Source organism: Aedes albopictus, chromosome 3, assembly GCF_035046485.1.
Source record: "Aedes albopictus strain Foshan chromosome 3, AalbF5, whole genome shotgun sequence".
NCBI lineage: Eukaryota > Metazoa > Arthropoda > Insecta > Diptera > Culicidae > Aedes > Aedes albopictus.
Genome location: NC_085138.1, coordinates 359,789,495 through 359,931,822, shown reverse-complemented (window position 1 = coordinate 359,931,822; position 142,328 = coordinate 359,789,495). Strand labels below are relative to the sequence as shown.

At 40.7% G+C, this 142,328-nt stretch overlaps 3 protein-coding genes across 5 annotated transcripts; 1 reads left to right on the top strand and 2 right to left on the bottom strand.

The window, feature by feature from the left end:
• Nucleotides 1-14,897: 14,897 nt before the first annotated feature.
• LOC109428993 (leucine-rich repeat-containing protein 40) lies at nt 14,898-16,072 on the top strand. The gene is made up of 2 exons (XM_019704836.3): nt 14,898-15,052; nt 15,118-16,072. The coding sequence occupies exons 1-2, from the start codon at nt 15,036-15,038 to the stop codon at nt 15,872-15,874; spliced, it is 774 nt and encodes a 257-aa protein (XP_019560381.3). The 5' UTR covers nt 14,898-15,035; the 3' UTR covers nt 15,875-16,072.
• A 1,787-nt stretch (nt 16,073-17,859) lies between these two features.
• Nucleotides 17,860-20,358, bottom strand: LOC134290912 (uncharacterized). Its single transcript, XM_062858140.1, has one exon. It carries the CDS (start codon nt 20,356-20,358, stop codon nt 17,860-17,862), a length of 2,499 nt encoding a protein of 832 aa, XP_062714124.1.
• Nucleotides 20,359-42,075: 21,717 nt separating this feature from the next.
• LOC109428905 (transmembrane protein 164) lies at nt 42,076-133,225 on the bottom strand. Of its 3 annotated transcripts, none has more exons than XM_029874979.2 (5): nt 133,094-133,225; nt 49,637-50,320; nt 49,379-49,577; nt 49,218-49,318; nt 42,076-43,059 (listed from the first exon to the last, which is right to left on the bottom strand). In XM_029874979.2, the coding sequence occupies exons 2-5, from the start codon at nt 50,219-50,221 to the stop codon at nt 42,667-42,669; spliced, it is 1,278 nt and encodes a 425-aa protein (XP_029730839.2). In that variant the 5' UTR covers nt 50,222-50,320; nt 133,094-133,225; the 3' UTR covers nt 42,076-42,666. The 3 variants fall into 3 exon arrangements, with proteins under 3 accessions (XP_029730839.2, XP_062711360.1, XP_019560290.2); XM_062855376.1 differs by lacking the exon at nt 133,094-133,225 and adding an exon at nt 114,439-114,743; XM_019704745.3 differs by lacking the exon at nt 133,094-133,225 and adding an exon at nt 62,570-62,682.
• Nucleotides 133,226-142,328: the final 9,103 nt, after the last annotated feature.

Below are 142,328 nucleotides of genomic sequence, written 5' to 3'. Positions count from 1 at the left end.
TCCATATTATGATTGAATGATATGACAATTTCCCTTCAATTTCACCAATACAACATTGTATTGGTAAAATTGAAGGGAAATTGTCATATCATTCAATCATAATATGGAAATAATGAAAAAATATTCGAAGGCACACGGTGAATGGAGCCCCCACGGTGAATGGCGCCTTGACGGTAATCATTATTTTCATATTTTTCCCAATTTACTTTGTTATTTATTATTAATTTATTTTAAGGGCTCTTTAATTGAATGAAAGTCATTCAGGTCCGAATGAGCATTGTACAATGTGTGATGACTATCAGTAAGAACATATTATAGATATTTATATCGACTTGATATATTATTTGCCACACGTTATACTACACTACCTCTTGTCAATTTTTCTTTAATGGACCAGTCAACCAGTGATCGCATAAGATGTTAAAATGAAGGCGATATACGTACATTTTACATGCGCCTAAATGAAGGCATGCACGCACATGGCCTCCATTTTATCATCTTATGCAACATCTTATACGATTACTTCTTGTCTTGACCTTAGACTTCGGTCAGAGATCTACTCTCCCTCCAGTCTCCACCCAACACGTCTACGTAGCTCGAAAACGCCCCCATTAGAAATTAACGCTACTTCATTTGATGTTTTTCAGTCAAATTTTGCGTCGTTTATCGGAGGATCGTAGTGTGCTGCGTCCGAGATAGGACGTCAAAAATCTTCGCTCCCGTGTTTTCTCGCGTTATCCGTAAATTTCGTATCGATTTTCTGGTGAAAATTTATTTAAGTAAAATTTAGTTGTGCCGTACGTTTTGGAGCTTTGATTTCCGGTAAAGTACTAGACCAATACCAATGGGATAGTCTCACTTAAATTTTTTCCTCGATAACGGAATCCGCCGAAAGTGTATCGTGTCACCGCGCGTCCGAGAGTCAGAAAAGTGTCTCGCAGTGATTCAACCGTCTTGTGAGAAGTTCCGCGACAAAAGGAAGAATGCGGTTGATTCTGAACTCCTGCTGCCTGTTTTCCTATGGTCTTGACGGAAAAGTACTGTTCTCCACATCCTCCCGAATGAGAGAAACGAGGCACATACGAAGAGTGCGCAAGTTTCGCCCAGTTCTGATTCCGGAACCTGATATTTTGGAAGACTCGTTTATTTTCAAGTTGTCATTCAAATGGATTCTCTAATCAACGTCAGGATCTTGGACGTCCAAAGAATCTCTTCTCAAGCAGATCTATTGATGGAATATTCAAATTCGGTGAGAACGTTTCATGCTTCTTGTTTTACTCTTATGTGTATTCTCGCAACAGTATTATTACTTTTCTTTGATTTTGGGTTTTTTTAATCAAGTTGAGTATAATTGTAATTGATTGTTATCAATAGTTCTGCTATTGAAGCAAGTAGTGAGCATTAAAGTTTGCCAAATTAGTTAACATTCATGTTTTAAAACTATGGTATCATGTTCATCTAATTTGGGTTTTTTCGAGTTCGAAGAAACTCAATGATGCTTAGATCAAAAATAAAAAGTAGGGGTTTGAAGGGCATTTTATCACAAATGAACATTTACGTTATAAAAAGGGCATTATTAATTTAAGTTTTGAAAAAATATTCCTGATACTTTCTGTTTTCAGCTATAAAAAGGTAACTTATTTTATTGACGTATTAAAAACTTTGTTTTTCTCCCATTACATCTCATCCAAATGCCAGCATAACTTAATCATACTAAATTCCAGACCATTCCAGTCCCAAAATCCTATTCGTTTCTATTTACGAGAGCGTCGGTGAGTCGCTGGCATCTCGATAAATAGATATCATCCCTTCCCTATTATCCCTTCCCATACACATAACGTGTTTCTTATCGTTTCAGAGAGCGATCAATGGCGCTTAAGCCTAGGCTTGTTAGCCAGTACACATGGTCCAAATGCCTGTGCCCCATCCCGGAAGCAAAAAGGCCCATGGAGTGACAAAATTTCTTAGCTATGTCACTCCCAACGTTGGTGTTAAAAAATCACTTACACTCACATCAACACATCTACATGATTAACTCAAATACACTAACACAATATGAATCTTGCCGCATCACTCGCTTATAGTGAATCCCCAATCAACCCGTTCCCAATATCCAACTCCTTGACACGTATGGGGGTGTCGGTGAGTCGCTGACCTCTTGTAAAGTAGGTGTCATATCATCACATCCTTTCCTATTCTCGTAACGGAGAAGATGGGCGTGGCCGGCAATGGAAGTTCTCATGTCTTTATTACTTCAACCTCTGATTGGATAGCTGTTCCTTCCCAAATAGCATTCCATGAGCAATTAGAATAGAAGTATTGAAGTTTTAACATGACAACTTTCAGTATGCAATCTACGAATTACTCCGTTACAACGCAACGCAACGCAACGCAACGCAACGCAAATTTTGCGTCGTTTATCGGAATCCTTTTGTAATACATATTAATGTGTAAATATGAACGAAGATGCAGGAAATGCAAGGAAACAAATAGTTATTTGTGAAGAAAGAGCTCCCTCAAGGAACAGTGGAAGAGTGAACCAAAGAAAAATGCTTATGATTTTGAAACGAAGTACAGCACTAATGTGATATTGATGCTAGTGAATTCAAAATTGATCCTGATGAAAGGATTGGGAGCTGTATGGGGAAGTTGTTCGATGTTTGAGACTGCGATTGAGGTATCTAATTATTCGGTAATATCTGTAGCCTGGAGACTAAATTTCCATGCAGTGCAGTGGATGATTTCAGTGTTGTTTTTTTTTTTCAATTCATAATTAAAGTTTTTGAGCTCAGCGAAGGATTTGGTCCATTCTTGGAATGTCCATACTTGTGAATGGATTCTATCAATTAACAATTTCATTAAGAATGATGAAGATAGTCTTGGCTTTTTGGCTGCGACGAAGACCAGCTCGTCCACAATCTTGTCGACGATGCGCGGCCATCTCCCTGTTGCAGTTTGCTCGAATGCCATTTGACTGAATGGATCGTTCACCCGAAAGATGATCAAAAGAATTCAATGTTGCGGATAAACTCTGAAACTGAACAGTGCGCTTAAAATGGTTATACCTTAACTATTTTTTTGGCGTTGAAATTACCAGTGCTTTTCTCAGAGTTTTCCTTCTTTGAATCATAGACTGGACTGTTGTTTCGAGGTTTACAGATGTGGAGATCACTGACATGCTCAGAAAAGTTCAAAATTCCTTTTTTCTCCCAAACAGCATAAGACTATCCTCGTATCAAAATCGCCACTCAGAATGTTAAGACTACCAAGACTGTATACACGAAAATTAAAGATCCAATTGAATCTATGCTGCAACAAAATGTTATCTATATCAGTATCAGGTATCAGTAGGTCGGCTCCAGAGGCACGTTCTCCGCCATTTGGGAAATTTGTGCCATCGCCATGAACACGAGCCTATTCATCATTTACCTGAGGGAAAAGGGAATGAAAAAAAGATGGGACAGGGGAAACGACAGGTAAGGGAATAGGATCGTCATACACATATGTATAAGCGTACCACAATGGGTTCACATAGCGTCCTGAAAAGGACACTGTAATAACGCATAAGCGTACCACAATGAGTTTAAACAGCGCTTTGAATAGAGCACTGTGATAACGCATAAAGCCTAAAGAGAGCCTATAGCTCTTTACTACAGCGGGTCAAGAACAACAGAACGTCCTGAAGATTTAGGTTTCTGAAGTCAGTTTCACTTAATAAGTGTTTACCGAGTACTCCGAAACACAGTTGCGCAAAAACTGGATGGTTACATATCAAATGATACGAAGTTCCATAATCGGATTCACAGCTATCACATGCATGTCGGCAGTGACAAGTCAATGCTTTGACCAGAATGCTGCAATTCTGCTTTGACAGATTTGTTAGATACTTTGCCACCCCTAGAGATGGCTCAGTACAATACAATTTTGTATGACGACACGACTCCAAACTATTCCAGTATTGTTTGTGCTGAGTGGCAGCCCAAGTGTCAACCTGAAGCTTTACCCAACACTTGGATACCGGAATAGCTTGCTCATGGCCAATGAAGTCATGTGATGCTTCAGTGCGAGCTAAGTCATCAGTCAATTCATTTCCAGCGGTGGAAGAATGACAAGGTATCGTGATTTCGGGTGAAATTGATCAGTGGGGTAAAATTGATTGACGAGAGGTCCATTTTTATTTGTTAAAAATAACGCTTTAAACTTAAAACAGTTTGTAAAAAATGTTCATCATCTGGCTCAAGACTAATTGAATGATGAGTTTACATGTTTTACAGCCAATTAGTCACATATTTTTGTATAAAATTCAACATTTTCCGAAACTGCCTGTCAGGCGAACTTCAAAGACACTTTCAAAATTTTGTTTCCGTAGCTGTATCGCAAATGTAATGAATATTCGAATAAATGTTTCTAACTGCCAAGTATTTGCTAAACCCGATTTCGTCATCCAAAGTTCTATAAATATTGAAGTTTATGCATAAAATTGAACTTTTCCGGAAGTTATAACATATTTGGTATGGAAATTGCATACTTTCAGGCGTTTTCTTAAGATTTTTTAAACTTCAAACTTAAATAAGTAAAAATTCTGTAAACTTGTAAAAGCTTTTCGCATAGCTTGTGCATAGCTTTTTGCATTCTGGGGTGGTTATTTCAGGAGGAAAAAATATTTTCAGCACTTACAAAAACATTTCACTGACTGATCAATTTCACCCCGAAATTTAATTTTTTGATTTTTTATTTCAAATGATATTTTTTGTAATAAAAAGATTTGCGGTAGAATTTTTAACCTCGTTTACTGATGAAAACCATGGTCGTACTTGTTTTAAAGTATTAAATTTAACCATATCAATAAGTATTCAAACATTATCCGCCAAAAACTACAAAAAGTGATCAATTTCAATCGAAATCACGGTACCCATACAAGGTGAACAGCGTTTGCTGAATTCAACTCCTCGATTTGAGTTCGACAAGCGATAACTATCTTCGACCTGGAGTTGGCCGAAGCAAGTGCTGTAATAGCAGCCTGGCTATCTGTATTGAAGTACATTGCTCTGCATTACAAATTACAAGCAATTGTAAGATTTTTTGGAGCAAGGACAACTTTGTCCCAATTCACCAAAAGTGGAAACAACGAGGTGTGTGTTGAACTGCGGTTCACAGAAGCTTCCTCTAGTAAACCGAGTACCGAGTAAAGTGCTTCTTGTTTGAGTTGAATGTGTAGTGGGGAAACGTCAAAGAGAACTTCGAGCGCTGCCGTGGGAGTGAGTTGAAGAGAACGCTCCAGACATCGCCATTAAGCACATCCTTTGGAGATGGCCTAATTTTGATTGGACCGTTCTCACTTCGCCCTTTTGCCACCACACAAGACATCCATAGGCCAATATTGGGCGAGCAACAGTTGTGTAAATCCATTTGATATACTTGGGTTTCAGACCCCAAGTTGTACAAAAGGTTCGCCGGAATTGCCCGAAGGCCATACAAGCTTTCATGATTCTGAACTCAATGTGAGGTGTCCAGAAAAGCTTGGAATCAAGAATGACTCTAACGTACTTTACCTGTTCGGTCACATCGATTTCACAATCAAAGAGACGCAAAGGTCGAACACCATTACGGTTTTGCTTTTCTGGAAAAGAACAATATATGTTTTACTCGGATTTACCGAAAGGCCATATTGGCGACACCAACCCTCAACTACCTGAAGAGCGTTTTGCATCAGGTCGGAAGGGGTGCTGATGCACATACCGACTAACAATGTTAGGTAGTCGTCGGAAAACCATAAACCGGCTCAATAGCGTATCTGCTACGAGATTCCACAAAAGTGGCGATAAGACTCCCGCTTGGGAGCATCCACAAACACTCAATTTCCTAATCGCCGCTTGACGCAATGTCGAGAAGAGATGTCGGTTTTGAGCATTAGGTGAATCCAATTGGAAATCATTGGAGATTTACCATGACCCCGTGCGGCTTCCAATATGGCATCAAAAGGCACGTTATCAAAAGCACCCTCGATATCTAAGAAAACACCCAAGCAGGGTTGCTTTTGAGCGAATGACTTCTTGATATCGTAAACAGCTTTGTGTAAAAGAGTCGCAGTGGACTTTCCAGATTGGTAAGCATGTTGGTTCACATGAAGAGGCACATTGGCCAGATGAACATCACGTTATGATCGACAATGCGTTCTAAGCATTTTAGAAGACAAGAGGTCAAACTGATAGGTCTGAAACTCTTTGCTTCTTCATACGACGCACGACCCACTTTCGGAATAAACTTCACAGTATATCCCGCCAGGATTTGGGAATACAGGTATTCTTCGTAATAACGTACCCTCGATATAGCGTACCCTCGATATAGCGAATTCCATATAACGTACATTTTGCTTCGATATAACGTACAACATTGAAAAATCTTATTTTTCCCACGAATAACCCTTAGATAAACTACGAAATCACTCAAATCAATGTTTTGTTGCAGCATTAGCCTTGTTACCCAGATTTAGCGCAATTTGGGGAAAAATTTAGTGTACGTTATATCGAAGCAAAATGTACGTTATATCGAAACACAAAAAACGAAATGACTTTTTCGTCAAAACTCAAGTTTTTAATTAATGGTTTTGTGAATTTCACCGAAATTATTATTTGGGATTAATTTCACGTCGAATACAACAATACTAGCATAAAAAATATTAAATTTTTCTCTGCTTCGATATAACGTACACTTCGATATGACGTACAAAGAGAAAACTTTTTTGTACGTTATATCGAAGAGTACCTGTATACCCTGTAGCAAAACTGCAAACAAGTAGTTGTTTCAAAACATGTTTGATATGATCAACTCCCTTCTGAAGCAAAATAGGATAAATCCCATCTGCCCCAGGAGATTTGAAAGCAGCAAAGCTATTAAGTGTCCATTCAATCGATTCTATAGTTATGATACTCCGAGCCGAAGCTAAAGAATCATAACTACTAGAAAAGACATCAGGTTCATCCGAAGATGTAATATCCACACATCCGGGGAAGTGTGTACTGAAAAAATATTACAAAACTTCCTCATCAGAGGAAGTGAAATCACCATTTGGCAAACGAAGTTCGTTCACTTGAAAATCCTTAGATTTTGCAAGGATTTTGTTCAATCGACTGGCTTCACTCAGACTGGAAACATTTGTACAAAGGTTTTTCCAGCCGGATCGTTCAGCAGACCGAAGAGCTTTTTGGTAGGCCTTGCGAGCCGACCTGAATGCCTCCGATCCAGCCGAACGTCGTCAGTTCCAACTCTTTCTACATTGTTTCCTGAGTTTCGTCAGATCAGAGTTCCAACAAGGGGTTTCTCTTATGATCTTCACAGACCGTTGAGGGCATGCTTCTTCAAAAGCTTCCATGATGAGGGCCGTTGTAGTATCAACGGCATCATCTAAATCACTTGGAGTGTCAATAGATGGTGAGTATCCAAGAAATTTGGCCGCAACCAAATCAGTAAAGAGATCCCAGTTGGTGGACCGAGGATTCCTGAAACGCAAAGTTTGCGAAGTAACATTTAAATGTTCAAAAAGATGTAGCGATGATCAGATAAAGATTCTTCATCTGACACATGCCAATTGGTCAGCTCGTGACTAATTCTACTAGAGCAAAGCGTTATGTCTAACACTTCCTCTCTAGCAGATACCGTGAAGGTTGGGCGGTTGCCTATGTTAAGTAATGCAAGATCTGTACTACTTAAGTACTCCATCAAACTGGAGCCTCTCAAGTTAATGTCTGAGCTGCCCCAGATGATATGGTGAGCATTTGCATCACTACCAATAATTAGCGAAAGGCTTTTTGAAGTGCAGTGTGCGATGACTTGTTTGAAAGCATCCATAGGGGATGGTTCATCGTGCAGTAAATAAACCGAAAAATAGACGTTTTTCCTGTTCAGCTTTCAAACAGATACATCAATTGAAATAGCACATACATCTCTGGTGGTTAGTTCAGATATGAGTGTTGCAACTATTGCGTTGTTGACAAGCACACAGGCTCGAGGCATGACACGCAAGTTTGCCATTTCATGTTTACTGGAAGTAGCAAACATCGGGTTCACAAGGTTTCCTAGACCAAGGCCACTTGGGCTGTACCATTTTGCATAAGTCTGCAAATATTGATCGTTGCTGTTCTTTTATGCTGAAGATTGATCTGAGCTATCCTAATCGTAGCTACTACCCAAACTAGGTAAGATTAAACTCTTTGCAATAACAGCACAACAAAGAACAACAGCAATAAAACCAGATCGGTATCGATTGGAAAACGCCAAAGGCGAGGATATACAAAATGCACAGTGTAAATTGCATAATGCGAAACCATATAGGTGAAAATTTAAACTAATCAACAACATCTTCATAATCCCGCCCTTGTTTAGCCTCAAGTGAGACTAAAGAAGTGCATCTGATTGTCTCAGAGAAACACAAGGTCCACTGCACAATTGCTCCGGTTAGCGCAGTAATGGTAACATACTGTGGAGGGCGCCCTAGTACTCCACAGGCTCCGTTAGCGGTTAGGTTTCTATAAGACCCCCCTAGCCATTCATTCCTAGACACGGTAAGCATAAAGGCGCATCACACCATGAATTAGGGGTCACCTGTTGGTGGATTCTTAGTGTTCGTAGTGTTATTCTTAGCCAATTGAGATAATCGTTACCGATACTACACAGCTATCTAGGCTGATTGAGAAAAGAAGTTAATATTGATGATCAACTTTATACGGGCTCGAACAGCCAGAAAACTATGTTTTCACAAAAAAAAAACTAGGGGTGGGTAATGTCTGAGACATAACCGCAAAGTTGACGTAGGACAAAGGCTGGAATGAAGTTCTGACTTTTATATATTAAAATGGGCCCTTTCATTTGAAGTCTTACATCAGCTGATTTTTCGGGTCATTGTTGTCCGACCTTCGTAAATAAATGCCTAACGGATTTATCACATAAAAGGCCTATACAATGTATACTAACAAAATTAAAATCGGCGGTGTGATGTGTTGATTAAAGTTGTTATATGATTCATTTCACTGAGCGCATTCATAAGATGTTAATTAGTTAAACCTTCCGTAACTCGCGTGGTTGGCCATCACTTGGGGGTTGAGCATTATTTCATTTTGAAGATAAATGTTCAACCGTTGTTTGAAAGAATTTTCGTCGAAAAGATAAAATGATTATAATATTTAAAGGCGTTAAGCCATAGCTTCCCAAACATCATATTGCGATCGTGGATTAGAATAATGACCAGTTTCACTATTGCTGGCAACGATGCTCTGTCTTTTGCTTTTTGGTTGCACTACATCTCGATCGATGTTGGAAATTATCTAATTAACTCTTGAGGATTCATTTTCGATGGTCCTGAAAAGAACCGGTTTGAATAATGGACGATTATGATGCATTCACCATGCCACGCAATGCGTGTTGGTTTTCTCTGCGGAGAATGCTGGACACCGTCGAAAATTGGCCCACCGCTCCGCTGCCATGGATACGATTTCTGGTGCTATCATTAGCACGATAGCCGAGAGTAGTCGCTGAGTTGGTGTGCTGCTGCCTTGCTGCAGGTGACATTCACCTCCAACCTTCTTGACTGAACCAACGAAAATGACGAAAGAAAACAGAGAACACTGCTTTTATATCCCTAGATTAGCAGATGAAGCTCCTACCATTTGGCTGGCTTTGCAGTTTATTCCGTTTGCATGACCCGTCCCGCATGCTCCAGACGCTTCAAACGATTAATCAACCATGAAATGAGAAAATTTTCATTGAACGGCTGAAGTAACCAAAATATTGGATGGTTGCACCACACTTTTCTCGATCGATGGAATGAAATTATCTAATTCACAACTCTTGAGGAATAATTTTTGGTGGTCCTGTAAAGGACCGTTTGATTGATTGACGATTTTAGGAAGGAAGTGGCATGAATTCACCATGCCACGCAAGGCATGTTGGTTTTCTCAGTGCTGAATAATGGACGCAATTCGAAACTGCCCCGCCGCTTGCTGCCGTGGATGAGATTAATGACCGTCTTCACTCTTGCTGGCAACGAAGTACACCTTTCTCGATCAAGGGTGGAAATTTCTCCAAGTAACTCTTGAGGAATCACTTTCGATGGTCCTGAAAAGGACCGTTTGAATAATGGACGAATTTGATGAATTCATCATGCCACGCAATGCGTGTTGGATTCCTCCGCGCTCAATACTAGGCGTCGTCGAAAACTGGCCCGCCGCTTGCTGCCGTGGATGAGATTCCTGGTGCTATCAGCCGAGAGTCATCGCAGTCGATATGCGGCTGCTTGCTGGAGATGACATTCTACCTTCTTGGCCGATCCAACGAAAATGAAGACAGAAAACAGAGGGCACAGCTTTTATACCCCTAGATTAGCATATGAAGCTCCTCCCATTCGGCTGGTTTTTCAGTTAATTTCGTTTGCATGACCCGCCCCTCATGCTCCAGACGCATCAAACGATTAATCAACCGAGAAATGAGAAAATTTCCATTGAACGGATAATGTCGTCGGTTTCCTGCAATAGGGGCACAACTCAAAAAATGTGAATTTTCAGAATGAGCGTTTTAAAATTATCAGTGTTGAAGCACCTTCTGCATGTTCACTTATTTCTCTCATTATTTGGCAGAAGTAAACGAATTTTGATTATTGTATCATGGAAAGGGACTGACGGACTATCTGTTTCATGAATTTTCGATTACTATTTTTCAACTACTATTGAAAAAGTTGACTGATTTTGAGTTGTGCCTTTAATGCGGAAAATTTGTGAAAATGAGAAAAACTCGCGTTTCTCAACGAATTTTAGAACGGGTCTTTGTGAGATGAAAGTTTACATAGTTTTTCATCATTTGCCTTAAAAATCTCAAAAATGACAAATTTTGAGTTGTGCCCCTATTGCAGGAAACCGACAATGTAACCAAAATATTAGATTATTTAGATCATTTTAATTTGAAAAATGTTAGAATTGAAAAACTTTTCACGCAAAATGGTCCGGATATGATAATGCGTTGCCAAAGTCCACTGGCGGTCAAACTCATAACTCTTTTGGAAAGATTTCATTTGGTCCTGAAAAGGACCGTTTATATTATGGACGATTTTGATGAATTCACCACGCCACGCAATGCGTGTTGGTTTTCTCCATGCTGAATGCTGGAAGCCGTCGTAAACTGACCCGTCGCTTGCTGCCTTGGATGAGATTTCCAGCCGAGCCGAGCCGTCGCTGGGTTGGTGTGTGCTGCTGTCGTACTGGAGGTGCCACCAACCTCCTTGACTGATCCAACGAAAATGACGAAAGAAAACCGAGGACAAAGCTATTATACCCCTAGATTATCAGATGAAGCTCCTCCCATTTGGCTGCCTTTCCAGTTTATTTTGTTTGCATGCCCCGCCCGCTTGCAGCCAGACGCTTCAAACAATTAACCATCCCAGAAATGAGCCAATTTTCATTGAAAAATAAGAATGGAAAATGCGTTGTGGAATTACAGGTGGAATCATTAGTGGCCGGCTTTATCATTGTTGCTGAGCCATCAATCATTCAATATGTCACTTTTTTGTTGCACCACGCTTTTCCCGATCGATGGTATTAAGCCTGGAATCTGGAGAAAATTACATGAATTCACCATTCCACGCAATGCGTGTTGGGTTTCTGCGCGGTGAATGCTGGATACCATCGACAATTGCCCGACTTCACTGTTGCTGAGCAACGAGTATACACGCTTTTACTATTTGGTTCCACACCACTTTTCTCGATTTATGGATGAAAATAATCCGATTTATAACTTCTGAGGCATCATTTTCGGTGGCCCTGATAAGGACCGTTTGTTCATGAATTCACCATGTCACGCGATGCGTGTTGGTTTTCTCCGCGCTAAATGCTGGGCCACCGAAAACTGACCCACTGTTTGCTGCTATGGATAAAATTAATGGTCGGCTTCACTTTTGCTGAGAAGCGGAGCTGTCTTTCACTTTTCATAACTCTGTAGGAAAGATTTTCTGTGGTCCTGAAAAGGACCGTTTGTATTATGGACGATTTTGATGTGGTCCTGCCAGGTTGGTTTACGCCGCGTTGAATTCTGAATGCCTTCGAACACTAACCGGCAGCTTGCTGCCGTGGATGAAATTCCTGGCCGAGCAGAGTCGTCGCTGTGTTCGTGTGTGTTGCTGCCGGGCTGGAGGTGACACCAACCACCTTGACTGATCCAACGAAAATGACGAAAGAAAACAGAGAGTACAGCTTTTATACCCCTAGATTAGCAGATGAAGCTCCTCCCATTTGTCTGGCTTCCAGTTTATTTCGTTTGCATGCCCCGCCCCACATGCACCAGACGCTTGTTTATCAACCGAGAAATGAGAAAAGTTTCATGTAACGAATAAAGTATCCAAAATATTGGAAGATTCACATCATTTTAACTCGAAAATGCTATAATTTAACAATGTTCCACTAAAAATGGTCCGGATAGGATAAAGCGTTGCTAAATTCCGGATGGAACCATTGGTGGCCGGCATCATCATTGTTGCGGGGCCATCAAGCATTCAATCGTTCACTATTCGGTCACACCACACTTTTCCTGTTCGATGGAATGAAATAATTATCTGATTCACAACTCTTGAGGAATAATTTTCGATGGTCCTGAAAAGAACCGTTTAAATATTGAACGATTTTGAACAGAAAATGACATGAATTCATCATGCCACGCAATGCGTGTTGGTTTATTCCTTGTTGAATGCTGAACGCCGTCGAAAATTGGCCCGCCGCTTGCTGCCGTGGATGCGAATCCTGATGCTATCAGCAATGCGCCGCTGTCACTCAATCCAAATCGAGGCCCCGAGGAAAGAAAAGCGACGCAACTCGCAAATTCGTCCGTCATGGCGGGTCTTTCTGTGGATTTTGCTGCTGCCTCTGCCACCACCGTCGATCAATCCAATTTTCGAAACACTTCCTTGGTCTGCCGCGTTAGACGGTTAGAAGGTGAATGTGCAACACACCCTTGCCGACAACCACCGATACAGAGCCGACACGGCCGCCAAAGAAGAATAAGCGAAAACGAAGAAAGTGGGCAGCTCTCGTTCGATGCGTTCACCTCGAGACGACAAAGGCAAATGAGGGAAGATGCGAAGAAGCAGTAGCTTTTATATTCGACGGGAGCATCCAAAATGTGCTCGATCGTGATTGGCTGGAATAAACATGGGTTAACTTTTCCCAATTTTTCAATAGTTTGTTATTGAAAAACAGCAAATATTATTATTGGACATAATTGGTGTAAAGATTTGCAATCGATTGGTGCCAAAATTTTGAAAATTCAACAAGAAATGGCTGAGTTATTAACGCTCAAAATCTCCACTTTAAACGTAACGCGGCCGATTTCTGAAAATTTAGAATGACACCCGGTATAGAAAAGAGAGACGTAGTCCTACGTCAAAACATTGTGTCTACGATGCTTCGTTCTTGAGTTATGATTTTTACACAAACGGCTCATATAGCACTCTGGACAATTTCCACAAAATTGGTCATAACTCAGGAATGGAGAAAAACCACATCGTTAAAATTTTACAGATTATAGCTTATAAAATTTCCTTTCAAAAATATTTTTTTTTGTGATTTTTTCCGGACTTCAAAAATAGTTTTTCCGACTTTTTCAACCGATTTTCCTCAATTGTGGATAATTTTGTGGAAAACAATTTTCATTTTATATTTTTTTTTAATTGCTGAGAAAATTTGCTTAAAATTTCACAAACAAATGTGTCTACGATGCTTTGTTCTTGAGTTATGATTTTTCAAAGTAGGTGGTGTCAGTGGAAAATGTTTGTTTTCCACTAGAGTTTTCCGAAAAATTAGGCGACCTTGATTTTTTTCAATTTAGTTTTTTTTTGAAGAAGACTTCATTCAATTCTGAGAACCTTTGTACCAATTTTTACCAGTGGTGTAACCTGTACTATCGTTGGCTATATTATCCTCCACGTGTGTCTGGGCATTTGAAGAGGGTACGAAGAATAATGCATTATACACACCAGAACATGGAATTACAACGATACTCAAAACAAGTAGTACAGTTCACAATGAAGTGATTACTTTTACCTACCGATAAATTTATTCTACATTGATACATTTTCATATTGGTTTGGTGGATTATCTGTGGCATTTATGAGACATTGCAAGCTTTTACGAGTATTTCGTGTTAAAATTTCAGTTCATCATACACTATATTATCATCCACTGGACGTGCATTCTACATTATATCACCATGATTTAATAAGATGTTGCCAGGCAATGCACCCATTAATTACTAATGAGACAATGTGGCGCACATTTGCACCTAACATCTGTTATATGCCATTCTCGAAACAGCAGATCTTGATGAAGCGATCAGGTGAGAATGTGTAGCAAATTCAATCACCTTTGAGTTGATCACCTCTCCGGCGCTCCGGAACCTCCGGCAGTTCATTCCACGTCTTATTAGTGCAGTGCCATGTTCCGCATTTTTATCATTCTCACTCCACTACTGCCGTCAAGTTCATTCCCGCATAAGTTTAGTGCGGTTGACTGCGTGTGGCCTGCGTCGATCGCATCACCCTGTGTTTGATGAGATCAGATCTCTATCAACGTGGTGTTCCTAGGTTTGTCATTTACATTCCCAGCTGTAAATGATTCGACTATTGGTACGTTAAGTCGGCTTAAGTGAGCACTAATGGGGATGTTATGCACAATTGTGCGCAATTTTGTGGCATCGCTAATTACGGCAACGAGGGGTCTATCCACGAGCGGGCCAGGCCCTGTCTTGGAATGCGCACCCCGTCAACGAACCCCCATTTGAAATCTATATCGTATCGTTCAGTTTATTTCCACTCAGCCGGACAGATCATAATTGATCACAGATGATCTGGGAGTATCGCTAGTTGCGTGCCTGGAATAGTTTACATAACAAAATATTTCGAATTATGACGAATCGGTTCAGGGAGTGCAGTCACTCGATCGGCTGTGCATTCGCCGGAGACGACGTGGGACTCCCGACCGGTCTAGACGTGCCTAGCTGGAACGATGGTGGTGATCAAATAGTAAGTTGTGAGCTTTTAAATAGGACTTCTTCCTTATTGAAATTTAATCTTGTGAACTTTGGCAGCTCAACGCTAGTCCTGCTGATTTTGGGCTTGGCCCTGGCCAGTGCTCGGTATCAGCGTTACATCTGTCAAGTGATCGAGGATGACTGGTGTACGCTGCAGAAAATCTATATCACATCTCGTACGGATGTCCGAGGACTTCGATTTCCAGATGACCAATTTGATAAGATCAGGATAGGACAGCACTACGACTTTGCCGATACCGATAGTGTGGTGAGCATTTTCTCAGCGGGTCTGTTCCGAAGAATGAGCCGCGCTCGATATCTGCAGATGAATGCCGTACGAATGCAGGGGCTTGATATGCCGGATACTGTTCTGGATCTGGACGTATCCAACAATTGGATTTCTCGTATCTACATTGATCCGGACAAAAGCTACAGTCTTCGAAAGTTAAAGATGAAGAACAATCTAGTGACAAGTGTGGCCAGTTTCAAATATCTCAACCAATTAGAAGAACTAGACATGAGTGAAAACCTAGTGCACTTGGTGAATTTTGAGCTTTTCGCATTCATGCCGTATATAAGAATCATCGATTTTGCTCACAACCGATTGTTGGAAGTGCGACCGGGTGACATAGACTTGGTTTTGTACTACCTGGAACGTTTGGACCTGGCAGATAATCAACTAATTGGAATCGGACTGAAGAAATGGACGTTCCCGTCGCTCAGAATGCTGAACGTCACGGGCAATCCGATTCAACGGTTAGACTACTTTGAGCTGCAACGTGCTTTTCCACGTTTGCGAAGAGTGACCTATTGAGAGGATCAGTGCAGGGCATCAATAGTGTGCGCAGCCGCATAGCATGTGAAATCGATTAACTCGTATTCTGGGAAATTTCCAATCTGAACAATAATTATACAAATAAGATGTCGTGTTGAAGAGGCGTGAATCAGGCCTTGAGATTAATTATAACCTGATATTAATAAAGTGACATTCACAGAATTAAGATGAAAGTGACTTAGCAGCAGTTTGATTTGGTATGAAGAATAGAGAAAACATAGAAACTTCAAATATTTGGACGAATCGCTTTAGAATATTTTCAGCGCAGTTTTGGGCTTTTGAATCCTTGTAGACAATAAAATATGGGATGATGAATTACTTTAGAAAACTGTTTATTTTCAAACTTTAACATGCAATGTCACACCCAATACACAGTTCGTTTTGTACTCAATGTTCTGGGATTCGATGTAGTTATACTATCAAAAAGTGGTCGTTTTCTGTTTCGAACAAGTAACGCAACGAATGCCTTGGGAACCGGAGTACAGTGCATATCGATGAATACATCAGTACGGAAAAACAACCAACTGTAGGTGGCATACAGTTCAAGTTGGACAAAGCTGGTCCCGATGGCTCCGTCAGTGAGCTCCGCCCGGAATCTGGCCCATTTGTTCTGAGTGGATTGAAGCCTGATATAGTTGATTGAGGCTCCAACTGGCTGAAATATGAAATTAAGGATTAATTAATTAGGTGTTGATTATTGTGTGAGAAACAAAAGGCTAATTACATGTCGAAAGTGTATTATATGCGGTGAGTGTGTGCCGTCCAGTATTTTCCTGTGGAAACAAATCTCATCGCTGGGATTGTACTGTCCAAATTCCACGACTGGAGGATACTGAGGAGTGAACCATCCTGCTGCATTGGCCAGTTGGCTTGACGACCACCACGCCAGGAGTGAGACAATTACACCAGTGAAGCACAGAGTGGCTGTGGATTGCATCGTGCCTAAAAAGTACGATGCGTGTGGACTGAAGATGCACTGAGAGCAGCGAGGACTCTTATAGGTTCACCGGTGACCTCATTTTTTGTGCATATTTTCGGGATTCCAACGTGGTACGATGTTGAGTGAATAATGTTTCTCTTGTACTGTTTTAAGCTGAGTTTTGTTTTACATGCCATGGCCATGGTGGCATGGAAGTCTGCACATTTTGTTGTTGCGCTTCTTCTTTTATCTTCTTGGTTGTATTGCTACCCAACTATATGACGGAGCCTGTTTGTCATTAATGTGTTCTATTGACTACAACAATCAGCCATTTTTTAAACGTTCGTATCAGTTGGCAAATGAAAATCCAAAAGCTTTCCATGACCATGGATATTGAGCATAGAAGCCATTACAATTAATTGTTGATTGGCCATAACGGTTCAAATTGCGCTTTATTTTCCTTCTGCAGCGAGTTTTTCGGGAGTGGAATGCGATCCCAGGTCCTCGTTATAGGCACGAACTCTAACCACCTTACCAGGTCCGCTCTAATTCCGTCGGAAGATTTCTTCAAGGAATCGTTTTGAAACTCTGTTCGGGTTCGGTTCAGGGTTGGTGGACTGTATGTCGATCGTCGAAATTACAAGCGGCGGATTCAACGTGAGGGAATATCCTTCAGTGGCGGTAGAGTGGCTAGGCCAGAGAAAACACTCGGATCACATTAACTACAAAACTTTATTCCTAGAACTTTCTTCGTAACGTGTTGGTCGTACCACTGGTTAAAAAATACTGATCGTGCTACTTCTGCGTATTGCGTGTCGAATCCTGTCTCCCAAGTCGGTCTCCACGCTTCTCGGTGCAGGTAGACTTCTGCGCTAGGTTCGGGGTAGATTTTTCTTCTCTTTCATGCTACATTTGGCGCGTAAGACGATGTGTGGAGAGGCGGATGAGCGAAGTAAAGATTGGGTGGGTCACGCGGGCTACGCACAGTGGGCAAAGCGTGAATATCTTGCGTACGCAACATACACCCCCCCGGTGGACCTTCGGTTCAAAACTGGAAAGAGGCTGGCAGTGAAACTGCCGGAGTACCGGCTGACGTCAGGCTTGGCTTTGTCACCGGGCGAGTTCTAGCGAAGTTCAAGAACGGCCTGTTCATTGGACGGCGTCCAGCGGGCGTCGGAGATTGTTGGCTACTGGACACTGGGGCTGGTGAAGCGTGGGTCTTACCTCTGGATTGGTACCAGCGCCAGCGGACATCAGGGGTTGATTGGACACCAGACGGGTACCGGTGGGTATATGGTTGGATTTGATCACTGGACTGGCATCGGTTGACATCAAGGTCGGCCTGGTCGCCGAGCACGAGCCGGCGGACGTCGGGTCGGAATTGAGCTGTAATTCGTTGAAACTGCTTTGGAGATCTGCCTTGGGATTCGTGATAGCACGTCGAAACAAAATGTTCATCGTACTGCTGTTCGTTGGATGACATTGATGTAGTCTCCGATTCTTCCTCAACCGAAAACTTGTAAGTTGAATCAGCGACATCTTCAATCGATGCCAATTGGGAGTATTGAATGTTGTCTGATGATGGAACGGACTGAATGACACCTGCCACGAGCCAGCCAAAGTGAGACTCTCGGAGCTCTGGCAAGCGTTCGTCGATGATGATGTGTCCGGGCTTCAGTAGTTTGTAAAATAGCTCTGCTCCGATCAGCATATCGATGCTATCGGCCCGGAAGAATGCCGGATCGGCCATTTGGATGTCCGCAGGGATGTTCCAATTTGCGGTGTCGAATGATTTGGACGGGATGGTGCCAGTCACCTGCGGAATTACCAGGCATTCCAACCTGGTACGGAAATCGCTGCAACGAGATTTAATGCTTACCTCGATCTTGTCACGAGCAGTCGTTCGGATGTTGTTTATGCCGGTTATCGATACATCGGCTGGTCGCCTTCGGATGCCAAGTGAGTTGACCATCTTCTCGCTGATGAAGTTCACCTGGGAACCGCTGTCCAGAAGAACGCGGCACTTCTGTTGTTGACCCGTCTCATCGCTTACCAATATAACCGCAGTGAGCAACAAAACGGTTTTCGTTGACTGGGTGTTTTGGCACGAGCAACTGGTGGGCAAAGGTTGCTCGCTCGTCGGGATTGGGTTCGATGTAGATGCAACAGACTCACGGGCCTGCTCCAGGTTGTCATCAGGGATGGTTGAAGCTGCAGTAGACTTGAATGACGATGTCACATTTGCATCATCGTCATGCAATTGAGTATGGTGCCGACACTGACACTTTCGGCAGGATTTCGGTGACGGACAATTCTTCACCTGGTGCCCCCTTCGCAGGCAATTGAAGCAAATGCCCGCTGCCTTCACTTTCTCCATTCGGTCGTTGGCCGACAGTGCGTTTAACTTGTTGCATTGGTAGTTCAAGTGCAATCCGCGACAAAAGTCGCACTTGTCCTTCGGTTCCTGGCTCTCTGTTGTAGTTGCGAGCACTTGCTGGCTAGGAAGATTTGATTCTGTCGATGATTGTTTCGGTTCAAAGTTCGTCTCAATTGTCGTCGTTGAACGGGCGGCTTCCCATCTTTCCAGTACCTTGCACTGGGATTTCAGGAAATTGACCGTTTCATTGTATTCCGGAAGATCGGTGCTCGATGCCAGAGATTGCTCCCATTGCAACCTCGTCGAATCGTCTAGGGCGGATGTGAGTAGGTACACCACCACCAGCTCGGACACTCCCGAGAGTGGCTGGTTTTGATATTCCAAGCTCTCGACATGCTTAGTACAGTCGTCGACCAAGCGTTGAAGCTCCTTGCTGGATTGGGACGTCATCTTCTTCAGGGATAAGAGACCACGGATGTGTGTCTCGACTATCATTCGTTGGTTCTCGTACCTGTCAGATAGAATACGCCAAGCTTGTTCATAATTACCTTCGTTCAGCGTCTTCGTGTCGAGTACTCCTGCAGCTGCTCCCACCAACGCCTTATCGAGGTGGTACAGCTTAACCGCATCGGAATCACGTGAAAGCGCAATGACGTCTTGAAACACGGCCTTGAATTTTGGCCAGTGCGCGTAGTCGCCGTCGAACGTTGGAATGGGTGCTTTCAATGGCTGCTGATGGATGACCACTTGTGGAGCTGGTTGGACATGTTGATCCATGATGCGTTTCTTCACTCCAGCGAAGGTGAAATTGTACAGGGCTTCGAATCGTACGTAAGTTTCTTCCTCTTGTTCCATCGCTTCGTCCGGGATGACGGCAACAATCTGGCTGTGGAAACCAGCAAACTCCGCGTATGCCGATTGCAAATTGCACAGCAACACTTCGAGGTCCGACAATCCGAGTTGGCGATCCAATGAATCCTTGATGCGGAACACTTTGTTCAGCACGTGATGTCGTTGGCGTGACAACGACTTGATGGTTGTCATCGTCGCGGTATCGGCGGCAATTTCCATTTGATGCTCGTTGGAAGCGTTTTGCTGTAGTCGGAAATTCACCACGTCGTTGGCGGGGTCGTTCGTGGTTTTTTTCGGTGAATGCTCCAGCGGCATTGTCGGTTTGGCTCTGGATCCGGTTCGTTAGGACCAATGTTCGGGTTCGGATCAGGGTTGGTGGACTGTATGTCGATCGTCGAAATTACAAGCGGCGGATTCAACGTGAGGGAATATCCTTCAGTGGCGGTAGAGTGGCTAGGCCAGAGAAAACACTCGGATCACATTAACTACAAAACTTTATTCCTAGAACTTTCTTCGTAACGTGTTGGTCGTACCACTGGTTAAAAAATACTGATCGTGCTACTTCTGCGTATTGCGTGTCGAATCCTGTCTCCCAAGTCGGTCTCCACGCTTCTCGGTGCAGGTAGACTTCTGCGCTAGGTTCGGGGTAGATTTTTCTTCTCTTTCATGCTACATTTGGCGCGTAAGACGATGTGTGGAGAGGCGGATGAGCGAAGTAAAGATTGGGTGGGTCACGCGGGCTACGCACAGTGGGCAAAGCGTGAATATCTTGCGTACGCAACAAACTCCTTTAGAATTCATACAGAAGTTCAGTCACGAATTTCTCCGAGAATTTCTTCTGGGGAGATTTCTTCAAAAAATTCTGAAGCATGCCCAGATGAAGCTCAAGCAGCGTTCCCAGAAAGAACTTCTGCAGGATTCCTAGAAAAACGCCCGACAGATTCGCATAACGAACTTTAGGAAAAATTCCAGAAAGAACCTCTTGAAAGACTTCCACAAGAAACTCCTGTTCGAGTAACACACATGTACATAGGTTTCACTCATTTTAATTAGAAACTTTAAAAAGTTCTGTATGGTTGAGTCAATGTACATGAAACAAAGAGGGGGAATCGCCAATTGTTGTACACTTCGCAAATGTTGATCAGTTTCTGAAAATTTTATTATGCATCGAATTTAAGTAATTTTTTGCCGTTTACTGATGTAAGATGCACACATATTAGAGTGGATCAACGCATCAACCCGGAACAAAGCTTTTTCGGTCCATATTGACGTCCAAAATAACTGGAAGCGAATAGTTGTGTTTCCGTATTCCGCATTGCGATTGAAATTTGTATGAGATTTAATTTGAAGTTAAGATATAGCCGTATAGCTGAGCAACTTTGTTGAAGACCGCAAAGTGATCCAAGTTGTAACATACAGATTGTCCGATGGTCCCTAACATTTAACATGTAAAGGAACAACATTAATAATGAAATCTCAAGTTTTGGCCTACATTGTGAAGCATATAACTTTTTTCACAAGCCTCGTATGAATTTGCGGTCTTCTTACTTTTACGTCATAATGTTTTTTTTAATTTGCAGTTTTTTGGACGCTAAAAGCAATCGAAAAAGCTTTGTTCCAAAAAATGAACCTTGTTGATGCAGTATTCAGATTGAGAATATTTTTTACAAACCTTTGTGTTTTGCACGAGAAGACTGCTATCGAATTTTCAATGATGACGATAATGTCAATGACGAATTATTTAACCTTAAACACTGGCGTACCCTTATCTGTTCACATGACCGCCACTTCTTTTTTTCTTGAGGTAAGTTGATTTCTATGGGCGTTCCAAGGTTGTTCCAGGGGATCTTGAGAAAATTCTCGGGATGATTCAGGGATTTCAACTGTTTTTCGGGAGTTCTTATGGTGTTTATGGGGCGTTCCGGGGGGTCTCAGAGAGTGTCAGGGACGTTTCAGGGCGTCTAGAGTTTCATAGGGTTTCCGGAGCGTTGCAGGGGGCTTTAGGAGTATAGCGAGGTTAATAAGAAAACGTCTTCATCTTTCAACAGTTTATTACAGAATGAACATCCCCAACTGTCAATATTGTCTTCTTTCCTAGACGGAAATAAATTCTGAATACTACACTTGACTTGAATTCGAACGTTTAAATTTCAATAGCAAGCTCCATACTGCAATGAACCTGTAATTTTACAATCCGATGGAGAATTGAGTTGAAAGCGATGGAGGTTGTTTTATTACAGCGAACTCGATGTAACAATTTTGAACTGTGTAAGCCTGCCTATTATGATTTACTACAAGGATGCTTCATGGACAATGAGCCTTCCAGGGGTTTACCAGAGCTTTTTTTCTTTATTAACCTTCCAGCGTGCGCGCCATCAAACAACCGAAACTGCACCGCGCTCGCGCTGTATACGAAAAGCGAGGTTTTTTGGTGGTGTTGTACTTTTTACAACAGCGCGCGTGCTCAAGGGTTAAGGAGATTTTCAGCCCAGGGCTGGTTCATCTCCGGTTATTAAGATACAAATATTCCAGTATGGTACATAATAAATATTGCATAATCACTTTTTCGACTTTGATTAGGAAGAACTACTTCTAGCTGTACGAATGAGTGTTGCTGCTATCGCGCACGATTTCCTCGGCATGTTTCGATCCTACGGGAACTCGCTTCTTCTTTGGTTCGTTTGTTTTGGTCCTTGACAATCGCCGTTTGTTCGTCTCCGTTTTCACCGTCAGGGTCATCGGTGCCGTCATTGTTGTCGTCGTTCGTGCTCTCCACATCCTCTGTATGTTCCTGAGTGACAACAACAACTGCTTCTATTGTTCCGGTTTGTAGTGGGACTGCTGCTTGTGTAGAGTACCGTTTGTACTGCTGATTTTGCTACACTGGTAGATGATGGTGTCGGCCCAGTAAGAGCAGGAAAGCCATTCATATTGAACAACGTTGATTGCGGTTCTGATGCTTTTTGTTGTAATTTGTCGGGGCACCTTTGCTGCGGATGCGCCTTTCCTTGACAGAAGCGGAAACTTTTCTCTTGGTTTGGGTAGGTGATTGAAGTGAATTGTCCTTCGATTTCTATGAATGACGAAATTGGTTTAGTGAGGTTCATCCTCAACACACGCATTCCATTTGGGATCCCAGGAAAATATTTTTTCCAACGCTCCCTGCTGAAAGACAGCACCACGCCGTAACGTTCCTCCATATGCTTCTTTACCGCGGTATGTGGAATGTCAGCGGATAGGTCATGAGCCCGAACATACACCGGGATTTTGATATTTCTGCCTTCATATGAGATAACGTATTGGCAGTTGTGTGCGTTCTGGTATTGTCTGACCAAACTAGCGCTAGCCATTTCGATCAATACACAGTTTCATATGTGTTACAACTGAATGGTTGTAACATCTTTTAGTTGCAGTTTCATGTCCTCGCATAAAAACTTTTCAACTTTGGCTATCTCCGGACGCATAGGGAGGATACTAAAACCCACGACTAAAATGTTTTACGAGTCGCCACTATTGTGATGAGCAGTTCGAAATCGCAAGAGATGAATTACACACGTCTGTTGTCTACAGCTGCTGACTGTCAACTGATATATACCAGAGCTTTTCAGGGAAAAACAATATGTTCCCAGGCGTTCCAGGAGTATTTTAGGAAGTTTCAAGGGTTTCCATAGGGTTTCATGGGTGTTCCAAGGGAGTTGTATAGGAGTTCCAGTTAGTTTCATGAGGCTTCCGGGCCATGTCAGGAAAGGTGTTTCAGGGGGCTTAGGGACAAAATATCGATGGTGTTTTGTCCCTAAATCCTTTCAAGCCCTAAGAACCTCTTAAAAACCCCCAGATACATCCCTGGAACATCTTTCCGGGAACGCCCAGAAACGCCCTGAAACCCCCTGGAATGCTCTTTGAATCCTCTGAAACCTCCTGAATCGCTCTTGGAGAAACTGCTGAAGATCCCTACACACAGTTCAAAATTGTTACATCGAGTTCGCAGAATCAAAATGACCTCCATCATTTTTATCACAGTTCTCCATCAGATTGTAAATACAGGTTGTCTGCAGTATGGAGCTTGCTTAACAATTTTGTGTGCAAGCAATTCTTTTATGTAAAATCGGATGAAATGAAATGGAAATTTAAACAATCTAATATTTAGTTCAGGTGTAATTTTCAATTTCTTTCTGTGTAGAATACCCCAGGAAAGCCCCGTTCCAGCGAGTTTCAAGGAGTTTAAGGGGAGTTCCAGAAAGTTTCAGGACAGTTCTAGGGAAGTTCCAGCGGTTTCAAGGTATTTTTGGGGTGTTTCGGGAAGTTTCCGGGAGTTTCACTGGAGCTCTGTGAATCGCTCTGAAATGCTCCAAAAACCCTCGAAATTCTTCTGACATGGCTTTAAACCCCCTAAAACAAATCTAAAACCACCTAAAGGTTGCTGGAACTGACTTGAAACTGCTTTCTTCAAAGCACTGATTTTATGTCCTGTTTAAATTTCTTCAATTAATGTGCCTCCAGTTCATGACATAAAAGTGTATTACAAATATTGTTGAAAATCATATATGTAGGCTCCAATTGTCCCCTGAAACACTTTGAAATCCTTCTGAAACTCACTCTTGAAATTTACCTGTAATCCATTGAAACCCCAGGAACCTATCCGAAACCCCCTGAACACCTCAAAACCCCTTTGGAATCCCCTCTGAATTCCCTTGCAAATCCTCTTAAACATCTTGAAACGCCTTGGTGCGCCTTGAAACCCCGCTAAAACACCCCTGGAACAGTGTGTCTACTACCTGGAATCCTCAGAGAGTGTTATTTGACAGGGAAAACCTGGAATTCTCAGGGAATATCTTGAATGCTCAGAAAAGTTTTACACCTATAAAAAAAAAAACATTGGGTCGTATTAGATCCATTTTCAAAACTATGTAAAAATCTGATGGTAATTATGGTCTGTGGAGTTATTATTGGACTCCTGAATGTTTTCTCCTGATTTCTTAGAGTGTTACCTTACCGGTCAGACTAAGGCCTAAGTGTCCTCTGCTGTCCGTAGGAATCGTCTCTACTTGACTCGGTCCATGGCTGTGCGTCTCCGGTCACGTACTCTGCGAAAATTCCGCATCTTCATCGTCCTCCACTTGATCGATCCATCTCGCGCACTAGTCGTCTTTTACCGGTCGGATAGCCCTCGAGAATCATTTTTTCCGGTTTGTTATCAGACATCCTGGTGACGAGTCGCGCCCGTAGCCTCCCGATTTTCGCGGTGTGTATGATGGTTGGTTCTCTTAACAGATTATGCAGCTCGTGATTCATTCGCCTTCTTAGAGTGTTGTGAATGTCATTCCCTTTCAAAAGAAATTTTCGGTGGAAATGTTAAAGCAATTTACTGCCACAGACAAACAGACGTAACATCTTGAACGATATGTCATATCGTCAACAGAAGGCGCTAGTGTGAAACGTAAAACGCATAGAAAAACGATGCGCGCCTCTCTGGTTGTGAAAGCCACAACTATGAAAATTTAAAATGATCGTTAAAAGCGTGGTCGATGGAAATTTCGCATGTATTACGTCTGTTTGTCTGTGTTACTGCTATTGAGCCAAAAGAACTCCGAGAAAAATCTTGAAATATTGCTCGACCGATTTTTGTTTTAATTTCGAACAAGTTTTGCAAAACAAGTTCTTGGAAGAATTGCATACTTGGATAAGAAAAATTTCGCATTATCTTGTAAAAATTTCTCTAAATTTTTGAGGATGATATCGTGTCATTTTTGAAGAGTATATATATTTTGAATTATGAACTTTTAAAATTTGGATCTGTAAAGCTCAGGGAATTTTATTTCGTCTTATGACTAGTAACCCCGTGGATTCACCTTGAAAGCTCCCTGGTAGCTTCGGAAACCAGTTACAAACCCACTAAAACCTCCCTGATACCCCAGAAACCATATATAACTCTCTTGAAAGGATTCTGAAACATATGTACATATAACCTCCATAAAAGCTTCCTCAAACACCCGGAATGCACTTTTAAACGTCCTGTAACTCCATGACATCATCCGAAACCGCTGCAACGCCTTGAAACTCCGCTGGAAACCCCCTGAAACGTCCTAGAAAGCCCACCCCCTGAAGCTCCCGGAAACCCTTCTCCTGGAAGCGCTCCTGAAACGCCATGAAATTCCTCTGGAACATTTCTGGAACTCCCTTGGATGTCCTCCGGAGCCCCTCCGGAATTCTTCAGGAATTCTCATGAGATGGCCGGAATTTGGTCTACATGAAGCTTTGATGATTATTTTTGGGATATCCACTGATTTCTCTGAAACAGTCTTGGAGAATTTGCTGAAGGTGCTTATTGAGGAATCCCAAAAATGCTTTTGGGGGAATTCCTAGAGATAACTTAGAAAAATCCCATGAGATTACATAATGGAATCCTAAAAGAAACTCCTTGAGGACACCTCTCGAATACTACTGAACGTTGATGATTAACCTGGGCTTGTTAGGGGATATCTGTAAATAAGTCGAGTCAAGTACAAGACAATGAAGACGACCTTACAGTTGAGGTCGAAATACGTATCTGTCAAAGGATGCAAATTCTTAGTGGAATTCAAAGGAACAGTACTTAACTCGATTTTCTTTTTATTTACTACTGAACGTATTTTAAGATTTAACTAAGCAGAATCCTACGAAACTTAATTCCAGGAGAGCTTGTGGAAGAATCTCTTCGGATTACTGTGGGGTGTGAACAAAAATTAGTGACATCCCCTTTGGGTGTCCTTCCCCTAGCAAGCGTCGATGACAGCAAGCATCATGACGTGAGTATAAATTACTTACTTGATACTTGATGGGCTACAACTCGTAGCGGTGAGTCTACGCCGAATGAAGTATCCGCCTCCACTGCCCTCGGTCCTGGGCCAATTGCTTCCAGTCGCCCTGAACGTTTAGAGTCCTTAGGTCCTCCTCAACTGCAAAAAGCCAACGTGTGCGTGGCCTTCCACGAAGCCGACGACCCCTTCCTGGTTCTCTGCTGAATATAATTTTGGCTTGTCGTTCCTCCGGCATACGAGCTACATGTCCAGCCCACCGCAGCCTGCCGTGTTGTATTCGCTTCACTATATCCATCTCTTTATATACCTGGTACAATTCGTAGTTCATGCGACGCCGCCAGATGCCGGCCTCTACTTTACCGCCGAGGCTCTTCGATCAACTTCTTTCAACGTCCACGTTTCATGGCCGTATAAAGCGACCGGGAGAATCAGAGACTTGTACAACGCGAGTTTTGTCTTCGTTTGAAGCCTGTGGGACCTCAGCTGGTTTCGCAGACCGAAAAAGGCCCGATTTGCAGCCGCAAAACGTCTTTTCACCTCGCGGGTAACATTATTAGCGCACGTCACCAGAGTACCAAGATAAACAAATTCATCCACATCTTCAAACTTTTCCCCACCTAGCACCGCTTCGTCACCACTACCACGGCCGGACCGACGTTGAACACCAGCAATCATGTAATGGGTCTGCAAGTTGTACTCTCGAAATTTATCGAGAATCTGCCGCAGGGTGAACAACTGGTCCGTCGTTGATCGGCCCTCACGAAATCCTGCCTGATATTCGCCGACGAAGGACTCCTCAATCGGCCTCAGCCTGTGGAACAGAACTCCGGACAAAATTTTGTACGCTGAATTAAGGAGTGTTATTCCTCTGTAATTCGCGTACTCTAGTCGATGCCCTTTCTTGAAAAGAGGGTAAATGAGACCATCCAACCAACTAGCAAGCAGTTCTTCCTCCTCCCATATCTTCAATATAATACGGTGTAAGATACAGCTGCTCACTACCGTGCTTGAGAAGCTCGGCCGGGAGTTCGTCCTTCCCAGCAGTCTTGTTGTTCTTCAGTCCACTAATGGCTGTCTTGACCTCGTCTAGCGTTGGAGGTTCGATAGCTTGTCCGTCGTCGTCGATTCGAATTCTGTCCGTCGCTCTTCCACTCCCACCGTTCAACAATACCTCGAAGTGCTCTCTCCACCTGGCAGCCACCATTGTCTTGTCTGTCAGCAAGTTTCCATTACGGTCGTTGCACATGACGAGAAGGCGCTGTTTTTCTCCGCACACCATAGACAGTTTCGTAAAATCTCCGTATATCATTCTGTTCCATACTCTCTGGCGCCTGAGCAATCACATTTTCCTCGTGCTCTTTTTTATTTTTTCGGTGGATTCGTTTTTCGGCTACTCTTGCTTCCCTATATCGTTCCCTGCTCTGCTGGGTCCCCGACACCAACATCCGGCTTCTGGCAACATTCTTCTCGTCCGTTACCCTCTGGCACTCCTCGTCGAACCACCCGTTTCTAGGTCGTCTTTGAGCAGTACCTGAGTGTTGAGTTGTAAATGCTCTAAGGGGCGATTTCTTCATCAGGTTTAACTATATGGGTAAGCCTGGCTTACCGGTTAAGCCGAGGTGAAGAAATCGACCCCAAAGGAACATTCGATCCGTCATAGATAGTACTAGGCTCAGCGGCCCCGAATTGGAGGAACAACTAGCCCAACGGCTGAGAAGCAGGCTTTGTTCCAGTTGTGACGTTATGCCAAGAAGACACAGAAGAAGAAAAACAGTTGTAATGATATCGTTGACATCCTGGAGCACGTTAGTTGGTGTGAGTCCTAAATACAGTCAGTTTTTTTTACGCGGAGGAATCATGAATCATGCAAAAATGAGTCGATGAAATTTTGTTTGTATGGAGTTTTCATTTACGCGGCTGCGTAAATCAAAACCGCGTAAAAAATACTTGACTGTAGTTCTAAATAGCAATTCAATGAAAACGATTGAAGAGCTCCGAGTTGAGAAACCACCAATAACGGCACCGGCCACGTCCTTACTATCGTTAGTTAGTGCTCAACTTCCGAGCCGAACAGACGCGTTCGTGTATCGTCTACGGAAGTCAAACGCCGGCTAGTTGATATTTTTTCTATCGAATTACCGCTGTGTCCGTGAGTGAGATACTGCGTGAATTTCGTGCCGCGTTTCGCCGCAATCGCGTGCAAATGTCCGCGATAAAACGCCGCGAAAACACATTTCGCATCGAGTATGCAAATGTGCCTAAGAAACCGTCCTCCGAGGAGGTACACCAGTTTGTCGGTGTTACACTGGGTCTGAGACGGGAGGATGTTACGCGAATACAATACAGTCGCAACCTCGGTACCGCATTCGTTAAAACGACTTCTCTCGATGTGGCGCAAAAAACTGTCGAAGAGAATGATAACAAGCACGAACTGATTGTCGATGGGAAACCGTACAAACTTCGTCTGCTGATGGAGGATGGAGCGGTTGAGGTGAAGCTATTCAATCTCTCCGAAGATGTCACGAATGATAAAATCATCAAATTCCTCAGCGCATATGGTGAGCTTCACTCCATTCGTGAAGAACTGTGGGACGATAGCCACCTTTTCTCCGGCCTCCCAACCGGTGTGCGAATCGTGCGAATGACTGTGAAAAAGAACATTGCTTCGTATGTCACGATCGACGGGGAAAGAACAAACCTGTCATATTTTGGACAACAGCATACATGCAAGTACTGCAGCGAGTTCGTGCATAACGGCGTCTCCTGCGTCCAAAATAAAAAACTGCTGGTTCAAAAACTGGCAGCAAACAGCACGTCGTACGCCGATGTGATGAAAGCCCCGAATCTCCCCCGTCCGAAACCCCCTCCCGCGAAACCGTCGGCACCGAAGCCTGTCCAACAGCATGCACAAAAAGCGTCATCTACTGAAAATCCCATCTTGGTAGGCCCGTCCACGAGCGGAAGAATGCCCCCGCCCGCGATTGAGGCAACGGGAACCGAATCCAGCAACAACTCGACGAAAGCAGACGTACAAGGGGAGAGCGAGTTGGACCCGTGGGTCAGAGTAACCCGACGATCAGCGAAAAAAACCGACGGCAACGAAACAGACTCCTCAACCTCCAGCAAGGCATCGTTCAAACGCCCAGCAGGTAAAAAAATGCGCTGCGATGGGACCGACGACTCAACCAACAAAGACCCGAGCCACTAAATAGCCTCTTCACTAGCTACAACATTGCAACAATAAACGTGAATACCATCACGAATAACACCAAGCTAAATGCGCTACGAACATTCATTCGAACCCTCGACGTCGATATCTTGTTTCTCCAAGAGGTAGAGAACGAGCAACTCTCCCTACCAGGATTCAACGTTATCGCAAACGTGGATCATGCGAGAAGAGGTACTGCCATCGCCTTGAAAGACCACATTCAATTCTCAAATGTGGAGAAAAGTCTGGACGGCCGTCTGGTTGCTCTCCGGGTTCACGGCACCACACTCTGCTGCGTCTATGCACCATCGGGCACTGCACTGCGAGCACAACGAGAGCGCTTCTTCAACAACACGTTGGCCTTCTATCTTCGTCACCAATCTGACCATATCATCCTCGCCGGCGACTTCAACTATGTGCTGCGGCAATGCGACGCAACAGGGTATAATGTCAGTCCAGCCTTGCAAACATCTGTGCAACAGCTCAATCTTCACGATGTGTGGGTTAAACTGCGTCCGAGGGATCCTGGTCACACCTACATAACAGCAAATTCTACATCTCGTTTAGACCGCATATACGTAAGTGGTGGTCTACGAGAACAGCTGAGGAACATCCACACACATGCGTGCTCGTTTTCCGATCATATGGCGGTGACTTCTCGGATATGCCTACCACATCTTGGCCGCCCGCAAGGCCGTGGTTTCTGGTCTCTTCGCCCGCATCTCCTCACCAACGAGAATATGGCAGAGTTTCAGCTGAGATGGCAATTCTGGACCCGTCAGAAACGTAATTATCGCAGTTGGATGGACTGGTGGCTTGAACACGGGAAACCGAAAATCGCTAGCTTTTTTCGCTGGAAATCAAAGGAAGCCTACGACGAATTTCATCGTGGGCATCAAATTCTCCACGATCGACTTCGCCGGGCGTACGATGAATACTACCGAAACCCGGTAATGCTGGCAACTATAAACCGTCTCAAAGGAGAAATGCTCACTCTGCAGCGTCGGTTTACTCAAGCCTTCGTACGAATCAACGAAACCATCGTAGCTGGGGAACCCCTCTCAGTGTTTCAACTTGGAGAGCGAAGGAGAAAACGAACAACGATATCCCAAATTGAAGCCGAAGAAGGGGGTATCATTGATGATTCGCAAGTCATTCAAGACCGTGTGTTACAGTACTTCTCCCAGATGTATTCGGAATAGAGATAGGAAAGCTGATCCAATTTTGAGAGCGAATCACTCCCGATTCACTCTCAAAAAAGAGTCGACTCTTTTTAGCGATTCAGTAACTCACTTTCAAAATTTGATGAAAAATTTCGCTTTTTCGAGGCGAATTTTTTTCTTAAGTGCCTAGTTTTCAAGAAAATCCACTCCCTTGGTACGGAATTCGACGTCGACTCAACAGTTTTAGAATGATGAAATAAAATGCAAGATACACACATTTTCATTCCTTCCAATAAAGAATCGAGTCAGTGGGGCGAGCCAACCACATAAAAAACTAACGAAAAAATGATCCATTGGCAATGTGCGCAGTCAAACCAACTCTTTTCGGCAACTTGTTGGACTTGTAATGAATCAGTGAATCCCAACTCTCTTGAAAAGAATCATGGTTCACTCACTCGGTTTCGCCAATCGATTCTTTGAGCCGATTCGCGAGTGAGTTACCCATGTCTAATTCGGAATCAGCGGCGGCGACACACCAGTCGGAAGATTTTCAGTGCAACCAGATTGTTCCTGATAACGATGCGACTAACGATGCGTGCATGGAGGCTATAACGACGGCGGATATATGGGCCGCAATAAAATCAAGTGCATCCAAAAAGTCACCTGGACCAGATGGGATACCGAAGGAATTTTATCTACGTGTATTCGACGTTATTCACCGTGAGCTCAATCTGCTTCTCAACGAAGCTCTGTCATCGAATTTTCCGTCCAAATTCGTCGATGGAGTTATTGTACTTGTAAAGAAAAAAGGACCTGGGAACACGGTTGGAGCGTACAGACCAATTTCGCTACTCAACTTTGATTACAAGCTTCTCTCCCGTATATTGAAGGCACGGCTGGACAACGTGATGAGAGCACACCACATCCTCAGTGCCTCTCAGAAATGCTCAAATGGAGATAAAAACATTTTCCAAGCTACATTGGCACTGAAAGATCGAATAGCTCATCTCACGGCGCGGAAGCAGGTAGCGAAACTAGTCGGTTTCGATTTCGACCACGCGTTTGACCGAGTCAGACACTCATTCCTTTTTGGTAACATGCAGCGTCTCGGCATTAACATCCAACTCGTTGATTTGCTGAGAACGATCTCGGCTCGCTCCAATTCTCGACTGCTAATAAACGGTCATATGACGGCACCGTTCCCAATACAGCGATCGGTGCGACAAGGGGACCCACTGGCAATGCATTTGTTTGTTTTATATCTACACCCGTTGCTGGTTTCTCTCGAACGTGTTTGCGGAGCAAACGATTTGGTTGTAGCATATGCTGACGACATCACCGTCATTGTATCGTCGGCTCAAACAGCTCAAGCAATGCATGACTTACTCCTGCGATTTGGGCGAGTGTCAGGTGCAGTACTTAACTTGCGCAAGACGACGTCTTTAGACGTCGGATTCGTCAATGGAAACCCAATACAGGTGGATTGGCTGAGAACAGAGGAGGAAATCAAAATTCTAGGTGTGATTTTTACCAATTCGATACGGCGAATGATCACGCTAAACTGGGACACACTGGTCGGCAAAATCAGGCAGCAGATTTGGCTTCACTCAATGCGTACACTTACCCTCCATCAGAAGGTAACCCTCCTCAACACCTTCATCACAGCGAAAGTGTGGTATTTGTCGTCACTTCTGCCACCGTCCCGATCAGAAAGGCATAACAAAATTATAATCGATTGAGTTATTTATTTCAAAAAATTTTCATAACAGAATGAGTTATAAAATTCGCCGGTTAGGTGTTAAAATAACAAAAATTATAACAAAAATTGCTCTAGCCATAACATAATTATAACAGGTCTTGATACAATTTTAACAAATTTATAACAACGTGAGATATAATAAATCTTGGAATGATCGAAAAATTATAACACATGTTGTTATAAATTAGATATAAATATATTGGGTAAAAATTGAGTTGGGTAAATTTTAACTCATTTTTTGGTTAATTTTTATTAAGAGTGTTATTTATTTTTAGCGAAAAGTTTTTTGTATAAAAAACTTGCCCCACTTAGTATGTAAAAAACCCACACCCAGACGGGAATCGAACCAAGGACGCCAGCCTTCAACTACAATCCGGCGCCTTTACCCATGAGGCCATTGCAGCACTTGAAGTGAGGGGAGGTTTAAGATCAAGTGGTTCTTCGTTTTGGTGGCTGGTCTATAAATAGACTCGTTTGTCCAACGCACAGGCGAGGGAAACTATGACGTCACATAAAAGTATTCTTGATACAATTGATTGCAATTACGTCATCTTAGGATATAATAACAAAAGTGGATATAATTTAGTTACAATTGTAACTCAAGAAAGTGCTCTGCATTTCAGCATGTTTTGTCTCGTGATTCAGACCAGAAATAAATGTCGTATCTTCTTTAAAGTGGTAAAGATAGTCAATGGCTCTCAGACATTGAAAAGAGTGGTACAGTAATGTTCCGATTTTATCACCCCCTTTTCATAAATGTTTTCAAACACTGTAAAAATCTATATGCGTTTTCAATATTTTGAACGTTGGAAAGCACGCATACAAACTTCATCCTGAAGAAGAGGGAGGAGATTTTCCCTAAAATGTAACAGGGCATTAATAAAAAATGAAGGTCTGACGCGTGGAGGGGGTGATAAAGTCGGAACATAACTGTATACAATTTCACCTTTTCTTGGCGCTAGCGAGATAATTATCTAATGTTTCTCACCATAAAGGAAGTACCTGCCTAGCAAAGTTATGCAGTAGTCTTGTGATTGGAAATTACATCACTTCGTGGCGTTAGTATGCATTCCTGGAGATTGTCAGATTTAGGTGGCTTGTGAAATAAAAAAATAAGTGTTTAAAGCCCAATTTAAACATTATATGGTACAAGAATTGACATACTAAAGCAACTTTGTGAGTTTTGCTTTGCCTCGTGATCTCATATAATGTTTTTATTTTCAGCAAAAATACTCACAACAAGCAATTTCCTCAAGTATTCCAAGCTACTAGGTACTTCACTAAATACTAAGTATTCCAACTTCGAACTTCGGTATTTGCCTTGGCATTTGCTCAATATGCATGACGATGTCCATCAACATATCGATAATATTCTGCTATTGATTGGTTATTCAAAAGCTTTTAACAGGGTTTCTCAATTTGAACTGCTGCAGAGATTATCACATCTATTTGATTTCCGTTGAGATTCTGTGTCACTGAGTAAATCCTATTTGAATAACCGCTTTCAAATAGAGGAAGTTAAAGCAAATCATTCTAGCCCGATCGGTATTCCATCGGGAGTGCTACAAGGATCGGTTTCAGAACCATTGCTGTTAGCCTTATGTGCCAACGGCCTTCCATCATCTTTGAAAGTATGTAATATCTATATTAGCTCAAAAAATCGAGCTCGAAGCTCTACACCGCTTACTGGGGGAACAGGGTCGTTGAAATATGATGAAATTGGAGTCACGTAAAAATCACCGGTTGCGACGCCCTGATTGAACTATTTGATGGGCATCACTGCAATTAGCAGTGAAACATAGTAGCCATGATTTCTGTGTTCTATCTTTGGACCCATATACAGCAGCAATGTTGCCTGCTGGGAAGCTGGAGGATCACTGTTAAAGTTTCTCCAGTTCGATGAAAATCGATAACTAATTAATTAGCCGTCTGATTTCAAAGCGGTCTTCGGCAAAGTTGTAGCTAATAAAGTTGCCTATGAGTATCAGGGTTCAATTAATCATCTTAGACAGTTGGGAAAATGTTACGGTCGATTGAATGAAAAACGTCGTTTTCCCGTAGTAATTCCCATATAAACTTTGAAGGGCTTGTGCAGTCTCAATTTTCAACCAAATTAGCTCAAATTTTGGGAGGAGACATAGATTCTGGTTACAAATCGAATAAGCGGTGTGGAGCAAAAACGATTTTTTGAACCACGCTAATCTACATGTTTGCAGATGATCAGCAGCTGTATTTCTACTGAAATATTATGAACGTTAATTGTATGGCATATATTTAAGTCATGTTATTTTACAACGAACATTCACGATAAAATAATAGCATGAAACCAGCTCACCCATTTATGCGAATATGGCTTTGCTGCTGCCGAACCACCGCACACTACTCTATCAAAGTTTCTAATGGTAAACGATTGCAAAAATTATTACATCAGTTTGATTTCAGTAGAGATTTTGTATCATTGCTTTAATCCTATTTGAATACCGCTCTCAAATTGTAAGTGAATGTTAAACGAAATCATTCAAACATGATCAGTGGAGGATTGTGACACTTAAAACTTATTACAGGAATGTTGACAGTTTCGATGAAAATCATCCTTTTCAAATCCCGTTTGATGCCTCACTTATCATATAGATTAGAATTAATATTAAACGCTTCTGTAGCTGCATATAATTGTTTGAGATGTGTCTAGATACTCTAGTACTACTAGTAGCACTCGTGTCCTGAATAAAGGTAGCCAATATCAGTGGAGCACGCTTAATTTTTTTAGCACTAATATATGTGTAACCCTAATAGACCAAATCCGTGGCGCTCAACGAGTGACTAAGACTTACATAGATCGAAAATCAGCTCGTGCGACCACTTACGCGAATATTTTGCAATAATTTCGGCATGGGAACCACGTTTGGTTTACAAATCACCTTGGAATACCAAAACATGTTGGTATTTGACAAAAATTGACGACAAACATGCCTAAAGGTCCAATCTGCAAAAGAGAGGCTCTCCTTTGTTCTGATTCTCATTAAATTATCACGATGTCACATTTTTACAATTTGTTATGTGTAGATCAAAAAAGGGTTGCTTTATCTACCTTCTGACATGAGAAAAATCCAAATTCATAAATACAAGTACGTTGTAATCAAAATAGAGGAGACTTAAAGAGAGTCTCTCATCTGCAGATAACCCCTATAGGCATGTTTGTCGTCAAATGGGAGCGTACGAGTAATTTTGAAATTTGTGTAAATGTTAATCGTTCAATGAATGCCATGCAAAAGTGTAAACATTGGTTCTCCGTGAGGAGTACTGGCTGGCCCATATAGCCACAGCTGTAAGGGCGTGGGTAGGGTATCCAGCAAGACCACGCTGGGTGTGAAGAGTTCGATTTCCGGTGGGTCCAGGAACTTTGCATAAAGGAAATTTTCTTGCCTTCCTTGGGCATAGAGTATCTTCGTGCCTGCTGCACGATGCACACATGCAAAATGGTCATTGGCAGCGGCAGCTCTCAGTTAATAACTTAAGCTGAGAAGCTGGATTTGACCCAGTGGGGACGTTACGTCAAGACGAAGAATTAGTATGGGAGTGAAGAGTATGGCTGTACACCACAGAGCGGCGAAATTGCGCACCAAACACCACCTGTAACATATTCATTTGACATACACTTCATTTTCAAAACTATAACTGAGTTTGTTATAATGTTGATATAAAGATGATCAACATGAATTTATTTTGATTATAACTGATCTTGTTATAATTCTGATATAATTATATCAGGTTTTCAGATCAATTCTGTCAAATATATCTAAATATAACAAACGTTGATATATATATCAACCGTTGATATAATTTTGTTACATTTTTGTTATGCCTTTCTGATCGGGGTACTGCATACACGCGACAAAAATAACCAGCACCATGGGGACGTTTCTCTGGAGGAGACAACCGGCGCGTGTTCCGATACAGCAACTTCCTAGACCACGGGATCAAGGCGGATAGAAGCTGCAGCTAGTAGCCTTCAAATCAAAAGGACTACTGCTGAACCGTCATTTACAAGAGATCGGCTCCATCCCTTTCTATTCTTCCTTTATATCTCAAGCAAATCCCAATGACTCCCCATCTGACCTTCCTTGCCTTAGATTCATCCTGCAAGCATACCCACGTTTGCCTCCCCAGATCCTACAGAACCCCACCTCCGATCAATTTCACCGATTTTACCTGGATCAAACTGATCGCCCAAGAGTGGAGACACGACACCCTACCATCAACTGGAAGCAGGTGTGGCGGAACATTGGTAACAGAAGGCTGACATCTGACCAACGCAGCAACTGGTACATGTTGGTGAATGAAAAAACGGAGCATAGGCGCTTATGGCATACTATTCAAAGGACGGACAGCGAACGCTGCCTACACTGTAATGCGGCATCGGAAAGTCTGAAACACAAATTCAGTGAATGTCAACGCGTAGCAGCCGCGTGGGACCATTTGCAGGAAATTATGGCGACATTCCTTAATGGACGACGGAGGCTTACGTTTGATGATCTAGTTAGGCCAGTTTTGACGAATACTAATCGTAGGCAGAAAATTTTAGTTCTCAAGGTTTTCATTAACTATATCACCTTTGTCATTAATTGTGATAACGCAGTAGATGTAGATGAATTAAATTTTTTTCTCCAAGCTGAAATGTAAATAATTAATGTGTAACTAATTTTTATACAATCTCAACAAAATAAACAAGTTTTTAATAAGTAAAAAAAAAAAAATCGTTGAGATAGGTAAGGAATATGGTTTTGATAGTCCCTTATGGTTTGTGATGGAAACCATGAAAATGAGTTACGTCAATTGTCGTCCAAACACGATTACCTACGCCACAAAGTTTTTTTTTTTTCAAAACTCGGGGCGTCAAAAGGCTTCTCTTTTCGGAAAACCTTTGGACCGTACAGAAAATGCACTTCAGTTTAGAGCTATTTGGTTGCTACTCGTTACTTACCTGAGATATAATCTTCTATCAGGGAGGTCATCGAGAAAAAATCAGCCCATCGTTTTCTTCAGTAACGTTTTATTATCACTAGTTCAATGATTTGCTGCTATTGAACCTCTTTGCCGCGCGCCGTCATCTTCCTATAACCGCGAAAGAGTTCAACTCCACAACTTACTACTTTTGATGTTTTTTTTTAGTTTCTCATAACTTGTTTATTGTGTCTTTTTGGAAAATTTAAGTAATTAATTGGAATAGGAGAGGAAATGGTGTCGTGTTGATGCTTTTTTTACTATCTGCCTGTACACATACTTACAATTCACGCATTCGTACTGGTAGATCTCTTCCCGCACCAAACTAGTACAATTTCATAAAAGTTTTTGTTTTGTTTGCATTATAATTTTGTTATTCTTCACAGGCTAATACTTCTTGACTCATTGCGAGGCAAGGTCTAATCATAAGTTTGTCGTTATTTTTTTTTTGGTTGCATCATTTTTATGCTGCTTTGCATTCCTAATAGGCGATAAATTATTGCATATTGACTTAGTTTCAGTTACGTGACGGTTTAACCGTTAGTGTTTGAGTTTTCCAATTCATATAAAACGGGGACACGATAATGAGGCAAATGAAAACTAACGGATGCAACAGAGAGGGAACACATCCAAAGAAGGCTTCGTGATTGGATCTGAATATTATTTTAGCATTTTGGTAGATTGCAAAATGTTCTAATACTCACTCGAAGGCACACTGAATTGATCGTTATTTCCACAGTTCGCATTCTCTTGATTGGTTTCAATTTAGTGTGTAGTACTCTTGTTTCATATATAGAGCTGATAATCGTTGTTCGCATTTAGAATGGATGAATGCCGAAAGAAATAAAAAATCAATGAATGTTTTTTAAAGCATGCTCGATTTTCATAGAATCTACTGATGCAATTTCAAATCGCAACTGTCTTCGCGTTGTTTAAAACGTGAACTAATCTAACTTATATTGGAGTGGGATTAACCCAACCATCTGAACAAGGGAGATAAAACATTCAAACCACACTACCTGATATAGGGGGACGTGACGTGCTAATTTTACGATAATAGGTTACGTCGCTTTGTTCTCTAAATAAATGTATGTTTTTTTTTTCTACTCTCACTCTTGGTACAAAATGGTTTATCGTGTACATATCGTTTGAAAAGTTTGCTGTTCTTGGGGCCTAATGCTTGATACAATCCACTACGGTTTACAATTCTACTTAGTCCTTCAGTAACGCTGCAAAATAACACGAGAAGTGACGGATTGTAAAGGTATTGTCCTTTATGTCTTCAGAAGTAGATTTTGCTTTATTAGAGTGTTGCAAACTGTTTATACGTGTATGTAGAAGAAGTAGGTAGCTTAGAAATGATTGAATATTTTCTCTGATTAAAATCAGTGGTAACGATTTGTTTAATACGTTTGATTTACACTTTGAGTGCTTTGGTAAATTTAAATGACTTTTTGTTTTCAGTTTACAAACTATCGAAAAGGTAATTCTTCAGAATCTTTCTTCTTAACTAATGTGAACGATCGGGACTACTAAACGTTTTGAATATTACCCTTAAAGCTATCACAAATGCTACGCAATATATTCAGTGTGTCACCAAACGAAAATCTTGCCGTGAATTATTATGTTTATTAAGAATATAAATCCATGCAAAATTTTCAGCACTAAAAGGTAATGATTGATATCACAAAAGACAGTTTTTGTTTATTGCACATACCAGTTCAGCCCAATTTTTCATCTTTGTGTTGTTTTAAGACTAGTATCATTCGTCCACCGATTTCAGATTCATCCACTATTCCACCGGAAATTGTCACGATGGGAACTCTTTTACCAAACCTTCCGGGCCGATGAGGCTCATCTAGTACTTTACTATGCAAAGATTGCATACGTGAGTAAGAAGAAGATGAAAGCTGACAATCTGTTCACCGAATTGGATGGAGCATCAACTTTGAAGGAAGATTCTCACAATCACGAGCCAAACATCCCATTTTTTTTGCAGCTCCTGTTAAAATAAAGGACAGGAACGAAGAAGTGCTCGAAGAACACTAAGTTGATGTGAGGCAGGCCAAGTTCAATTGGGAACGTAGAGCGAAAAGAAGAAGAAGAAGAAAAGGGCATAACCGAAAGTATAGAACAAGAACAAGAAAGAGGTGATAGGTAAAGAGTTGGCTGGTGATGCAGTTCGTAGTAAACTCCTAGCCTCTTGTTCAATTAGAGCAGTAGAACAACCAGGCCATGAACTAGCAGTTTTACTTGCTCTGTTATAAAGTCATTCTAGTTAACTGACTAATAAATTCAGTAGCGTTCGCTGATAATAGCTGTGATATAGAAGATTTACGAAGTATTTGGACTGCTGGACCTAGTTTTGACAGTTGTCTCTCCAACGCATAATCAGTAGAACCGTGACCGCGCATAGAAGACGATTACTGGTAGTGGCGGACAAGTACATCAAACCTGCATAGTACATACCGTATCAGTGATCTTCTGACGACTGGCGTTAAAATAAGATCTACTAGACGTCGTGAAAGGTAGGCAAATTGAAGTTATTCGATATGGTGGCTCCAGAGAGGATGATGGCTCCAGCCTTCATATATGTTCACTGCAGTGAAATTGAAATCGTTTAACATGGTGGCTCCAGAGAGGAGTGTGACTTCAGTCATTAGCTAGAATCTCTCGGTGAGAATCCTTCAATTCATCAAGACTTTGAGCCGATAAGCTAGTATTATCCGTCCACGGGCTTAAGATTCAACCACTATTCCACCGGAAACCGATGGGAACAATCCACCAAACCTTCCGGGCCGATTTACCACACCCAGTGCTTCATTTGTAGGAACATTGATAAAACCGTCATGGATCGACGGTTCGTATGCAAAGATTCGTGAATAGGAAGCAGATGAAAGCTGACAATCTGTCCCCCAAATAGGATTGATCATCAGTTTTATGGGAAGGTTTCCATAGTCTCAGCGAGCCAAACGTCTAATATACGAGCAACTCTCGTTGATGCTCAAACAAACGTCATCAAGGATGAGAAGATATTGAAGAGTAGGGGCATAACCGAAAGTAGAGAACAAGTGTTCAAACTTGTAAAGAAATGGCATCAGATCGAGAGCAAATAATATTTAATGAATGAAGGAAGAAGACTCCGCCTGTAATTGAAAAACGGGCGTTGTTGGTAAAACAGAAAATTTTTTGAATGGTTTCAATGAAGTGGCAGAAATGCGATTTCAGGTTCATGAGAGAAGATGAAGAGTTGGCTGGAGTAGCAGTTCGAAGGGAACTTTTAGCCTCTTACTCATAAATTCAGTAGCATTTGCCGATATTACACCTATTAGAAGACTTTCGAAGAATTTGGACCAATCACCGCTGGACCTTGTTTTGACAGTTGGAGAGGCGACGTGTAATCAGTAGAGCCATGGACGATTACTGGCAGTGCCGGGCAAATACATCAAGCCTTAGTACATACCAAATCTGGCGAGTTGCGACTGAACTAGATTTACTAGACGTCGTGAAGAGTAGAGAAATTGAAGTTATTTGATATGGTGGCTCCAGAGAGGATGGTGATCTTGCCTTCATCTATGTTCACAGCAGCGAAATTGATTTTTTTGAAGATGGTGACTCCAAAGAGGAGATAATACCATTATCATTCATTCAGTTTGATAATTAGCTAATTTCGCGATATTACGAGCAATCGCCTGAATCCATCAATGTGACGTTTTCCCAATGTGTTTGACAATGTTTTTTTTTTATTTGGAAGTGTTGGAATTATATTTTCTTATAGTTGTTAGGAATCTGGGGTGGTACGAATCGGTGATGAGTCTGATTCATGTCCATCACATAAACTCTCGTTCTAGACGAAGCACATATTGAAATTTAAAAAAAAATCGGCATAGATGTTTTTTTACGGCAGGGGGCACAATATCCGGTTTTCAAATACTCACAAATTCAAATTTCTTTGTGTTTCTCCGATGGAAGTAGTAAAGCAATATTGACCGTTTTGACAAGTGCTAGTGATTTGTTTCATGGATGCCGTGGAATACCATTCAAGAACTATTGAAATAAGGTTTTGCTGCTTCTTTATGCCTGTTTTAACTTTCAAACTTATTCCTTCCATCGACTTGCTCGTTCCGTTTCCTTCTACCACACTTTTGTGAATTATTTAAAAGCTACTCTAACTCTACTTGTTTATCCAGATCAATTGAGTTTTTGTTCTGCTTCAATTTTAAACTTGCTATTTACAATAAAAAGGCATTCAACAGTGTGTTTTTTGTTTCTTCTGTATGCTGTTACTCAGCGGCCGCATACATTCTTAACCTTATAAGTTACATTGTTGGTATTATCATCTGAAGCGTTTTGCCTTTAGCAGTGGGTGATGGACGCGATTGTCGCATCCACACCCATAAACAGATGAAAAGGAGGTGGAAAAACGTGGTTATTGGATTGATGTGGTTGTGATTACAGGATAGTATTTCTAAGAATTCACAAGACTATGATGTGTACGGGTGTGTGGTTTCAGTTCTTGGACCTGTCCCAAAAAAAAATCTTCCGAGTGGAATGGTATCGGAGATCAAACAATTGAACGTAGCTATGTGCCAAGTCAGATGAAATGTATCTACACTGGGAGCCGATTCAGCTGCCACCGCTGATCGTGGTCCAGCTTCGGTCGAATCCTGCCTGCGATGGCACATCCGATGACCACTAGTCAATCTTGCTGGTCTTGATGATGATGTTGTTCTCCTGCAGCATGGAAACGGTTTTGGCTGGCGACGAAGATCGCGATGAGGGCCGAGACGACGGCCGGGAGTGGATGTAGTGATGGGTGGAGACTCCCGGCGGGGCAGACGAAGCGGCCAAAGGCGATGGGGTACCACCGGCCAGGGATGGTTCCGCACTGGCTGAGCCTCCGTTTTTGATGAACGGTGGATTGGTGATGATGGGCGGAGGAAGAGGGCTGAACAGGAATGTTACCAGCTTGCAGAGCAGGGTGCACAGGATGGCCTCGTGGACTACGGCCGCGGCGCGGTAGTTGGGCCCATCGAACGGGTCCTTGATTGCTGCGCAGAGCATGTGGTTCAGGTTTACTTGCGTGGGCTGAAAGGGGAGGAACAGTTGAGATAAGTAATTACTGTATCTAGACAGAAATGGTATTTCTAAGAGCTGTTTCATTTCAAAGGTATCGGTATGTCCCTTGGAATTTACTTCAGAACTCGACCTACTCATAAGAACCCTTATTGAAAGCATATAGTTTTACAAAAAAAAATGCAATAAGCATTATAGAGGTATGCCTCTGTCACTCATTATCGGACCTGAAAACCATTACGGCCTAGTTGACACTTCGAAAGGCAACTACGACAGCAGCAGAGTTCATGAGTAGAGCCCGGAGACCTTAGCATTCGCGGATAGCCCGAAAGATACACCAGACACGTTTGCTTACGACAAGAAATCGCAGAAGTGATGCAGCCGTCAGGTAAGGAAGTAAGGACGCTGGCAAGGCCAGGAGATTGTTAACACTGAAAATGATAGGCAGTAATGCCCAAACCCCGACCAGGCATCCCGGGAATCTGGGAAGGGCGGGCCTGGCAGAGGAAGCTCTCAGTAAATAACTGTGGAAGCTGAGAAGCAGGCTCTGTCTCAGTGAGGACGTTACGCCAAGAAGAGAGAGAATTCAAGTGGTAGCGACGAGCCCCTTCGTAAGAAATGGGTTGGCGAGGTCTCCGTTAAGGAGAAGTGAGGAGTCATGAGTAGGAAGCTGCGCACGCATCTACAGCGTAAGAACTCCGATCCAATCCCCGGTCATCAACGAAAACCGAGAAGGGCTGTCCGCAATTGAGGTGGCTGAGCAGCAGCTTGGCAAGATCATCGACTTTGCGTCCACAAAGTCCAATATAAGTAACATAAGTAACAACATAAAAAGTAAAGGTTACGAATTTTACCCATACGGAGGCTGCCACTTCCGTAGGAAGTCCAAAAGGTGTGGCGCATGCGACTACTTGTGATAAACACTCGCAGAAGGGGGTGAGGCAGCCGTCAGGTGAGAAGAAAAAACCGCAGATCGAGGAGATCAGGAACGCCAAACTAAGAAGGCGTAAAAGAGTAGATGCCAAGCGCGAGAAAGGCGACACGCTCATCGTCAAGACCGAACAGTCTAAGTACTCTGATGTCTTGAGGACGATGCGAAGCGACGCCAAGCTCGTGGATCTGGGAGCCGACGTGCGCAATATTAGACGTACTGCTACGGATGAAATGATCCTAGAGCTCAAGCGTGACAAGGAACACAAGGGCGCCGCCTACAAAAGTCTGGCGGAAGAAGTCCTTGGCGAAGGGTTCGAAGTGAGGGTTCTTACAGCAGAGGAGGTTAAGAACCCAGACGAGGTCACCGAAACGGAAGAGCTCGCCATTCCGGAAGAGCTTCGCCAGGCGGGGAAACCACCCGGAGACCCGTCGGCATATATACCAATTTGCTTGATCGACACGGTGGGGAAGGTGCTCGAAAAGATCATCCTCAAAAGAATGTTGAGGAGGCACACCGAGGGTGTAAATGGTCTCTCGAGGAACCGATTCGCCTTTTGGAAGGGGAAGTCGACCGTAGGCGCTATCTTATCGGTTACAAAGACCGCCGAGACTGCACTCACTCCAGGGTTAGAGGAGGGGGATTCGCTACTGCCTGTGCAGTATTGACTCTGGATGTGAACGCGTGCCTGAGGAGTGTCGCAAGGTTCCATGCTGAGTCCGGTGTTATGGAATGTCATGTACGACGAGATGTTGAGGTTAAAGTTCTCGGTTGAAGTGTCGTCGGCTTCGATGACGATGTTACGGTGGTCTACGATCAATCGATCGAAGAAGTACAATTGACTGTTGCTCTTTCCATCGCAGTTGTGGGTGAGAGGATGAACTCTAGGAATCTGGGATTGGATCACCACAAAACTGAGATGGTGCTGATTAGTGTAGTGTGTAGACGATTGAATGATGTTCAATAGCTCTGCGGTGTTTGCCAGCAGACCTTATATGGCGGCCCGACGTGGGACACGGCGCTAAGTACCGAAAGCTACCGTGGTAAGCTGGGAAGTACTTATAGGCTTATGTAACTGAGAATTGCGGGCGCGTACCATACCGTGTCACACGATGCGCGTCATCACTGGTATGGTGCCTATCGGTATCCTTATCGGAGAGGACATAGAGTGCATCGAAATGCACGCCATAAGAGGCATACGCTTTGGCCGAGTTTCCGCTGCAGAAAAAGAGAAGAGGCATATGGTACTGCGCGGTCGTCACGCTAGACATTAGAAACGCCATCAATAGTGTAAGCTGGGCCGCCATAGAGCGCGCCATAACTCGCTTAGGTGTCCCGGCTAGCCTAAGGCGTATTCTGGAAAGCTACTTCCAGAGCAGGGTGCTGATTTACGACACTGAGGAAGGCCAAAAACAGTACAATGTCACCGCGGGGGTACCGCAAGGATCCATCTTGGGCCCGGTACTGTGGAACGTGGCATACGACGGCGTATTAAGGCTAGCACTACCACCGGGAGTAAAGTTGGTTGGCTTTGCCGACGACATTATCCTGGTGGTATACGGTGAGTCGATCGAAGAGGTGAAATTGACGGCAGTGCATGCGATTGACATAGTGGAAGGGTGGATGCACGGTGCTTCATTTACCGTTATTATCAAAAAAAAAATAGACCATCAAAACCTGAAACCCCATTCTCTTTCTTCATCATTCCTACACCTCTGGGCAAATTTTTAAAAAAATCGTTAGACGAAATTTTGAGTTACGCCCTTTTAAAGGGCCTAACCCCTAAAAAATCAGAGTTTCTATAGAAAAACATCATATTTCGTAACAGAAGCATGTTTCTGCCATCAAAATTTGAAACGCCAATCTCTTTCTTTATCATTTCTACACCTCTGGACAAATTTTTAAAATAATCGTTAGGCGAACTTTTGAGTTACGCCCTTTTAAAGGGCCTAACCCCTAAAAATGAGGGTTTCTATGGAAAAACATCATATTTCATAACAAAAGCATGCCTTGAAGTCCCAAATAATAAAACGTATCATTAATAATGCTACAATTTGATACTATGCGCTAATATTGGCTATTTGTATTGATGTTTGTATACAAATTGGCCATTACGCTAATATAAGGGAAGTATTTTCAAACATGTAGGAAGCAATCATGTTTGTATCAACTGCCATTCATAGCGTGGGACGTAAGTTTTTTGTATTGCTTTTTTAAAGACAAAACAAGCGATGGCATGTGCCTATCCCATTCGTTAGATTTATTGGTGAATGCTGTTTTCAACTAATAAACATACAAAACTAAGGATTGAGATGATCAATTGTAATGATAGTTCTATATTTAACATCTAAACTACGTTACCGAAGAATAAACGTGATCAAATGAAACTAAGTTTTATAATAATTCTACTATAAGTACTTATGACCTTCAAATGGGCGTAATTGGAGAATTTGACCAACATTATTTTTGAAATTCAGTTTATGGGTGTACATTAACTATATAAATGAAAAAGTAAATGAACTGTCGTTTATGTTTATCATTGTACATATATTGTTCTGGCTATAATAGTAAATGAAGCCAACAACGTCCGTATCCTACAGGTTAAAGAATACTTCACTTATACTGGCGTTATGGCTAATTTTTATACACAATGCATTCAATATTAGTGCATAGTATCAAATTGTAGCATTATTAATGATACTGTTCATTATTTTGGACTTTGAAGCATACTTCTGTTATGAAATATGATGGTATTCTATAGAAACCCCAATTTTTTTTAGGAGTAAGGCCCTTTAAAAGGGCGTAACTCAAAATTTCGGCTAACGATTATTTCAAACATTTATCCAGAGGTGAAGGAATGATAAAGAAAGAGATTGGCGTTTCAAATTTTGTTGGCAGAAACATGCTTCTGTTATGAAATATGATGTTTTTCTATAGAAACCCTCATTTTTTAGGGGTTAGGCCCTTTAAAAGGACGTAACTCAAAAATTCGCCTAACGATTATTTTAAAAATTTGTCCAGAGGTGTAGAAATGATAAAGAAAGAGATTGGCGTTTCAAATTTTGATGGCAGAAACATGCTTCTGTTACGAAATATGATGTTTTTCTATAGAAACTCTGATTTTTTAGGGGTTAGGCCCTTTAAAAGGGCGTAACTCAAAATTTCGTCTAACGATTTTTTTAAAAATTTGCCCAGAGTTGTAGGAATGATGAAGAAAGAGAATGGCGTTTCAGGTTTTGATGGTCTATTTTTTTTTTTGATAATAACGGTAAATGAAGCACCGTGGGATGAGGTCGAGGCAACTGACACGGGCGGGTGCTCGATCGAGTGGAGTCGCTCACTGAAGCTTCTTAGAGTCATGGTCGACGACTAGTTGAACTTCAGTAGTCATGTCGAGTATGCCTGTAAGAAGGCGAGCGTGGTGGTTACGGCATTATCTAGGATGATGTCAAACAGTTCGACAGTTGTCTCGAGTAAGCGAAAGCAGCTCGCGTCAGTAGCGGTGTCCATACTACGGTATGGCGCCACTGCATAGGGGCTGTCCATTAATTACGTAAGGGTTTATGGGGGAGGGGGGGTTTGAGAAATCTTACGCGCCATACAAAAATTTTTGGGTTCTCATACAAAAAATCTTACAAGGGGGGGGAGGGGGTGTCAGAAAATCGCAAAAATTCCCTTACGTAATTAATGGACAGCCCCATAGTCGAATGCGCTCAAAGTGAAGCGGAATGTAGATAGACTAGAAAGCACACACAGGCTAATGTGCCCTAGGGTGGCCGCAGATTCACATGCTTAACCCTTATGATATATTCTAGGCCCATATAACTCGTGACCGTCCATTTTAGGTCATATTCAATATGAATTGCACTAGCGCAGGCCGCATGATGTAACTCCCATAAAAGGTTAAGGACATAGTTGCTGGGGTTACAAAATGGCAGCGAGTATGGCCGCTACTCTCTCTCTTATACCTCCTTCCCCTCACCCTAGCCGTCGAGTAGCGCGGAAGTAAACAAACAAATTCTCAAAATTATACGTGCTTACCTTCTCAAAATGCACTTAGGTTGCTACTGGTGGTAGACAACTGTATTTTTCGTCCGTCGGGAAGTACTACTTTGCATTTTTCACAGTCTTTTCACGATTTCGTGCCAAAATGTAGCACAAACTGCACTTTTTTTTTCTTCGTCTAGTGCGTTCCACCTTTTTTAAACCATTTTTTAGCAGTCTTCCAAACAACACAGCACTGTAATAAATTGATCGATTACGTGAAATTGTCCTCACTTTCGCCTGATCTACCGTTTATCGCGAAAAACTTACGCGTTTTCCACTTTCGTGGTCGAAAACCCGGATCAATTTACATCGCGGTTCGCTAAAACGGAAAAGCGTACCGTTAATCTGAGTGGTATTGTTCAACGTACGGTGAAATTGATTAAACCGCAGTTCATGTTTATCACGAAACAAGACTGTTATTTTGTTAATCTTTTTAACTATTTTAAATATCATACTGCCAATGTAATTTCAATAGATAACAGAAAAATCGTACGCTGTTTAGGAGTTGAAATTACATCAAATAATGTCACCCCATAACACGGTATTTTCTACGGTCAGAGAGAAAAAGTACAAGAGAAGAGAGGAGAGAGTTGTCAACAAAAACGTAAATAAAGTGGTGCACAATGGGATAATTGGTGAAAACATTGGGCAAAGTAGGAATTTAAATAAGTTTTAAAATGTTTTATAAGAACAAATTGTGCTGGTGGGCATATGCAAGAAATCAAATGTGTGCCAAAATTCAAAGGTAAAACTGCTATTTCACTACAGCTCATTTTGGAATGTTTTTGTTAGTTTATTTGACCAAGTCACACTACACTGTGCGCTGTCTGATTTGTTTGTTTTGAGTGGGTGGTTGAGAGGGTTATTAGAGCGGGAGCCAAGCTTATTATTATGATCTCGAGCAACCTTCACCTTAAAGAATAGCAATGAATCATGAAAGTATAGATGGGGGAGAATCGACTGTATTCTGTGCAACTCGGATTTTGACGGTTACACAGTCTTGTTAAATCAAAACGAGTTTTTATCTAACCCGACATTTCGACACCATCCAAAGTGTCGAAACGTCGGGTTAGATAAAAACTCGTTTTGATTTAACAACCTGCGAAGCCGTCAAAATCCGAGTTTCATGAAAGTATTGTGGAAAGTACCACCTTATTCAAAGTGTACTAAATTATTAAGTCAAAATACTCACAATGGCAACTATCTGCAGCACAATGTAGTGATACAGGATGATTATGGCGTATCCGATAACGTTCCACGTAAAATCGTTCAGTGCCTCCATGTTGTACACTCCTGAAAGCAGAAAACATTTATTAACATTTCCCACACAAACGACCGCATGTCCTCCCGTACCGCCGATTCGCAAGAGGTAAACCGGAATGATGCACATCAGCGCGTGCTGGATCCAGTAGATGGATGCCTCCAATGGAAGCTGACGACTGTCCGTTTCCGGAAACATGAACGCTAGGAAAGGTCCATTCAGAACATTCATCTGCAACCGGAACAATGCGGTTGTGCTCTTCTTTGGTTTGTTACACGCCAGCAGGTAAATCTGAAAGAATTACACGAAATTAAATTTTTGAGGGACCGCATGGAGTTAATCGGACTGACCTGAATTATCGTGGTAATGTGGCAAGGATTTAAAATGTAGATAACAGTCCTAGTTGCGAATTTAAAGCCTAGTTCGACGCCCAGCGTCAGTGTCATCGTGACCAGCAGCAGCTGCTTGGCCCAACTGGGAGCTTCCCCCTCGAGGGCCGAGCTGGTCGTGGGATTGTGGGCCGCACTGCTACACCGATGGCAGCTACAGTACTCCACCGAGGACGATCGCCGGTGGTGCGTTTGCTGTAGCAACAGTTCCCGATGATCCGGTTCCAGGAGGTGCCCACTGCCTCCGATCCGTTGGTAGTGATGCTGCAGATTGTGATTGCTGGCATTGGCCAGGTGGCTAATACTACTGCTTCGAAAGCCCAAGGAACTACCGTGATGCTGTGGGGTCGAGATGAAGGGCGTGTTCCGGCGAAAGGTGATCGGTTTCATCCGGTTGATGGCCATTTTGATTGCGATAATGCACACCGGAATCACCACGACGGTTTCCACCAGTTTCCGAGTGGGTGATAGGAAACTGGCGCATTCCGGCCCGGTGTTTCGGGGTACGGAAGCGTTGACGCCACCGTACGCCCATTCGAAATGCATCCTGGTGGCCGGGGTTGGGGTACCGTGCCGGTCGGGTTAGACTTTGAGCAAACGTGGTGCGGTCTTGCGTGCTGCGCTGAACGCGTGTGAGGAAATGATCTGCAATGAGAAAGAAAGCGGAAATGTAAATGATTAGAACAATGCTGCGTCCAGTGCAGTTAAATATCAAATTTTCTTCATTTAAAAACACTTTCAATACAGAACAGATATCACAGTTTTGACCCTCTGTGTGGAAAGGCGTCAAAGTTTCTTTAACCTCTACCTCACACTCCTAATGTTCCCGTCAATTTATGTATAATACAAAATTTTTTTTTATTATTTAAAAAATCGAACATTTAAGAAAAAAAAAGATTTTTCGGTTGAACACTTCACGGTTTTTTTTTCAACTTTTAATTTAAACATTATTTGATTCAAATGATTGTAATCAGTTTCGTACATTTTAATTCCGCCCTATTTTGCTTATCCTTTGACAGATACGCGTATTTCGCCTACCACTTGTAATCTCCACAGTGGATAACTGATACTGAGAGGAAGATTACAAGTGGTAGTCAAAATTCGCGTTTCTGTCAAAGCATAAGCAAAATAGGGCGGAATTAAAATGTACGAAACTGATTACACTCATTCGAAGAGGGAATTCTCCTTAGAGGGTTCGAAAAGTCGGTACAAGATTATTTGATGCTTTTTTAAAAACATCACTAGTAAATTGTGATATTTTTTTATTTATTTTCCATGATTGCTGCTATTTCTATCATCAGCTCTGTAGATTTAAGGAATTATTTTTTCAAAACAATCTTGGTGCTAAGATTAGCGTGATAAGTTGTTAGACATTCGACATAAGGGTGTGCATTAGTTTTCATGAACTCGGATTTGACCTGAGAGCCGCAAATCCTTTCCTGATAACAAAACGAATAACAAGCATTGCTACACAATACAACACAATCTTGTTTGAATGAGAGGCAAGCCTTCGCCATTCTGATGGTGTTTTATAAATAAAATATTCGCGATCATGCTCAGCGAAGATTATGATAATCATCGTCGTCGCGGCCGGCACAGGTCATGACCACACTCACATGCTGTGACTCAGGTACGTCGTCAGACACCAGCTGATTGAGCATATACATACCGTCAATTCAGTAAACAGAGCAGAGTGCGTGATACACTCTCATTACCCACTTGGTTGAATCAAGAAACTTGAAATGCATATCGTCATAGTGACGACGACACAAATTGCTACTAGACAAAGAAGTTTTCTCTTCTCGAGTTATAAGATCGCACTTCTGTATTCAATGCGACGATGTGCCGTTGCAGACGTCCCGTAATCCAGCCCTAATTGAACCCAGGAACAAGTCGGTATAGAGAGTAATAATAGACAATCGACGGAGGACAATCCCATTAACTATGAATGCCATATCACCTGACGTGAGCGTCTACAAACCAACATATCATTCAAACTGCCATCGAAACAAATTCATTCCGACACAAACATACGAACGATGTGGCGCCACCAACCACCGTCGTTATTCGGAAAAACTTTTAAGTCAATCAATCGATAATAATCCAATTTTCCTTCTGTACCATGCTCGGAGCCGAGTGTTACAAAATCGTTCGATTCCCATGGCAGTTAGTATTAGTACGACGAACACCTGACGGCGCGGCGCGGTGGTACAGCAAACAAAGAGGAAATGCAAATGTTCCTTGGGAAGTTACTTCTCAACTAGAGACTTGAAGAACACAGTTAAGGAATGCAAAGTGCATTTCCTTTTGGAAAAGTTGTGCCACTTCTTCAACTGCCTTCGACTGACATCAGACTGTTCCACAGAAAGTTATTCGTTAACAATCTAATTTATTTATGTTAAAACTACAGACTAGCGACACGGAACACTTTAAAAACACTACTAGAATGTATAACAGTGGGACAAGTTGGCTTAATTAAAGTATTCATGTTAGCTATGTTCAAATACTCTTCATAAAGCTGGTTCTGCTATAGATAGAGCTTTCAGTATGATATTTTTTTCAGTAGGGTAAGAAATCAAAATTTGAACTAGTCAAAATATTATCTTAATTTGAACTATTTTGAAATTCATTGAAATGATGAACTTTTTGGGCAAATATTGTCCCGAAAAAGATGTTAAACAGCTTTCCGTAATAAAATGTGATAACATAAACTTTGAAAGCATTGAAAAAAGCGTTTTTGCCATCGAAAATAAGCAATTGAAAAATCACTGTGATTTCACCTATTTCCCCCCAGAGATAGCACATTTTCGATGCACCCATACAGCTCATGCATTGCATCACACGCAATATGTGAATACGTCGAATGAAAGCTTATTTATCGTAGAATCGGTCAACCGAATAATATTCCGCATTATTTGTCATAAAATTATCAAATTTAAGTGATTCTTACTTGGAGAATGTTATCTTAAGTTGAACCATTTGTAATCTAAATTTGAACTAGTAAACGGGGGGTAAGCTTCCAGTGTTGGCCTGTATATTGCGCTAGTGGTTGCTTTATTTACTCTTGGGGGATGAAAAATTCCAAATTTAGTTTCCAAATTCCTAAAGAATTTCGAACATTCTGAGTTGAGATTCCACTTCCTAATGAAAAATAGGTATGAAAATTAGCAGATTCATGTGATTTTTAGTTGTTTAGCGTGGAATTGGCTGTTTTGTGAGTTGCTCGAGCTGCTGCCGCCAGTAGTTCAAATTAAGATTAAAATTGGTTCAAATTATGATTACGATGGTTCAAATTAAGATTAAAATAATTGTTGATGAAAAATCGAATATCTCAATGAAATTAGGTGCAAATACAAACTTTTTACCATTTAACAGAAAGCTTATACCCGTGGCTTTCATGTACATACGATTTTGCCGTAGTAAATTATTTCCATGTGGGAGAAAAAATCAATCAAAATTTGCACTGCCTCAGAAAGCCGCAATTTGGTTCAAATTTTGATTACCTACCCTATGATATTTTTTCTTCAACACTATCCGGTGCAACTCCAATTGTCATGAAACTTGGCCTAGCTTCATGGCAATCGGAGTTTCACTTGCTTTCGGGATATGAAGGCGAAATTTTCCCATACAAAACTTTTTTTTTTAATTTGATTATATTTTGACTCCTCATAAAACTATGGATACCAAAATGACCAGAAATGCGTGACATGGCGTGGTAACGGAGTAATTCGTAGATTGCCGTAGATTAACGTCAAATGGGGTAACTTGCAACACTTTTCGACTTTGAAGCAATATCATCGAAAATCTAAACATTTGAAACAAACTGTAAATCAACATGTACACTAATTACCACGAGTAGAATATCATGCAGGACTTCATTTACCAAAATACGTTGCCACCTAATAAGGAGGTGTGAAATACATGCTTGTTGCAAATTACCCCATCTGTGGGGTAACTTGCAACACATGAGACATGACTAAGTTAGCTACCATTAAACTGCACTAGCATTCTAGTTCTTGGTCAAATTATAAGTGTTCGATGTAATTAATGAAAAATGCTTTGAAAAAGCATTTGAAAAGATGTACACTAACCAACTGAAATATGATTTTTCATTAAAGGGTTGGTAGTTATTACAAGGGAGAGTATATCGTTCCACAGCAGGTCTTACGTCCCTCAATTACAAAGTATACATGGATCTCGTGACTCAGTACTAGTTACAAAAGGTCAACAATGTTTAATGTAACTTGTTGAAAGGTAAAGTGAATCATCTTTAGGTATTTTTTTTGTTTGAAGTGGTGTTTGGCTTCTTCAGCTAAAATAACATGATTTAAACACCCATTGAACTTTGTAAATATCAAAGCCGTCAATTTGGGCATTCTAGTGAACTAATTTACTACATCTAGGCTCAGAATAGATGTTGGTGATTGTTTTAGAACGTTCATAAGCTGAATTAAACTGTCATCAAGATGGAACATGAATAAAATTTCAAAATATGGAAGTCCTTTACAATGTTTGAAAGCCACTTGCAAAAAAATGGTAAAATTATGTCGACATTTGAAAATGAGCACGTTACGTAATCAATAAGTGATTTATTTCGATTAATTCTATCTGAAATATCGTGAAATGAAAATAAATTATGGAACTTTTTGTTAATTTCAACTGTAGCAAGTTACCTCATAGTGGTTGTCGAATATGATAATAGGGGTACTCACTAAACAGACTAAATTGCTGCGTAAGCCATGATTTTCTGCTTATTTGTAATGTTTCATGAAATTGTGAATAAAATAAACAAAGATTGCCTTGGTGGTCGCAACACTTAATCAGTTTAATCAGTTTACGCCGTTAAGTGAATCCCCCTAATGATTTTTTACATTACTTAATCGATAAGTTTATGAAACTTTTATCGTTCAGATAAACTAGCTATTAGGTACGTTAACTACAAACAAGGTCATCAGGCTTATCGCACTTTCCATAGGAGAGAGGTAAAGCACGATTTTCATACTTGTTTTTATGGGATAAAATGAGCAAACCATTTTAACAGTGTAGCTTAACAATAAATATAAAACAAAACTCATTTTTACACTAAAACGATCTCCGGTACACATAATTTTGATAATCGAAATGGTGGAGCATACTGGCTTTCATTATTATGAGAAAATAGTTCACATTTAATGTATGTCATCGTGTAGCAAGTTACACCGCTGTTGCAAGTAACCCCGTTTGACGGTACTGAAAGTTGCCATGTTAAAACTTTAATACTCCTATTCTAATTGCTTATGGAATGCTATTTGGGAAGAAATAACTATCCAATTAGAGGTTGAAGTAAAAAAAAACATGAAAACTTCCATTGCCGACCAAGCCCATTTTCTCCGTTACGAGGATAGGAAAGGATGTGATGATATGACACCTACTTTATGAAAGGCCAGCGACTCACTCGGTTGATTTGGGATTCACTATAAGCGAGTGATGCGACAAGATTTTCTGAGTGTATCTGAGTATTACATGTAGATGTGTTGATGTGAGTGTAAGTGTTTTAGTATATTTAAACACCAATGTTGGGAGTGACGTAGCTAAAAAGGTTTTGTCACTCCTTGGGCCATTTTGATTCAGGGATGGGGCACAGGCATTTACACTGTGTCCTGGCTAACAAGCCTAGGCTTAAGTACCATTGCTCGCTCTCTGAAACGATAAGAAATACGATATGCAGATGGGGAGGGATAGCAGGGAAGGGATGATATCTATTTATTGAGGGATTTGCACAAAAGTGCACGCGGCCTATCGCTTCCGAAAAGTACGGCCGCGGTTTTCACTCCCCGTTTACTTGATCCTAATAGGAAATAACATGGCGGCGTTTCCTACGGTGCGGCTGTTCCTTTCGAAAACGATAGACCGCGTGAACTTTTGTGCAAAGCCCCTTTTTGAAACATTTCATCGACCGCGCGGTGTTTACGTTTCAAGAAATCTGACAATATCGAGATGCTAGCAACTCACCTGGTACGGGTATGGTCAAGTATGATTAAATTATGCAACTGGATTATTATGAGAGATACCAAAATGACCAGGAATCACTCAAAAAAGCAATACAAGGCATAGTTTTATGAGGATTTACAATATCAGGCATTTTTTTTATTCTTCAACCACTTAATCTAAATTACAGCTCTTTTGTCCACTTGGGCACTGCGTGAGCGATTCCAATTGGCAGCTGCACTTATACTTTGTACAGCGCCTAAATGTATTCTATTCATTCTTATTCTACTATATCGAACTGGCAGCCTTTGCACTGCTGTCACTTTCTACCCTGTCCATGGTAGAATGATGAGCACGAGGATGTTGATGTGTGGCTCTTTTACCTTTTCCAGTCCGATTGGGGGTCCATTGTGAGTTGCCGTTTCGCCGATATTCAATCATCCGGGTTCATTTGAGCTATGGAGCTCAGAAGAGGGTCAGGTGCCAGCCGCTCTCGGGGGAAGAGCAGCTGACGAAGTGCCGGGGCTGGGATCGAACCCATGACCATCCACTTATGAAGTGAACGTGTAGCCACTACGCTACGGGCCCCGGCGTCAGGCATTTTTAGCGCAGCTAGTATTGAAATATACATATGACTCTCTATATTCAAAAAATATCTCGAAAACTAAAAAAACATACATCTCTGATTTTTTGATACGTTACGTCAAATTTCATGAACTTTCTTATACAAATATAAAATCAGAGTACCATTTCGGTCCCGAGACCATGAAAACGTAAAAAACTTAAACCAATGCATATTTTTTACACCTAAACACAATTTGGCTCCTTCATGTTTTTTTTTCTTCTTAAATCTACAATTCAATAGCTTTTAAACAAGAAGAATAAGTTTAAAATCGGTCATTTGGTCCAAAAGTTATGATTTCTTCAAAAATTTTAGTTCTAAAAAACCTTGATTTTTAGGACCACCCTATCTGAAAATTGGTCACCCTAATGATGAAATGAAAAAAAAAAAATACGGGTCTAATTATTTTCGTTGAACTACAAACCCATCAAGTTTCATGACAATTGGAGTTGCACTGTATCGTTCTTCTATGGGATGACTGTTTTATTTAATACAAAATGTTGTTGAGCCTATTTGTAAAGATTCTAAAAGGTAACCTGTAACTTCTCCGGGATAGCTCTAGGCATTGCTATGGAAATCTCTTTCGGAATTTCTCAGGATGTTTCGCATGAATTCTTGCAGAAACTACTCCAGGAATTCCTCCAGGGTATTCTCCAGAAATTTCTTCAAGAAATTCTTGAAGAAATTCTCGGAAGTATTCTAGTAGGAATTCTTGGAGGAATTCCTGGAGAAATTCCAAGAAATTCTATGAGTATTACCTGAAGGAATTCTTTGAGGAATTCCCGGGGATATTCCAGTAGGCATTTCTGGAGGTATTTATTGAAAAACCCTGGAGGTTTTCCTCGAGAAATTTATAAAGGAACTCCTGGCCGAATTCCAGGATGGATTCCTGGAGGAATTTTGACATAAATATTGGAGCAGATCTTGGAGAGATTCTTATTAGCGTTTATATTGGACTTGTTGAAGGAATTTCTGAAAAAAATCCCTGAAAGAATTCTCGGTTGAATCCCTGGAGTTGTTCCGGGAGTATTTTCTTGAGGAATTTCTGGAGGTTTCCTGAAGAATCTAGGAGGTATTCATAAAGGAATTTCTGGAGGATTTTTTAAATGAATTTTTAAAGGAATTTCTTGAAAAATCTCCGGAGAAATTTCCAGCGAAATTCCTGAAGGGATTATTGGCAGACATCTTAGAGGGTTCTCTGGTAAAATTCTTGGAAAAGGTACAGTAAGATTTTTTTTGGAATTCCTGGAGGGATTCTTGGAAGAATTCTTAACGTATGTCTTGGAGGAATTTCTGGATGAATCCTGAGGGAATTTCCGGAGTAGTTTCTGGCGGAATTGCTGGAGGAAACTCTGGAGGGACCGCTGGAGAAATTTCTGGAAGAATCCCTTGAATCCTGAAGAAATCCCTGGGTTAGTTGCTGGATGAAATCTTGGAAGAATTTCTGTGGGAGCTCTGGAGGAATTCCTGGAGGAATACCTGAATGAATTCCTGGATGAATCCATGGAGGAATCCATGCAGGAATCCCTGGGTGTATTCCTGAAGGAATCCCTGGAAGAACTTCCGCTGGATGGAATTCCTGGAGAAATTCTTAGGAAAATTATTGGAGGAATCCCTGGAGGATTTCCAGGAGACATTTCTGGAGGAACTCTTTGGAAAACTTCCTTGATGAGTTTTTAGGGAATGGATGAAGAAATCCTTGGGGAACTCCTGTGGAATCCTCGAGGAATTTCTGAAGGAATTACCGAGGAACTCCTGCAGGATTTTTCGATAAGTTCTTGAAGTAATTCCAGAGGAACTCCTGAAGGAATTCCAGCATAGTTCCTGAATAAATTTTCGAGAAACTGCTGGAAAACTCCTGAAGAATTTCACGGGAAGTCTTGAGACATTCCCTAGGAACTCGTAGAGATATTCTCGGAGAATATCACGATGAATTTCTGAGGGACTCTTGGAGGAATTTCCGAGGAACGTCTAGAAGAATTCTTGGGTAATTTCCGACACTTCCAAATACCATAAAGAATATTTGTATGTTAGTGGATGCACCACCCAGCTAACACAAAGTCTTATATGATGTTGGATAGGATGCTGAAGTGGAGGCCATATGCGTACATTATTCTATTTAAACGCGTGTGAAGTGTGCGTGTATCGCCTCCACTTTTGTATCTTATTCAACATCGTATGCGATCATGTGTTGACTGGGAAGTAACACAAATACTCAACAAATTATGAGATACAACAGAGGTAATCGTGGAAGAAGTACATCGATAAAATAAAGATATACTAGAGTAGAGCCCATATAGCCGAGGCGGTAAACGCACGGGTATTCAGCATGACCATGCTGAGGGTGACGGGTTCGATTCCCGGTCGGTCCAGGATCTTTTCGTAAAGGAAATTTCCTTGACTTCCTTGGGCATAGAGTATCTTCGTGCCTGCCACACGATATACGCATGCAAAATGGTCATTGGTAGAGGAAGCTCTCAGTTAATAACTGTGGAAGTGCTCATAGAACACTAAGCTGAGAAGCAGGCTTTGTCCCAATGAGGACGTTACGCCAAGAAGAAGAAGAAGAAGACTAGAGTAGAGCTTGTAGAGCTTGAAGGTCTTAATTTCAGAATAGTTTGGATGACCTAGAACACCAAGTAAATGTTGCTTAGTTATCAGAATTGCACTCTAAGGTTCTAAGAGTAGCGTAAGATTATATTCCGCAAGCATTCGCTACAATAGAAATATCCTAAGATTATCTGTATTGCGACCCATACTTCAAAATACATTGGGTCCATTTGTATGCCAGTGGACACCCAAATAGCAATAAATACAAATACTCGTAATATAATGAGGTGCAACTGTCACAATCGTGAAAGAATTATGCCAATAGATTGAAGAAAAACAAGAGTAGAGCCTGTAGATCTTGAAGTTCCTAATTCCAGAATAGTTTGGAATGCCTGGAATATCCCATGAATGTACCAAAAGCTTTATAGATGTGCACTGAGTTTCCATCAGCACTATAGACTACATTCCACGAAAAATTTTCACAACTAAAGCATGAGACAGTATGTAGATATCGTAAGCCAAACTTCAAAGTGTTTTTTGGAGGCCATTTGTATTTCACGGAATGTCCAACTACCACAATATCAAGTTGCTCATAGCATTGTGAGGTGTAATGGACATTAACGTGACTAAATTTCTTGGACAGAGTGAACACAAACGATGGTAGATGTTTTAGATCTTAAGAAAATGAATTCCAGAGTAGATTGGATGACCTAGATCACCCAATTCATTAACCATGAATTTTCTATGGGTGCTTTGAGGTTTTTTGAGTACCCTAGACAATGTTCTGTAATCATTCATCGTGCATAAAATTTGGTTGAGAATGTTAGATTTATGTCACAAACTTCGGAATACTTTGGAGGCCTCAGAATAGCTCTGGGATCAAAACTTCAACAGGCTATGATGAGTAGTAATACATTGCATGTCTAGGATCAGTGAAAACTATTGATGATTAGCAAAACGATGAAATTTCAGCAAAAACATGTAGATTTTATGAAAAATACAAAAAAAAAAGCCACGTGTTTTCGCCTCCCCGCAAAAGGGGGGAGGGTGCAAAGACGGGAGGTACCATGCATTTCTTAGCACAACTATTCCCCTTGACTATAAAAAAATCCGGGGTAAAAGCTTTTAAAACAAAGAAGATATTGCATTTCTGCCAAAAGTAGATCGTCCCGGGTGTTTGCGGGTTAAATGAGTGATTGTTCCTTGGGGATGCCTCTCTGGATATATATTTATATGCCAAATATCTTGCGTGAGATGGATAATGTTATAAAATAAGATAAGCGTCGCATTTTTGTAAATATGTATTGGTGCAATGTTATGTAAAGTTGAATTCGGGCAATGATTTCAAGAAGCCCTTTGGGAATTCCTGCAGAGTAGTCTTGTAGTTCGTCGGGAAATTTATTCACGAATTCTTTGAGGGATTTCGTCAAAAAATCAACTGGAATTTCACCAAGGATTTCTTATGGATTTTTTTTGAGGTTTCTCTAGATATTCTTTCACAGAGATACCTCCAAAGATTTTTCCATAGATACCTCCAGGTATCTGGACAAATGGAGTAACTGTTCACCAAAAAATCCCAGTTTTATCCTCCCTCAGCATCCTCTTCAGTTTTTGTACATACTACACAACAGTGAAGGTGGAACTCACTGATATTTTGACGGATCCAAAATGCAAAATCGAATTATCACTCTAACATATCTATAACCGTAAATAGTTAGTCAATGAAGCAAAAGAGTTACTATTTGCATGTACGTACACAAAGCTACAATCCTGAAATCCAGTTGTTGCTGGTTGCAGTAAACGTACCGTTGAATCACCCATTTGGCATAATTTCATTAGATGACCATGCGGTCAACCATATCTATGTACAGGGGTTACTCAAAATAACTGGGACAGGTAAAATTTTCACTTTTCAAAAAATGTTCAACTCGCTATAACTTTTCGAAAAGGGCATCGAATATGCTCAAATTTTTACTGTTAGTTCATCAACTAGTTGTGTATCAGTGGTTTAAATTTGGAAAAGATCGGGTCATTTTCCACGAAGTTATAAAGATTCTTGGAAAAGGTAAAATTATCCTATAGCTAACTTTGAGCTGTTATATCTCCGGATTCAATGAACCGAATGCAATGAAATTTTGATTATTTATGACTAATATAATGAACTTTTAAAAACAGTTTACTTAATTTAAAATTATTTATAAGAGAAAAAGTTATGGCGGTTTAATTTATTCTATGTTTTTAAGTAAATTTTTCTATTTTTCAAATGCATCCCATTACTTTTTCAATTTTATGCTGGTTATTTTGTTACTTCCTTTCAAAACATATTCATATTGAAGTCAATTGAAGGGATTTTAAATGAACTATAATAACAATCTCGAATTTTGAAACGATGATGAAGTTTTGGATAAATTGGTGGCATATTAGAAAAATAATCCAATTGTAATAATTTTATTTCGTGTAAAGAATTTTAAGTTTAGTCAAAAGTTTTTAATAGCTTATTATATAAGTCATGGATGATCAAAATTTCATTGCATTCGGTTCATTGAATCCGGAGATATAACAGCTCAAAGTTGGCTATCGAATAGTTATACCTTTTTCTAGAACTTTTATAACTTCATGTAGAATGGCTCGATCTTTTCCAAATTTTGACCACTGATACACAACTAGTTGATGAACTTACAGTAAAATATTTACAGTAGAATATTTGATGGCCTTTTCGAAAAGTTACAGCGAGTTGATCTTTTTTTGAAGAGTGAAAATTTTACCTATCCCAGTTATTTTGAGTATCCCCTGTATGTACAACGGGCAACAGTCGAATATTGTCCCAACATACTGCGGCATTTTAGCATCAGCAGTGAAATGATTTATCGCGTTGCATTTCCGCAAAATATGACCCCATTGAAGATAGTCACTTTGTTTGCTGTTCGCTTTGCAACTCGGATGATGATGGTGCTTTTTCTATAATTACCGACTAAGTAGTTAAAATTAATAGCTATCAAATTATAGTTTGAGTAGATGCACTTCTGGCGAAAGATTATTTTACTTATCTGCTATACCTACACAAGTAAGTGGTCATAGCTTACTGTTCATACATATGTATAGTAAATGGTTTGAAAAACGGTAAGAAGATTCATATTCCATGAAAACTGAAATATTTAACACATTGTACAAAGATCTGCAAATTTCAGTCTGAAGCTAACTTTGCTATCTTGCTATTATAATGCCACATTGAACGTAAGCTTAACGGCTTTCCTCCTATGTATTCCCACAAAAGCACACCGCTTCTAATCTCATTAATTGCCACTCGCGGTTCCAGTCTTTATTGGCTCACCGTACCGTTGATACCACCACGGCCCACCGGCTCCGAATCCATCAGGACGGACCGTCACACTGAGTGAATTAATATTTGATTATGATGGATACGCGCGCCTGTCGATGGTGCTCCAATATTTTTCCAGGTTTTTCACCCAGCACACCACAGTTTGGCCCATTTTCACACTCAACGCACAGATATCGCGCGCGACTCTTGAAACACGTTTGGGGAACTTCTACCGCCGCCAGCCGCAAGCTGACAAGTTGTCACATTTTCCCCCACACATTTTCCATCAGCTTTTGGGTGGTGTTGGTGAGCTTTGGAGGGCGAGGGATAAAGAACAATCTACACAGCGAGCAGCAGTACGGCTCTTTTCGTGGTATGAATAATTGAAGAACCGAAAAGCGACGATTTTCCGAATTGTCACCAAAAAAATGTGTACCTGTGAAGAATTTGTGGTCGTTTTGTGTAGTAGCGAGCGCGGTGTTTCAAGTGGTACTAAATGCCGGCCGGCTGACAAGCTCATACTAGCGGCAAGTGTCTACTTAGTAGCAGCAATACTGTGCTCTATGGTACTGTACTGTATTGAGAGAACATACATACTCTTGATTATCAGTTTTCTTTTTGCTCACGCGCTCACTCACTTGTCGCGTGAGTTGTTCGTTTGCGGTTGTCGATGACGAGTGGGGAGAAAGGGGATTATCACGCGACTTTACCTATAGTTAGGAATATATTGTGTGATTGATGATCACCTCAGCCATTTGTCTTCGCATTGGGTATTGAAAAAATAGCTCGGCCAAATATTCAAAATTCCTGGGAAGCTGACTAGACTGATTAAAGCAACGATGGACTGGCGATGATATCCAATGTCCATGTTGTCTTGTGAAAAACGTACTCCGGCTGTTGAGCTCGGTTTACACCTTCCATAGCGATGTTGCAGAGTACGAGTCCGTCACCTTGTCGCAGTCTCCGGCGAGATTCTAATGAGCCCGAAACCCTTACGCAGTTTTACACACCATCCATCGTTGCTTTAATTACTCTAGTCAGCTTTCCAAGAAAGTCGTTTTCGTCCATGATTTTCCATAGTTCGAGGCGGTCGATACTGTTGTATGCCGCTTTTAAGTCGATAAACATATGATGCGTTGGGACCTGGTATTCAAGGCATTTCTGGAGGATTTTCCGTACAGTGAATATCTGGTCTGATGTCGACCGGTCGTCTATGAAGTCGGCTTGATAACTTCCCACGAACTCATTAGTTTTAGATGACAGACGACGGAAGATAGTCTGAGATGGCACTTTGTAGGCGGCATTCAATATGGCCATCGCTCTGAAGTTCCCACAGGGACCGTTCATAAACCACGTAGACTTTTTAGGGGGAGTGGGGAGAGGGGGGGTTCTGGCCAAAGTCTACGCTTCATACAACCTTTTTTTTATGAACGGTTTGAATGGGGCAGTAAACCGTGTCGATTTTTCCAAAATTTCGAATACACAAAACCGCGTGGTCACAAATAATTGCAAATGGGTCCAAATGAAACCCTGCAAAATAAAAAAAAAAAAAAATCGTGATGCAATTCCTTTCTCGAATGGTAGTTTTAAGGCTCCCCCAAACCAACGTGATTTTTGCTCGCGACAGCGATTTTTCAGTTGAGGTTATTAAAGCCGAACCTTGCATTTTCAAAAGCACAAATGGAAAATGAAACATCGAATCGCACTGAAAACTGTACCGATAAATTATCACAAGTGAGTAAACAATCGTTTATAATTTTAGCGTAAAGCGTAGTTCGGTTTTTTTCAGTATGTGCTTTTGAAAATGCGCTGCACGGCTGCAATGTTCACTCACCTGAAAAATCGCTGTTGCCAGCGACAGTCGCGTCGGTTTGGGTGAGCCCTAATACGGGAATTTTAATTTTCCTGTATGGGGAAATCAAATTTTTTAAATTCTTGTAGACAAAGGCACTTTTAAGCAGCACTAAAAATCCTCTCCCCTCTGAAGATTTAGGGCATACATCAGTGAACATTTTGTTGGAAGACAACTTTGTAGTTGCACTTCAAATAAGGACGTTATTACATTTCGAAACAATGAACGTTTTATATCCCTTTCGTGACGGACCATAAAAGAATGATTATCTCAAATTTTCTCTTATAAACTTAACGTCCTCTAGAATACAACTTTCTTTACTTCGGCTACTTTATCCATCTATGCACTTTTTGGGGTCAAATTAGGACCAGCACAATTGTGCTGGTCCGTCCTCAAGCCGGTCGATGTAAATGCTAAAAATTGCCTACTTTTAGGCGTTTTATGGTACAGAAGATATTGTAATTATTAAATCACTGCAAAGTGTTAGTTTGTAGAAATTTAGACGTATAATTTTAAATCTAGGAACACGAGATCAGCTTGACAGGGTATTCAAATCATAGAAGTAAATAAGAAGAAGATAATAAAAACAGCAAATCCCTGTTCCAATTTAATTCATGATTTCGATAATATGGAGAAATATTATACACCCAAGTATTCAAAGTTCTTTAAAAAAACTCGTACAAGCTGATGATTAACCTGGGCTTGTTAGGGGAATATCTGTAAATAAAAAGAAAATCGCGTTAAGTACTGTTCCTTTGAATTCCACTAAGAATTTGCATCCTTTGACAGATACGTATTTCGACCTCAACTGCAAGGTCGTCTTCAGTGTCTTGTACTTGACTCGACTGACGAGTCAAGTACAAGACACTGAAGACGACCTTACAGTTGAGGTCGAAATACGTATCTGTCAAAGGATGCAAATTCTTAGTGGAATTCAAAGGAACAGTACTTAACGCGATTTTCGTACAAGCTGATATCGTGTTCCTTGAGTTGAAATTATACGTCTAAGTTTTTACAAACTAACACTTTGTAGTGAAATATTAATTAAAATCAATCTTCTATACCATAAAACACCTAAGAATAGGCAATTTCCGATGAAACTTGGACCGCCTTGGGGACGGAACAGCACAATTGTGCTGGTCCCACTTTGCCCACACAGAAATCTTGTGCTTTTCAACAAAGCACCACTTTTTCTTCGCCGTTTTGCAGAACTAAATACTCTTTTTCTGTCGATTTTAAATCTCTGTATACTTGGATTAAACAAATATTTATGAAAATACGACAGATAAAATTTTTTCAACTTCTAGGGTGATTGTTTACTTTTTGTTTAACTTATTGTGGCGTTTTTTTTTATAAACAATTCCAATCAAAGCTGAGGTTCAGAAATACAAGTACAAGAGTAATAACTCGATCATAAAAAATATTTACATCATATATTTTGAGGAAAAAAACAATTGAAAAAATGTGTAAAACCAATGCCGAAAAACAGCACGATTGTGCTGGTTCGTCCCTAAAGGGATATGCATGATTTCTAATTTCTTTAATTGGCATCACTGCACGTTTTACGCTTGGAAGAGGGTGGCGACCGCCGTCTAAGGCGTCATCACCCGCCGCTGGATAGAGGCGAAAGTACCTTATAAAAATGAAATAAATTGGATCGTAAATATTGAGCTTCTCAAAATTTATTAGACTTTTGTGCAAATAATTTATAAATAAATAAATAAATAAATAAAAAATAAAATAAATAATAAATAAATTGCCAGCGCATATCGTTCAGGGAACAATTATTCTTTGTATCTCGTTTTACACCTTGGTTCACCCGGATGCAGTCAAACCTTATCCGGTTGATACACGAAATATTTCCCATTCCGCTGAAGGTCACCGTCTGTGAGTTCATCTCTCTTGGTTAAACGTCAAATATTTTGATGCACACGCCTACTAAAATTAGTGAGTGTGCAAATCGTATCTCACTAAAGCAAAACTGCACTAGAGTCTAACAATTGGGTTCTTTAGGGGTGTCCGGATTATTTCATAATCGGATTCTCCGCCCAAAAATTAGTCGAAATCCAAAATTTCATATTTTTTCGAGTCCGGGAACTATTTTTAAAATGCATTTAAAGTTTGTATGGGGATTTTTTTTTGTTCGGGTTGAACTGTCATTTTATCGATTGAACTGTCATTCTATCTACGAAAATTAAAACTGTTTTGTTAATTTAACCATCAAAACAGAGGTATTGGAATCCAATAAAATCACGTAATACTCAAAAAAAAAATAGCTCTTTCGATTAGGCTAGAGAAAATAGCAATATTTTATTCACTAAACAATCCAATTCAAGCAATCGTCATTATTGTTTCAGTATCACTTTGTACAAGGTTTGGTGTCTTCGACAAAGTCGTTAGCTTGGTCCACGGGCTGTCAAGTGATGGTCCAAATAAATAGAAATTCATTCGCTAGACCAGTTGGCAATTTGGCCGATAGAAGTGCTATACAGAAGCTATACTCAAAATTTATCATATGTAATATTTCAAGATCGTGTTTATTTGAAATGATGTTGTCTCCGGCAGAGTTGTTCAGAAGATGACGAACAGTTTGGTGATTTGCCAATTAGTTAGTGATTTCTCCGCTAGGTTGTGCTATTTGTCAAGGAAAGATTTAAGCTTTAATATTTCGGGATCCTAAGCAGATAGAAAAGTGTAGTCTTCGACAAATTTATTTAGAAGTGCAAAAACAATCTGATGATTTACCAATTATTTGGCGATTTTGCCGCTAGGTAGCGGCACCCGGGCAGAAAAGAATTACAAAATAATTGCAAGTTTTACCATTCAAAAAGAATTACTGAATGGTAAAATTCGCCATTGGTTTGTTTGAAATAAGTGACAAAAGGGCATAAATAATAGCTGACGTTGTTCGATAAGATAACTAGAGAATGTCAAATTTTGACATTACAATGGCAAACCATGAACAAAAAAAATGGTTGAGAATGGCAAAAAAATCCATTATTAAGTTATTGAAAACAGAACAATATCAAAATTAGTTATTCGCTTGTCAACCAAAAGAAGGGTATATTAAGTTGTTTATTCCAATAACAAAATGAAAACTTATAAGTTTTCTGGGTGGAAAGTAATCGCAAAAAAATATCCAGAGTTACCATTTGAATAACCAAAATTCTAATTTTGTCATTATGTTGTTCTTTATAAGTGCCAAAATTATGACAGTTCATCAAACTCGTAAGAGGACAACAATATCTCATCAATTGCAAAATTGGTTATGATAGCAAAATAAAACATTCAGTAGTTATTCTTTCAAATTTGATAAACAACAAACGAATGGCATATTTTGATATGATATCATATTATGCTATGAACATGTTGTTTCAAGCTCTTCATGAAGAACTCATGAATGGCAAATTTAGTCATGACAATAAAATTTGTTATTCTTTTGTTTTTGGTTTGCCATTCACCTCTACCCGGGTAGTTGTCATGTAAAGTTTAAATATTGAATATCTCGAGATCCATAGCAGATAGAAAAACATCGTCTTTGGCAAAGTTATTCAGAAGGACAAGAGCAATCTGGTAATTGAACAATTAGTTGGGGAATTTGCCGCTGGGCAGCGCAAGTAGAGGTGTGGGCCGATTTGAAATCTGACGGCGGCGGCGTTTTGCACTTTTTTGGCCGGCGGCGGCGGCGTGATCGGCGTGACGCCGAATGAACTTTCGGCGGCGGCGTGAAACGGCGTGGCCATAATTTTAAATTTATGTTAATTCCGTAAACCAATATCAGTGTTTTATTTATTAGTAACTCATCATGTTGAAGATGCAATGACATGTTTATAGTTACAGTTCAGTTATTTTTTTCATATTTTTTTTGAAATTTTTTTGAAATTATTGTTTGTTATGGTCAATCAGTCAATGTTATTATCAATCAGCTGCCCAAAGGAATTCCCGGTGAAATTTCTAGAGGAACTCATAGAGGCATTCCTCTAGGTACACCTAGAAGAATTCCCGGATGAACCTCTAAACAAATTTCCAAAAGAACATCTAAAAGAATTCCCTGATGAACGTTTGGGAAAACTCCTGGAAGAACTCTTAGAGAAATTGCCAAACTTCTTGAGGAACTCTTAGAGGAATTTCCTGAGGAATTCTTAGTGGAATTACCGGTGGAACTCATAGAAGAATTCTTGGAAGAATTCCGGGCATTCCTTGTGCAACTCTTAGAAATATTTTTAGAGCAACTAGTAAAGTAATTGAATTCAAGGAGGAACTTGTAGAGAAATTACCAGAGGTATTCATAGATATGTTCCCGGATGAGCTCGTAATGTATTTCCCGGAAGAATTTCTTGAGGAATTACCAGTCGGATTTCTAGAGCAACTCCCGATGGAACTCCTAGAAGAATTCCCAAGAAATTCGTTAAGAAATTCCCGGAAGAACTCGTAGAAAATCCCCGAGCTCAGATACTTCTGAGAAATTCCTGGGAGAATTCCTGGAGGAACGTTCGGGAAAACTCCGGGGGAATTCTTAAAGGAATTCTAGAAGGAAACTCCTGGCATACCCAGTGCAAGCTCTAGGGAAAAACTTATAGTGCAACATGTAGTGAAATTGACTGGGGAATTTCTTCCCGGTGAAACTTGTAGTAAAAGTGTTTCCGAAGATATTCGGATTCCCGGAAGTACTCCTAGACGAATTCCCGGAAGAACTTGTAGAGAAAGTCACGGTGAAACTCTTAGTGTATTTCTCGGAAAAATCATCAAGAAATCCCCGTAGGAACTCGTAGAGGAATTCCCGGAAGAATTCCTAGAGAAAATCCTAGAGAAATTCCCACAGGAACTTCTGGAGGAATGTTCGGAGAAATTTCTGGAAGTATTTCTGGAAGCACTCTTAAAGAAACTCCTTGAAGAATTCCAGGAGGAACTGCTACAGAACTTGCCGGAAGAACTCCCAGAAGAACTCCTACCGGAATTACAAGAGAAACTTCTAGAGGAGTTATCAGAGGTAACTTCTGGTCTTTCCAGTGCAATTTCTATGAACTCTTAAAGGAATTCCCGTAGAAATTCGTTAAGGAATTCCCGGATGAACCCGTTGAAGAACTCATGGAGGAATTCCCGGAAGTGCTTGTAGAGGAATTGCCTGACGATCTCGTAAAGGAATTCCCAGGAAAAACTTCTAGACTTCTAGATGAATTCCTGGATGATCTCTTAAATGAATACCCGGAGTAATTCTTAGAGGGATTTCTAGAGGAAGTACTACAAAAAGTCCCAGTAAAACTTCTGCAGCAATGCCCGAAGAAACTACTGGAGGATGTCACGGAGGAAACCCTCGGATTTCCCGAAGGACCTTCTAGAGTTCCCGGAGGAACTCTTAACGCAATTCTTAGCGAAACTGATGGAAGAATCCTCAAAAGAGTTGCTGGAGAATTTACATCTCTTCTGGAGATGAACATGACATAAACATTTTTTTCAGAATCACTAGCATTTTCTTCAATCTTCGGAATGCCTAGATTCTTTCTTTAGTCATCCAATATCTTCAGGAACCTCCGGTATCTTTGTGAACTCGATTTAATTCAAAGGACAAACTCTTTAACTTTTTAGAACTGTTATAAATTTGGGCCAAAAAAATGGACCACCGCTGAAAACGACTGCTACGTATGCAGATGAGTCTAATGAATTGCTTGAAATATTGTAGGTAATGAAATAAATCAAGAAATAATATAATTTATCAATGCGTTTTTGAGATCGGCGTAGAAAATTGGAGTTCGGCGGCGTAAGCGGCGGCGGCGACGTGAAGCGAGAATCGGCAGCGGCGCCGGAGTGGCGCGGCGGCGCACACCTCTAAGCGCAAGTTGTCATGTAATTTTACAACGTCAATGTATCGGGATCGAAAGTAGATATAAAAGTGTCGTCTTGAAAAAAGTTTTTCAGAAGGATAAGAACAATCTGACTATCTGACCAATTAGTTGGTGATTTCCCCGCTAGGTAGCGCTAGTTGTTATTTGAAGTTTAAAATTTCAGTATTTCGGGACCCAAAGCAAATAGAAAGGTGCCGTCTTCGGGCAAGTTGTTTAGAAGGATAAAAACAACCGGGTTATTCACCAATTAGTAGGAAATTTCGCTGCTAGGTGGCGCTGACATTCAAGTGAAAATTTAAACTTCAATATATCAGGATTCACAGCAGATAGGAAAGTGCCGTCTTGGACAAAGTATTTAAAAGTATTTTGGAACGACAAAAATAATCTGAAGGTTGACCAATTCGTGGGTGAATTTGCCGCTAGGTGGCACAAGTTATCACATAAAGATTTGAGCTTCTTAATCTAAAGATTCATAGAAAGAATATAAAAAGTGATAAAAAAAGATAGAAAAGTGTCGACTTTGGCAAAGGTCTTCAAAAGGTCGATAGTAATCTAGAGATTCACCATAAGTTTATGATTTTGCGCAAAGTAGTGAATCTGATCATGTAAATATTTGAACTGCTCTATTTCGTGATTCTCAGCAGATATAAAGGTGTCATCTTCGGAAAAGTTCTTGATTAAGTCAAAAGCGGTGGTGAACCAACTTGTTGGAATTTTACCGCGGTTCTAATACTCAGGTAAAATTTTGGAATTCATAGAAAAGTGTCGTCTTCGGTAAAGACCTTCAGGAGGTTACTGTAACTGATGCCAACGTATACAGACTCTAGTAGAATTTTCTCCGTAGTATAGGAAATGTATCAGATGGCAGTGAACAAATGCTTGGAGATCCCGCTAAAATGAAATCTTTTTAATCAAAATCAAAATCAAAATCTGCGGTTAGTTGTTATACAGGGTGTTAGGTTCATGAGTGCAAACTTTTTAAAGGGTGATAGAGGACCATAAATGGTGAAAAAAAAATTGGTCTACGCATATGGTCAAATCTCAACCGTTACGTAGTTATTGGACTCCCTATGTTTTTGACTCTTATTGCCTTAACTGGCTATAACTTTAAAATGGTCAAACTTATCGCAGTTTTTTTTTTACTCTTATTCGAAAGATTATTGAATTTTCTATCAAATGGCATCTTTGAACCGATTGGTTTAGCTAAATAACTAAGTTTTCTAGAGCAAAATAGCTAAAAATAGTGTGTTTTCATTTGTTTATGTCCATTATCTTTAAAACTTGCGTAATAAATTCAAATTCTTTCTTTGGCAAAGTTGTGGCCCCTGTTCCACTCTACAATTTGTTCTTTGATGCCAAACTTCTAACTCTTATCGTTTTCTTGCAATTTTGATTTAAATGTGCAGCACAGTGCGCAAAAAAATGCTTACCATGACGATTGCAAATTGCTGATCTGAAATACGACGTTTAAATCGAAATTGCAAAAAAACGATAAAAGATAGAAGTTTGATGTCAAAGAACGAATTGTAGAGTAAAACAGGGGCCACAACTTTGCCAAAGAAATTTTTTTAAATTATTACGCATTTTTCAAAGATAATTGACAAAAACAAATTAAAACACACAACTTTTAGGCTATTTGCTCTAGAAAACTTAGTTATTTAACTAAACCCGATCGGTTCAAAGATGCCATTTGGTAGAAAATTCAATAATCTTTCGAATAAGGGTTAAAAAAGTGAAATAAGTTTGACCATTTTAACGTTATAGCCAGTTAAGGCAATAAGAGCCATAAACATGGGGAGTCCAATAACTACGTAACGGTTGAGATTTGACCATATGCGTAGAACAATTTTTTTCACCATTTATGGTCCTCTATTACCCTTTAAAAAGTTTGCACTCAGGAACCTAACACCCTGTATAAATCTTTTTTGTAATTACGTGACATATGATGGCACTTTTCGGTCGCCGAAACTGCATGGATAAGCCTACTTTTCTACACTAGCGAAAGAGTGCTGCTGGAAGGTACTACTTTCGGCACGTTTGCTAGGGTACATTCCAAAAAGTTTCCTAAAACACTAATGTTCTTCGCTTTGTGTTCTTTCTTAGTATTTTGTCGATTCGATGGCTGCTTCTATGCTAAAATGAAAGATAGAATCCAAACAGAGACGATTTCGAATACTATTTTTTTTTGTCATTTTCGTTTTTGTGAAGGAAACTAAGTATTTTCTTCTGCTCTACAGACGATATTTGCTGAAGACGACAGTTTACTACCTGCTTCGAACCCCAAAGTATAGCAGTTCCAAACCTGCATTCGACTTCCTGAAAAACTTTTCCAGGTTTGGTGACATAACGTCGAATGGACAAAACGCCGAAAAGTGTGTAAGTGTTCGCAGTTCAGTATGACGTATTTTTAAGATTTTATGTGAATTTTAAACTTGTTGTATGTAAAAGTGAAGGTTGTGTTTGTATGTATTATACAGTTTTCTCCGCCAGTTAGTTGTGAGGCAAGGTAGGATAGTCTACCATACTGCAGCACCATACAGAGCACCAGGAAAACATAATCCTGTTGGTAGCCTAGCACGGTGCTCCATTTACCGTTATTATAAAATAAAATATACCATCAAAACCTGAAACGCCATTCCCTTTATTTATCTATCCTACACCTCTGGGCAAATTTTTAAAATCATTGTTGGGCGAAATTTTGAGTTACGCCCTTTTAAAGGGCCTAACCTCTAAAAAATCGTGTTTTCTATAGAATAACACCACATTTCATAACAGAAGCATGAATTAAAGGCATCAATAACAAAAAATATCATGAACAATATTGAAATTTGGTAGTATGCATCCATATAATTATTAGTGGAGTGCATTTTCTATCAAAATTGGTCACTACGTCAATATACGGTAGGTTTAGTTAGGGCCTATAGAAAACAAACATTTCATCGGTGTAACAATTCAATTAAAAGTATATTGTATTGTGATTCCTTATGTCTATAGATGTTCATATTACTCTCAGTCAAGGCGATAGTATTCACATGCATCTAGCTCCAACATTTGAAAAGGACCAACACAATATCTTCTCCCATAGCTTTAGATCGTATCTATCCCAGGACACCAACAACCATTATCGGAAAGAATTGCATTTTCCCCTTCCAGTAGTAGTTGTACATTGCGTCGGTGAGATAAAGGTTTGGTTTCGGCAAGCAGTTTCGCCTTTTTGAAATGTTATCACCGATTGAGTTTAAATAAGGGCAAAAGTATCATGATTGATTTCTCTTCATCGACTCTCTCTTCTGCAAATTAAAGTGACAAGATACAAATTCAATCGATTTTTATCACACTTAGACGCTAGATTGATCGCAATCTAGCGATTTATGACCAAAAAGTGCAACCATACTTGCATCTTGTCACTTTAATTTTAAGAAGAAAGAGTCAATGAAGAGAACTCGCTCATGTTACTTTCGCCCTTATTTAACCCGGGAGCGGTCGCGTCGTGTACTGAGTACACGCACCATGAAAAATGCACGCTTGTGATAAACAGTGTGAACGTAGTGCCGTTGTAGGTAGTCGAAGACGCGACTGCTCGAGGGTTAAGCTCAATCTAGATTATACTAACATTTGAAAAATGCGTAACAACCATTGAAAATTTCTGCTTCTTCAGATCCTCCTGAGCGTATTTCCCATTATTCACGTAAACTTAACCAGTAACAGGAAGCGCAGTCTCCCCTCTATCTGATAACAGGATAAATTTGCAAGAATGAATTGAAACACGCCTAGGAGAGACGGAAGAAGTTGAGGCGTTCAACGGTTGTTCCGCCCTTTTCACATGTTGGTCTAGAGAGCGTACACTCTCTATACAGAAGATCTGCTTTAAAAACAATAGTCAAATATGGGCAACCATAAATTAAACAAAAGAAAATATGTATGTGTGCCAAATATCTTAAGTTATAACTTATAAGAATAGAAAACCAAAAGCATTACAAGGCTAAAAGACAAAAAGTCGAAATAGGCTTCAAATAATCGAACATAATATTGCGGAGATTCCACCTGTTTAGACTTCTGTGCGAAAATTAGTTGCGTGTATTTTTCTTGCGTAGGCCCACAGATATAAAACCAGACCGCGTCCTGGTGAATATTTTACGCTGTGTTGTTAGGTACACATTTGGTGATAGTTTTGCATTGTAAACAAACATTTATAACGCACCTACGCTGAAAATGAGCCTAATCATTCATTTGCGTCGTAATCTATGAATCTTCACAACGGGCAATATGCTGCATGAAAATTCTCTCTTTTTTAATATGTAGGTAAGACCTTTTGTTCCTACTTATTTTACTTTCATCGACCTATTATACATTGCAAGAAAAAATATCGCGCAAAGTTTTGCAAAAAATGTAAGTAGATATGCGCGGTTGCATTTAACTGTTTCGGTGTCTTCTGCGCGGTCAATCCTTAGCTATTTTCCGCATTTATCGTAGAAGACACGAACACGATATGATGTACTGGCGACGATCTATGAGCAATTTTGAACATTTTTGCGCGATAATCTACGGTTAAACGCGCAATATTGTCTTTCGGTTTTTTTTTTCATTTCTACGTTTTGTCTTCTCAGCCTCAGTATTTCAAAAGGGCGTAATAACTTTCAAACCTTTTTCAAAGCTGTGGCATGGCACTTCTAAACGAAAAGAATGCTCCTCTTTTGATGGCTTACATTAGAGGGCTGACATGCAATCTACATCCATATAAGAAGGTGCCGTATAAAAAAGCAGTTACGCCCTTCTGAAATGCTGAAGCTGATGAAGACAAAACGTACAAATAAAAAAAATGAAAGCAAAAGGTCTAATAAAAGTAAAATTAGTAGGGACAAAAGGTCTTATTTTGAAAGAAGAAAAAATTTTCATGCTGCAAATTATGCTTGATTATTTGTTACCTGTTCCGACTTTTTGTCTTTTGGACTTTCCATATTTTGGTTTTCTATTCTTGTAACTTAAGATATTTGGCACACAGACATATTTCTATTTGTTTATTTTATGGTTGCCCATATTTTTGACTATTGTTTTTAAAGCAAATTTGCTGTGTAGAGAGTGTACGCTCTTATCGGTGCTAGCATTTCAAAAAGGCAAAACTTCTTGCCGAAACCAAACCTTTATTGAAATGTTGGTGCTGTATGCATGTAAATACTATCGCCTTGACTGAGAGTAATATGAACATTTGAGACATATGGAATCACAATACAATATACCTACTTTTAATTGAATTGTTACACCGATGAAATGTTTGTTTTCTACAGGCCCTAAGAACACCTACCGTATGTTGGCGTAATGACTAATTTTGATAGAAAATGCACTCCACCGATATTTATATGGATACATACTACCAAATTTCAATATTATTCATGATAATTTATGTTATTGATGCCTTTAATTCATGATTCTGTTATGAAATGTGGTGTTATTCTATAGAAAACACGATTTTTTAGAGGTTAGGCCCTTTTAAAGGGCGTAACTCAAAATTTCGTCCAACGATGATTTTAAAAATTTGCCCTGAGGTGTGGGATAGATAAATAAAGAGAATGGCGTTTCAGGTTTTGATGGTATATTTTATTTTATAATAACGGTAAATGGAGCACCGTGAGCCTGTGAGGGGTGGCGATATCTGAAACGCTTCCGTAACACCGCAGAAACTCGTCAAAAATGCTTTGTAACTTTTCTGAAATGCCTCAAAATAACCCCTAAAATCCCCTTGGACCCCATGTAATACAACTGAGACCGTCCGTAACGCTTCTGTAACGCCTCCGAATCCCGTCGAAAATGATTTGAAACTTCCTGAAATGCCTCCAAATATCCCCTTAAAACACCCTTGGACATCATGTAATGCACTTAAGACCCTCCAAAACCTCCGAAAACGTATCTGTGACGCCTCCGAAACCCATCGAAAAGCCTCAAAAACTACCATGACCTACAAGAACTAGAATTTTTTACTTTTTTCTCCCATACAATCGTATCCCAGACTCAAAAAATGTTGAAAAAATCCTTCAATTCAATACCTAAGAATTCTGCACTTCTCTCACTTTATAAATATAAGAAGAATAATAAAATCTGAATGCTCCATTCCTAAAGATCCCATCAGTACTGAAACAGTAAAGCATCCATCAGGCCTTTTGTTCCCTGAATGGTGAAAATCCTTTTTTTAACAAGACAAATAAAATTGCACGCCATACTCCACCGGGTGTAAAACGATAGCAGTAGATATGTAGGACGTAGGTAGGACCCATCCAGCTGAAGCTCCTTGCAGTGTGCATGAAAGGCGGTCCAGCGAAGGATCCTTGTATACAATGTATGGTTCTCATTTTTCATTCCGCTTCGTTTTACAGACCTTTCCGGCGGTGAGCTTTTTTTCTTGTTCTTCTCCATACGAAGTGGCATCCCAGACGGGGCGATACTCCCATGGAGCTTTTGTTTCCTGCTGCTGGTTGTGCAGCAGTGTTGTAGGGTATATGTACCGTTCCTTGGCCTAATTTGCAAGCCGCCTTAACAAATTTGACCATAACTCATGAATTAATAGCACTAGAAATAACATGTTGACCCTATTACACACTCTAGGCAATGCATGTTTCACCAATTGGAAGTAAACTTACGTAAATATTCAAGAATTTACTTAATTTAACTAAAGTTCTTTCTTAATTTAGTAACGAAAACAACGCAACCCTATTATTGTGTTATATTTTTACAGTCACCGCACACAAAATCTTTCTTCCTGTTCGTTCTTTCTGGTTCTTACGCAAGAAATGTTGTTGACGTCTTTCTATCGCTGTTTTTGACGTCACTTTACTGATGCGCCAAGATTTGGGTACATAGTGAAAAAAATGTCCTCAATATTCGGCCCACATTTAATTTGTAAAATAGCTATTATTCGTTGAAAACAAATACACAAGTTCAAAATAGCGTCTTTGATCGTTGCATCAAATGTTCAGTTATTGAAAAGTCAATTCGAAATTTTCCAGAATCATGCCAGTCATGAACATGTGTATAGACTACCCACTAAGCCGAAGAATCGTGGCGTCTACAAAAGCTAATCAAAGTGACATTTTCATTAAATTTTAATGCTCCAAAGTGCAAATTTGAAACGAAATGTAACAGTTGTTTGGCACATAGCTTTTCCGATATCCAGTTATGCGTGTTTGTTTGAGTTTTTGGTTTACATTGAGATAGGCCGAACGAGGGGACTATGCCAACGAAGCATCCCGATACCCTATTTCTTTTTTTTCTCGAGTGTATGCTTCACACTAGGAAACATGGAACTGTACTCTTACTCGTTGTACCGGCAAAGTACCTACCACGATACGCATCGGTACCTCAACTCAACACTGGCACCGGTGCTGACCGGGACAGATGAACTTTTCATGCACTTCGCTGCGCTGATTTGGGCCGCCCGTCGTTGACGACGGAGACGTCGACGGATGAGATTCAACCTGTCCGCCGCGCCGTGCTACCGAGAAGGGTGTAAAAGTGTGTGAATTTTACATGAGTTGACTAAAGGCTGTATAACGAACGTATCGTTCGGACTAACAACATAGCTTTAGTTAATGATGCCTCTGGGTGCCTGTGTAAATTTATAGGATTTTATTGAATTTCAGTCATACTGCGGACAAGGCCTGGAAACTGATGGGGATGCTTGTTTATCGTGCGCCGTCAATCTTTTGGCTGGCAGTTAGTCGTTGATAGGTTCGAATAGATAGAAGAAATTCGATGCCATTGATCCAATAAACCAATGGTGGACTCTTTCCTCTTTCCGAGTTTGGATCCACTTTCATGGCAGTTTTATCCTTTGGGGCCAGAACTTTTCCAATCTTATGGTGCAGTTGATTTGTTATATACATATTACGGTTATGTGGGTGTTCAAAAACGCCGTAGGAGGGCGAATGAGGCACGATATAGATAGGCGAGAAACAGGCAGAATTCAGCCTTCCGGAGAAAGAAGCATCAGCAAGAAGAACGAGATCGCGAAGCAATGGAAGAGCTGTACAGTCAGGTCTTTTTTTACGCGGTTTTCATTTACGCGGCCGCGTAAATGAAAACTCCATATAAAAAAAAATTCATCGTCTTATTTTTGCATGATTCGTCGAGAAATGGTGAGACTTTTTTTACGCGGTTTTTCGAATTTTGAACTGAGTACCTGACTGTACCGCGTTCCGGAAGTTCTACGAGAAGCGCTGAACCGCTCGCGCAGAGGCTTTGTACCACACGGAAAGATCGATGTACACAGAGCAAGGAGCAACTTTCACGCAGCGATCGAAAAGACAAAAGATTTCATACAAACTTGTGTGAAAATTCACGCAAATTTGTGTAACACCGGATCAGCACATTTTTTGTGCTGATCCAGTCGTACGCAAATATGAGTGAAAAATCCTTTGTCCAAGAGATTGAGGAGGAGGTTAACCGGTTCAAAAACAGCAATGCCACTGTATCAGATTACACTGTTCGACAAAAAAAAAACTTTTGCCGTGATCAGAGACCCCATTAGTAGGGCATAAAAGCGCATGGAAAATGTAGAACAATGCCATTTTCAAATCTGTTGGGGCACCCCTAGAAACTTTTTGAGATGAGTTTGAATTTTATTCATTTTTGAAGGTTTGGCACGACCTTTAAAAATCATCATAAACTCTTTTGAAATACAATATCTTTGAAATGCAATTTTGTGCACCGCTGAAATCTTTACAGATCTGAGAAGTAACTTTGATAAATAACTAGCCAAATTTTCAGCCTATTACGACATTCCATTTAATTGATACATATCCGGGAAGAATCAAATATGAATTATATAATACAAATCCTTGAAATTTTTTCTTAATTCAATCACAAAAAGCAACCCTATATCCTTATCTATACATAACAAAATATCTATTTTACCTTGATTTGACTTCGAAATGCTACACTTATGATCTTAATAATTGAATTCAAATTTTCGAGAAGAAAATCCAGTCGGATTTTTAAATTACTAACGTGGTAAGCCTGTGTAAAAATTTAAAAAAAAAACTATTACATTTATATTTTGCGATCAGTTAAAAAAAAAACATTTCCAGTGTTTTTGAGGGTTGTCTATATTCACTTAATGTTCCGAAGCACGTCCTAGTCATACCAAGGTGGTAAAATTGATAACTTTATTGAATAAAACAAACCTATTTCAATACAATGAATTGAAGCTGGTTTTGCGCAGAAAACATGGTTTAAGCTCACGACTGTTCAAAACAATGCAACCCCAAGAAAATGCAAGCCAAAAATGAGAACATTCCCCTTACTATTAGTAATCGTGCAAGCAATGTTGTTTTCATCACATTTTAGTTAGTTTCACAATAAAGAATGTGTATGTTTGGGCATTACCATTGTTGAAGACACTTTTATGAAATTAATAGAATTTGCCATGTAGTAAAATATTTCCAATCTTAATTTCAAGCTCAATAATGTCACCCACGATTGTAAAATTGCTTTATAAGTTCCAGCGGCATAGATATTTGTTAATATAGTTTTAAATACTATCTATCCAGAACCACTAAGGCTAATTAATATAATTTATTTACTTAAGTCCAAATTTGTTTCAATGAAGAAGTCGTTGGAATTTGAATATATTTTCCGCATCGTATTTAAATCATTAAGACGTGGAGCGGATCGGGTATGATGGTTAGAACACTTGACTATCACGCCGAGGACCTGGATTCGAATCCCACTCCCGACAAACTCGCAAAATGTGAGTTCTTTCTTCGGAAGGGAAGTAAAACGTGAGATGAACTAGCCTAGGGCTAAAAATCTCGTTAATACAGATAAAAAAAAATATTAAGAACATGGAACTGCTTGATATCCACCAGGTCAAGCAATCTGGAATGGTTACTTAGGTACACACCAAATCATTGAAAAGCATTCTCATCCATATGCGATATATGGATAATTAAATTTGGGCACGACTCGAAATTCGATCAAAACAAAATACTTTCTTGAATTAAGTGGACGTAGTGTATTTTACCTGAATTGTGATCCTAATCCATCGCATTCAAAATCGCAGTTTATTGGTATTTGAACATGATTATGAAAGTAACATTTGATGTCAAATGTTACAATAAACTTTGTTCATTTTCATAAGCGACAAAAAAGTTTTTGAAAACTGCAATTAGAACATTAAATTTATTTGGGAAAGTTTTTCCTTAAAACACTCATGCTGACCTCAATGAATTAATCTTTCTTCCTGTGGATCCTTTGTAAACATATCCTAAAATTTCTCGTATAGATTTCCAGAATCTTTAATGTTTAAAATACAATTTTTATCTTCTTCAGTCAGAGACTTCAAAGACTGACAAATACATTAACACTAGAAAACGAACGTCACATCTAGTGACCTATAGTAGAGAACTTGTAAAGAAACGTTTTCTCCGACTGGAGCGGAAATCCATCCAATATTCCTAGGCGTTCGAAGTATCCGAAAGACTGACGCTGCACGGCATTAACGCATAGAAGTTTTTCAAATGGATATGAATATGGGCGTTTTTTATGGGATTAGATTAAAAAAAACTTGAAAGATTTTTACTATATAAGTCAGAGTTAAGCCTTCGCGGATGTGTATCAATGAAATGGAATGTCGTAATAGGTAGAAATTTTGACTAGTTATTTATCAAAGTTGCTTCTCAGATCTGTGAAAATTTCAGCGGTGCACAATACTGCATTTCAAAGGTATTGTATTTCAAAAGTGTTTATGATGATTTCTAAAGCTCGTGTTGAACCTTCAAAAATGAATAAAATTCAAACTCATCTCAAAAAGTTTCTGGGGGTGCTCCAACAAATTTTAAAATGGCATTTTTCTACATTTTCCATGTGCTTTTATGCCCTTCTAATGGGATCTCTGATCACGGCAAAAGTTTTTTTTTGTCGAACAGTGTTATTTACCAAGCAAGCTTCTAAAATACGGTTGAGAAGCACTGGTGAGAGCTCTACACTGGGTCATTACCAAGATTTGGGAGGAGGAAGTATTACCGGAGAAATGGATGGAAAGTATCGTGTGTATCGTAAGTTCTTCCCGAACGTTCCAGTAGCCGATGCCTTAGCCAGCTTCCAACGACATTTAGAACGATGTCGAGTTCCACCGAACCAAATTGAAGCCTATCTCCTAGTGGCCAAAACCTGCATGAATCAGAACTTCTTCTCATTCAGAGGTAAGTTCTATAAGCAAACGTTTGGTCTCAGTATGCGCAACAAGCTTTCCCCATTTTTGGCCGATATTTTTATGAGCGATTTTGAGGTAGAACTGAAACAAGAAAAACATTTCCCCCGAGTATGGAGAAGATACGAAGATGACATTTTTGCGGCAGTTAAAGAATGCTACCTGCAACAGACCCTTGATTTGCTTAACTCTCAACACGCCACGATAAATTTCACAGTAGAGAAAGAAATAGACGGAAACCTGCCCTTCCTAGATCTAATGATCACTAGGAAAGATGATAACAGATTAAAGTTTGCAATCTACCGTAAACCAACATCCACTGATCGCTACATAACGTCGGACTCAAACCATTTCGGTGCACAGAAACAAGCAGCATTCCACTCCATGGTCCATCGTCTTTTCAACGTACCGATGGAAAAAGAAGACTTCATCGAAGAAAGGAGCGGCGGAGCTGAACGGGTACGGCGAAGACTTCGTTGACAAAATTTTTCGCGAACACGAAAGGAAGAAGCATAGAAGAAATGCTACAACACTAGAACCCGAGAAAGAAGATGTCCGAAGGATTAGCCTCCCTTTCTATCCCAAATTAACAAATTCGGTTCAACACACTCTGAAGCGCCATGGTTTCCACGTAGTGTACAAAAGTCAAAACACACTGAAGGACTTGCTGTGCAATCTCAAGGATAAGATTTCCACCGAAGAAAAATCTGGAATCTACCAAATACCCAGCAAAGAATGTCCAGCAGTGTACATCGGACAAACTCGCCGCAAATTGAAAGTTCGCCTGCGGGAACATAGGAATGAGGTTGAGAATGGATCGAGTGTGGCAGTACATGCTTTGGCCGAAAATCACACTTTAACAGCTAAGCTGTTAAAAACTGTTAGAAAAACCTCTCACCTCAATGCTTGGGAATCAATGCACATAGCTACTGCCAACTCCCCATTAATGAATGAGGATGATGCTCCCATACAATCATACCTGTTCCGTTTGACGAAGCTGAAAATGCAGTAAATTTCATCTCTTCTCGACGTGTACTGTATACAGTATGAATATGTGTGTCGTGTGAGCAACCAATAATAATTAGTCGGACATCGTCCCGTCGATGGGCTGCGTCAAGCCCGAAACCGGTCGGCGAAAAAGGTAATTTTTGATCCTTTTTAATCGTTTGTAAGAACAAAACGTGTTGTGTCCGTTCTCGCTGTCGCGTCTCGTGGGAGTATCGTATCCATAAAAAGGAAACTATCGCGCAATCACACTATTGAGCGTTGTCTACAAGATACTCTCTCAAATTTTAAGTTTTCGTGCGGCAATATGGGACTGGATTCATGGGTTATTATTACTATTTATTAACGACACTTTACCATTATTGTGGCATTCGTGTCATGGATTCATGGGTGAACGCGCTACAACGGACCAGATGTTCGCCATCCGCCAGGTGTTGCAGAAATGCCGCGAATACAACGTGCCCACACATCACTTGTTCATCGATTTCAAATCGGCGTATGATACAATCGATCGAGAATAGCTATGGCAGATCATGCACGAATACGGAAACCGGATAAACTGACACGATTTATCAAGGCGACGATGGATCGAGTGATGTGCGTAGTTCGAGTATCAGGGACACTCTCGAGTACCTTCGAATCATTGTTTTAGAGGGTGTAATTAAGAGAGCGGGGATAAACACGAGCGGAACGATTTTCACGAAGTCCGTTCAGCTGCTTGGATTCGCTGATGATATTGATATTATTGCTCGCAAATTTGAGACCAAGGCAGAAACGTGCATCCGACTAAAGAGTGAAGCCAGGCGAATCTGATTAGTCATAAATGTGTCGAAGACAAAGAACATGAAGGCGAAGGGCTTCATGCAGAAATCACCGCGCCAGCCACCCCGAATTTCTATCGACGGTGATGAAATCGAGGCGGTTGAAGAACTCGTGTACTTGGGCTCACTGGTGATCGCCGATAACGACTCCAGCAGAGAAATTCCGAGAAGCATTGTGGCAGGAAATCGAGCTTACTTTGGACTCCGCAGAACTCTACGATCGAATAAAGTTCACTGTCACACGAAGTTAACTATCTACAAAACGCTGATTAGACCGGTAGTCCTCTATGGGCATGAAGCATGGACCCTACGTGCAGAGGATCAACGCACTCTTGGAGTTTTCGAACGAAGGTGTTGCGTACCATCTACGGCGGAGTGCAGATGGAAGACGGGACTTGGAGAAGGCGAATAATCCACGAGCTACATCAGCTACTGAGAGAACCAACCATCGTCCACACCGTGATAATCGAGAGGTTACGGTTGGTGGGTCACGTCATAAGCATGACTTGGGCAGAATGGAGACAACTCCTATGTACAGCAGAGGTTACTCAAACCTTAGTCTGACCAGTAAGAAGATAATTATGTACAAGAGAGAACACCTCAAATATTCCTGAAGAAATCCTTCAATGTATTTCCAAACCTAAATCAATTTCTAAAAATGATACATTTCCACCGAATTCCAATTTCTATTTGTAAGATCTTTTGTTTTCACCTCAGTGACGGAAAAGTTTCATAAGTCTGGGTCTCTTGTAAAGTTCCCACATATGCACTTAATGCAACCAGAGAATGTACGACCTTATCCTATATTTCGTCCTATACCCCACTTCAATAAATAAATGGTCCAAATCGATATACCGACACATTTCTCCATCCTTCTCAAAACAGTTGTCCCAGAGCTGGGTGGTGTGTGTCCTCATCCTCATCCCACAGTAATCCACCAGATTTAGATTCAATTTGTTCTTTCGTCTCCGAAATCGCTTCCAGTTAAATGGCTTAAGTGATACTCTAGTGATCTATATTGATGTTACTGAAGTGGATCAGCATCACTTAATTGCTATGCGTCGCCACTGCCTCTGGTATGGGTCAAGCAATTAATAGTTGGCTTGGCCTTTTAGTGTGGCAACCAACAGCGCAGCAGTGCTATCTATTCCCAAAACGAACCGCAATTTCCCGCATGGGCCACCACCGCGCGTAGCCCACGTCCTTTGCTACATGCAAATTGAGTTGTGTTAAATTAATGTCCCATCCTGTTGGTTTTTCATTTATTCATAACAAGCATTCAGCGTCACATCAGTGTAGTGGCGGGAAACACAATGTATTATACGCTTGTGGGGGAATGTGAGGCCAGGGTAAGAGATGGGGCTGAAAATGCCTAAAGGGTGTTGACGTGCATGCATAGACCGATTTTTCATCATACCTCACCTCAACAACGCTAATGTGATGCACCCGTTGCAGTACTGGAATTGCGAGGGAACCATAACAAATTGCACAAACATGTTTGGGGCTATTTCTGTACGTTCGTTTTTTTCGGTACTCCTACGTGTCCGCAGGAATATTGCGACGTAGGCAACTTGAAAAGGAAACATCAAAATGAGCCTCGACATGACGTTGTCTAATTTTCATGTTTGCACCCTAACAAAAATGTCGAATGGAAATATGATACATTATGTGGTATAAAATGAAGCATCATGCTTTTTCATTTATTAAGGCTTATTGTATTCAAAACCATGGAGACGCATGGTAATCAGTTATTTCGGTTACATCAAATTTCATTTTTTGTTTATTTTGGCAGCTTCCTCTACAATCAATAGATGCATAACAATACAACTACTATGGAAAGCATTGTTTCAGGCAAACAATGCACTGTTTTAGAACTGAAAGTGTTACATGCATTGAATTCCCAAGGCTCTTTTTCTCGGGCACACTTCCCCGTCAGGACGACCCACTATCTGACCAAGGCTCGTCTATTCATAATTTATTTATCCAACGACTATTAGAGCCTGCGGCACGTCGTCACTTTGAATGCGTTGGCGATTGAAAAACAAATCTTTTGTGATTTATCACAAAGCGGAGCGAGCTTCTCGGCGTCGACCCGCTAATCAGTCAGTGCTGCGGTGGGAATCAATCTGGCTGGCACCAATCGGGCTGAACAGTAGCAATGGTTATCGGAGAGAAGCTGGCCATGGTTGGAAAGGCAGCATGGCACGGAATGATAAATGACATAATAAAAATCCCATCTCATCGTTAAAATAATACGGCCTGTAGGGGCTGCTGATGCCAAGTAGTATCTGCGAGGAATTGGGTTTGTAGCTGTTACTATCCGGAGTATTACACTATGCAGAATATGGATTGGCTAGGCTTTTCGTCCTGTCTGACACTTGATGGGGCTGAATTGGCACACTCATAGTGGGGTATTTTCTCATGTCAAATGGCCTTTAGTAAGGATGAATGTCAGGGTGACCATACATACATCTCACAGTACTCGTGAATGCCAGGAACTCGGTTGAGTAAGAAAATGCAGTTGTTGAGAACTCGGAAAATTGTTACCAAGCCATGGAGGAATTGCTTGTGGAATTCCCAGGAGAATTCCCTAAGAAATTCCCAGAGGAATTTTCTCAAGAATTCCCTGAGGAATTTCCAGAGGAATCCCCAGAGGAATTACCTGCGAAATTCCCAGAAGAAATCCCTGAGGTATTCCCAAAGGAATTCCCAGAGGAATTTCCAAAGGAATTCATATTGGTATTCCCAGAGGTATTCCATTACGAATTCCCAGAGGAATTCTCAAAGGAATTCCCAAAGGGATTCCCATAGGTATTCCCAGAGGAATTCCCAGAGGAATTCCCAGAGGAATTCCCAGAGGAATTCCCAGAGGAATTCCCAGAGGAGTTCCCAGAGGAATTCCCAGAGAAATTCCCAGAGGAATTCCAAGAACAATTCCCAGAGGAATTCCAAGAGGAATTCCCAGAGGAAATCCAAGAGAAATTCCCAGAGGAATTCCAAGAGGAATTCCCAGAAGATTTCCAAGAGGAACTCCCAGAGGAAATCCAAGAGAAATTCCCAGAGGAATTCCCTGAGAAATTATCAGAAGAAATCCCTGAGGAATTCCCGGAGGAATTCCTGGAGGAATTTCCAAAGGAATTCATATTGGTATTCCCACAGGTATTCCATTACGAATTCCCAGAGGAATTCTCAAAGGAATTCCCAAAGGGATTCCCATAGTTCCCAGAGGAATTCCCAGAGGAGTTCCCAGAGGAATCCCCAGAGAAATTTCCAGAGGAATTCCCAGAGGAATTCCCAGAGGAATTCCCAGAGGAATTCCCAGAGGAGTTCCCAGAGTGATTCCTAGAGGAATCCCCTGAGGAATTCCCAGAGAAATTCCCAGAGGAATTCCCAGAGAAATTCCAAGAGCAATTCCCAGAGGAATTCCAAGAGGAATGCCCAGAGGAAATCCAAGAGAAATTCCCAGAGGAATTCCCAGAGGAATTCCCAGAGGAATTCCCAGAGGAATTCCCTGAGAAATTCCCAGAAGGATTTCCCCGGAGGAATTCCTAGAGGAATTCCCGTAGGAATTCCTAGAGAAATTCCTAGACAAATACCTAGAGGAATTCCCGGAGGAATTCCTAGAGGAATTCCCGGAGGAATTCCTAGAGGAATTCCCGGAGGAATTCCTAGAGGAATTCCCGGAGGAATTCCTAGAGGAATTCCCGGAGGAATTCCTAGAGGAATTCCCGGAGGAATTCCTAGAGGAATTCCCGGAGGAATTCCCGGAGGACTTCCTAGAAAAATTCCCGGATGAATTCCTAGAGAAATTCCCGGATGATTTCCTAGAAGAAATCTCGGAGGAGTTCCTAAAGGAATTCCCGGAGGAGTTCCTAGAGGAATTCTCGGGGGAATTCCTAGAGGAATTACCGGAGGAATTTACTAGAGGAATTCCCAGAGGAATTCCTAGAGAAATTACCGGATGAAGAGGAAATCTCGGAGGAATCTCTGGAGGAATTCCCGGAGGCATCCCTGGAGGAATTTCCGGAGGAATCCCTGGAGGAATTCCCGGAGGAATCCCTGGAGGAATTTCTGAAGCAATCCCTGGAGGAATTCCCGGAGGAGTTCCTAGAGGAATTCCTGGAGGAGTTCCTAGAGGAATTCCCGGAGGAGTTCCTAGAGGAATTCCCGGAGGAGTTCCAAGAGGAATTCCCGGAGGAGTTCCTAGAGGAGTTCCCGGAGGAATTCCTAGAGGAATTCCCGGATGAATTCCTAGAGGAATTCCCGGATGAATTCTTAGAGGAATGCCCGGAGGAGTTTCTAGAGGAGTTTCCGGAGGAATTCCTAGAGGAATTCCCGGATGAATTCCTAGAGAAATTCCTGGATGAATTCTTAGAGGAATTCCTGGATGAATTCTTAGAGGAATGCCCGGATGAGTTCCTAGAGGAGTTCCCGGAGGAGTTCCTGGAGGAATTCCTGGATGAATTCCTAGAGGAATTCCCGGATGAGTTCCTAGAGGAATTCCCGGATGAATTCTTAGAGGGATTCCCGGAGGAGTTCCTAGAGGAATTCCTGGAGCAGTTCCTAGAGGAATTCCCGGAGGAGTTCCTAGAGGAATTCCCGGAGGAGTTCCTAGAGGAATTCCTGGAGGAGTTCCTAGAGGAATTCCCTGAGGAGTTCCTAGAGAAATTCCCGGAGGAGTTCCTAGAGGAATTCCCGGAGGAGTTCCTAGAGGAATTTCCGGAGCAGTTCCTAGAGGAATTCCCGGAGGAGTTCCTAGAGGAATTCCTGGATGAATTCCTAGAGGAATTCCCGGAGGAGTTCCTAGAGGAATTCCCGGAGGAGTTCCTAGAGGAATTCCCGGAGGAGTTCCTGGAGGAATTCCCGGAGGAGTTCCAAGAGAAATTCCCGGAGGAGTTCCTAGAGGAATTCCCGGAAGAGTTCCTAGAGGAATTCCCGGAGGAGTTCCTAGAGGAATTCCCGGAGCAGTTCCTAGAGGAATTCCCGGAGGAGTTCCTAGAGGAATTCCCGTAGGAGTTCCTAGAGGAATTCCTGGAGGAGTTCCTAGAGGAATTCCTGGAGGAGTTCCTAGAGGAATTCCCTGAGGAGTTCCTAGAGGAATTCCCGGAGGAGTTCCTAGAGGAATTCCCGGAGGAGTTCCTAGAGGAATTCCCGGAGCAATTCCTAGAGGAATTCCCGGAGGAGTTCCTAGAGGAATTCCCGGAGGAGTTCCTAGAGGAATTCCCGGAGGAGTTCCTAGAGAAATTCCCGGAGGAGTTCCTAGAGGAATTCCCGGAGGAGTTCCTAGAGGAATTCCCGGAGGAGTTCCTAGAGGAATTCCCGCAGGAGTTCCTAGAGGAATTCCCGGAGGAGTTCCTAGAGGAATTCCCGGAGGAGTTCCTAGAGGAATTCCCGGAGGAGTTCCTAGAGGAATTCCCGGAGGAGTTCCTAGAGGAATTCCCGGAGGAGTTCCTAGAGGAATTCCCGGAGGAGTTCCTAGAGAAATTCCCGGAGGAGTTCCTAGAGGAATTCCCGGAGGAGTTCCTAGAGGAATTCCCGGAGGAGTTCCTAGAGGAATTCCCGGAGGAGTTCCAAGAGAAATTCCCGGAGGAGTTCCTAGAGGAATTCCCGGAGGAGTTCCTAGAGGAATTCCCGGAGGAGTTCCTAGAGGAATTCCCGGAGGAGTTCCTAGAGGAATTCCCGGAGCAGTTCCTAGAGGAATTCTTGTAGGAGTTCCTAGAGGAATTCCCGGAGGAGTTCCTAGAGGAATTCCCGGAGGAGTTCCTAGAGGAATTCCCTGAGGAGTTCCTAGAGGAATTCCCGGAGGAGTTCCTAGAGGAATTCCCGGAGGAGTTCCAAGAGAAATTCCCGGAGGAGTTCCTAGAGGAATTCCCGGAGGAGTTCCTAGAGGAATTCCCGGAGCAGTTCCTAGAGGAATTCCCGGAGCAGTTCATAGAGGAATTCCCGTAGGAGTTCCTAGAGGAATTCCCGGAGGAGTTCCTAGAGGAATTCCCTGAGGAGTTCCTAGAGGAATTCCCGGAGGAGTTCCTAGAGGAATTCCCGGAGGAGTTCCTAGAGGAATTCCCGGAGGAGTTCCTAGAGGAATTCCCGGAGGAGTTCCTGGAGGAATTCCCGGAGAAATTTCGAGAGGAATTTCTAGAGGAATTCCCGGAGGAATTCGTAAAGGAATTTCCGGAGGAATTCCTAGAGGAATTCCCGGAGGAATTCCTAGAGGAATTTACGGAGGAATTCCTAGAGGAATTCACGGAGGAATTCCTAGAGGAATTCCTAGAGGAATTCCTAGAGGAATTCATGGAGGAATTCTTATAGGAATTCCCGGAGGAATCCCTGGAGGAATTCCCGCGGGAATCCCTGGAGGAATCCCCGGAGGAATCCCTGGAGCAATTCCCGGAGGAATCCCTGGAGGAATTCCCGGATGAATTCCCGGAGGAATCCCTGGAGGAATTTCCGGAGGAATCCCTGGAGGAATTTCCGGAGGAATCCCTGGAGGAATCCCCGGAGGAATCCCTGGAGGAATTCCCGGATGAATTCCCGGAGGAATCCCTGGAGGAATTCCCGCGGGAATCCCTGGAGGAATCCCCGGAGGAATCCCTGGAGGAATTCCCGGAGGAATCCCTGGAGGAATTTCCGGAGGAATCCCTGGAGGAATCCCCGGAGGAATTCCTAGAGGAATTCCCGGAGGAATTCCCGGAGGACTTCCTAGAGGAATTCCCGGATGAATTCCTAGAGAAATTCCCGGATGATTTCCTAGAAGAAATCTCGGAGGAGTTCCTAAAGGAATTCCCGGAGGAGTTCCTAGAGGAATTCTCGGGGGAATTCCTAGAGGAATTACCGGAAGAATTTACTAGAGGAATTCCCAGAGGAATTCCTAGAGAAATTACCGGATGAAGAGGAAATCTCGGAGGAATCTCTGGAGGAATTCCCGGAGGCATCCCTGGAGGAATTTCCGGAGGAATCCCTGGAGGAATTCCCGGAGGAATCCCTGGAGGAATTTCTGAAGCAATCCCTGGAGGAATTCCCGGAGGAGTTCCTAGAGGTATTCCTGGAGGAGTTCCTAGAGGAATTCCCGGAGGAGTTCCTAGAGGAATTCCCGGAGGAGTTCCAAGAGGAATTCCCGGAGGAGTTCCTAGAGGAGTTCCCGGAGGAATTCCTAGAGGAATTCCCGGATGAATTCCTAGAGGAATTCCCGGATGAATTCTTAAAGGAATGCCCGGAGGAGTTTCTAGAGGAGTTCCCGGAGGAATTCCTAGAGCAATTCCCGGATGAATTCCTAGAGAAATTCCTGGATGAATTCTTAGAGGAATTCCTGGATGAATTCTTAGAGGAATGCCCGGAGGAGTTCCTAGAGGAGTTCCCGGAGGAGTTCCTGGAGGAATTCCTGGATGAATTCCTAGAGGAATTCCCGGCTGAATTCCTAGAGGAATTCCCGGATGAATTCTTAGAGGGATTCCCGGAGGAGTTCCTAGAGGAATTCCTGGAGCAGTTCCTAGAGGAATTCCCGGAGGAGTTCCTAGAGGAATTCCCGGAGGAGTTCCTAGAGGAATTCCTGGAGGAGTTCCTAGAGGAATTCCCTGAGGAGTTCCTAGAGGAATTCCCGGAGGAGTTCCTAGAGGAATTCCCGGAGGAGTTCCTAGAGGAATTTCCGGAGCAGTTCCTAGAGGAATTCCCGGAGGAGTTCCTAGAGGAATTCCTGGATGAATTCCTAGAGGAATTCCCGGAGGAGTTCCTAGAGGAATTCCCGGAGGAGTTCCTAGAGGAATTTTCGGAGGAGTTCCTGGAGGAATTCCCGGAGGAGTTCCAAGAGAAATTCCCGGAGGAGTTCCTAGAGGAATTCCCGGAGGAGTTCCTAGAGGAATTCCCGGAGGAGTTCCTAGAGGAATTCCCGGAGCAGTTCCTAGAGGAATTCCCGGAGGAGTTCCTAGAGGAATTCCCGTAGGAGTTCCTAGGGGAATTCCTGGAGGAGTTCCTAGAGGAATTCCATGAGGAGTTCCTAGAGGAATTCCCGGAGGAGTTCCTAGAGGAATTCCCGGAGGAGTTCCTAGAGGAATTCCCGGAGCAATTCCTAGAGGAATTCCCGGAGGAGTTCCTAGAGGAATTCCCGGAGGAGTTCCTAGAGGAATTCCTGGAGGAGTTCCTAGAGGAATTCCCAGAGGAGTTCCTAGAGGAATTCCCGGAGGAGTTCCTAGAGGAATTCCCGGAGGAGTTCCAAGAGAAATTCCCGGAGGAGTTCCTAGAGGAATTCCCGGAGGAGTTCCAAGAGAAATTCCCGGAGGAGTTCCTAGAGGAATTCCCGGAGGAGTTCCTAGAGGAATTCCCGGAGGAGTTCCTAGAGGAATTCCCGGAGGAGTTCCTAGAGGAATTCCCGGAGCAGTTCCTAGAGGAATTCCCGGAGGAGTTCCTAGAGGAATTCCCGGAGGAGTTCCTGGAGGAATTCCCGGAGGAGTTCCTAGAGGAATTCCCGGAGGAGTTCCTAGAGGAATTCCCGGAGGAGTTCCTAGAGGAATTCCCGGAGGAGTTCCTGGAGGAATTCCCGGAGAAATTCCGAGAGGAATTTCTAGAGGAATTCCCGGAGGAATTCGTAAAGGAATTTCCGGAGGAATTCCTAGAGAAATTCCCGGAGGAATTCCTAGAGGAATTTCCGGAGGAATTCCTAGAGGAATTTACGGAGGAATTCCTAGAGGAATTCACGGAGGAATTCCTAGAGGAATTCACCGAGGAATTCCTAGAGGAATTCATGGAGGAATTCTTATAGAAATTCCCGGAGGAATCCCTGGAGGAATTCCCGCGGGAATCCCTGGAGGAATCCCCGGAGGAATTCCTGGAGGAATTCCCGGAGGAATCCCTGGAGGAATTCCCGGATGAATTCCCGGAGGAATCCCTGGAGGAATTCCCGGAGGAATCCCTGGAGGAATTCCCGGAGGAATCCCTGGAGGAATTCCCGGAGGAATCCCTGGAGGAATTCCCGGAGGAATCCCTGGAGGAATAACCGGAGGAATCCCTGGAGGAATTCCCGGGAAAATCGCTAGAAGAATTCCCGGAAAAATCCCTGGAGGAATTCCCGGAGGTATCGGAGGAACCAACTCCTGAAAAAATCGCAGAAAGCATTTCTGGAGGAATCTCAGGAAGATTGCCCGCAAGAATCCTAGTTAGACTGCAAGGGGATATCCCTAGAGGAATACCTAGAGTATTCATGGTGGTACTACAGTTAGAATTTCTGGACGAGTTCTAGGAAGAATTGCTGGAACAACCAAAGGAAAAAACTGCAGGAAATCCGTGAGGAATTTCTAAAGGAATAGCTGGATTAAATTTGTGGATAAATACCTTGATGAGCTCTTGGAGAAATCCTAGGAAGAGTCACCTTAGGCAGTAGGACACAATCAGTAAAGTACTAGATTATGGGCTGATTTTTTTTTTTTTTTCGTATGGTGAGAAGGTAAATTCTCCGTTTCTGCAATGAAGTGGTGCAAAAAGCGTGGGTATTTTGAATCTTCACCTAATTTGATGCTGTTTGAGCTAAACTTTGACTAACTTTGTTGTTCAAGTTGCAAGAAATGGAGAAAGCAACAACAAAGTTACTCTAAGTTTTTTTTAAAACAGCATCAATTTAGGCAAGGATTCATAATACCCATTACCCAAGCTTTTTACACCATTTTATTGCAGAAACAGAGAATTTACCTTCTCACCATACAAAAGTTCACCTCATTACTTCAAATCACTTCACTGATTGCGTCCTATTCTTGAAGAATTTCAGCAAGAAAGCCAGGATAAATCTCGAAAGGCATCCCTAGAAGAATTCCCAAAAGTACCCCAGTTAGAATTTCTTGGGGAGTCTTAGGGAGAATTGCTGGAAAACCACATAAGGTATTGCTTGAGAATTCCTAGATGGAATATTAGGAGGAAGGCAAAGAAGAGCTCCTGCAGGAATCCCATTAGGAATTTTCAAAGGACCGCAGGAAAAAACCATAGAGGAATCCTCACAAGAATTCCAGGAGGTATTCCCGTAAGAAATGCCGTAGGAATCTCAGCTAAAATTCCTGAAAGAAGGCCAAGAGAAGCTCCTGGAAAAATTCCATGAGGGATTTCTGGAGGAATCCGTGGATAAAATTTCTATAGTAATTCTTGGAGAAATTGAAGGAGGCTGTTCAGAAAGAATCCCAGGAAAATTGTCCTGGATAATGCCACCAAGAAATTAAAATAGAATTCTCTAGTCTAGAGTCCCCAGAAGAATTCCGGGAGATATCATATTTAGAAGAAATATCTACAGAAATCCTACAAGAAATGGCTTAGAGAATATCTGCAAGAATCTCTAGTGAAATCCCATAAGGAATTCCTGCGAAAATCCTAAAAAAAGTTACTTGTTGATAGACCAGGTGGAATCTCTTAAGGAATAGCTAAAAATAGCTCAGAATGATGTATCTTGAAAAACCACGAAATTCGAGGTGTGGCAAGATGATGTTTGTAAGTGGAGGGGTTAATATAGGTACGATTTAAACGGCTACGCAGTCTTTAAAATTTTCTGACGTTTCGATACTGCACTGAGGGTTTGCATCATCTTCAGGGGTAACGAAAAATTACTTACCGTGAAAATGACACAAAACCCTGTGACGAAAGGTCAGGTGAATAATAAACCACGTTTACCCAAAAAAGACGGGACGTAGCCATTTAAGTCGTAGGATATATCTAAATTATAGACAACCTTTTGCGTTAAATCATTATTGTAACACATGCTACATCATGCGATCCCTAGCATTGTAGTACCATTTCTCAGCACAGTTACTTTCAAAACCATTAAAAAAAAACTGTTCCAGCAGTTGGCAACCACCCCGCACATCAACTCGCTTCATCCAATTTCCATTTCCTCCTTTGAACATAAAACCATTATTCTTGGGGAGTTGGAGCACTTTCCTTGTTTTACTGTGCGGTGCCGTCGTCGGCTGGAAGCTTTCCCATATGCGGTGCCTGGTAGGGGTAATAAAGCTCGGTCGCATGTTCGCACCATGTGTTGTTGTAGTTGAAATTGGGGATGCCTAATCATTCCGTTGTTCGTTTCAATCAAGAAAATTGTGTCTTCGCGATGTAATCGAAAAAGTGTGCTACACATGAAACAATTTCCAACATATACCTCTTTATCATTCATCGAATATCTCCTACAAGAACACGTTTCAAACATCCCTTACCAATTTTATCCATTCAAGGAAAGCGGGTGTGTATTCTGGGGATTAGTTAAGGGAAAAGAGAAGCAGTAAAATTTATTACAGATTTAAATGTGTGCTTTGGTTGGATATAGTCTTCACGTGGTACCTACAGCAAAAATAGAGGTATGGAATGATTTGCGAACTAGTATGTATTGAAACGTCGGGAAGTATGAATTATTTGACCAGGTTATTGTTAAGGTTATCAATTTTACAAGAAGAGTAATCATGACAGTATCGTTTAATGCAACAACAATAAATTTAATCGATTCGTCAAAGGCTTGTGGTTCTTTGCGCATAGAAATAAAACTGAAGAAATAGCAGAGGGGCCGCCAGAAAACTGAGAATCGCCGCCAAATTTATTGTCGATAGGAAACAATGGCCTGGCATTTGCCTGATTTTTCAAAACATCATATTCACATATCTACCAATATCCTTACATATATGTAGGTTACTCTTACATGAATTTCTGTTGAATGTAGGGAAACGTGGTTCAAATAGTTAGTTTTCCATCTTTATTCATATTCATTATCAATGATAAACGGTCCTTTGAAGTGTAGTGCATACAAAGTTCTAATCAATATTTGTTAGATACTGTAGTGAAAACATTTTCAAGAACAATGCATTGTATATTGTGTTCTAGTGATTTCAGAAATAAAACGGTTCACAGTGGTCCAGATTTGAAAATACCTGGCAAAAACAGGGGTGGTAGATCCTACCCTCTACGCCCACCCAAACATGCCCACCTGCGCGCCATCTGCTGTTGGTTCTAATTTGTAAACATCTTTTGTTTAGTTGTTTATAAACATCAACAATAGTAAAAAACATTTGCGTTTTTCTCTTCCTTTCGGTGCTGATGCTCAGTTTTTTTAGGTAATTATCGAAATTTCTTGAGTTGTAGTGTTAAATTATCCTCATATTAAAGCACCAATCAATTTTCAACCGATTTCCGCACTCCAAACAAAACGAAAACAAAAACAAGCGAGAGTAGAGGCAAATATTTCTAAAAGGCGAAAACAAAACACTGATTTTTTCGGAATAAATTTTTTCAATATAATCTAAATAAAATGTGTGGGATTATGCTTGAATCACATGCTGACTTGCTTTTAGCATGATAAAACGGTGTTAAAATCAATTTTGCGAACGAAAAAAGATATTTTCTTGGTTGGCCGTTACGTCCTTCTAATGGTACTAAAATTGAATAGAGGGTAGGCGCAATTTGTTCCCAGTTGACAGCCAGCTTACTCCCCTGGGCAAAAATTGCCAAATCATAGTAGTCTGCTAGTGTTAGCCTAAATGAATGCATTGGAACATGATTCAGCGCTCAATTATTCATTTTAAAGGCATTTTCATTTTTGTCGATTTTTTCGAACAAAATCCGAACAAAATGGATGTTTTTCATACAATTTGACTATACATATATCATCATGGCGTTATTGTTTTGGCAGCTCTTGGCAATTGCATTTTTCCTTAATCGATTCTGCATACATAAACGAGATTTGAACGGAATATCCCCGCGGGGAGTAGCTGGGAGCGATTTGTAAGACACTTTGTAGTCGAAATGTAAAAATTTCTCGTACTAATGACATGTATTAATGTCAATTTTGAAGCCGAAAGTGTTATTTTGATCTCTTGATCCATTGCAGATGTCTGATATACACAAGAACTTACAAATAAACTTTTGGAAGCAATTGTATTACATACTTATATAAACAGACTTTTGTAGTGGTTGAACTTGTTTGTGTCGGCTCCTTTGCCAAAAAAATCGATATATTTTCCATCAGCAGCTATTCAGTGTTGTAGGAGTTAGTGCTCCTAGTATTAATGATGAATACTCGATATACTATATCCCATTTAAGACTTGTTCAAAAATTGAATTTCTGCCAGCTGTTCTCAAAATTGGACCCCTGTGTATGGTGCAGCAAGCCATTCTAGAGTAAAATCAAAGAATAAAAATAGAAAGAATGCCCTCTCTTGCCTTTTTCTATGTAAACGTCAAGACAAGTGGCGCTCTCTAAGCGTATCAAGGTGGAAGCTCTCTGTAACATTGTTCGTGATTTGTCATGAGAGAAGGTGGTGTGCGTATGTTTTGGTATTCGCATACAATCAGTAACGCACACTACCGCATGAAGGTTGATCTGTCATCCACAGATAGCGCTGCGGTAGTGTCCTCCTGAGTATCAGCGGAGTGGGCATTCTTGATGTTCTTATTCTTTGGTAAAATGCCAAGGGGCCGTCCATATACCACGTGGACAGAAAATTCATGGTTTTTGACCCCCTCCCCCTCCCCGTGGACAAGCGTGGACTTTTCATTAACCCCTCCCTAGACCCCTTCCTCCCCCTTCCCCCAATGTCCACGTGGACATCCGAAAAAAATGTTTTTTTTTATATTTCTAAAATAAACGAAAAAAAAATATTTCAAAAAGTTTTTTTTTTTATTTTTCTTTTTTTTTGTAAGCTTTGCCTTAAATATAAATACTAACTTTATGATTAACAAATACTATATAGCTATATAGGAAGAAAACTTTTTGAGTGACTTAATTTTAAAGTCTTTCTCAAAGAAGCACAAAATAGGTAGCTACAAGTTTTTGACATTATTTTTAATTGAGTTTAATGTTTGTGGGAATGTGGGTTCGATTCCCGCTCCAGTCGGTGAAAATTTTTCGTCAAACGGAAAATTCCCCACTGAATTATTGGGTGTTTCGTGTGATGTCCATCGCCTAATGTTAGTGATTGCTCAGTCTGTGCGATCTCTGGTTGAAGACGGTGTTTTTTTAATGTTTTGTTTTGTTAAGATAAAGTATTTTTTTCTTCTTTTTGTTGAGGTAAGATTATATTTCTCAGTATTCTACAAAAACAAGAATTACAGCAACTTTTAAAAAATGCATAGAGTACACCCGATTCTTTTTGCACGGGTCTGGTTTTTGTTATAACTCAGTCAATTTTCAACCGATTCTCATGAAATTTTGTACACATGTAGGCTCAATAAGTACAACCAGTGTACAAGATTTCATGAGAATCGGTTCAAAATTGACTGAGTTATAGCAAAATAACGACTCGTGCAAAAAAAAAAAGAATCGGGTGTATAGTCGAAACTAAATTATATTGGTGAGATTTAGACTTAAATATCCTATAGAAACATCCTAAATTTCAAAGGAAGCTCCAAAAAAGGGTTCAAGATAAACCTGCAAATCTCCACTTGTATTTTGAAACTTCAACGTAGTTTACATTATTTGATATGAAACTTCGAGAAATCCACACAGAACTTATAAAAACTTTCTGGCTGAAACGCCAACATTTGCATGGTTTACACCTAGGTCTACACTCCATTTTAAATCTCCAGATTATTCCTCGATGAAAAAAGTAAATAATTAGAAGTTGTGATCATTTAAACAAATTAGTCGATGAGTCAATACCATCAGTTCGTTGAAGAAGTCATGTCCAACTACAAAACAATGTATAATATAATAAAATGTAAAGAACTGTTATTGAAGAAAATCCCATCAGTAATGCGACATAATTTATTTCGCTTGTAAAACTTTGTTTCTTAATTCTTGTGTCAATGTTGTCCACGTGAACATTTGACGAACCCCCACCCCCCTCTTCGTGGACAAGCGTGGACTTTTCTCGAATCCCCTCCCCCCTCCAAGTTGTCCACGTGGTATATGGACGGCCCCCAATTAATATTTGTGACATGGACATCACCAACCAAGCGTCTCCATTACATTCAATCCCCTAACGATAACCAAAAAATCTTATTAGAAAAATAATAACATGAAATAAAAAGAATTTCATCGGCTTATTCGAAAGGATTTTTGAAATATTTGAGTTGTAAAACAACCGAAAAATTGCGGTGGGCGTAAGTAGGCACAAGGTTACTTACAGGAGACTGTACCAATTTATCCCATTAGTGCATTTTAAGCCATATTCCCTTATACTGCTAAGCTAGTACATCCAACTCCAACCATGCACATGCCTATTGTCTTCGTGTTGGCTCTGGGTGTTCGTTGTAGCCGGCGGCAGTGCATTCAGTGATCTGGATAAAATTCAACAATGTTTATTGGCTGAACGTGGTTGGTGGTGTGGTGGCGATAGGATAACGACGATAAAAGCCAGATACGGCAGGCAGAGTATGGCACGGCAAGGGAATGTTCCATTTTGGGGCAAGTCATATTTCATTCCTTTGTAAGCAGACCTGTACATATCCTCGCTGCTGCTATTTGAGAGAAAAGTGCCATTCAAGCTCTACCATTCTAGATTGTTGAGCAAGACCAGAGGAGGAAGATTAAAGTAAAACAACACAGTTTCATGAGGATGAACTCAGTTTGATGACGTTCAACCACTGAGCTATGCGGAATATCGCAATGTAACAAGTAACAATTTGATACTGTTCAAACGTTTTCTCTGCTATTTTAAAGCAGCCTTTATTTGAACAAAAGCTAATCAAAAGAGGTAGAATCCTTTATTCAGCCCCTAAACATCTAATTTTGGAGATTTTATTCAACTTTCAGCTGATTTGAAGTGCATTGAAAGGCTTATTTAAGGCTTAATATGCGGTGAATCGGTAATCAATAAAATTTATTTATTTTGATTTAAAATAAAAAAAAACAATTTCGTATGCATTGCTTACCTTTAGCGGCTTTCTAGGGGTTGTGTGCTAGTAGTGGAGCCTGCGCCTATAGTGGACTCCCTACAGAAAAACCCAAATATAAATGCCCAAATCAACTGATTCCAGGCAACTTCCACCGGAGGAACATCAATAAAATTGCACCACGTCAGTTCTTCGCAAACAAGTTGTCAAGTGGTCACAAAAATCGATTTTAACTATTTAATAAATGTAAGCACTCCAAAGGGTCCAGTATAGGCACATTCAGAAGGGTCCACTATAGGCTCCGAGATGTTTGTAAATAATCCTTTAGTGGACCTCGGTAGGGTCCATTATAGGCAACATCGATGCATATTTTCGAAAGCGTATTTCACTGGAATAGTTTATTATTGTTGTATGTTTGACGATCTTAACAAAAAGAGGGGACTCGTCATAAAATTCAACTTTAGAACAATCCACAGACGTAACATAGCTAAAAACCGCAAAAGTAAATTTTGATGGCTCCACTACTAGCACCAAACCCTATTTCCAAAGATGTTTAGAAATTTATAAATCAACCTATGGAAAAGCTGCTAATTGAACTCGCATCTCCTGATTTAAAGTCTCTCTCCTTAGCACCTACACCACACACAATTGTATACATATCCTCGAAAACGAGAACATTAGTTGTTGTGTCTGAAATATCAAGAACATAAGCTGAATTAAGCCTGTATTGAGACTGAAGAAGCTTCTTCTTCTCCTTCTTCTTCTTATTTATGGCTCGACGTTCGCATTGGAACTTGGTTCGCCTCACTTCAACTTAGTGTTCTTAGTTCCACAGTTATTAATTGAACGACTTTCTTTGCCTACCATTGCACGAATTTGTATATTATGTGGCAAGTACAATGATACACTATGCCCAGGTAGTCGAGAAAATTTTCCCGACCGGAACGGGAATCGAATCTGCCGTCTTCGCTAACTGGAGACCCCAGAAGCTACGCGGACTCTACGAAAACATTGTTTTGGCCAGCTGTCAAAAATTATTTGATTAAAGGTTGAATAACAGATGAATAATTCTGCATGTTGGTGTCTATTCAGAAGCTGATTACACAGATGAATAATATTCTATTCAACTTGATATTCAGCCTTTCATGTAATGCTGATTAAAGAGGTAGATCAAGCCGTACTCCAGACCAATATTCAGCTAGCAATGTGTTCAGCCACTGATACCATTAACCAGCTAATGTTTTGCAAATACTCTCACTGTTATGCAATCATTGTTACTTGGGACTTGCTCAATCCTAAATACTTCAATCTTAAAACTATAAAATCTTCACAAAATTGCGTGTAGTACAGGAAATCAGTACTTTTAATGCGAATAAGAACTACATAATTTTCAGTAAATTACATACAATACAAGGGTATTTTTTTTCAAGCCTAGTTATGGTTTCTATGATTTTCCCCCGGAAACCTCCCCAGGATTCCACCGGAATTCCTGGTAGAATTGGATTCCTGTTACAATTTCTCCGGATTCTTGGATTCCTGTTAGGATTCCTCCGGAATTCCTGTTACGAGTCCTCCCGAATTTCTATCAGGATTGTTCCGGAGTTCCTGTCCTCCCCAATTCGTATTAGGATTTCTCCGGAATTCCTTAGGGGTTTTCCGCAATTCCTGTCAGAATTTAACTGTCATTCCTGTCAGGGTTTCCCCTGCAATTTCTGCCAGGATTTTCTCAAGAATTTTTATCAGGATTGTTCTGGAATCCCTCTCAGGATTTTCCTGGAACCACCGCAAACCATCACTACCATTCAATTCTATTAAGTTGTTATATTTTCACTAAAATTATAATATAAGGTAGAATATGGTAAAATGGGCCATTTCTTGATTTTAGCATATCATCTCCGCCATCCAATCATGTACAAAAAATCATCATTATCGGATTTAGGGGGATATTTTCATTAAAATTATAGGGTGTTATAGGGTAAAATGGACCACTTCTTAAACTTAGCACCGCATGCCATCTTGCCATCCAACACAGTAAAGATTATTACATAACATTTGTCGATTAGTTTGTTAGAAATTCTGCAGCAAACTAAATTATAGATCTTGTACCGACTTTTCGAACCCTCTAAGCAGAATAGGGGCCGTTCATAAACCACGTAGACTTTTTGGGGGGAGGGGGGGGTCTAGCCAAAGTCTACGCTCCATACAAATTTAAAAATTTTTGTATGGATAAAAGTCTACGAGGGGGGAGGGGGGGGGGGGTCTGAGATGGCCAAATTTTGGTCTACGTGGTTTATGAACATTCCCATACCCTCTTTGAATGAGTGTAATCAGTTTAGTAGCTTTTAATTCCGCCCTATGTTACTTATCCCTTGACAGATACACGTATTTCGACTACCACTTGTAATCTTCCCAGTGGATAACTGACACTGAGGAAGATTACAAGTGGTAGTCGAAATACGTGTATCTGTCAAAGGAGAAGCAACATAGGGCGGAATCAAAAGGTACGAAACTGATTACACTCATTCTAAATTTTAGAGATATGTTTGTCAAATTAACTAATATAGAGTGAACTAGGGTAAAATGAGCCATTGATCAGACTTTTCACAGCATGAAACCATCGTCATTAATTGCTGTGGAGCTAATTACATCTTACTTGTCCATACACCAGCTAAACTTTTTGCAACATTAGAAGCTACAGACGTTATGTTCATCAATATAAATTAATAATAAGGATAAAATGGTAGGTGAAATAACAAGAAATTTGAATATTCATGCACAAAAATTAGCATCAATTGGAGTTACAGTCATATATTCAATAAAACAACAAATATAGGGTGAACTAGGGCAAAATGGGGCAATGGGAAGCATACTCATTGAAAATTGTTGGCTTAGAGTAAAATGGGACAAAATTGACCCCTTCCCTAGGTCTGCACAGGATGAAACCATCACCATTCGATTTATCGGCCAACTTCCATGCAAAACGCATTAGATTGAGTTTTTTTTTGATACCAAAAAAAAAAACCCGCAAGAATTTGAAAATGGAATTGCCAAATCAATTTCCAAACACTCAATGGAATTTCCATCGAAGTTGCCGAGAAATTTTCAAAGATGTTTCCGAAGAAATTCGTATGAGAATTGCCGAGGGAATTACTAACAGAATTTTGAAAAAAAAATATTTTATGGATTTGCGCGAAACATTTTCGCAAGAATTCACAAGGTAATTTCTAAAGAACATCTAGAAGCATATACCAGAGGAATTGCGAAATAAATTCCCACAAGAATTGCTCGGAGATTTTTAAAGTAAATTACGAACGGGTTTTCAATGCCAATGTTAAAGAAATTAAACTCCTCATAGGAGCTAATGGAATGCCTAAGAAAACAATATTCCACAGGAATTCCTACTGCCGACTAAATTCCTAAAGAAAGTTTCGAAGCAAGTTCTAAGGAAACTGCCGAAAACATTATCAAAAAAAAAAAAACTCCGCAGAAATTTTCAGAACCGTCACTGAAGAATTCACGAAGACATTGTCTCAAGAACTATGTAATTGAAATTGTAGAATGAATCCATAAAATAGTTTGGTTTTTTCCTTCTGAAAAGAATTTGCGGAAAGATTTCAAATGGCTGACGCAATTCTGAAAGGCGTTGGCGTAGAAATTCCAAAAGGATTTACAGAAAATATTCACAAAAAATATAGGGGATTCCAAAGGAATTTCCGATGAAATTTGCGAAAAAAAATCTCAGAATTATTGCCGAATTTATTACTGAAATTATTCCCGATGAAATACTCGCTGCACAGTGTTCGAAATCGATGATTTTGCGATCAAAATAAATAACTTTTTTTTGTTGGTTCTAGAGGTTTGGCGTTTTCTACAAAGTTTTTCTGCATGTTTAAAGGCGTCTTTTGATAAAATGTAATTAATGATTGATCCTTCTAGAAGTGGGATAAATATTTTATTTTTTCAAAAACATTTTTTTTTAAATGTTTGACGTTTTCAGCAAAGTTGTAGGCCATCAGTAGGTCGGCTCCAGAGGTACGTTCACCTCCATTTAGGAAATTTGTGCCATAAATAAGTTGTAGCCCATAATAACAGAATAAAAAAATCGTAGAACATGTCAAAGCTCCACCTCTTAGGATTTTCAAGATATAGAGCATTTTATGCGAAGTACCCCTTAAACTAGTTTTTTCAGTGTAGCTTTAACAGACAAAATCTTACAGGTTTGTGACCTTCTACAAACTTGTTCAGTACGTCAAAATACACATTTCTACCGAAGATGTGAAGTCATTATATCTTAAATCAAAAATGTTATTTTAAGATGTACTTTCTCCTTAAGGCATGTTGTAATTAGTGAAAGTAAGTCGAATGCTGAAGATGCGTGAGAACCCCTGCAATAGTGTTTAAAAGGAAGCATAAATGATTCACAAACGAAAATCATCGAAAATCCTCTCACGCTCATGTCATGAATTCCTCGGCAGCATGACTTTCTTTCTAGCTTTATGGGTCATTCGGGGACGAAAAGCTGATTCCGATCATTATTTATTCAGCAGAAAAAGTGTGGGTATGGGGGCGTTTTTGGTCAGGCCCCCACTACTGTTGTGTTTCGTTTGTCACATGATGGTGGTCCTTGGCGGACGAACGGCTATGGGAATTGGGTGAGCGGTTAGGTGTGGGTGGGGTCGGTTGGCTGTCGGTTGTGTTCTGGCTGTTTCCTTTCTGATGGAAGAATTTACTTTGTCGGCGAAAAGGGATAATCACCGGAAATCAAAGTCAGCATTATAATGCGTGGAATGTAGGTGGTAGCTGTCCGCAAGTTTGATGAATGGTAGCTGAGTTACTAATGGATTTTTGATTTCACTCAAAATAACTGAAATATATTGAAGAGTAAGTGATTTACGAGGCATCAAACCTGCCTAGTTGATTAGGGAAATAATCTTGTGTTCCCAAATGTACACCTAAACCCGCGGTCACCAAAGTGCGGCCCGCGGGCCGCACATGATGTCCAGTTCTCTATGTTGCCCTAAGATTCCTCGTAATGTCTCTTATGGAAGTTGTTCTACTCCCGAAATAATCAAGAATAACGTGTTGAATGATTCAAAAATCGATTCTGGTGTTGCAAGACGAGCAGTTGAAAAAATGGGCCTGAGGATCACTGACCTAAACGGTCTCACAACGGACAAGGCCTCTTTTTTAGGCATATAAAGTATTCCATTATTCTTGCACGAGCTAGAAGAAGAACCATGTAGTACTTCCGTCTAGTTACATAGGGGCAAGATTGTCATGATTTATTTCCATTTTTTTCAATTTTCTTTTTCAATTATAACTTGTATCGCAAATAATTTTGATTGTTTTTATTTATAGATTGTAGTCCTTATTGTCCTTTACTAGACTGCACTATAAAATTATTCGAATAATATTAATGTTTCCTGAAAAAACGCAACGAGCAGCTCGATGATGAGATATCGACCAGTGAAGTTACGCCAGTATGATACAAAAAGCAATATTTGTTGTATTCATTAAAACGAAAACTTTTCGTATTCAACTCAACTGAATTCGTATTAAATTGCGAGCACAAATTACATGGGGGAAAAAATGCAAAAAACTTTTACTACCGCGAAATTCCGGTAGAGTCATTAGTAAGCAAAAGTGATCGAGGAGGTAACGATAGAAACAGACAGACGGGGACCGTATGCCGTTCTGATGTTTTCTATGGGTTCTCGTTCCACACGGAGCCGACAACGTAATGTGTAATGAAATTATAAAAGTCTTGCATAAAAGGCAACGCGCAGCTGTTTTGATCCATCATCGGCGTCATCCTTTGCTGTGCTTTCTTCTTCTTGTGGGTGTGTGTCCCAACTGAGAAACAGTCTACTTCTCAATTTCGTGTTCTTTGAAAGTTTTTAGTTATCAACCAACAACTTTCCTCCCTGAAGATATAATTTGGCACTGTTAACATAAATACGGTTTGCAGCGGCAATTCTGCCAACTGAGCTCAAGAAGGCCCCTCCGTCGTCCGCCATACACACCGAGCTGTTTGTTAATAGAGACCGTGTAATGTCAAGTTGGGAATGATGACGCGGTGGAGGTAATGCCATTTCGAAGACGAAAGCGAAACCAAGTCGAATTGCATGGATGATGCGCATTCTGTGTATGGCTTCGGGGATAATTTATTATATATTTTTAGCCGGTTCTCGGGATCTATTTTCAGTTGGCACGTGGTTTGTTACATTGTTTTACATCGGCAATCGCAATTGACTGTGTGGAGCTACTGGCAGGTTTGCTTTGCTGGCTGCTCGAGCCCGTATGAAGTTGATCATCAATATTAACTTCTATTCTCGATCAGTCTATAGATAGCTGTGTAGTGTCTGTAGCGATTGCCTCATTTGAATGCATTGTGGATCATCACATCCGTGATGTTCATCTAGCCAACGTGCCTCTTCATGTGAACCAACAAGTTCACCAATCTGGTGTCCATTGTGACTCTTTTACACAAGGGTTTTCAAGATATCGAGAAGGCATTCGCTCTAAAACAATCTGGTTTGGGTGTTTTCTTAGATATCGAGGGAGCCTTTGACAAGGTGCCTTTCGATGCCATATTGGAAGCCGCACGGAGTCATGGTATGTCTCCAATGATTTCCAATTGGATTCATCAAATGCTTAAAACCCGATATCTCTTCTCGACATTGCGTCTAGCAGGGGTTAAGAAATTGAGTGTTTGTGGATGCCCCCAAGGGGGAGTCTTAACCCCGCTTTTGTAGCAGATACGCTATTGAAGCAACTCAATAATAGCGGTTTTCCTACTTATGGTTTTGCCGACGACTACCTAACATTGTGTAAACTACGTCCGAACCGCAGAACTTGGTCAACCTTTAACGTTGACCCAAGGACCTCGCGACCAACTTCCCGACGCTACCCCAGAATCACAGACCCCAACGAACATAAGGGTAGTTCGGATCGACGGATCAAAGCGAACTCGCTCGTTTGCTTGCTAGAAGTAGACTGAACTATATTCTCCGAATTCATACAGTTTTGAGTATAGGAAAAATTGACTTAAATGTGTGCGTATCGTTTCCCGATAGCACCAGCTATAATTTGGTTTACAATCGGACACCCAGATCTACCTGATTTCAAATTAGGTTTAATTCAATACAAATGCAAATTCAAATTTTCTTTACAAAACCAAACACTGATACTCTTCTTCATCTATTGCTCGTCATCCCCCGTCTCTCCGCCATCGTCAACATCAAGCAGTTGGCACCACCGCTTGATTCGATCTGCCGCATACACTGTAGTTCTCGGCCGATCTGAAGTGCGCACGCCTGGTAGGTCCTCGAGTTCGTATCGGTCGTTGCCCAACACCTTCATCACCACGTAAGGGCCCTTGTATTTCGCCTCCAATTTACGACTATGACCCATCGCGGTGAGGTCTCGCTCCACTAACACCATGTCACCTACCTCATAGACCTTTGATTTCCTACGCCGTTCGTCGAAATACTGTTTCTGAAGACGTTGCCTTCTCCCGATTGCTTCCATCGCTTGGTGTCTCAACTCCTGAGAGTTCTCCACCACATTGTTCTCCTCGTCGTGCAGCGCAAGTACGATTGTATTCTGATGGACATCACGTGGTATGTAGGACAGCACCAATGCACTAGGCGATAAATTAGTAGTCGAATTCGGCATATTGTTGATTGACCACTGTATCTTCGGTAGCTGCTCGTCCCAATGTGTATGGGTTTCTCCCACCATACAACGAATAGAGTTAAGCACGGTCCGGTTGGCTCTCTCGACTTGACCGTTCGCTCTCGGTGATCCAACGGCTGTCTTAATGTGGGTAATGGCGTTTACCCGACAATACTCTTCGAATACTTTGGCCGTGAAGGCCGTTCCTCGATCCGTAATAATGCAACTCGGCGTACCAAAGGTAGCAGTCACCTCTTCCAAAAAATTCAACACTGGTCCAGTTTTGGTTGAACGTACTGCTCGGATGATCACAAATTTGGAAAACCCACAGGTTAGAAGCACTACATAGGAATTTCCTCGCGAAGATCGTACAAACGGGCCCATGTGGTCCATGTGTACTGCACTGAAGGGGACTGGTTCTTTCGGCACGCTGTGTAGATACCCCTCTGGTCTTCCTCCTTTACTTTTGTGGAACGCACACTGAGGACAGGCTTGTATGTAGGCGTGGACATACTTGCGCATCTTCGGGAACCAAAATTTCTGTCGCAATCGTTCCAACACTTTCTCTTCACCGAAATGTCCCATCTCATCATGGTAGGTGTGAACCATTCGCCACCGAACTCGAGTAGGCACCACGAAACACTTTTCTCCATCCACTATTCTCATTAATCTGTGCTTCTCCAACCGATAATTCTGCTTGATCTGTCTCTCCTCATCACTCAGGGGATCCCTCCCCAACACATCGATGATATTACACAAGCGGGGATCTTGTCGTTGTAGAGCCACAAGAAAGTCTGTATTGCTCACCTCGATTGATAGCATATCACACAAAACAGGGTCCACACTATTCCCTTCTTCGACAGGGTTTCGGCTTAACGCATCGACGTGCCGCATAGAGCTACCTGGTCGGTGCTCCAAACGAAAGTCATATTCGGTGAGCTTCAGAAACCACCGGCTGATTCGAGCGTTCATGTCCCGTTTCGCGTAAGTGTCTTTCACTGCACTACAGTCCGTTCGTAACACGAAAAACTTTCCAATTAAATAATGACGGAATCGTTCTACGCTCGCAACCACCGCGAGCACCTCCAACTCATAGCTATGATACTTCCGTTCCGTTTCTGAAGTTCTTTTACTGTAATAGCTGATTGGACGCCAGCCCTCTTCCGTTCGAATCAACAAAATTCCTGCTAGTCCATCTTGCGACGCATCTGTGTGGAGTTCTATCTCGCCATTCGGGTCAAACAACACTAGTAACGGTCTCTCACTTAACAGCTTCTTCAGCTCTTCAAATGCTTTCAATTGCTCACACTTCCACTCAAATTTTGCCTCTTTTTTCAGCAGAGAGAACAGAGGCGCAGCTACAATGCTGAACTGTGGGATGAATCTCCGGAAAAATCCTACCAGTCCCAGAAATTGCTGTATCTGTAGCACACTCTCCGGCACCGGGAACTCTTCAACGGCACGAGTCTTCACCGCGCCTGGCCGGATTCCGTTCTTGGACACCTCGAATCCCAAGAACTCAACAGTCGTCTTGAAGAAATGTGATTTTTTCAGGTTGATAGTAAATCCGCTTTCCTGGAGCACTTCTAGAAGTTTTGCGAACTTCTCTAACACTTCTTTCACGGTTTTCCCCCCCATAACCAAATCATCTATATAGGCTACAATTCCTTCTTTTCGAAGCTTTGACGTTAACTGGTTCATAGCCCGCTGGAACACGGAACAGCCATTGGCTAATCCGAAAGGCATTCGAAGAAAGTGGTAGTGCCCGTCGCGAGTCGAAAAGGCGGTACACTCTTGACTATCTTCCGCAACTGGGATTTGATAGTACCCCGAATAGAGGTCCACTGTAATAAACACTTCTGCTCCGCTGAGTTTATTCAAGCACCACTCGATGTCCGGCATGGGATAGCGGTCTTTCACTGTCTTAGTGTTCAACAAACGATAATCCACCGCCATACGGAACGAACCGTCCTTCTTTGGCACCATCACCACTCGGCTGTTATACGGCGAATTGGACTCCTCCACAATACCAGCTTCGATTAACTCTTCCACCAATTCACCCAGTGAGCGATTCCAAGCAACAGCATCAAAATTAAGGAAATTTTTTAACTCATGATTTTATATTGAACTGAAACTTTGCACAGTTTTTCAGTTCCATCTAAATCGCCATTTTTCGATATCAAATTTTTATTTTAAATCACGACTAACTTTTCAAAAGGGTGTATGTGAAAATGGTTCAAAAATATTCAAAAATCCGCACAGCCAAAATGGTTCGTTCGATTGCTATGATTTTTTCAGCAAAGTTAGATAACTAAATGGTGATTCCTAAGAAAATATACACTGTAAAAAAAAATATTTTTTAACATGATAAAATATAATTTTTGCCACAAAAACTTCAATAACTCAAAACCCTATCTTTTTACCAACGTAATTTTTTTAGGAAAGACGGTCCATTGTATTAGCAATCTACCATAAAAATTTGGTGATGGTAAACTAATGAACAAAAAAGTTATAACATTTCAAACATTTCACAATTTTCACATTTGGTAAATATTTTTTTTCTGTGTAAATTATTTCGGTCAGAAATCGCAGTTTGATGCTTATTTTATTGTTCAGCAAAGTTAGATAACTAAATGGTGATTCCTAAGAAAATATACACTGTAAAAAAAATCTTTTTTAACATTAAAAATATCATTTCTGTCACAAAAACCCAAATATCTCAAAATCCTATCTTTTTACCAACGTAATTTTTTAGGGAAAACGGTCCATTGTATTAGCAATCTACCATAAAAATTTGGTGATGGTAAACTAATAAACAAAAAAAGTTATGACAATTCAAACATTTCACAATTTTCACATTTAGTAATATTTTTTTTTTCAGTGTAAATTATTTCGGCCGGAAATCGCAGTTTGATGCTGATTTTATTGTTAATGGCCTTGCGTGAGTAAAACAAGCTGTTTTTATTATGTATTATGTATATTATATACACAGTAATGTTCCGATTTTATCACACCCTCCGTGCATTAGTCGTTTATTCATTAATTTGCTGTTACATTTGAGGACAAGTGTTTTCCCTCTTCTTCAAGATGAATGTTGAAAGCGTGTTTTACAACGTTAAAAATATTGAAATAGGTATAGATGTTGAAGAATATTTCGAAGCCTTTTTGAAAAGGGGCTTGATTAAATTGTTTAAACAGATGTCGCTGATGGTACGGTGGCATGACTCTCTACACTTGGCATCTCTGGCAATTTCTCAGTTGTTGTCGTTTTCGATCTTCCTGCGCCCTGCTTTACCGATGATATACAGATGACTCGTTTGTCAAAGGACGTGCAAATGCGTAAATTTGTATTCAATGTGGACATTTGGGCATAACCAGTCTCTTTCAGTTTATCTATGGAGCTTTCAGTGAGATTTCGTAACTCTTTTGAACATTTTTTTTTCATCAAACGGTCTACAAGAGAGCGTTGAGTTGAAGACCTTTGAGAAAGCGACTGTTCATGTTGTTCGTTAGATTATAATAAACAAAATCACTTATTAGTTTTAACTGACTAGTTTGGTGTTGTTTGCTTGGCTGAAGAAAAAATTTACTATAAAATCTTTAATATCCATAGCGGTAGTATATTTTTTTTTGCTTTTTTGTTAGCATTGTGATGTACACAGACGACAAACGTAATACTAGCGAAATTTTCATTGACCATACCTTTAACGATCATTTTAAATCTTGGTTGTGGCTTTCATAACCAGAGGCGCGCACATAGTTTTTCTTTGCGTTTGACGTTTCACACTAGCGCCTTCTGATGACGATATTGCACAACGCAGTGTTTCGTGAAACATTTCCACCAGGTGATGGTAGTGTGAACTGGGCGATGGATTTTCACGAAAATTGTTCTAGGCGTTTCGTCTGTTTGTCTGTGATATGTACCTCTCATGCATTTGTTGTTGTTGGAGTTACTCGCATTCTTCCGATCATAAAGTCTGTTCTCTAAGAGGTATTTTTTTGGAGATAAACTAGACGTATACGCGTATATAAAACTTTTATTATACAGCTTTTGTCTTAAAAATTAGTTTATTCCCATTTTTCTTATAATCAACAGCTATTCAACACTATCAAGGGATTTTTTCACCAGTCACGTACAATAAAAAGTCTGACACTCTCAATATTTTTGATCACAACACTGGATCGCGTCTAAGTTTCAAATAGACACTATAGTAAATATGAATAATCAAACAAAAATATCACGAAAACAACTTGTTTAATTCAGGCGGTAGCCTTTACAAAAAAATCAGCATCAAAATATAATTCGACAATGATTTTTCATAAGGGCCTAACTGACTTGATCGACTTCTCTTCGTCGACTCTCTCTTTCGCTAATAACTTGATCAAAACAAACAAAATCGTTATTCTTTTTGTTTCTATAGCGTTGTAGTCTATAGCAAGATGTAGTCGTCTTCTTCGCATTTCATCCACAAAATCTTTGGAAAACTCAATATACATTCAGTAATAACACAAAGAGAGGATCGATGAAGAGAATTCAAAAATGTCAGTTAGGCCCCAATGAAAAATCAGTGTCGAATTCTCGAAATAATTTACACAGAAAAAAATTTTGGTACTTAATGTGAAAATTGTGAAATGTTTGAAATGTCATAATTTTTTTGTTTATCAGTTTACCATCACCAAAATTTTATGGTAGATAGCTGATATAATGAGCCATTTCCCCTAAAAAATTGACGTTGGTAAAAAGATAGGGTTTTGAGATATTTGAGTTTTTGTGACAAAGATCATATTTTTTTATAGTAAAAAAAGAAATTTTTTACAGTGTATATTTTCTAAGGAATCATCATTTAGTTATCTAACTTTGCTGAAAAATTCATAACAATCGAACAATCCGTTTTTTCTGTACAGCTTTTAGAATATTTTTGAACTATTTTCGCATACACCCTTTTGAAAAGTTAGTCGTGAGTGAATATAAAGGTTTAATATCAAAAAATGGCGATTTAGATGAAATTGAAAAACTGTGCAAAGTTTCAGATATTTTTGAAATGGTCGCTCAGGATCGACTGACATGACTCCGTGGAATTCCTCCAGTGCAGCTTCTCTCGCGTACTCCATTCGATGAGGCTTCACATACACTGGCTCACTATCACTCAACACGATCTTCATTTCGGCCCCTTTCGCGACCCCCAACTCCTTCATGTTCTTCGCAAAACAAGGCCGGTACCGATTCACTAATTCCAAAATCTCTTCTTTCGCTCCTTCCACATTCACATCATCAGCTTCGATTTGCGAATACTGATTACTACTGTCGATCGTGAACATCGACTCATACTTCCGAGGCTGCACTTCTACCACCATCTGATTTGCTGCCACAGCGTCGGTACTGCGATCACTCTCCCGTCGTAACTCTACTTTTCCGTTTCGGTTCACCATTACTATGCCCTCTTGGTTGAGCATATCCCGTCCGAGAATTATAGCAGTGCTCTGTACCCAGTTCGGTACTACATTGAGCTTCACCGGTACTGCTATCTCATCGAGCTTCACACATGACTTCACTACCTTATCCACGCTCACTTTTTTGCCACCAAAGCCGACCAAAACCGTGTTCGTCACTTCACTATTGCCGACTTGATCCGCAAACCGACTTTGGATGGTAGACACTTTACATCCCAAATCGATAAGTGCGTTCAGCTTGATTCCTCCTATTTCAACCACTTTCACAAAATTGCTTTCTTCATCTACCACTTGCATTTTTGATGGTCCAGGTCGAGGCTTCGGGGAAGGGCAGTTTTTCGCCATATGGCCACTAACACCACAGTTGTAGCAACACCTTTCACCAACGCTCGGACAGGCTACAGCTTTATGTCCCGGCTGATTACAACGATAGCAGTTCATCACCTTGTCTCTCTTCTTTGCGATTACTGGTGTAGTAGTTGATTCCGAAGTTGTATCGATCATGCCCTCCATCCATTTTAACTGTGAGATCAACTCTTCTACCGTCTCTATTTTTCCACCCAGCTGTACTCTGCACTTAGAGATGAACTCTCCCAACCCAGAGATCGCGTATTTCACTATAACAGCTTCATCTAGGCCGGCGCGTTTTCCGAGGGCTACCTGAGAGTAAACGTATTCGTCAATCGTTTCATCTCTCAGTTTCCGACGCTTGGTCATCTGAGTGTGGTAGTAGATGGGATCACGTGATGACGGATATGCACGCACCAACTTCTGCGAAAACAGTGCTCATGTATTGATTTGATCCTGTACTCCAGCCCACCACAACTTAGAGGAACCTTCTAAATTCAGACGAGCGCAGTGTAACTTGGTCGCGTCATCCCAATTATAATGCGTGGCTGTAGACTCGATCTCCTGAATCCACTCTTGCGCAGACAGACATGTAGCTTCTTTAGGGTTGAACTTGCTGACTAGCTCTCGCAACTCCCGGAAATCCGGACGTCGAACCGCTACATGATCTGCATTATTTCCCGAGCTCCTCGTGGCGATGGTTAACCGTTGTTGTAAGCGTTCAATTGCGGCCATCTTTGCTTCTAACTCGGCCCTTAGTGCTGCCGCATCACGCTCTTCACCTTGTGACATTTTGGGCTTGTTCCGCAACGTAACGAACTGTTCACGATCGGGGACCAATACGTCTTCACCACCGACTTCTTGGTCGCCCCCACTATTATATTCTTCAGAACTGGACATGCGATGCCTCAAATTTGACCGGCAACCATGTGCTTCAATTGTCCACGTAGTTCTATTGTATGACACTATTGTCCACCGAGGTCTACTACTTTCACCGCGATCACGACCCGATTTTCACCACGCGCGGCTGTGAATCCTGTCTACAGCTTGTAAACTACGTCCGAACCGCAGAACTTGGTCAACCTTTAACGTTGACCCAAGGACCTCGCGACCAACTTCCCGACGCTACCCCAGAATCACAGACCCCAACGAACATAAGGGTATTTCGGATCGACGGATCAAAGCGAACTCGCTCGTTTGCTTGCTAGAAGTAGACTGAACTATATTCTCCGAATTCATACAGTTTTGAGTATAGGAAAAATTGACTTAAATGTGTGCGTATCGTTTCTCGATAGCACCAGCTATAATTTGGTTTACAATTGTTAGTCGGTATGTGCATCAGCACCCTTTTCGACCTGATGCAAAACGCTCTTCAGGTAGTTGAGGGTTGGTGTCGCCAATGTGGCCTTTCGGTTAATCAGAGTAAAACATCTATTGTTCTTTTTACGGAAAGGCGAAACCGTAATGGCGTTCGACCTTTGCGTCTCTTTGATTCTGAAATCGATTTGACTGAACAGGTAAAGTACGTTGGAGTCATTCTTGATTCCAAGCTTTCCTGGACACCTCACATTGAGTTCAGAATCAAGAAAGCTCGTATGGCCTTGCCGGCAATGCCGGCGAACCTTTGGTACAACTTGGGTCTAAATCCCAAGTACATCAAATGGATCTACACAACTGTTGTTTGGCCAATATTGGCCTATGGATGGATGTCTTGTGTGGTGGCAAAAAGGCGAAATGAGAATCCAATCAAAGTTAGGGGAGTTGAGGTTGATTTTTGCGTGACATAATTTGTGTATCATCCCTAACAAGCCCAGGATCGTTATCATCATTTCTGGAGTCCTTGAAAAGGTAACTGTCTTGCACCTAAAATCAAATGTTCCAAATAGAAGTACCCGATGTTCAGCAAATGAAGGAAGTGAATACAATAAAACGCCATTTTTACATAATTGAACAGTCGCATAGCATGTAGATTGTAGATATCTCCTCTACGGTCCCCAAAAGTCAAACCCACAAAAAAGCACTTGATGCAATGCCACGATAAAGTCCGAACAGCCAAAAGTATTGCCCCGTTCCATTCCAATGCTTTTTTTCATTTTACGGCATTCGCCACCCACTTCCCGCTTCGAAAGCACACCGTAAATGTGGCAATTTTTCCCTGTCAAGCACAATCAGCTTCCAGGCTTTGGAAAGTTTCCCGGTTCTGGTTCTCCTTCATTCTTCTCCACTTGTTGGTAACAACCCAAAATTTTCCTGTTCCCTTATCGCTAGAGAGAAAAAAATTGGAATAAAATATGTGCATCCCCTCAATTCTGTTCGGGACATTACCTATTTTTCGGTGCGGGAGTCCAGTCCGTTCCAACAGCAGCGGGATAAAACTTTTCCGGCTCGTCTAACTTCGAATCGATCCCGGACAGCCGGCATCAGCAGGACGATGAAATCGATGTTTTTTTTGTCAGCCGTTGAACTTTCGGAAACCGAACATGGGAGTTTCACTTCCCGTGTTTTCTGCTCGTCGCTCGACTCGAACACCAAACCAGACTACGGTGTCAACGTTCGTTCCACACAGCCACACAGCGGTAATCGAGTCACCCTAATTGGACTCTAATTTTTCCGACCTCTTCCGCTTGGGTTATGTCAAAGAATAAGAATATCAAGAATGCCCACTCCGCTGATGCTCAGGGGGACACTACCGCAGCGCTATCTGCGGATGAAAGTTCAACCTTCATGCGGTAGTGTGCGTTACTGATTGTATGCGGATACCAAAACATACGCACACCACCTTCTCTTATGACAAATTACGAACACTGTTACAGAGAGCTTCCACCTTGATACTACTGCTCATTAACCCACATTTCCGCCGGATTTAGAGGCACACGATGACACACACGTACTCACACACAAATGCGCGAAAACGGACGAACACACGCTATCGAAGCATTTTTTCCTCACCCTATGGAGCTAGAAATGCTGTCGGAGAAAGATTAACCAATAGGGAAGGTTTGTGTTAGCACGAGAATCTACAGTAGTGTTCCAAATACTGCGGTTCTGATGGGACAAACAAAGGACATGATTGGAGGAGAGGTCGAAAAGACTTGTGATTGTGAATGGTCTGTTTTCCATTTTAGAATCTTAAGAGAAAATCTAAAGTTGTACATGGGACACCTTTAGATAGAACACGTGAAGGACAAAACAGGAAAGGGGCCGTCCATATACCACGTGGACAGAAAATTCATGTTTTTTTAATTTTAATTTAATTAATTGAAGAGCTTTCTTTGCCTGCCATTGCATGAATTTGTATATTGTGAGGCAAGGACAATGATACACTATGCCCAGGGGTCGAGAAAATTTTCCTGACCGGAACGGGAATCGAGCCTGCCGCCTCCGGATTGGCGATCCATAGCCTTAACCACTAGGCTAACTGGAGACCCAAGTTTTGTATATCTTCCATAACTTCTCTTTCTAACTTATTTTTTTTTAATATCTTTCACTTTGTCGATGATTACGATAAGTGGAATAGGGTCTGGGAGAATTTGAGCAGGGGGCCCATCCCAAGCAACACACATGTTATAATAGAGCTACGACAGCGCAAGTTTTGGTTGTATATAAGTTTATTTTACGTAACTCTAACATTGTGTTGAAATAACGTAAAATAAACTTCTATACAACCAAAACTTGCGCTGTCGTAACTTTTATATAACATGTGTGTTACTTGGGATTTTGGGCACTTATTGCTGTAATTCAGTCAATTTAAATCCAATCGACTTCAATTTTTGATCATAGCTAGATACTGTATGTACATATCTGATCGTGTTCGAATAATCCAGTCAATCCGTTAAAAAATGACTGAGTTTTCACAGCAAGGTCCCAATATAGGTCCCTCTGCCCAAATGGTCCCAGACCCCAGATGGAGTGATTCTCTGGCGATATTTTTTCTACAGATTTCTTAGCAATGACAACATTTTTGGCGGACGCATGCGAATTGCCCATTCGCCAGACTTTTGTCAAAGCTTACTAACAAACTTCTTTCAAAATTTCTTATGACTTCCTCATCGGGAAGTACAATTTATTCCGGATAGTTTTGGTAGATGCCTTATATTATCTTGGCGTGTACTCAGCTGATTGAATTTCAAAATTTGTATCAAATTCCTTAAAAAGGTCTTAATTCTAAATTAATTTCTGAAAGAATTTATAAAAAAGGAATATTTTGAGAATGCATAGATCGATTTTCTGAAGAAACTCCTGGAGGTATAGCTGAAGAAGAAGCTGCAAACCCCCAACAAAACCTTTTGAGATAATTAAAAAAAACTCTAATAAAAATCCTTAACACTGATATATGTTGCCCTTTACTGTTTTTCTGTAAATCCTAAGCAATTTTATGAATAAATTCCTTGAGAAGTTCATAGAGAAATTCCTAGAGGTACGCTTGAAGGAAATCCTGAAGGAATTTCTGCGAAAATACTTGATGAAATCTCTGCAAGAAATTTTGTAGAAACCTCTGCAAGAATGTCTCCCAGCCTTCCGTAAGGATCTCTGAAAGAATTTATATAATAAAAATCTGAAGGAATCATTGGAACATTTTCTAAAAAAAGTTTTGGACGAATACCTATCTAAAGAAAAGTGAAGAAATTTTGGAAATTTCCTTAACAATCTGGTGTAGAATTTCTAAAGCAATCCTTGGAGGAAATTCTTGTGCAAGTTTCTGAGAAAATTTTGAAGGCATCAGTTTCTGATTCTTAATGTATTCGTGAATCGTTTTATAAAAAAAAAATTCCATGGAGTATTTTAAAGATAGTTCAACGATGGTTTTCGATGAATGATTTGAAAAATTTGAAGAAATTCGTAAATGAATTTCTGGAGCAATTGTTAGGATGGATTACAGCAATGGCCCATGTAAAAATTATCAAAAAAGCCGTGGAATTTTTTTTTTAAATAATCCCTGGATCAATCTGTAAAGAAATCTCTTAAAGAAATTCTAAAGAAAATATTAGTCAAATTTCTAAAAAAAAAACGCCATGGTAGATTTTCTAAAAGAATCCCTCAAATAATTTGTTGAGGAACGCCAAGGGCAGTTTCTATAGGAATCCTTGCTGAAAATACCCGAACGGATCTCACATTTTATTTAAAGAGTCCCTGGGGGAATTTCTAAATAAATTCCAGAAAGATTTTTTGGCAGTAATTCAGATTAAAAAAAGTCGCTGATTTTCAAAAAAAAGATCCTAATGAAACCCCGGGGAATGTTTTGGAATAAATCCTTGGAAGTTCGTTTGAGAGAATGCTTATGTCGAAAAAATGTCCTGAAAAAATAGGGTTTTCTAAAGAAACTCCGGTAGGAATTTCTGCAGAAACTCATACACAACTTTAATGCAAAACTTGTTGTGAAACTTCTGGAGGAATCCCATGTGGATTTTCTGGAAAAATTGGAAGATTTTTTGGCAATTTCGGGTAAAATCTGGTAAAAAGATTTTTCAAAGTAACCCCAACACAATTTTTTGAAGGAACTTTTGAAACATTTTCTGAAGGCATCCGTGAGAGTTTTATTAAAGGAATCTCTGAATGATTTTTTTGAAAAAATCCCTGGCGGAATTTTTAACTCAAATTCATGGATATTTAAAAAAAACGGAGGAATTTCAGAAATAAATCATGCAAAATGCTTTGAAAGAATGTTTGGTGGAATTTGTAGAATAGGAGGAATTTCCAAACAAATACCCGAAGAAAATTTCCGGAAGAATCCATGAAAGAATTTTGAGCTAAGTATTCAAACAAATCTCCGGAAGATTTTAGAAAAACTTTTTAGAAGACTTTTCTAAAGGAATCTCAGATTGCCTTTTTGTGGATTCCTGCAGTTGTTCCTTTTAGTTTCCTTCTGGAAATTTCCTCAGAGCTCTTTCCTACTAGAGCCCAAACTGAGATTCCTCCAAGAATTCATTTTATAGTATTAATCGTGAATTTCGATGTGGCGATTTTTCCAGGCGGATTTCGAGAAACAACTATTGGAAGATTCTTAGAAAGAACTCCTGGAGGGTTCTCAAACGGAACTTCAGAAGAGTTTCCATAAGGAACTGAGGGCTCCCAATGGAAACTCCGGAACGATTTTCATAAGCAACTTCTAGAGGATTTTTAGAAAGAACTCCTAAAGGGTTCCCAGAAAAAAAACCTGTTTCCAACTTTTGAATGATACTTAGTAGGAAAATCTGGGGGATCCTCAAAAGTTTCTGTAAAGAATCCAGAAGAAGCTCATGGAGAAAATCTAGATCGAATATATGGATGAATTCTTCAAAGAACTCCTGTTGGGGATATTTGAGAGTTCGACTGTTGGATCGATGTTATAGATTAGAGAATTTTACCTGAGAACCAAGGACTGATAAGCTGAATTTTGGAATCATAGAAGATACTCCTGTAGAAATTCCTGGACGAGTCCAAAAAGTGCAAGGGGCTCGGCTTTACAGTCTTTGGTGCGCAATCTCAGAAGGATTTTCTGAAAGAATTTCCAGAAAAAAAATCTGGAGGAATTTCAATATTTTTTTTTGAGACAGAAAATCGAAGGATTTTTTTTTTAAGATTTCCTGTTACTTCCAAAATTCTTCCAGGGGATTTTTCCAGCTACTTCTAGTGGGACTTATACAGGATTCTGAGAAAGAAATCTTTATAGAGATTCCTTCAAGAATTCGTATCCACATAATTATCCCACATTTTGTAACTACGGATTTCATCAAGAATTCCTCTGGAAATTGCTCCAGGAGTTTATTCCAGAAACTCCATCTGAGAATTATTCCAAGTACTTCATCTATCGATCCCTAATGGATTTCTTCTGAAGGTTTCCTCAAGATTTTCTATCGGAATTTTAGGGATTCCTACCAAAGCATAGTCAGGAATTCGTTCGAGAATTATTAGCGGCACTCAGTCCAGAAATTTGATCTGCCGATTTCTTCAGGAGGATTCCCAGAAATATGAATCTCCTGAAATATTCCCTAAGGGATTCCCAGAAGAAATCCTAGAAGGAATCCGAGAAAGAGCTACTGGAGATTTTCAGAAGGAAGTTCTAGAAAAATTCCAGAGGAACTCTTGCTTGAATCCCAGAAGAAACTCCTACTTTAATCCCAGGAAGAACTCTTTTAGGACTAAATAAATAATAATTTTATTAAGAAGCTTCTGGAGAACGAACCCCAAATGCTTGGACGATTTTCGGGCTTTCCGGTTTCGGTGTGCAAGGCAATTGATTGATTTCCAAAAGAAACTTTTTTGGTGCATGACTTCGAAATTTCTGATTTTTCCCCGTACAACTTGTACTGGTAATGGTGCAATATTTTTACTGATTTCCTTGAAAATTGTCTAATACAGCCGAAACGTTGGGAATAGCAAAACTAGCCGTTTTCATTGACCCAAGACTGAGAATGTCTGTTCCGGAATCAAACTTTTTCCAGTCGTACCCAGGTTACCAATAAGCATTTGAAGAAGCTATATTTCTGTTTCATATCTGCATTTGGCCTGCTTACTGCCGTATTATAGCAGTTTGACTGCTAAACTGCCCTTTATTAGCAATTTGAATGCTTCTTTAAATCTGACAGCAGATGCGTAGCATTTCAAATGCACGGTAAGTTTTGGTTAACAGGCATCATGACTGCTACTTTAATGCTATAAAACTGCTAAGGGAGATGATGATGCTAAAACCTCAAAACATTTCAACTTCTAATTTACGTGTCATGGCTGTAGAAGCCACTACCATTCGCATGTACTGTCATTCATAGGTAACAACGAAGATGATCAATGGGACAAACACGCTGCGGCAAATAAATTCCATTGCTGGTTTCCTATGGTCGATTTCATTATCAGCACCTGCCGAGCCCATAACATAACGAAGAAACTGCTGGTGTTAGCCTTAAATAGATCAAAATTCCAACGCACATTATCTAATCATCTATAGCTTACCCTGTAGCGCGGTGCAGCAGCATCGTCAATACACAAGGATCAAGGGATTGAATCCCAATTTGGCCGAAATCAGCAAAAAAATCAACAACAACGGCAGATTCAGCCATGCCCGAGCCGCAAAAGTTCCACGGGAGAGTGAGAAACAGTAGAAGAGAAGGGAAACCGTAAAATGGGCAGGGGAAAATATTTGTTTTTTTATTTTTGACAATTTGGGGGATAGGAGGGATAAGCATTAAATCAGCCGTATATCGGGCCAAAACCTGCATTTAATTAGCATAAATGGCGCATATACAGCAGATTAGCATTTAATGACCTGCTGTAAAGGCGCATATAGTGCCGAGTTAATGCCATTTTAACTGCTTATTGGTTACCTAGGTACTTATCCTGCACCCAAGGTTGAGACCATTCATTTGCAAAGATTTACATTCATTTGCTATTATCTCAGTTCAGAAGCATGCTATCGAAAAACAATGTATGGATGAATTCAACTTTGTAGTTTTATCTAAAAGTTTGCCGAATAACATTGGGGTCGCAAACGTATACCAAAGTCGTGAGCGAGCTGTGAAGGCAACTCTCCACGCGGTGAATGTAAATTTCATTCACGCTGTGGAAAGTTGCCTTCACAGCTCGCTCACGACTTTGGAACGCGTGTGCGAACCCCAATGTTATTCGGCAAACTTTTAGATAAAACTACAAAGTTGAATTCATCCATACATTGTTTATCGATAGCATGCTTCTGAACTGAGATAATAGCAAATGAATGTAAATCTTTGCAAATGAATGGTTGCAACCTTGTGCACAACACTTTTTAAAGTGATGTCAAATAAAAGAATCCCAAATGGAGTCGTTCCTTTGCAATCGGCCCTTCTGCTGGAAGTTTCAATTAATGTAATATGACACTGATTTTCCGTTTGGGCCTAACTGACATTTTTGTGTTCTCTTCATCGATCCTCTCTTTGTGTTATCACAGAATGTGTATTGAGTTTTCCAAAGATTTTTTGGACGAAATGCGAAGAAGACGACTACATGTTGCTATGTATAGAAACAAAAAGAATAATAATTTCGTTTGTTTTGATCAAGTTATTAGCGAAAGAGAGAGTCGACGAAGAGAAATCGATCAAGTCAGTTAGAAAAACCATTGTCGAAAAATGTACTTGCACAAGATAAAAACATTTGAAAGCCGGGGCCCATGGCGTAGTTGGTCACACGTTCGCTTCATATGCGGATGGTCATGGGTTTGATTCCCAGCCCCGGCACTTGCAATTTTTCTTCAGCTGCTCTTCCCCCGAGAGTGGCTGACACTGACCCTCTTCTGAGCCCCGAGGCTCAAACGGACCCGGATACCTGGACATCGGCGACATGCAACTCATAATGGACCCCCAATCGGACTGGAAAGGATCAACGGCTATCCATCATCCTTGTGCTCATCATTCTACCATGTATAGAGTAGAAAAGTGAAAGCAGCAGAAGGTAACTAGTTCGATAAAGTAGAACTGAATATACATCTAGGCGCTGTACGAAATGTAAGTGCAGCTGTCAATTGAAATCGCTCACGTAGTGCCCTAGTGGACAAATAGAGCTGTAAATTAGGTTAAGTGATGAAGAATAAAAAAAACATTTGAAAGAAAGTACGCTTTCTAGTTTGTTACTTTCCCCAGACCGCGTAACTTGAAGCACTACTGTAAATCCTGTGAATGGGATGGGAGAGAAACCCCAAAGCTCATGGTTTGCTGAGTGCGTTTTGAACGGTACGGTCGCGCCGCGGCACCGGCCGGTTAACGGCAATCCCCCTAGCGGTGAGCCGAAGGGGGTGATCGATGTTCGATTTATGCTCTGGTGGCACATTTGGCATTTATATTTCTGCTTCGCTTATCAGAAACCGATACGATGAATGCGCGCCGTGGTGGGTGTGTGCCTTTGTCACATATGTACGAGATTCCCGTAGGTAATCTGCCGTGGTACGCGAGACGGATGACGGTGGCGTTAACATTGTTGCTGCGGCAGGTATATGTAGGTAGGCATAGGCACTAGTACTAGTGGTGCAAGGTGGTGTGGTGCTACGTTAGTTGTATCCCAGAAGGGTTTGGGTATGAGCAGGGACGCCAAGTGACAGCTGTGAAGCTACGCTCGGGATACAGAAGCGAGTGTCACCTGATTTTTCCTATTAGACATACGCGTGTTGATTCAGTAGTAGTGTTTCTCAGTAGCTCTTTTGCTCTTCAAAAAGTTTCGCTCTTCCTTGAGGTACAACTTTTGAAACTAGAGAGAAATGTACTTGTCTCTTTGAATGGCAGGTGCAACGAAGTTGAATGAAAAACAGTGTGGTCAGATCGCAGAATGGTCAGTCAACTTTAATGTCAGAACCTGGCATGTAACATGTCCAACTATATGAATTAGGTCATTGATGGCTATTTCCACACCAGGATCTTCTAGGATCACTTTCAGACATTTTTAATGATTTCATACACGAAGAAGAAATAAAGGGTCAGCAAACAAAACTCTAGATTTTTTTCTATAAAAAAAAACAATGTCTTCTATTTTTCCTTAATTTATCTATTGCGCGCCGATTATATGGAATCAACCTAAAACTACCATCCGCCTCCTCCACCTTACATTTGCTGCCGTAAATAGTAAGATGGAGCCGCCTGGTATTCCACTACAATTCAAAGTGGGAATTGCCAGAGGTCGCAGTTTTTCAGCATCCAAAAAGTAACACTTTTTTTTTTAATTTGTAATAGGGTCTTGTACCATTTGGGCAGGTGTACCTATTTTGGGCACTTGCCGCTATAACTAAGTCAATTTCAAACCGATTGATTTGAAATTTTGTATAGAGTTTGGCACGTACAGTATCTAACTATGTACAAAAATTCAAATCAATCGGTTTGACATTGACTTAGTTATAGCGGCAAGTGCCCAAAATAGGTACACCTGCCCAAATGGTACAATACCCTACGATTCGATAAAATTGATATCACGCCGACCAAAAGTTGCCGTCTCTCAGTTAAATAAGTAGACTAACTTTCAATATGCAAGACTCCCATGAAATCATCTTAATCTTAGTTATAGGGCCACGTTTGCTTAGGGGGTGCATATTACCCCACCTTCCCCTATTTGTTTGAATGAGGGTATTTCCATCAGGATCTCTGATTAAATTTCAGGATTTGTAGAAGAAATTTCTGTTCTTCGACCGTTTGTTCAGGAGCCGGTGAGTTTGTACATAAAAAATCGGGCGATTATTTTGGCCATGTTTTGAAAGAAAAGTTTTATGATATTAAATAATGTCAACCTATTCAACTAATGTTTCATTCTTAAGTTATGTTCTTTTAAGCAAACGGCTCATATAACACATCTGGATAATTTCCACAAAATTGGTCGTAACTCAGGAACGGAGAAAACCCACATCTTGAAAATTTTACAGAATATAGCTTATCGAATTTCCATCCAAAAATATTTTTTTGAGAATTTTTCTGAACTTGCTAAATAGTTTTTTCGACTTTTCTAACCGATTTTCCTCATCTGTGGAAAATTTCGTGGAAAACAATTTTTATTATGTATTTTTTTTTCAATTGCTGAGAAATTTGCTTATGGTTTCACGAAAAAAAAATGTATCTACGATGCTGTTGAGTTATGAATTTTTCAAAAAAGGTGGTGTCTGTGGAAAATGTTTATTTTCCACTGAAGTTTTCCGGAAAACTTCAGTGGAAAATAAACATTTTCCACACTCTGATTTTTTCAATTTAGTTTTTGTTCTTATATATGTAAACGCCACCTGTGAAAAAATCTCAAGAATCAAAGAATGGTTTGCATCAAAATTGAACTCCTATAGAAATCAAAAAAAAAATTCTTCAGGGTGCTCGTAACATCGCAAGATTCTTGGAGGTTCACAAATTAGGGTTAAAAGTGCTTCCTGGAGTTTCAGGGAAACCTGTAGGGGTTGTGGGTGTAAAGTGAACAACCTAAGCATTTTGGACGTTTCCAGTGGAAATGCTGCAAAATTCATCTGCTTTTCCGACTAACATGGAAGGTTACCACAATAGTTCAAGTTTTGTTCGCAGTGGTTTATGTTCTGAACAGAGAAAAAAAAAACATGGAAGGTAATGATATACTCTAGCAATCTTTTAATCGATTGCATTAAAAAAATGTTGTTTTCTTTGATTATTTAACTAAAACGTGCATAAAAATAGCGTGAAAAAAAAAAATCGGTGAGGGTAAAATGAACAAGTCGTTAAAAGCTATACAGTGGTTTTTCGATTTTGTCACGGTTCTATTTAATCACGCTCCATTATATCACACTCGATTTTAGCACGCTATTTTTTTTCGATTATATCACGCTATGATAATCGATACAAATATTGCTAAGCACACATTCCAAACTATATAGGATACATGAATCGTCATAAGAGAGATATTTTGCACATTAGTATAGGATTATAGTGCCATTGGTGACAGGCCGGACACAGGATTTGATTATCTAGAGTCACATTCCCATGCTTTACTCTGCATCGAGTCCGGTCTGTATGCGACAATTCCACGCATTAGGTTTCCCACCACGCGTCTCCATTTAGTCTTTCTGAATAAGGTTTTGGATCACCTATTCAGAGATGGCGGGTTCGATTCCCATTCCGGTTGGGAACTTTTCTAGGCTTTCCTATGCATAGTGCCTAATTGTACTTGCCCCACAATAAACAAATTCAAACAAATGGCAGGCAAAAAAAGCCCTTCAATTAATAACTATGGTAGTACTCAAAGAACACTAAGTTGAAGAGAGGCAGTCCAAGTTCCATTGGGAATGTAGAGTCACAAAGAAGAAGTAGAAGAAGAAAAGGTGTTAGAATCTTGCTTTTGTTCCATTTTTTCGCATTTTAATTATTATTAACGAGCTTTTTAACAAGGGGCTCGTTCATGTCGGGACCCACAGTAACACTTCACTTCCGAAGGGATAACTAACATTTTGTAAATTTATCGGCTTTTAAAAGTTGATATGCTGTTCAATTAATGCCAACCAGCATATCGAACGATCAGAAATTAAAGACAGAACATGCAAACTTCGTGACAATTGTACAACAAAGCGTAACGCGGCAGCATCACAAAAATGTCAAATTTTGATTTTTCAACCAGAAATTCCCAACCTTCTGGAAACACTTTTGAAAATGTTAAGTACTCGACGATAAATTTAAGCAATTATCTTTATTTTGCTGTGAAAAGATTGGAAACATATGGAAACATCGTTCCATGAAGTTCAAAAACCATTATGTAGAAGTGCAAATAATACCTCCATTGTTTGATCTTATTTACAGAGCCATCAAAAAATAATTACATACAAGAATATTAGACTTCCATTACCGGGTTTGGTATTTTGTGCGTTTTTGTTTGATTTTTTTTTTGTGTAAGTGTATTTTGATTAATGAACGCCTTCGGAAAAAAAGATGTTTCAATTATATCACGCTCCAATATATCACGCGAAAAAAAATTTCATTCGTGATATAATCGAAAAAGTACTGTATAACAGCATATTGTTTATGTGTCAAATTTCATACGAAACTTCAGTTTTGAATGAAAATTATATTTTGTTGAAATAAAATATTTTATAATAACTTTTTACTCCAACTATCTCACGATATGTATGACGGCTGATGATTCTGGAGTTTGCAAAAAAAAAAAATATAAAATTTCGGTGAAATTTGAACTGGTTGTCCATTTACCCCTAAGGTCTGATTATGTTAAAATTATTTACAAAACTTTTTTTTACAAAACTCATTTTTTTTCGGTAAAATATATCCTTCTACGTGGTCTTTATTGGTTAAGAGTGTGAAACTTGTAATAATTTGAAATTAACTTACGAGTAGACCTTAGCAATGATAAGCCAATTTTACATCATTTCCGATTTTTCACGTGATTTTAAAGTTTTTGTCATTTTGAAGAGTAAATAAAAAGAAAATTGGGTTAAGTACGGTTCCTTTGAATTCCACTAAGAATTTGCATCCTTTGACAGATACGTATTTCGACCTCAACTGTAAGGTCGTCTTCAGTGTCTTGTACAAGACACTGAAGACGACCTTACAGTTGAGGTCGAAATACGTATCTGTCAAAGGATGCAAATTCTTAGTGGAATTCAAAGGAACCGTACTTAACCCGATTTTCTTTTTATTTACAGATATTCCCCTAACAAGCCCAGGTTAATCATCATCATTTTGAAGAGGTTTATTTAATTTTAATGTTCAAGATCAGCAACAGTATAATGATTCATGCTTAGGCATAAGCTTCAATCGTTAAAACATGTTGAAAAACAATAAAAGCCATGAAACTGTACCCTGTCCATTTTACCCCCATCACCCCTAAGGAGAAAATTTCATGAGGTTTTAGGAGTGTTGAACCTCCTGAGGGTTTTAGGACGCTGGGCGGATATGTTATTTGGCATTTTAAATCTTCCATGCCTGAAACTGTCGTACTACGCATAAATGTCCTATGTTGTATGGGAATCTCTAAGTCATAAGCATTTTCCTTGCAATATTCATCAGAAATCTCTTCACGAGTCCTGGCAAAACCTCTCATCGTACAACAGTGCTTTGATAGTCCAGGTAGAAGAGTATTTCTTTTGAAAGTATTCATACATTCCCAAATGTTTCAGTTCAATGACTTTTGGAAAATGTCTTGAAGCCGGAATTTTTCCAAGCGTTATTATAGAGTTTTTTTTCCACGTATTTCTGTGGTTTTGATGCTCAATAGAATAGAATGGGAGGAATATGATGCAGAATATTTTTTCTGGATATCCTAAGTCATTCAAACTGTTCTTGAGTTTAAATCCTAAAGTCTACAAGTGTAACGGTAACTTCGTGTTTTTATAATTTATTATACTAACTGGAGCTCACAGAATACTATCAGAGACTATGACCTAGCTTCAGGATGTTCTGATATTCAGAATCGTACACACTGGACAGCAATCTGGGCAACATGCAGCATGGAGTCTACAGCTGTAATAATATCTTTTTTGCTTTTTTGAGTTTCGAACCGTAATGATTATATTTATTTCATTTACTAAGCGTCAATAACAATTATGTTAGGCACGGTATAGGCTGGGTATGCTGCGTAATTCAGATCCCATTGTGATCCACTAGCCCTTGCCCAGCAACTCCTATCCCTACCTCCTCGTGGTACCGGCCGGAAACTATGAGTAACCTTAGGGAAGATCGGGTAACCAACCCCTGTGAGAACTTTGGTCGTAGGCTGACAGGGAATGGGGGGGTCTGCTTCCTCAAACCTGAGCGTCTGTTCTCCAGGAGGAGCGGCTCACAACAGCGTCTAATCCCCATGTTAGGGGCGGCTGATCTACGTCCGAGTGCCAGGGAAGGACTCTAAGCTCAACTGTGCACTATGGTCCTCCGGAAAGTAGGGGGTTGGTGTCAGGCCCTACGAGCCAGCCGTAAAAAAACCATTGTAACGGAAAATCACCAACAGAATAATACGAACCAGGCCAACGGCACCGACCCCAGCAAACAAAAAGGACTTGCGATTGGAAACTCGGTACGTGGAACTGCCGATCTCTCAACTTTATTGGGAGAACCCGCATACTCGCCGATCTACTGAAGGACCGCGGGTTCGGCATCGTAGCGCTGCAGGAGGTGTGTTGGACAGGACCCATGGTGCGAACGTTTAGAGGTAATCATACCATCTACCAGAGCTGCGGCCACACACGCGAGCTGGGAACAGCTTTCATCGTGATGGGTGATATGCAGAGGCGCGTGATCGGTTGGTGGCCGATCGACGAAAGAATGTCAAGGGCCGATTATTCAACTTCAGCATAATAAACGTGCACAGCCCACACTCCGGAAGCACTGATGATGACAAGGACGCATTTTACACGCAACTCGAACGCGAGTACGACCGCTGCCCAAGCCACGACGTCAAGACCATCAAAGGAAGATTAAAACGCTCAGGCAGTCCAGGAGGAGGAATTCAGACCGACGATTGGAAAGTTCAGCGCCCACCAGTAGACGAACGAAAACGGCCTACGACTCATTGATTTCGTCGCCTCCCAAAACAAGGCCATACGTAGCACCGTTTTCCAACACAGCTTCCCTTATCGTTACACCTGGAGATCACCACAGCAGACGGAATCTCAAATCGACCACGTTCTGATTGACGGACGGTACTTCTCCGACATTATCAACGTCGGGACCAACATCGACTCTGACTACTATATGGTGATGGTCAAACTGCGCCCAAAACTCTTCGTCATCAACAATGTACGGTACCGGCGACCGCCACGGTACAACCTAGAGCAGTGGTCACCAAACTGCGGCCCGCGGGCCGCATGCGGCCCTCGACCAGGTTTTGTGCGGCCCGCGAACTGATTTTGAAATGTATTAGAATGTGGCCCATTCATAATTTCCATAATGAAAATTAAATGATGAAAATAGAATGAATTTTGACTAATTTTTCCAATATCATGGAGAGTTTTTCAAAAAAAGTACGATTTTTTGAAAGGTTTACACACTGTAAAAGGCTATTTTTTCGAATTTTGTTTCGAAAATATTCGAAACTGTTGTTAAGAACGATGTGTTTCGCTGAAATAATGAGTTTAGGCTAATTTTCACAGATCCTATGCCATGGATTTTAGACTTGTGGCAGAACTCGTTATAAGTAATTTGCTTAATTGCAAAAAATAAAATTAAAATAATTTCCGTTTTGTTTCTATCAACTAAAACATTTCTTGTATATACTACTTCATATTCAGCACTTCTACCAGGAAACTATTCCAAATTCTTTTCAAAGATTTTTGCCTACAGTTTCTTTTAAAGCAAGTGTTGCCCAAACTTTCGGAATTTCGCTAAAAACTGCAGTTATTAGACCAGATACTCTTCATTCCCCAAGCAATAGTTTAGGGAATTCCTCTTTAAACATCTATTCCAAATCGGCTACAAATCATGTCTGCAAGTTTTTCTTCATCGGCTTCCTAAGAAATTACGCAAGAAAAACTTAAAAAAAAAGATCATCAAGGTTTTCCAAAACAATATATCCAGGTAGTTATTCGGAATTTATTCAGAGAACCCTGAAATCCCTACAAATTATTCTGAAATTTCTCAAAATCCACGAGAAGTCTCAGAAAACATAACAGTTCCACAACCTCCAGGTTGTTTAGTTCTTTGCTTCCGTTCAATATTTTCAAAACAAAAAAAATATTCGTGAATTTTAACTAATGCTAATTCTTCACACTTTTCAAGAAATCAAACAAATGTATTTTGTGTTGAATCTTGAAAATTGTTGAAAATAAACTCTTGAATGACTTGCGGCCCGCAGTCTCTTTTCAAAATTCAATTTTGGCCCGCTGAGACAGTTAGGCTGAGGATCACTGACCTAGAGCGACTGAAACAACCGGATGTCGCCGCAGCATACGCGCAGAATCTTGAGGCCGCGCTGCCAGACGAGGGCGAGCTCGATGAGGCCCCTCTAGAGGACTGCTGGAGTACAGGGAAAGCAGTCATCAACGACGCAGCCACGAGCACCATCGGGTATGTGGAACGGAATCGACGGAACGAATGGTTCGACGAAGAGTGCAGAACGGTTTTGGAGGAGAAGCATGCAGAAAGGGCGGTAATGCTGCAGCAAGGGACTCGACACAACGTGGAACGTTACAAACAGAAGCGGAAACAGCAGACCCGCTTCTTTCGGGAGAAAAAGTGCCGCCTGAAAGAAGCGGAGTGCGAAGAAATGGAACTGCTGTGCCGTTCCAAGAAACATGGAAGTTCTATCAGAAGCTCAACGCATCCCACAACGTGCCGCGAGCCGAAATCTGCAGGGATAATGACGGAGGCCTCTTGACGGACGGACTTGAGGTGATCGAAAAGTGGAAGCAGCACTTCGATCAGCACCTGAATGGCGTGGGCAAGGTAGGCACGAGAGACCACGGTAATGGAGGAAATGACAATGCCAGAGCAGCGGAGGACAAAAATGAACCAACTCCCACGCTGAGGGATGTTAAGGATGCCATTCACCAGCTCAAAACCAACAAAGCAGCTGGTAAGGATGGTATCGCAGCTGAACTCGTCAAAATGGGCCAAGAAAAGTTGGCCTTCTGTCTGCATCGGCTGATAGTCAGGATATTGGGAACCGAACAGCTACCGGAGGAGTGGAAGGATGGGGTAATTTGCCCCATTCACAAGGAAGGCGACCATTTGGAATGTGAGATCTTCAGGGCGATCACTATTTTGAATGCTGCCTACAAAGCGCTATCCCAGACCATCTTCCGTCATCTGTCACCTAAAACGAATGAGCTCGTGGGAAGTTATCAAGCCGGCTTCATCGACGGGCGGTCGACAACGGACCAGATCTTCACTGTACGGCAAATCATCCAGAAATGCCGTGAATACCAGGTCCCAACGCATCACCTGTTCATCGACTTCAAAGCGGCGTATGACAGTATCGACCGCGCAGAGCTATGGAGAATCATGGACGAAAACGGCTTTCCTGAGAAGCTCACTAGTTTGATTCAAGCAATTTGTGTGCTTTGTAGACGACATGGACATTATCACCAGAACATTTGGAACGGTGGCAGAGCTGTACACCCGCCTGAAACGTGAAGCAGCAATGGTCGGACTGGTGGTGAATGCCTCAGAAACAAAGAACATGCTGGTAGGCGGAACCGAACACGACCGGATCCGTTTGGGTAGCATGTAATGTTACGATAGACGGGGACACTTTCGAGGTGGTAGAGAAATTCGTCTACCTCGGATTCTTACTGACCTCGCACCAAATGTACCATGTACAAAACGCTAATATGACCGGTGGTCCTCTACGGACATGAGACATGGACCTTACTCGAGGAGGACCTGCAAGTACTCGGAGTTTTCGAGCGACGCGTGCTAAGGACGATCTTTGACGGTGTGCACAAGAACGGTGTGTGGCGGAGAAGGATGAACCCCGAGCTCGCTGAACTTTACGGTGAACCCAGCATCCAGAAGGTAGCCAAAGCCGGAAGGATACGGTGGGCAGGGCATGTTACAAGAATGCCGGACAACAACCCTGCAAAGCTGGTGTTTGCTACTGATCCGGTTGGCACAAGAAGACGTGGAGCGAAGAGAGCATGATCGGCGGACCAGGCGGAGAGTGGCCTGGCGAGCATTGGGCACGATCGAGGATGGAGAGCGTTAGCCACACGCCGAGTATTGTGGCGTACTATTGTTGATTCTGTCTTGTCTTTAATGTGATGTTGAACAAAAAAAATGTAATGTAACAATTATATTACAACTGAATCAACAAATCTTCACCACGATTTGTGGCTACAGTCCTTATCTTCGTTAAAGTTATTCTTGTAGACTTGAAGGAATTCATTATAGGACAGTTTTGACGACCCTGAAAGTCCCAATGGTTTATATTAACATCAAGTAGACTTTAGATTGGTCCGATTGAAATGGTTAAATATGCAACGCCACTCAGTATAGTAGATATGGTTACTCTTACGTGTGTAGACCTGAAGTTTTTAACTCTAAGGTAGTTTGGCTGACCTAGAATATCTCTATAGTGTCTATAAATGACATTATAGATTTAAAGAGCTTCATGGATCCCAGTAGAATATGTAATGCCAAGTGTAATGCTATTATTATGGCGAATACACTTAAAGTTATTCTTGTAGATATGAAGGACTTTACCACAGGATAGTTTGGAACACCTAGAAGATCCCAGAATATAGAACAAAATGAATGCATACAGGGGATAGACCAAATGATCGGGACAGGTAAAATTTTCACTTTTCAAAAAATGTTCAACTACCTGTAGCTTTTCGAAAAGTGCATCAAATATTCTCAAATGTTTACTATAAGTTCATCGACTATAGTTGTGTATCAGTGCTCCAAATTTGGAAAAGTTACAGCTAGTTGAACATTTTTTGAAAAGTGAAAATTTTGCCTGTCCCGATCATTTTGATGAACGTAAACCATATCCAAATTCGGCTTTAAAACATTTGGTATGTCAATTGGTTCGTTTCACCAAACTTTATGGTATTCAGGATGTTTAAGGTTGTCAGTGAAGTCTCAAATACAAATATTCCCATTTTTCCCTAATAGAGGACTCGATTTGCAACAACAGTGCCGAAGACAGTATTCTGTTTTATTCAATATGTGAATTCATACAGCCGTTCCTATGTTAGGGGTGACACCGGATTCAAAGGGTTAAAATGCAACCTTAAAGTTTTCTTGAATCAGGCCTTCACTGGTCCCCCTTCAGAATAAAAATCACAGCTACACCAAATGGTCCTATCATTAGGTCTGAAACAATGTTGGCATGATAAATAAAACATAGCATATTAACTATTTTATGCAAAACTATTGCATTGCCATAAGCTGTACGTATTTAAAAAACACCATTTTATGCATTGTTGCCGCTCTATGTGCATCTAACAAATACCACCAAATATCAACCCTTTGATTTAATGCAAAAACACCGCAAATTGTACCGACTGTTTACAACCTGCATCGTCAAGCCGTGGACACGTGTGTCACGAGGTGCCAATCTTTTGTTATGATTTTCACGATGATTACATTCTCAAAGCAGTCTCCAAGAAAACGGTCCCTGACTCTCTTCTGGTTCTTTTCTTCTCCGAGCGGTAGGCACGGAAAATTCTGCCTCGTCCACCGCCGAGAGAGCCTGCTTCACCCAAGGACGTCAACCAACAACGGACGGTTTGGGGCCAAGTAGTGCCCTACAATGATGCACACCACCGACGACACCACTAGTACTAGTACTATGATAGCGAATCTGCAGCTGGTAAGAAATAATATCAGCAATAGCAGCCACCAGTAACAATACGTAACACCCCATCGGATCGAATATTGACTTTTGTTCGCAGGATTTTCGTTTCACTAGCAGTCCCTGGCTTGGCACTGGAGGCTTTCGAGGATTTTCATCGAGTTTCACCACTCGTTTCACAACCATTCGCCGAGATTTTCACGCCCCCAAATTACACTAGTAAAACCACAACCGACGAACCGCTTTTCCGACAAAAACTTCCAGACAAATAGCAAATAGCAGAGTCGAGCTGGATTAGAATTTTCCTTGTCACCTTTGGTCTGCCCCCGTGTGCACGCCGTTCGCCGTTGCGGCAGGTCCTTCGGCTTTCTCGCTACTCGCGCCTGGTTCCCGTGGAAAACTGAGACGGCCGTCGGTGGAAAAATCGAACGAGACCGACCGACAACCATCGTCACCACCGTACCGTTTGTGCTCAGCTCATACACATGCAAGCGTGGAAAACTTTGGGAGAGAATTTTCCCGACACGTTCGTTGGGTATGCTCTTTCTCTCATCGTTGGTTCGAGTGTTCTTTTCAATGGAGATACACTGTAATCTGGTGCACGTGAGCAGTCTCACCTTATTTTGGTAGGAAAATCCTAATTAGATAGAATTGAGATAATGTTCAAGATTTTCAATGACTAGATAAATGTTTCCATTTTCTTCTAAAGTATAAATCATGAACTTCAATTCTAACTATTGTTTCAATAAGTCGGCATCACTGCATCAGGATGTCCTCGAAAAAACCGGCAAGTGTGTCCGGAATTGTAAGTTGCCTTTTGGTAGATGTGTACAAGAGAATTCCTCTGATTGTGTGGGTGGGTTGTAATACAACAATGTTCTTTTTTGGGGTGGTGGGTGGTACGAGAGACTCTCTCACTGGCGAATGGGATGGCGAAGCGAGAGCGCACAAGCCTAATTGTTTACGTGTGGGAACAATTGATTTTTCCTGCTCCACGCTTTTTTGCCTTGACTTTGGGGAGCAATCATTTGTAGTCACCTGAGCGAGGTTCGGATGGATTGATTGCTACAGTTAGGAACGCACTTAATGTGAGAGTGGATGTCGGTTGGGTTGGGGTGGGTGGTTGGAGTAGGAAGAACAAGAACGCTCAATTGACGTGGTTTTGGGGAACGCATTTAAGACATTAGCACTCTCTTCCGGTAAGCGTGTTCCGGAAAGTTGCTGGTGGGTTGGCTTGGCAGTGGACAGTGGAAAAGTGCTTTTGGGTTGTGCATGATCAGTTACGACTATAGACTAAACGGAGCTGGGTAACTAGACCGAAGCGCAATACGCCGAAATGTTGCGCTGTTTAGTTAGGCCTATTTTTAAAAGAATGGAAAATCTCTGATAGTAGCTAGTAGTGTGAACACCTAGAGTCATAGTTTTAGTATGCTCCAGATGCGAGGTATGTCACAGTCACTGGTGGTCAAAAAATCTTCAGGAGTTCGAAAAAATATTAAGACGGGAATTAGAATTTCAACCAAGGATGCATAAGGGTTTACGGGCATTTCAGGGACCTTTCTGGCATTTCATGGGTGTTGGAGATCATACGTGAGAGACTAGATCTCCAAGGGTTAAAACTAGACACGTAGAACACAACTTATTGTAACAAACACCTAGCTATACTATTTACTTACCCAACTATATTGTACTGCACATTCACACACATTTTGTATCTGACCAAAGCTGAAACACACAATAAATTTAGTATGAAATCAACTTTCGCGTAGTGCACACGTTTATTTGTCGCGGCGGTGAAAGAACCTCCCCTACATCGTCGGTACGGTCTCATCCACGTGCGGTGATCGATCCATTTTTCAGTGCGTCGTCCTAAACCTCGTTTATCACCCACCCTCGCTTAAAGTGCTTATTTTCGTTTTACGGCTGCCTACGTTTGAAGATCGCCAATCGTGGCGAATTTAGTGCGCGGTAAGTGATCGCGCCACCAATGGGGTTCCAGAGGGATTTCAGAGGAGTTCAGAGGATTGTAAGAGGTGCAAGGGAGTTGCAGGAGAGTTTCATAGGAGTTTAGGGGATATCGTGAGAGTTTTTGTGGGATTATGCAGGTTCCTGAAGAGTTATACGTGGTTCCAAGAGAGTTTCCAAGTGGAATGTAAGGGGGTTTCAGGAGCGTTTGTAAGGGTTTTAGGAGTGCATCAAGGGTATGTATTTCAGGTATTTTCAGAAGCGTTCCTTAGGATTCCATGGGATTTCGGGGACGTTTTGAGAGATATCATTAGGATTCAGAAGTGTTTCACGATAATTTCAAGACGGATTTGAGAGGAGGAGCAGCAGTGTTTATGAAACTCTAGTATAACCCCCCCTAAAACTGGAAACCCATCTGTACTCGAAGCCATTTAAGAGCCTCAAGGCAACCCCTGGGAACCCCTTAAAACTACCTAGAACCCCCCTTCAGAATACCCCAGAAAACTCACTGAATCCCCTCTGAAAACCCTCATGAACCACTCCCTCCCTCTGAAAGCTTCCTGAAAACTCTGGAAGTTCCCTTGAAACCTTTTTAGCCCTCTGAAACACCTTGAATCGCTCCTGAAACCCTCTGAAACTATCCCGAACATTTCTGAAGCTCTCTGGAATTTCGCCAAAATTGACTTTCAGTCCTGGGCACCCACAGTGCACAGTGGTTCCATTTGTTCAGGGAAGCGGTCATAAATCATTTTCTTCGTTTTTTGAAGGGCAGAAGTGACCAGAAATAGCATGTTATGACTAAAAAAGGATATTCCAGTTCATTTTCATGATCATCACTTGAAAAATATGAACTTTGAACATTTTTATTTATGATAAATGAAAATATCATTAAAAAACCTTTATTTTGCACAGAAATTAGTAATCAAATATTTTTAATTATTATGAAGAGTGGGTCGAATTCTGAGGAATTTCTGCTAAGTATCGCACGTTAAAACATGTATAGCACGACTGTATCATAATAGATTCTTGTGAATAGAATCAGTATTAGCATTATAATTGTGATTTTATTAGTAGGTTCTACTGCAATAAAATAAATACAAGAAACTGAATATTTTTTCAAAAATAAGGTAGTTTGCATTGTCGAAACACAGAAAAAATCATCACATATCGAATTAGTATGTATAACTACAAATGCCCAAAAGAGATAATTCTGAAACAAGAGTAACAATAGTGCAATTACAGAATCAATTACTTCTGAAATTATTTCAAACAAATATTCAGGATTAATTCACAAAACGTACGTAAAAGGAAATTTTTCAACCATACAAATATTGCTTCACACAGTTATATGTCATATAATTCATGGGCCTGCGTTTTGCACAATAAAAAAGATTCAAGTATCTGTCCAGTCGTATTTGTTTCTTATAATTGCATTGCAACTGCTATCCAGTAATATAGTACATGGAATTTTAATCATGTATTGCTCTAACCCAATAAAAATATATACAAATACCCCTCGTCATTGCAATTTAATCAGCGCCTGCTATTTTAAAAGAAATCAATTTGTACACTAAGATTTAACGTTAATGAATTTATCAAATATTCCGATTTGGGAAGGGAATATGAGGAGTAAATACGCTCTTTTAGTAAATATTACTAAAAGAGTGTATTAACTCCTTCTTCTTCCAGCACTACAGTATTAGGTACTGAATGGATTTTGAGGAAATTTTTCAAATGTTGGCAGCAAATGCAAAACTTCTTATAAAATTCGACAATTACAGAGGTAAGTTTTGACGAAGCCAAATAAGAATGGTTGTTATGCAACTATTGAGATATGAATACCTCAATACCTCCAGAAGTGTATTTTTTTTTCATAATTAAAAAAAACATTTTCAAAGATTGTTTTCAAATAAAATATCCCTCAATTATTGTAAAAAGCTTTAAAATATCTCCTGTAAAAATTTCAGTCATTTTGGTACGCATTTCAGACAATTACAGAAAAACTAGTATATATATAATTTTGTAGTTATTTTAATACATATTTTTTATAAAAATAACGGGTAACTTCCAATACATCCTGCAAGCTTGTATGCAGATATTTGCAGCTACAACCTTCGCAGATTGATTCTCCTACTCAAATCTGATCATTTGCTGGCGGACGATTGATTAAATGTGGTTAAGAACATGTTTGAAATGTTACATGAATTTTTATTATGTATATATTCTATTGGTAAAATTATGTGCCTATTACTCATATCCCCATCGGTCCAAAAACATCCAGATCCGGTTTTATGCGCTTCGAATTGCGAGATAAACATCTATTCTGATTCTCTGCGTTGAAAACCAATTGAAAATCTACTTGCTTTTGTTATACGAAGACGCGGAGTACAACTCAAAAGTCATGTGATTTTTCGACAAATTTAAAGAATGTAAAATTGCATAACAGTACCCACGCTCTCATGCAAAATATGCAACAGAAACCTACATAAAAATGGATTTTCTGCATTCTTGGGAACATTATTTATTTATAAAAATTATACAAACTCATAAATTAGACAATCAATTTTTCGATTTTTGGCCTATGGCGGTACCACTGTGCAGTGGTGCAGAGGGCCGAATTCCTGGGCGATAGCCTAGCCATCCATCCCCTTGACCTGTGGCCAGGTCAAATTTCTGTCGACTTGCTTGATTTCGTTGTTGAGGCTGTGCCACCATGAGCCTCTGGGTTTGCCTCTGCTGCGATGTCCTGCTGGGTTCCAGACTAACGCTTGTTTGCAGATTTCGTTTCCGCCCCTGCGTAGAGTGTGGCCGAACCACCTCCACTTTCATTTCATTTTCGGTTTCTGTAACGTTTTTTTGGGTTTCGGAAACAGTAGGTTGTTGGCCTAAGGTCTGCCACCTTAGGTATAGCTTCCGGTGGAGGAGCATTTCATTCTGGATGCCAGAACAGACGCTGTTTGAGCCGCACCTTCATGGTGAACAGACGCTTGAGACGTACCTTCTCAATCTAGCTGAAGTCAGAAGGGCAACAGTGCTAAGGCTGCACTACCAGCTAAGCACACAACTGTAAGCTGGCGGTCTTTGTCATCGCTTGACCCGTGGAAGCATGTGGTAGGAACTTGTGAGGACCAGAGCTATGTTGGACGCTCTCCTTTTCGACTCACCGTTTTGCAGCTCAACTGTCGCTCCCGAATTTCTGTCGCTATCGGCTTTTGATGATATCGACGATAGAGCTCCACGTAGGAGATTCAATTGTGAGGCCACCATACACGAATTATATACCGCAGGCATCTATTGATGAAGACCTACAGCCGTTGAGTGTTCTCCACTGATACACACCAGGTTTCACTGGCGTATAGCAGCGCAGATTTCACGTTCGAGTTGAAAATTCGGATTTTGGTGCGTCGACTAATCTGGTTGTTTTGCAACCTCGCCTTCTTAATCCGTGCACCTATGTCGATCTTGGTGCCGCCATCGGCCGCCATTTGGCTACCAAGATATTGGGAGCTTTCAACATTCTCCACTGATTGCCCAGATATCGTAAAGCTAGAAGGGTTGACCGTGTTTTCATCCAACGATTTGGTCTTGTTGACGTTGATGGTAAGACCTGCCGCCGACGAGCGATTGGCAATGATAATCGAGCTTGCTATGCATATCAGAGCGCCGTTGAGCTAGGAGAGCCCCTGTTCTATTTCATGCTACGAACGGCTGTTTCTATCTCCTGCACTGATGGAGCTTCGGCGTTGAAACGGGTAATGCGTCAAACTCTTGGCAGATCATGCTGGGGTGTTGATGGCGTGACCGACACTTGAAAAAGGTTTCCAAAGTGCTCGAACCAGCGTTTCAACTGGTCAGCTGGGTCGGTCAGTAACTGTCCAGCTCCAGACGTGTCTTTCACGGGCATCGTAGCATTCATCTTAGTCCCACTAAAGCGACGTGAAACATCGTAGAGGAGACGGATGTCGGCGGTGTTTGCCGCTTTCTCGCCTTAGTCGGCTAGGGAGTCCGCCTACGCTCTTTTGTCCTATGTGCAGGGTTTCACTTTCTTACGTAGAGCCGAATAGCGCTGACGGGCTACGGCTTTTTTCTCCTCGTGTTTGGCGCTGTACATACAGGGGATGGCCAAAATGTTTGGGATAGGCAACTTTTTTTCTCTCACGAAAAAGTTCAACAAGCTATAACTTTTCATAGAGCGCATCAGAAAATCTCAAATTTTGACTGTTTGTCAACCTATTGTGTGTGCATCATTGGTACAAATTTGGGCTCGATTGATTAATATTTCGCAAAGTTAGAAGTTCATACACAATTTTCGAAATTTGTGTGGAGCGTAGACTTTGGCCAGATACCCAGTCCCCCCCCTAAGAGTCTACGTAGTTTCGCTCCTCTGTCTTCCTCCAAGTATCGTCTGTGATCCACTGCTACGGGTGCGTAGCTCACCCAAACTGTTCTCGCCGGTGACGATGAAGGAGTTCTTGATGGCACTCCATTGATCCTCTACGCTTCCACCTCCTGGAGTATTCGCAGCACGGTTCTCTAGCTCCTCGACGAAGAACTTTTTCACCGCAGCGTCTTCCGGTCGGCGTGTGTTGAACTGGCGCCCGATTTTATCCTCCTGTCGATGGATCCTAGCAATGCAGTCGGATCTTGCCGATCCGCACATCACATTTTCGGCTGATGCAGAAGTGGTCGCCTTACGAACTTTATAATTACCCCTATTCATGGATCGCATCACCGACCCAACGGTGGCTCCAAGATCTCTCATCTCGACTAGATGGAAAAAAAAAACAAAATTATAACAGGTTGTGTTATTTTGTTACAATGATTTTTGTAACAACGGTTATAAAACATTTATAGTATTTAAAATAACAAAAATTCTAACAAAACTCATTTCAATTTAAACAAAAATATATCAAGTATAGATATAATCATAAAAAAATAATATCAAAATTTATTGAACTCAACATGCGAAAACATAACAAAATTATAACAAGTTCTGTTATGTATTTCAGAATAAATTTATTACTCGTTTTATTATTAATCTCTTGGCTCGAGTGACCAAAATAACAAAAGTTATCAATCCTTTTCGCGGCAACACAAAAAATCTTATAAATTCTGAAATAATTATGTTAAAAAAATATAACAAAAGTTGCAATAAACGTTTTACGAACTTGTGTTAGAACTTATTATTTTATAATATATAATATAACAAATGTTATTATGCATCTGCTTGAATGAATGAAACAAGTTTTATTAAAAATTTGTTACGAAAATTATAACATATCTTAATGTGATTTTTTATGATCTTGTTAAGTGCTTCTAGTCGGGATTCTTTCCTTCTAACAAATACCTCAGTCCGTACGAGTTGAGGGGACGCAGAGTGCTCTCGGTCTCTAGTAGCAACCAGTACACTCGAACATTCTTTTCGGCAAAAGGTTATTGCAACCACAACAAATTGCAAATGCTCCATAGAAAGTCAAAAAGCGCTCCATAAAGAATGAACAACTGTTCCATGAAAATGAAAACGTTCCAAACTTTTTAAAAAATGCACAGGTAAAACATAAAGTTTTCTTATTCAAAGTTAAATTTTGCACCAATAAATAATACTGAAATGCTTCATATTAAAATACAAATGCTTCATAGAAAAATGCAAATGCAATAAAATAAAATTGTACCCATAGAAAATTCAATATTGCTCCAAAGGATAACTTAATTGCTCCATAAAATTTGAAATTGCACCATAGAAAATAGACAAATGCTCCATAAGTATTATCAAACTGCACCACATAAAATACAATTTGCTCCATAAAAAATGAAAATTCTCCATTACTTTAAACATTTGCACCACTAAAGCAGTGCAATGTAGAGTAATTCAGCCCTGTCGTATTAAATTATAAGAATATGCTATCTATGGAGGATTTTCAATTTTTCATGGAGCAATTCATATTTTCTATGGTGCAGTTTGATAATACTTATGGCTCAAAAATGAGAATGGCAAATGCTCAAGAACTAAAAAAAGCACTTTTTCTCAAAATGATTTGCATATCAAAGAAAATAAGAATGTCCGATTGTTTATTTGGTCAATTATGGAAATTTGACCACGCTGGTTTTGTTCGATTTTTCATCTTTATGGAAAAAAGTGCTTTTCCAGTTTTGGATAATATGCGATTCTCATTGGCAAAAGGTTAATGCAACCATAACAAATTGCAAATGCTCCATAGAAAATCAAAAAGCGCTCCATGAAGAATGAACATATGTTCCATGAAAATATGAAATGTTACCCATAAATAATTGAAAACGTTCCATACTTTATAAAAAATGTACCGGTAAAACAAAAAAAAATCTCATTAAAAGTGAAATTTTGCACCAATAAATAATACTGAAATGCTCCATAATAAAACGCAAATGCTCCATAGAAAAATGCAAACGCTCCATAAAAAATTGAAATTGTACCCATAAAAAATTGAATATTGCTCCATAGAAAAATTAAATTGCACCATAAAAAATAGAAATTGCACCATAGAAAATATATGAATGCCTCCATAAGTATTAGCAAAACTGCACCACATAAAATACAATTTGCTCATGAAAAATTGAAAATTCTCCATAACTTTAAGCATTTGCACCACTAAAGCAGTGCAATGTAAAGTAATTCAGCCCTGCCGAATTAAATTATAAAAATATGCTATCTATGGAGGATTTTCAATTTTTCATAGAGCAATTCATATTTTCTATGGTGCAGTTTGATAATACTTATGGAGAATTCATCTATTTCCTATGGTGCAATTTAAATTTTTTATGGTGCAATTAAATTTTTCTATGGAACAATATTCAATTTTCTATGGGTACAATTTCAATTTTTTATGGAGCGTTTGCATTTTTCTATGGGGCATTTGTATTTTATTATGGAGCATTTCAGTATTATTTATTGGTGCAAAATTTCACTTTTAATGAGAAAATTTTATGTTTTACCGGTACATTTTTTTATAAAGTATGGAACGTTTTCAATTATTTATGGGTAACATTGCACATTTTCATGGAACATATGTTCTTTCTTTATGGAGCACTTTTTGATTTTCTATGGAGCGTTTTATTTGTTTATGGGTGCAATAAATAGGCTGCCGATGGAGCATTTGTTTTTTTTTTCTATGATACACTTTCAATTTTTTATGGTGCAATTTAATTTTTCTATGGGTACAATTTTATTTTTTTACTAGCTGTACCCGGCAAACTTTGTCTTGCCTACTGCGTTTTTTGACGTTTGGGTCTGTCCATAAACTACGTAGACTCTTAGGGGGGGACGGGGGGGTCTGGCCAAAGTCTACGCTCCATAAAAATTTCGAAAATTTTGTATGAACAAAAGTCTACGAGGGGTGAGGGGGGGTTTCTGAGATGGCCGAAAAAAGTCTATGTAGTTTATGGACAGCACCTTTCTAGTTTATATCCAAGCCCAAGTACCCGGTAACAAAATGTATGGAAGATCGATTTTCAAAAACTCAATTTTTTCCATGTTTTTTGCCTCATAAACCTTCCTTGGGTGAAAACCAATAGAACAAAACTAAGACGATCAAAATCGGACCTTCCGA

What these genes read in the sequence shown, in the direction of transcription:
- LOC109428905 (XM_029874979.2), bottom strand. Translation starts at nt 50,221, where the DNA reads ATGCATTTCGAATGGGCGTACGGTGGCGTCAACGCTTCCGTACCCCGA. An exon ending in TTACCTCTTGCGAATCGGCG is followed by an intron (nt 49,319 to 49,378) that starts GTACGGGAGGAC and finishes TTCTGCTTTCAG; the next exon opens with GAGTGTACAACATGGAGGCA. An exon ending in TGCTGCAGATAGTTGCCATT is followed by an intron (nt 43,060 to 49,217) that starts GTGAGTATTTTG and finishes CTCCCCTTTCAG; the next exon opens with CCCACGCAAGTAAACCTGAA.
- LOC134290912 (XM_062858140.1), bottom strand. Translation starts at nt 20,358, where the DNA reads ATGCCGCTGGAGCATTCACCGAAAAAAACCACGAACGACCCCGCCAAC.